Raw genomic sequence first — 144,179 nt, forward strand, 5'->3', positions numbered from 1 at the left:
AAACCATGACTCGTCAGTGAAGAGCACTTTTTGCCAGTCCTGTCTGGTCCTGCGAAGGTGGGTTTGTGCCCATAGGCAACGTTGTTGCCGGTGATGTCTGGTGAGGACCTGCCTTACAACAGGCCTGCAAGCTCTCACTGCAGCCTCTCTGCCTATTGCGGACTGTCTGAGCACTGATGGAGGGATTGTGCGTTCCTGTTATAACTCGGGCAGTTGTTGCCATCCTGTACCTGTCCCGCAGGTGTGATGTTCGGGTGTACAGATCCTGTGAAGGTGTTGTTACACGTGGTCTGTCACTGCGAGGACGTTCAGCTCTCCGTCATGTCTCCCTATAGCTCTGTCTTAGGTGTCTCACAGTACGGACATTGCAATTTATTTTCCAGGCCACATCTGCATGCCTCCTAGCAGCATGCCTAAGGCGCATTCACACAGATGAGCAGGGACCCTGGGAATCTTTCTTTTTGTGTTTTTCAGAGTCAGTGGAAAGGCCTCTTTAGTGTCCTAATTTTTCATAACTGACCTTATTTGCCTGCCGTCTGTAAGCTGTTAGTGTCTTTTTGACATTTCCTCAGGTGCATGTTCATTAATTGTTTATGGTTCATTGAAAAAGCATGGGAAACAGTGTTTAAACCCTTTACAGTGAAGATATGTGAAGTTATTTGGATTTTTACGAATTATCTATGAAAGACAGGGTCCTGAAAAAGGGACGTTACTTTTTTCCCCTTAGTTTATGTTTGGGTACAGCCAGACATGGCCTCACCTCAACATTAGATCATTTGTTAGGTATGAATGTATTTGAACATCTCAAATCAATCTCAGTATATGAGAATAACAAGTGTGGAAGTCTGTGTTAGAGCTATTGCAATGTCAATAATATGATTGTGTTGCCAGCCACATACAGAGTTTGTTGCAACACTGAATATGTGAATGTTGTGTTGTTTCCAATGTACATTTATGGCGTACCTGAAGAACTATCTTGACACAATCGCACAGGACGAGACTGAGCATCTAAGGCAGCATTCATCTGATGAAGAGGATCAGAAGGTACAGGGGAGCTGGATTGGTATCCATTTTGTCTATCGGACAAAATGGAGTTACTTCATTTGTTTCTGTACATACAGAAATTGTCCCTCAAACTCAACACAGGCCTGCGTCTGCTGCCTGTGGCGACTTTTTATCTGTGCTGGACTACTCTTCACTGCAAAGCGAGCCAGGATAGACTCAATTAACTGTCACGCTGGTATAAAGAATTTTGGAGACAGGCGGAGGAATACACATTAGGGGTTTTTAATACACCCAAAACAAACACGTATACAAAAACACTGGGCTGTACCCAAACAAAAGAGCCCGGGTAAACCTTGTTGACCGACACGGGACAATACCCATAATACACAATATAAATTCAGCAAAAAAAGAAACAAGTCAACGTACACTTAGGTTGGAATCATTGTTTTTCAACCACTCCATACCTTTCTTGTTAACAAACTATAGTTTTGGCAAGTCGGTTAGCACATCTACTTGTGCATGACTCAAGTAATTTTTCCAAGAATTACTTACAGACAGATTATTTCACTTATAATTCACTGTATCACAATTCCAGTGGGTCAGAAGTTTACATACACTAAGTTGACTGTGCCTTTAAACAGCTTGGAAAACTCCAGAAAATTATGTCATGGCTTTAGAAGCTTCTGATAGGCTAATTGACATAATTTGAGTCAACTGGAGGTGTACCTGTGGATGTAATTCAAGGCCTACCTTCAAACTCAGTGAGTGCCTCTTTGCTTGACATCATAGGAAAATCAGAAGAAATCAGCCAAGACCTCAGAAAAAAATTGTAGACCTTCACAAGTCTGGTTCCTCCTTGGGAGCAATTTCCAAACGCCTGAATGTACCATGTTCATCTGTACAAACAATAGTACGAAAGTATAAACACCATGGGACCATGCAGCCGTCATACCGCTCAGGAAGGATACGCATTCTGTCTCCTATAGATGAACGTACTTTGGGGCAAATCAATCCCAGAACAACAGCAAAAGACCTTGTGAAAATGCTGGAGGAAACAGGTACAAAAGTATCTATATCCACAGTAAAACGAGTCCTATATCGAAATAACCTGAAAGGCTGCTCCGCAAGGAAGAAGCCACTGCTCCAAAATCACCATAAAAAAGCCAGACTACGGTTTGCAACTGCACATGGGGACAAAGATCGTATTTTTTGGAGAAACGTCCCCAGATCTGATGAATCAAAAATAGAACTGTTTGGCCATAATGACCATCGTTATGTTTGGAGGAAAAGGGGGGACGCTTGCAAGACGAAAAACACCATCCCAACTGTGAAGCATGGGGGTGGCAGCATCGTGTTGTGGGGGTGCTTTGTTGCAGGAGGGACTGGTGCACTTCACAAATAAATGGCATCATGAGGTAGGAAAATGATGTTGATATATTGAAACAACAGCTCAAGACATCAGTCAGGAAGTTAAAGCTTGGTCGCAAATAGGCCTTCCAAATGGACAATGACCCCAAGCATACTTCCAAAGTTGTGGCAAAATGGCTTAAGGACAACAAAGTCAAGGTATTGGAGTGGCCATCACAAAGCCCTGACCTCAATCATGTAGAACATTTGTGGGCAGAACTGAAAAAGCGTGTGCGAGCAAGGAGGCCTACAAATCTGACTCAGCTCTGTCAGGGGAATGGGCCAAAATACACCCAACTTATTGTGGGAGGCTTGTGGATGGGTACCCAAAACGTTTGACCCAAGTTAAACAATTTAAAGGCAATGCTACCAAATACTAATTGAGTGTATGTAAACTTCTGACCCACTGGGAATGTGATAAATCATTCTGTCTACTATTATTCTGACATTTCACTTTCTTAAAATGAAGTGGTAATCCTAACTGACCTAAGACAAGGATGTTTTATTTACCGAGCCGGTCGAAAGGGAACCCTAGTGTATCACCGGCTGAGCATATTACAGTTAGATCTCAGGTAGTGCCATCAGGTGGACAGTTGGGCTGAAGAAGAGTAGCATAGCCTAAAATAAGACCAGTGTGTCGTGAACAACATTAGCGAGAGCAACAGTAGTGGAACGGGGCAGTTTGCCTTTGAAATAAAAGTCCCCCATTGAAACTGATGCAAATGGTTAAAAATAATGGAATTATGGCACAATTGGACAAGATAATGCTAAATAAGGTTGTAATGTTGATATGCAAATTCAACAAAGAACAATTATTGGTTAATTTCACACACAAAACATTACAAATATGTTGAAATCGAACAGTGGATATATAAGATATCTGAATTGCATTGGGGGCATACTTACTGTATATGCACAGCCTGGATTGTGCACCCATGAAACGGGGTATCAGCAGGGGTGGAAAGAGTACTGTAAAATCCTACTCAAGTAGAAGTACTTTTACTTAAATTAAATTGTAATCAAGTAGAAGCAAAAGTACCTGTGTAAAAAACGACTCAAATAAAAGTAAAAAGTACCACATTTATAAAGTACATTTATAAAGAGTAAAAGTTACAAAGTTACTTCTAAAATAATTAGCTATTTCAATTTTGATGGTTATTTTTATTCTCCTTTTACAAGAATGGAAGTTCATGTGAAAAGGGTGTGGCAAATGTTCCATAAAAAAACAGTAATTAACCAACAAGATAAGATCCAGTACAGCTGATTTTAATATTAAATCTTCAACTTCACATACACAAATATTCAAAGGAATGTTCAAAAAGGCATATTTTTTTGTGGAACTACCTATCGAATACTTAACTCACTTCACTTCTCTCTGAATTTGCCATTCAGTTTCAGTATGAGCTGATTTTCTAAGTTAATGTCACGGATCCCTCCGGAACTTTCATCACGTACACCTGTCCCTTATTCCCACTGATTAGCATTTGTATATACAGTTGAAGTCGGAAGTTTACATACACCTTAGCCAAATACATTTAAACTCAGTTTTTCACAAGTCCTGACATTTAGTCCTAGTAAAAACTCCTTAATTTAGGCTGCAGATTAGCGTAGGTTTCCTCTGTTATAATGGCCTGCTGGGAAAATATGCATACTATAATTTTCTACACCCATACTAGTTGCTAGTACTACTTCCTGATGTTGTCTACAGTGTTCAGCCAATCAGGCTGCAGCAGTCTGTCGTTTACCCCTGGTCTAGCCAACTGAGGTATAATAAGAACTAGAGAGTGCATCCAAAATGTCCCACCGTTGTTTTCGAAGTAATCTACTCACGTTCACCTACATTGATTCATGGACCGTCTATATCCAGGTTGCATCCGGTTTATACGGACCAACGTCACATGCACACTAGCACTTAGTGAGGACACAGTCGCACGATCAGTGACAACATCATCACGTCATCCAACCACGGGGCAGACTAATTCACATAAAAGGTTAATATCTTTGGCTGTGAGTGATGGGAAAAAGTTCTGATCTGGAAGCACGGTTTTGTCTCTTCCTACAGTTTTGATTCAATACTGCAGTTTATCTGATGCTCGGCCCTTGAAAGACAATTATCATAGACAGCCTCAAACGACGGCATCTGGCGGACAGTTGGACTGTTCCTGATCTACCTGCTTCCTGTGAAGCAGAAAGCAGGTAGATTATGCTAATCCATGAAGTGCTAGATCATGCTAATCCATGAAGTGACTGAGGGTGTAAAGTCAAGACTTCAGGTCAGACCCACAGAGGAGTTACAGAGTGGAGGAGAAGGTAGGCCTCTGACCCTCTGCAGCCACCCAGTGAACGCCATAAGAATGGATCTGTGCCCTGGAAGACCAGAGGGCAATTTGGCTTGAACCTGTTTGACTTTTCAACATCGAGACCACACCAATGGGAAAGGTAAGTCTGGCTCTTCATACCCAATCAGTCATTGCTTTGCTTTATGAAGATTCATACAATGTACACCTGATAATGAATTTGAGCACTGCACTAGATTGACTTTAACGGAATTTAGTATTACCTAAGTATAAGTCAACTCAAGCCAAGGTAATGTGGTCTGATTTATTTGTTATCCATTTACTTGTATCTCACCAGATCAGTTGATTTAGAACACATTCACTACAAATAGTATTGCCACTTTCTATATGCTGTTCATTTCATAGTGAAATGACACTCTTTAATTGTTTTATATTTTTGACATTTTGTCAGGAAATGCAGCTTTGTCTCGGGTTCTGCTGTGGTGCGGCAGTTGCACAGGCATTCTTCTACAGGTCAAATAGTTCTCTCTCTCTCTCTAATTCAATTCAAAGGGTTTTATTGGCATGGGAAACATATGTTTACATTACCAAAGCAAGTGAAATAGATAAACAAAAGTGAAATAAACAATAACAAATGAACAGTAAACATACTTCCAAAAGTTTCAAATAAATAGAGACATTTAAAATGTCATATTATGGCTATATACAGTGTTATAATGATATGCAAATAGTTAAAGTATGAAAGACAAAATAAACATAAATATTGGTATGTCACGTTCGTTCTCCTCGTCTGAGGAGGTGCATGGATCGGACTAATACGCAGAGTGATATGAATACATCTTCTTTTATTAGAGACAAAACGAACAATATACAAACTAATACAAAAGCAATAAACGTGAAGCTACAAACGAAAGTGCACACACAGCTACTAACGTTTAGACATAGACAATTACCCACAATCACCTAAAGCCTATGGCTGCCTTAAATATGGCTCCCAATCAGAGACAACAATAAACAGCTGTCTCTGATTGAGAACCAAACCAGGCAACCATAGACTTTCCTAAACCTCTCTACTGAACACAACCCCATACATACTACAAAACCCCCTAAACAATACACACACCCTAAACTACACAAAACACACAAACATCCCATGTCACACCCTGACCTAACTAAACTAATAAAGAAAATCAATATAACAGAGGCCAGGGTGTGACATGGTAGTATTTACAATGGCATTTGTTCCTCACTGGTTCACTTTTCTTGTGGCAACAAGTCACAAATCTTGCTGCTGTGATGGAACACTGTGGTATTTCATCCAGTAGATATGGGAGTTTATCAAAATTCTTTGTGGATCTGTGTAACCTGAGGGAAATATGCATCTCTAGTATGGTCATACATTTGGCAGGAGGTTAGGAAGTGCAGCTCAGTTTCCACCTCATTTTGTGGGCAGTGGGCACATAGCCTGTCTTCTCTTGAGAACCAGGTCTGCCTACGGCGGCCTCTCTCAATAGCAAGGCTATACTCACTGAGTCTGTACATAGTCAGTTCTCGTAACGTGACTATCATTAAATGTTGTATTATCAATTCTCTGTGTAATTATTCATTACATGATTAAATTATTCATGTACATTTAATTAACTAGGAAGTCCAGGCACCACGGGAAAATGTTTAAAGAGTCTCTTTCCCGAATTAACTCCTCAGATATTTTCATATCTTATCAATTACAGTCACTTATGTATTATTACCACCTCAGTCATATTCTGAATGTCGCAAACACTTGGATATCTGCACGAACCCTAGCATAAATCATGAATCAGCGATATACAAATTGGCTGAATTATTTCTTTATTTACCTACTAACTAATCAATCACAGAATTACATAAACACACACAATAGTTATACATTGGTTACTCACATGATACACTGAAAAGTCCCTAGTGGGCTAAAATGATATGACTGCTTGGTAGACAAAGGAAAGGGGTGGGGACAGTTCAAGAGCGGGAAACTCAGAGTGAACCCACGTACATACAGTTGACTACACTCATAGAAATGCTAATACTTTGAACATGCACATCTGCTCATTCGAAAATAAATTGCAATTTACATATTTACAAGTGTATGCCTTTGTTGTTCCTCTCTGTGATCGCCGGTCCGTCTGCTGGATAGTCAGTCGACAGAAAGTCTCTCGTCCACCAGAGATCAAAGTTTTTCATAGTTGTAGCTTGATATAATGGGTACGTCAGGTGTACCATTCGGTCGTTCGATCGGTTGTGTTTACCAGACTAAAGTACTTAAACAGCTGCAGACTGAATAATTGGTCTTTAGTTTGTAGGTTTCTTAACAATTTCAGCGTGGGGATGATCCCCACATTCTCTGGTCTTGTCCTTCAGTAGAGTTGTAGGTTAAACCATTTTGCAACATCCGGCTCACGCCTTAGTCTGCTTGGTCTATAGAGTGGTAGCCATTTCAACGTGGGGACCCCGTCCCTGCGCTCTCCTGACTAAATTAACATTTTGTCACAAGTCCTTTTATTAACTCTGTGGAAAGGGGTGTTCCATGACGTTTGTGTATAATGTCTGTGCTCACGGTGGCGTAGCCACTGACTGAGCATAAATTACTATGAAAGTCTTCTAAATGAGAATTGTTTAAGATCATATTGTCTTGCCAAAAGTATTCTTATACTCAATCATTCATTTTATACAGCATTCAGATGCAAACCCCATAATTGAGAAGTGTATACAAACAAAGATACAGTAATGTGTCTCCTGTCCTTCATGAGGTCACCAAATGAGGTCACCAAACTCGACATGACTGTTCCTTAAGTGTCCACGGACCACTCCAACTTTTTGAAATACAGACATACTGTTCAATTATTCAACCTTTTGATGTCCAAGTGTCTCTCTGTGTTCCACAGTCACATTCCAATCTCAATACTACAGAGCCCAGAAGCAGAGTATTTTACGAGAACTATAAAGCGGCCTACTCCAACTCTCCCCCTCTGTGGTAGAGAGAGGGCTGTGTAGAGCGGACCCACTGTAACCTGATCCTTCAGATCTTCACAGGAGAGTCATGACACAGTCACAGTGGTCAGGTATTCTGCCACTGTATACTCTCTGTTTAGGGCTAATTAGCATTCCAATTTGCTCAGTTTTTTTGGTAAATCCTTTCCAATGTGTCAAGTAATTCTTTTTTTGTTTTCTTATGATTTGGTTGGGTCTAATTGTGTTGCTCTCCTGGGGCTCTGTGAGGTCTGTTTGTGTTTGTGAACAGAGCCCCAGGACCAGCTTGCTTAGCGGAATCTTCTCTAGGTTAATATCTCTGTAGGTGATGGCTTTGTTATGGAAGTTTTTGGAATCGCTTCCTTTTAAGTGGTTTTAGAATTTAAAGTCTATTTTCTGGATTTTGATCATTAGCGGGTATTGGCCTAATTCTGCTCTGCAATGCATTATTTGGTATTTTACGTTGTACGGTGAACAGGTCAGGGTTCCATAGCCAAAGGCAGAACAGTTGAAACTGGAGCAGCAGCACGGCCAGGTGAACTGGGGACAGCAAGGAGTCATCATGCCAGGTAGTCCTGAGGCATGGTCCTAGGGCTCATGTCCTCCGAGAGAGAGAAAGAAAGAGAGAAAGAGAGAATTAGAGAGAGCATACTTAAATTCACACAGGACCCCGGATAAGACAGGAGAAATACTCCAGATATAACAGACTGACCCTAGCTCCCCGACACAAACTACTGCAGCATAAATACTGGAGGCTGAGACAGGAGGGGTCAGGAGACACTGTGGCCCCATTCGATGATACCCCCGGACAGGGCCAAACAGGCAGGATATAACCCCACCCACTTTGCCAAAGCACAGCCCCCACACCACTAGAGGGATATCTTCAACCACCAATTTACCATCCTGAGACAAGGCCGAGTATAGTCCACAAAGATCTCTGCCACGGTACAACCCAAGGAGGGGCGCCAACCCAGACAGGAAGACCATGTCAGTGACTCAACCCACTCAAGTGACGCACCCTTCCTAGGGACGGCATGGAAGAGCACCAGTAAGCCAGTGACTCAGCCCCTGTAATAGGGTTAGAGGCAGAGAATCCCAGTGGAGAGAGGGGAACTGGCCAGGCAGAGACAGCAAGGGCGGTTCGTTGCTCCAGAGCCTTTCCGTTGACCTTCACACTCCTGGGCCAGACTACAATCAATCATATGACCTACTGAAGAGATGAGTCTTCAGTAAAGACTTAAAGGTTGAGACCGAGTCTGCGTCTCTCACATGGGTAGGCAGACCATTCCATAAAAATGGAGCTCTATAGGAGAAAGCCCTGCCTCCAGCTGTTTGCTTAGAAATTCTAGGGACAATTAGGAGGCCTGCGTCTTGTGACCGTAGCGTACGTGTAGGTATGTATGGCAGGACCAAATCAGAAAGATAGGTAGGAGCAAGCCCATGTAATGCTTTGTAGGTTAACAGTAAAACCTTGAAATCAGCCCTTGCCTTAACAGGAAGCCAGTGTAGGGAGGCTAGCACTGGAGTAATATGATCAAATTTTGGGGTTCTAGTCAGGATTCTAGAAGCCGTATTTAGCACTAACTGAAGTTTAGCATTGCAGTAGTCTAACCTAGAAGTAACAAAAGCATGGATTAATTTTTCTGCATAATTTTTGGACAGAAAGTTTCAGATTTTTGCAATGTTACGTAGATGGAAAAAAGCTGTCCTTGAAACAGTCTTGATATGTTCGTCAAAAGAGAGATCAGGGTCCAGAGTTTTAGGTCCTTCACAGTTTTATTTGAGACGACTGTACAACCATCAAGATTAATTGTCAGATTCAACAGAAGATCTCATTGTTTCTTGGGACCTAGAAGAACCATCTCTGTTTTGTTCGAGTTTAAAAGTAGAAAGTTTGCAGCCATCCACTTCCTTATGTCTGAAACACAGGCTTCTTGCGAGGGCAATTTTGCGGCTTCACCATGTTTCAAAGAAATGTACAGCTGTGTGTCATCCGCATAGCAGTGAAAGTTAACATTATGTTTTTGAATGACATCCCCAAGAGGTAAAATATGTAGTGAAAACAATAGTGGTCCTAAAACGGAACCTTGAGGAACACCGAAATTTACAGTTGATTTGTCAGAGGACAAACCATTCACAGAGACAAACTGATATCTTTCTAACAGAGAAGATCTAAACCAGGCCAGAACTTGTCCGTGTAGACCAATTAGGGTTTCCAATCTCTCCAAAAAAATGTGGTGATCGATGGTATCAAAAGCAGCACTAAGGTCTAGGAGCACGAGGACAGATGCAAAGCCTCGGTCTGATGCCATTAAAAGGTAATTTACCACCTTCACAAGTGCAGTCTGAGTGCTATGATGGGGTCTAAAAACCCGACTGAAGCGTTTCATATACATTGTTTGTCTTTAGGAAGGCAGTGAATTGCTGCGCAACAGCTTTTTCCCAAAAAATTGAGACAAATGGAAGATTCGATATAGGCCGATAGTTTTTTATATTTTCTGCGTCAAGGTTTGCCTTTTCCAAGAGAGGCTTTATTACTGCCACTTTTAGTGAGTTTGGTACAGATCCGGTGGATAGAGAGCCGTTTATTATGTTCAACATAGGAGGGCCAAGCACAGGAAGCAGCTCTTTCAATAGTTTAGTTGGAATAGGGTCCAGTATGCAGCTTGAAGGTTTAGAGTTCATGATTATTTTCATCATTGTGTCAAGAGATATAGTACTAAAACACTTGAGTTTCTCTCTTGATGATCTTTTCCTCAAAGAAGTTCATGAATTTATTAATGCTGAAGTGAAAGCCATCCTCTCTTGGGGAATGCTGCTTTTTAGTTAGCTTTGCGACAGTATCAAAAAGAAATTTCGGATTGTTAAGTTGGAAAAATAGGATGATCGAGCAGCAGTGAGGGCTCTTTGATACTGCACGGTACTGTCTTTCCAAGCTAGTCGGAAGACTTCCAGTTTGGTGTGGCGCCATTTCCGTTCCAATTTTCTGGAAGCTTGCTTCTGAGCTCGGGTATTTTCTGTATACCAGGGAGCTGGTTTCTTATGACAAATGTTTTTCGTTTTTAGGGGTGCAACTGCATCTAGGGTATTGCGCAAGGTTAAATTGAGTTCCTCAGTTAGGTGGTTAACTGATTTTTGTCCTCTGACGTCCTTGGGTAGGCAGAGGGAGTCTGGAAGGGCATCAAGTAATCTTTGGGTTGTCTGAGAATTTATAGCACGACTTTTGATGCTCCTGGGTTGGGGTCTGAGCAGATTATTTGTTACGATTGCAAACGTAATAGAATGGTGGTCCGATAGTCCAGGATTATGAGGAAAAACATTAAGATCCACAACATTTATTCCATGGGACAAAACTAGGTCCAGAGTATGACTGTGGCAGTGAGTAGGTCCAGAGACATGTTGGACAAAACCCATTGAGTCAATGATGGCTCCGAAAGCCTTTTGGAGTGGGTCTGTAGACTTTTCCATGTGAATATTAAAGTCACCAAAAATTTGAATATTATCTGCTATGACTACAAGGTCTGATAGGATTTCAGGGAACTCAGTGAGGAACACTGTATATGGCCCAGGAGGCCTGTAAATAGTAGCTATAAAAATATGATTGAGTAGGCTGCATAGATTTCATGACTAAAAGCTCAAAAAACGAAAATACGTATTTTTTTTTGTAAATTGAAATTTGCTATCGTAAATGTTAGCAACACCTCCGCCTTTGCGGGATGCATGGGGGATATGGTCACTGGTGTAACCAGGAGGTGAGGCCTCATTTAACACAGTAAATTCATCAGGCTTAAGCCATGTTTCAGTCAGGCCAATCACATCAAGATTATGATCAGTGATTAGTTCTTTAACTATAACTGCCTTTGAAGTGAGGGATCTAACATTAAGTTGCCCTATTTTGAGATGTGAGGTATCACGATCTCTTTCAATAATGGCAGGAATGGAGGAGGTCTTTATTCTAGTGAGATTGCTAAGGCGAACACCACCATGTTGAGTTTTGCACTACCTAGGTCGAGGCACAGACACGGTCTCAATGGGGATAGCTGAGCTGACTACACTGACTGTGCTAGTCGCAGACTCCACAGTATAGAACTACTAGAGAAACAGTATAAACCTGCTAGAGACACAGAATAGACCTACTAGAGTCACAGTATAGACCTACTAGAGTCACAGTATAGACCCACTAGAGTCACAGTATAGACCCACTAGAGTCACAGTATAGACCCACTAGAGTCACAGTATAGACCCACTAGAGTCACAGTATAGACCCACTAGAGTCACAGTATAGACCCACTAGAGTCACAGTATAGACCCACTAGAGTCACAGTATAGACCCACTAGAGTCACAGTATAGACCCACTAGAGTCACAGTATAGACCCACTAGAGTCACAGTATAGACCCACTAGAGTCACAGTATAGACCCACTAGAGTCACAGTATAGACCTACTAGAGTCACAGTATAGACCTACTAGAGTCACAGTATAGACCTACTAGAGTCACAGTATAGACCTACTAGAGTCACAGTATAGACCTACTAGAGTCACAGTATAGACCTACTAGAGTCACAGTATAGACCTACTAGAGTCACAGTATAGACCTACTAGAGTCACAGTATATTTCTACTAGAGAGTATAGACCTACTAGAGAGACAGTATAGACCCACTAGAGACACAGTATAGACCTACCAGAGACACAGTATAGACCTACTAGAGACACAGTATAGACCCGCTAGAGACACAGTATAGACCCACTCGAGACACAGTATAGACCTACTAGAGACACAGTATAGACTCAGTAGAGCACATGTGTCAAACTCATTCCACGGAGGGCCGAGTGTCTGCGGGTTTTCGCTCCTCCCTTGTACTTGATTGATGAATTAAAATCACTAATTAGTTAGGAACTCCCCACACCTGGTTGTCTAGGGCTTTACTGAAAGGAAAAACCAAAAACCTGCAGACACTAGGCCCTCCGTGGAATGAGTTTGACACCCCTGCAGTAGAGACACAGTATATTTCTACTAGAGAGACAGTATAGACCCACTAGAGACACAGTATAGATCTACTAGAGACACAGTATAGACCTACTAGAGACACACCAAAAAATCAACCCCCTTTTTCTCCCCAATTTCATGATTGCGAACTTGTCTCAGCGCTGCAACAGCACAATTGGCTCAGGAGAGGCGAAGGTCGAGTCATGCATCCTCTGAAACATGACTCGCCAGACTGTGCTCCTCAACACCCGCCCACTTAACCCGGAAGCCAGCTGCACCAATGTGTCGGCGGAAACACCTTTCAACTGACGACCAAAGTCATGCTGCATGCGCCCAGCCCGCCAGAAGGCATCGCTAGAGCGTGATGAGCCAAGTAAAGCGCCCCCCGGCCACACCCTCCCCTAAACCGGACGATGCTGGGTCAATTGTGCACCGGGCTATGGGACTCCTGGTCACGGCCGATTGTGACACAGCCTGGGTTCGATCCCAGACTGTTGTGACACCACAACGCTGCGATGCAGTGCCTTAGGCATCCTGAGGGGTGCAGCGCTCTATCGTAACCCTAACCTTAAACCAATTCTAACCCTAATTGTAACAGGGGAAATGTCCCCACGAGGGAGAATTGTCCTTGTTTAACTATCCTTGGATAGAAGAACCCCCCCACACACTCTCTCTCTTACTTCCTCTCTCTGTTTCTCCCCCACCACCCCCCACCCCCACTCCCCTGTTTCATTCTGGTCCAGTCATTGGATAGCGGTGCCTTAAAGCATCAGGAATCCTTCTATCCCTCTCTGTCTGTCTCTAGGGCTCGTTAGTCTGCTGTCGGCTCCTCAGAAGTGGTGAGCTTCAGAGATTACTACTCCTGATCCCCCATGTCTTGGAGATATTTTTAAAGATGACGTTAGACCTGTGAAATACTAAGCTGAGGGTAAGACTTTGATTTGGATGTAGTAAGAAAAGAAACCCAACGTTTTAACGAGGTGGTGTGACGAGCGACTCATTGACAAATAACAGCTGTCTTTTAACACTACAAGTATATCATATTCTAAAATGCTAAAGGCTACATTTTAATTAGTAATTTACAATTTATTATTATATATATATATATATATTTTTTTACATAGGCCTACATTTCCCCACTGTTTCTGTGTCCCAAATGTATCTGCTGTCGTTTATCATGTACACGACTAGAAGTCTTGCGTTCCTCTGGGATTGTGGTTTGGATCAGTGGAACTCAGTTCCACAGAGTTGATGAGCGAGATGTGAGAGAGAGAGAGAGAGAAGCCATGATCATGTAATGGGTGGAAGGGTGGAACACAGAGCTGCAGACCACTGGGATGTCGCCTCACTCCAGAGCTATTTCCTGTGGACAAGCTGTTTTGACAAATATGGGCTGCTCTGAGTGAAGACTCTCCATGGCAACCATCCAAGAGGACAGCCTACATAGAGGATGGTAAAATCAAATGCATTTTGAGTAAAACTATGATAGATATTGACATCAACAAGAGGCAGAGCAGAAGTTGTCAACATGGGTAGAGACTGGCATATGTAGCATTGGTATTTGGTTCATCAAAATATTAGAAGGGTTCAATGAAAATCCTGTATTTACAGTTGATATATACTTCAAAGTGCACACGACTTCACTCTCATATCTGTTACTATCACTTCGATAAGGTCATGTCAGTTGATGTGATCAGGTTGCAGAAAAAAAATGTGACAGTGGTAAAGAAGAGTAGTAAACAATGGCTGTGTAATACAGATAGTTCTAAGAACTCTCGCCTGCCCTAGAACAGCTCATCTTTCTGGTAGCTACAGTACTGGCTGTTGTCTTTGTCCTTTCTCTCTTCTCTGGCCACTCTCTCAGACAGATAAAGAGGGAGCCTCAGCCTGGCTTTGTCTGTTCGTTTCAAAGCCTAAACGACTGTCTGTCACATTCTTTTATCTGAGACTGAGGTGAAGGATTCAGGCTTGTGTCCCAAAATGGCACTTTATTCCCTACATAGTGCACTACTTTTGACCAGAGCACCTATGTACCCTGGCCAAAAGTAGGGCACTATATAGGGAATAGGGTGCCATTTTAGATGCATCCTCACTATGGCTTCTCCTGTCAACCTTCTCTTTGTCCTCTGCTGCCCAGGGGTGGCTGCATCCCTCCACTAACAGAAGATTGAAGATGCATAAAGACATTTGATCTAACAAAAGATTGCCACCGTCTCTGACAGACACATTCAAACAAACCACATGTACTACCACAACTACAGCAAATAAAAGGTATTTGGTATTATTATCCATGTCTCGGCAATCATCCAAAAACAATAATTACTCTCAAAAATGAGGGTTGGGATGAGTAAATACTATGTAAATAATGAATGATCAGTGCAAGGAATTAAAATGTAATGGCTGGCATAGCCGTGATTGTGAAACACTTAAGTATTACTTTATCTCACTGAATCGCATCTGTTCTGCCCTTGAAAGCCAAGCATACATGTTTGCAAATTGCTTTCCTGGGAGCTTGCTTACCTTATTATTTTACCTTTATTTGACTAGGCAAGTCAGTTAAGAACAAATTCTTATTTACAATGACGGCATACCCTAGCCAAACCCTAACCCGGACAACGCTGGAGACACCCTATGGGACTTCCAATCATGGCCGGTTGTGATACAGCCTGGAATCGAACCAGAGTCTGTAGTGACGCCTCTAGCACTGAGATGCAGTGCCTTAGACAGCTGCACCACTCGGGAGCCCCTTAGAGCTTATTCATTTACAATTCATGACATCTGTCGTGATAAGCATACTAATAGATACGCCTGTACTAAGAGCTGTTTTTGGAGTATCAATAACCTGAAACAATGATATGGTGTCCTATTCAAAGTATTGGGTGGATTGACCTGTGATTTCTGGGAATTTGTGACAATGGAGAATATACTGATCCTGTGGTGTTAAGAGACACCAGATATATCTGATTGGAAACAACAGCTCCACAAAGTGGAACTATGATCCATGACAACAAACACAATATACCGTTATCTGATAACTTTATTAACAAGTTAAAAAAAGACAATGAATTACAATATTTACAGAATATCCAGAGATCAAATGGAATACAATTGTAAACAATCATTCTAGGCCCACCTTTAGGAATCAGATTTTCACAGGAGAAAAGGCAAAATGGAGAATCTAAAGTAGTAAAACTATAGAGAACAGTCTGAAGAGAGGAGAGAAACATAATGAAGACAAACTAAAATATATATATATATATATATATATATATATATATATATATACATATATATATATATATATATATATACATACAAGTATCCAGTGTGTTATGACGAGCAGGGATTAAATTGGGAGGTGGGAGGAAGGGGTGTGACCAACAACCAAAATAGTCCCACCTCCTTCAGGGTACAGTGAGACACTGTATACAGTGACAGTTCAATAGATTTATATGAAAAATTTACCAATTTTGGGGGACAGAGAGACAGGACAGTTTCATCACCTTACAAAATCCATATTTAACCCCTGGTTTTAAGTGGAGCGGCTGCCACTTTTTAAAAGCTTATTTCCTCAAACAAACATTTCTCTAACGGGTTAATGTTTAAAAAGCTAGGCTAGTCCTTTAAAAGGAAAAGAGGACAAGGGGTAAAAGACTCAGCACCCCCCCCCCATTGTTTTTAAGGTACAAAAAAATAAGCGATATTTCTTATCAACCAGACGTTGTACAACAGCTTATTATTAACATTTTGATTTGGGAGTCTGAAAAACACTCCAAAGGTTGTTATCTTTAGATTTTTTTGTTTTGTTTATTTGTTTAATTTGAGACCAACACCTAAAGGAAAAAGGTTAAAGTTCCTTTCTGAAACACCACAGTTTCAAACACTTAACAAGCAGTTTGTTTTCTCTATACACAGCTGCATGTCACATACGTACATGCAGGACACCCTATAGGGGAACTGGATTCTATCAGAGCCATATATACATTAATACTGTATATATATATATATGTCTCTGGGTTCTTCCCCTATGCAACAATGGTTCTTTACCCAGGAAAGACATTTGTAGCAAACATAGCCAGCTAAATATTTTGGTACCAAGAAAACATTTTATTTTCTGTCATTTTGATGGCTCAAATGAGTTATACCAATAACTGTCAATCACTTTGTATTGTTTTTTTGTATTGGTTCCAACCAACCACTGTTGAAAAGAAAACATTTGTTTTGATGAAGCTTGAAATAATTGCTATTCATAATTCTAATAAGGCTTTGGGGTATTTGAGCAGCAACTTCTAACATATACAATCTCTGCCTTGTTTGTCAAAACAGCCTAGTCTAAAAAGAAGCATACAGAAGAGTAGGCTCTCCTAGTTATCTCCATAAACAATGATAGAATACAGCATAAATGCACTGGAGAACATTAGTTAAACACCCCAGTGTTCTACTTTCACATTGCTGGTCAGTCACATTTAAAATCATTTTTCTTTAGCATACAAGTTGGATGTCTTTCAAATGCTGTCACAATTCCCTATTGATGAGGTGAATTAGCTGCTTACGTCATGCTATTTTCCACACATTATTCCCTCTATTTTCTTCTGACGTTGAAGATATATTTATAACACCAGAGTACAGTGTAGCTCGCTATGGATAGACCAAATAGCAAGGGAACTTAACCAATTAAGTCAAGCTGCTGGTTATCATGTTTTGGGAACACGGTTGTGTCAGTTCACTTTCAAATGTCAAAATCTCAACTGTCAGAAGTTGGACTATAGACAATAAATGCAGTTATAAAGAGTGGAAGTGATGGGAATGCCTAAGGCTGAAGGCATCACATCCTATTCAAGGGAACCATATTAGGGCAAAAGCCAAGTCAATATTCTAAAAGTTGGATATATACTATAGATAAGGTGCAACTATTCCTCAAGGAATTATTCTACTTGATTAACACAATGCTAAAAAAGACTACTGTAAAGTTATCATTCGGGTCAAATCACATAAATGTCCTACTGTCTTTTACAGCTAGTATAGATGGGTGGAGAGTGACACGTTGAGAAGGCAGATCTAGGATCAGGTCCACACTGTCCATATAATCTTCTTCATTATGATCTAAAAGGCAAAACTGACCCTAGATCAGCACTCCTACTCAGAGACACTTGAATACAGGCACAGGTCAAGAGGAGTCATCTCTCATATACTGTCTGTCTCTCAACATCATGAAACCGACGGCAGTCAGCTGCTCACAGTATATCTTCCTTCACGGTATATCGTCCTCCACTGTCCGTGTCCCCATAACGGGCTCGAACCAGTGACCATCCTCCTTGACAACGTACCGACCGATTGAGCTATACAAAAGGATCCAATTGCATCGACGACATTTCAAGCTAGCTGTGGAGTGACCTTCCGGCACGTTCTTAACTCTGTTACAACGACAACTCTAGACGATGGGATTATTAGGAGAAGGAAATGAGGATCTGGATGGTAGCAGGGAGGTTAAAGGTGGGTCAGGGATTAAATGGGGGTCAGTGAGCTGAATGTGTTACCCCATACAGTAGGTTAAATGGGGGTCAGTTAAATGTGTTAACCCATACAGTAGGAGGTTAAATGGGGGTCAAGGTGAAGGGGAGGTCAGGGAGCAGGAGGTTAAAGGGGGTCAGGGTGCAGTAGGAGGTTAAAGGGGGATCAGGGAGAAGAAGTAAGTTAAAGGGGGATCAGGGAGAAGAAGTAAGTTAAAGGGGGATCAGGGAGAAGAAGTAGGTTAAAGGGGGATCAGGGAGCAGTAGGAGCTTAAAGGGGGATCAGGGAGCAGTAGTAGGTTAAAGGTGGGATCATAGTAGAGTAGGTTAAATATCTTTAAAGAACCCCTCGTTTGGAACTTCCATGGGGTCAAAGGTGCTTTGATACATACAGTGCCTTCAGAAAGTTTTCACACCTCTTGACTATTCCCCACATCTTGTTGTGTTACAGCCTGAATTTAAAATGGATTAAATGTAGATTTTTTTGTCAATTGCCGACACACAATACCGCATAATGTCAAAATGGAATTACAGTACTAGTCAAAAGTTTGGACACACCTACTCATTCAAGGGTTTTTCTTTATTTTTACTATTTTCTACATTTGTAGAAAAATAGTGAAGACATCCAAACTATGAAATAACACACATGGAATCATGTAGTAACCAAAAAAGTGTTAAACAAATCAAAATATATTTTATATTTGAGATTCTTCAAAGTAGCCACCATTTGCCTTGAAGACAGCTTTGCACACTCTTGGCATTCTCTCAACTAGCTTCATGAGGTAGTCACCTGGAATGCAATTCAATTAACCTTGTTAATTTGTGGAATTTCATTCCTTCTTAATGCGTTTGAACCAATCAGTTGTGTTGTGACAAGGTAGGGGTGGTATACAGAAGATAGCCCATTTTGGTAAAAGGCCAAGTCCATATTATTGCAAGAACACCTCAAATAAGCAAAGAGAAATGACAGTCCATCTTTACTTTAAGACAAGGTCAGTCAATTCAGAACATTTCAAGAACTTTGAAAGCTTCTTCAAGTGCAGTCGCAAAAACCATCAAGCACTGTGATGATACTGGCTCTCATGAGGACCGCCACAGGAATGGGAGACCCAGAGTTACCTCTGCTGCAGAAGATAAGTTCATTAGAGTTACCAGCCTCAGAAATTGCAGCCCAAATATATGCGCTTAGTGGGACTATCATTTGTTTTTCAACAGGACAATGACCCAAAACACACCTCCAAGATGTGTAATGGCTATTTGACCAAGAAGGAGAGCTGCATCAGATGACGTGGTCAACACAATCACCCGCCCTCAACTCAATTGAGATGATTTGAGATGAGTTGGACCACAGAGTGAAGTAAAAGCAGCCAACAAGTGCTCAGTATATGTGGGAACTCCTTCAAGACCGTTGGAAAAGCATTCCAGGTGAAGCTGGTTGAGAATGCCAAGAGTGTGCAAAGCTGTCATCAAGGCGAAGGGTGGCTACTTTGAAGTATCTGAAATATAAAATATATTTTGATTTGATGAACACTTTTTTGTTTACTACATGAGTCCATATGTGTTATTTCCATAGTTTTGATGTCTTCACTATTATTTCTACAATGTAGAAAATAGTAAAAAATAAAGAAAAACCCTTAAATGAGTAGGTGTGTCCAAACTTTTGACTGGCACTGTACGTTGTTAGAAATTATTTGAAATTAATAAAAAATTTAAAGCTGAAATGTCTTGAGTCAACAAGTATTCAACCCCTTTGTTATGGCAAGCATAAATAGGTTCATGTTACATAATACGTTGCATGGACTCACTCTGTGTGCAATAATAGTGATTCATAGTAATAAACATGATTTTTGAATGACTACCTCATCTATGTACCCCACACATACAATTATCTGTAAGGTTCTTCAGTTGAGCAGTGAATTTCAAACACAGATTCAACCAATGCCTCGCATAAAATGGCACCTATTAGTAGATGGGTAAAAAAAAAGCAGACATTGAATATCCCTTTGAGCATGGTGAAGTTATTAATTACACTAATTACACCCAGTCACTACAAAGATAGAAGCGTCCTTCCTAATTCAGTTGCCGGAGAGGAAGGAAATCGCTCAGGGATTTCACCATGAGGCCAATGGTGACTTTAAAACAGTTACAGTGTTTAATGGCTGTGATAGGAGAAAACTGAGGATGGATCAACAACATTGTAGTTACTCCACAATATTAACACAATTTACAGAGGGCAAAGAAGGAAGCCTGTACAGAATAAAAATAATCCAAAACATGCATCCTGTTTTCCAATAAGGCACTAAAGTAAAAAAGCAAAAAATGTGGCAAAGCAATTACCTTTTTTGTCCTAAATATAAAGTGTTATGTTTGAGGCAAATCCAATACAACACATTACTGAGTAAGACTCTCCATATTTTCAAGCATAGTGGTGGCTGCATCATGTTATGGGTATGCTTGTAATCGTTAAGGACTGGGAAATTTTTAGGATAAAAAAAATAAATGGAATGGTGCTAAGCACAGGCAAAACCTTGTTCAGTCTGCTTTCCACCAGATACTGGGAGATGAATTCACCTTTCAGCAGGACAATAACCTAAAACAAAAGGCCCCATCTAGACTGGAGTTGCTTACCAAGAAGACCGTGAATGTTCCCGAGTGGCCGAGTTACAGTTTTGACTTAAATCTACCTAAAACTTTATGGAAAGACCTGAAAAGGGTTGTTTAGCAATGACCAACAACCAATTTGACAAAGCTTGAATGATTTTGAAAATAATAAATGGGCAGATGTTGTACAATCCAGGTGTGGAAAGCTCTTAGAGACTTACCCAGAAAGACTCACAGCTGTACTTGCTGCCAAAGGTGCTTGCATCTACAACAAATTGACCCAGGGGTGTAAATACTTACGGAAATTAGATATAATTAATTTTCAATAAATTTGCAAAAAAAACTAAAAACATGTTTTCACTTTGTCATTATTGGGTATTGTGTGTAGATGGGTGAGAAAAAATAGATGTATTTAATAAATTTTGAATTCAGGATGTAACAAACAAATGTGTAATAAATCAAAGGGTATAACTACTTTCTGAAGGCATTGTATAGGCTTAAAAATGTAATTCTCCAATTTCAAACATGTTTTGGGGAAATGTCACCCACTCTTTTCTTTAAACAAAATAAATATCTTAGTTCAGTAGACGTGAACTAGGACTTAAGCTGTGGAAACTGACGATTTGACCTGAATGTATGCTTTACAGTACCATCCACTATTGGTTACCAATATATTAACATCTATTCTATGGGACCAGTGACTCACTTTAAAGTTAATCCATTTACATTTTTTGGGATGTAACACAAACGGTGATGTATATAAACCCTGGATTGCTGATGCTATGTATTGACCAATGAGAGGCGTTGAAGCCACCGGTCGGCCATATTGGCACTCCACAGAAGAAGCAGTCCATAGAAATGAATGGAATTCTACAGTATTAAAATTGAATGATTCAAGGTCAAAATTAAATGTATTTTAGTATTTTTGTTGCTGTAGTGGGCAAAGTAACATTATCACTTTCAAAACATTATACTTTAATGCAAATGTTTTTATATATATATTTTTTCCAATTTTTATTTATTTTTATGTTTAGCTCACATAATATAATAACAAAAATATGCATTAACATGTCTGTAATATACTGAACAAAAATATAAATGCAACACGTAAAGTGTTGGTCCCATGTTTCATGAACTGATATAATTGAAATGTTCCAAATGCACAAAAGCTTATTTTTTCGCAGATTTTTTTTTACATCCCTGTTAGTGGGCATTTCTCCTTTGCCAAGATAAACCATCCACTTGACAGGTGTGGCATATCAAGAAGCTGATTAAACAGCATGATCATTACACAGATGCACCTTGTACTGGGGACAATAAAAGGCCACTAAAATGTGCAGTGTTGTTACACAACACAATGCCACAGATGTCTCAAGTTTTGAGGGAGCTTGCAATTGGCATGCTGTCTGCAGGAATGTCGACCAGAGCTGTTGCCAGAGGTCCACCAGAGCTGTTGCCAGAGAATGTTATGTTAATTTTTCTACCATAAGGTTATTTTATAGAATTTGGCATTACGTTCAACCAGTCTCACAACCGCAGACCACGTGTAACCACGCCAGCCCAGGACCTCCACATCCGGCTTCTTTACCTGCGGGAGTATCTGAGACCAGCCAACTGGACAGCTAATGAAACTGAGGAGTATTTCTGTCTGTAATGAAGACCTTTTGTTGTGAAAAACTCATTCTGATTGAATGGGCCTGGCTCCCAAATGGGTGGGCCCTGCCCAGTCGTGAAATCCATAGATTAGGGCCTAATTTATTTATTTAAAATGACTGATTTCCTTATATGAAGTGTAACTCAGTACAATCATTGAATTGCATTTATATTTTTGTTCAGTATAGAATAAACGTGTCAAAAACAAATGTAGACTTCATAAATGCATTTCTATAGCTTCCAAAATATTTTTTCAATGGTGGGGGAGTTCAAAGATGGAGGCGCGGTGGCATCAACACAATGGTGGGGGAGAGCCAAGATGGAGGTACGGCGGCTTCAAAACAGCGCTCCCTGTCAGTCATCTAGTGTATATATAAATCATTGAACACAACCTATTGTTTCCAATATGTTACACTTAAAAGCTAACAATGCTCCAAAAGGTGACAATTCCTTTGACTTTGTTTTTTATGTTTACATCTTTTTTTTTTGCAGCCTATTTTTGATACCCAACCCAACATCAATATCCATAAAACCTAATGTTATGGTCTCTAGCACAGTGACTACAATGTTAGGCCACAGTTCTCTTCTCTTCCCTCTCTTCCTATAGGTCATTTTTGGTCTCAAGTATTTCTTTGTCTTCCTCATTCTGATTTTTACTACTCTGTGATACGTCAGAGGCATATCCTCTCTCCACCTCCATGCCGTTGCTGGATAGGTCCATCCCTCTATCGGTCATTGTCACGACATCCAACGAGCCAATAAGAAGCTGAGCTGAGGTGTCTATTGCTGGAGTGGCGCTAGTGTCTGTTGTTCTGCTGTTGGTAACAGTCCTGCATGGGGATGAGAGGGTGAAAGGTCAGTGTTCATCACCATAGGAACATACTGGGGGAAAACATGCTGAAGGAAGAGGCTGAGAGGGAGGGAAAGAAGTAGGAATGGAGAGAGAGACGGGAGAGATGGGACAGGGAAAGGAGAAGAGAGGGACGCAATCCTAGTAAACAAAATTACGTAGAAAATATGTCTTTTAGACATCTAGTTGCTGAATCAAAGTTAAAAATATGAATTTTACGGATGTTGAAAATACATATTCTACAGGGCATTGAAATCGGGTGCATTTCAGGTGCGGAATGAAAGGTGAAAATACATATTTTCCGGACATTGAAAAGACGTTAATAACAGACGTTGAAAATACTTATTTTTTCAGTCATTGATTCTATGGCCAACTTCATATGCATATACACTACCGTTCAAACGTTTGGGGTCACTTAGAAATGTCCTTGTTTTTGAAAGAAAAGCACCTTTTTTGTCCATTAAAATAACTTTTATTCATATATATATATATATATATATATATTTACTCTACTATACTATACTTTTCTGTACTGTACTGTGTACTGTGATACACTTTCTTTACTGTATTGTGTACTGTACTAAGCTGTGCCATACTGTACTTTACTCTGCTGTGCTCTACTGTACTGTGTAATGTGCTCTACTGTACTATATTGTACTGTACTCTACTGTACTGTATTGTACTCTACTCTGCTGTGCTCTACTGTGTACTGTACTGTGTTGTACTATACTCTACTGTGCTTTACTGTACTGTGTACTGTACTGTAATGTACTCTACTGTACTATACTGTACTATATTGTACTGTACTCTGCTGTGCTCTACTGTACTGTGTACTGTAATGTACTCTGCTGTACTCTACTGTACTATATTGTACTGTACTCTGCTGTGCTCTACTGTACTATATTGTACTGTACTCTGCTGTGCTCTACTGTACTATATTGTACTGTACTCTGCTGTACTCTACTGTACTATATTGTACTGTACTCTGCTGTGCTCTACTGTACTGTGTACTGTAATGTACTCTGCTCTACTCTACTGTACTATATTGTACTGTACTCTGCTGTACTGTACTCTGATGTACTGTGCACTGTACTGTATTGTACTGTACTCTGCTGTACTCTACTATATTATACTGTACCCTCCAAACTTATGAAACAGATGTCTATGATTGCTTTTTGGTCAGGACCAAATCTGAACCAATTATAGACGTCTACGTTTGGGCCAAATAAAGGCCAGACCGGACCAGTTCTGAATCAAACATAAACGTCTATGATTGGTTCAGATTTGGTCTGTTCCGGCCTAAGAATCTACGTCCTTGGACATTAAAATCAAGGCCGGGACAGACTGCACCAAAAAAATAATTTGCTGTCGGTAAATGCTTAGCGGGGGGGGGGGGGGGGGAGCACAGCACTAAATACTAACATAAGATATTATAATGTATCTCTATGGACTCACATTCCGTGTCGGAGGACGTGGCGTTCCCACTCTATGTTGTTGCTGAAGCAACGACCACAGAACTCACAGGGGAAACGCTTGTCAGCGGAGGCAGACACACTGCTGCTGCTCGGGGAAACCACAGGGACATCTGGGGGACAGACAGCGATTAGCATGATGAGGGGTTAATATCAGACATACAGCAAAGACAGATATAACAGGCCCCCAGTCACATCACATTACTGATCAGTGACAGGGCCAGTAACAGGGTTGTGTTCATTAGGGCACATGTAACAAAACGTTTTGAAACAGTCCCTCCCTGATTCAGTCGGTTTTCTTCTGTTTAGTGCCTAATGAAAACAGCTCAAAGATTCTTGTTTACCTTTAGGAAAAGGCTTTTCTGCCACTCCCCCTTCCTCTTCCTCCTCTAGCTCTTCATCTCTTCTCTCCTCCATCATCTCTTCTTCCATGACCATTCCATCCTCCTCTCTCTCCTCTTCCTCCTCGGCGCTACTGCGAATCTCCTTTAATGCATCCAGCTGATCCAGATTGACCCGCCCCATCGACTCAAAGTTACGGATCACCTGATCAACAAGAGAAAGACAGAGGTATCATCAGTATGTTCTTACTGCTGTCAAGTTGTTGTTTACTTGTATACAGAATTGTATACAAGTTGGCACGATCTTGTGATTTTCTCAGGATGACATCCTTAGAGAACTGCCTATTTTAAAAGCAAGTAGGTCATTTTTTAAAGCCGACCCATCTCCAGGACACGTACAACTGAATTAAAGATTGATGTGTAGGCTACCCCAAAGTAAAAAAAAAAGATAAACAGGAAGAGCATGTGTCAAGGCAGGGCATGCTGGGAGTTGGAGTTCAGACCACATCGTGGAGGGGTGTGTGCCACAGAGTGAAAACAAGACTATACTATAATATCAACACACTTCCCATATTGACAGGATGAAGTTCCTTGCATATATGCCAGCCAGACAGGCTGCATGATGGGAGTTGTAGTTCTGAGTCTGACTTACCTTGTGCTCGTCTCGGAGGTGTTCCTCCAGCTGGTAGCGCTCCCTGCTGTCGTAGTAACACAGTTGGCATTGGTAGGGTTTCATCTCGTTGTGCTTGGTGACGTGCAGCTGCAGGCTCTGGTCGCTGGAGCAGGTGAAGGTGCATTTGTGGCAGCGGAACACCACGCCCGCCAGGTGCCGAGACAGCTTGGAGCGGGACACCTCCAGGGGTACCACGCGCTCCTCTGTGGGGGTGAGGGAGAGGAGGGGAGAGAGAAAGAACGAGATAATGACTATTGTGTAAACACCATAACACTTACAACTGTGAAGTCATATCTTAGCACAGGAGGTTGGTGGGACCTGGGGAGGATGGGCTCCTGGTAATGACTGGGGCGGAATCAGTGGAATGGTATCAAATACATTAACCACATGGTTTCCAGGTGTTTGATGCCATTCCAGGTGTTTGCTCCATTCCAGACATTATTATGAGCCGTCCTCCCCTCAGCAGCCTCCACTGTATCTTAGTAAGTGTAGCTAATCACTTTGGTTTGCGACAATATAGTGTAATGTCCCGGAACTCCGAGACTAGTACATCTGTGACTTTAAGCTCAATAAGATCATGACACTTGGCACTAAGAGTTATTTCCCTCTGAATTGTCTTATCAATATTTGAGCAGATAAACTATGGCTTACCCCTGTGCAGGACGATGTGGTCAATCATATTGCTCTTGTATTTGGTGTGGTAGAGACAGAGTGGACAGCGTAGGTCTTTGTGACCCTCCTCAAGAACCACGGTGTGTCCTGCTTCCACATGCATGGTGAATGCTGACCTGAGAGGAACCGAACAGATGCAGTGAGGCCCAACGGACAGAAGAAAACAACCAGCACAATCAGTTGCCAAGCAACCATCATAAAACTCCCCCAAAAAGAAGACAATTTGTCTTTCCTTGATTCCTCATGTCCAGTCTCCTCTCCATTTTGTCAACATGTATTTGAGAGGGTTCCGAGGCGAGGGACCTTGGATCCTCTCCTCCAATGCGGTTTAAGGAGTAAAGAGGACGTGAGGACTCAAGGAAAGACAAAGTTGTTGTCACAGTATCATTCATTTTCTCACTTGGAGCAGGTGAAGAAGGAGCAGTCCTTGCACTTGAACAGCTTCTTCCCTCCGTGTCGATCTCTGTAGTGGCGGCGCAGGCTCTGCATGTACCCCGAACTGAACTCACAGAACTCACAGGTCAGGATGCCATCCGGACGCGTGTCGGAGGTCGCGCCCTGGGCCGGGGCGGTGGTCACATGACTACGAGATGCTAGCTGATAGTGACTGAGCTGCTGCCGTACGTCCGCCGTCTCATGCAGGTACCCAGCGTCTAGAGAGCGGGAAGAGAGAGTGGGGGCTGAGTGTGTATATCGTATAATACACTACCATTCAGCAGACACTTTTATTGAAAATGACTCACAGCACAGTTACAGTACAATTAGTGATTTTTGTGTGTGTGTGATCCCCCAGGAATTGAACCCACAACCTTGGCATTGCTAGTACTACGCTAATGCAAACTAAGCCACACAGGACCATATGGATAAAAATCATGAAGAAATACTCCCTTACAGTAACTTCCTTTTTTATACAGTAGTAATTAATAATCTACTAGTTATTAACAGAGAAAACACCCTGTCAGGAACTCAAACAGGCTGTGAGGATTCACCCAAAGAGCTATAAAAGTAAACATGCCCTCAGAATCTGAATGGATCTGGAGTGTGTTGTAACCATAGCGAAACCCTTTTTTGGTGCTACAGTGGCAAGAAAAAGTATGTGAACCCTTTGGAATTACCTGAAATTCTGCATAAATTGGTCATAAAATTTGATCTGATCTTCATCTAGGTCACAACAACAGACAAACACAGTCTGCTTAAACTAATAACACACAAACAATTATACGTTTTCATATCTTTATTGAACACACCGTGTAAACATTCACAGTGCAGGGTGGGAAAAGTATGTGAACCCTTGGATTTAATAACTGGTTGACCATCCTTTGGCAGCAATAACCTCAACCAAACGTTTTCTGTAGCTGCGGATCAGACCTGCACAACGGTCAGGAGGAATTTTGGACCATTCCTCTTTACAAAACTGTTTCAGTTCAGCAATATTCTTGCGATGTCTGGTGTGAACCATTCTTGAGGTCATGCCACAGCATCTCAATCGGGTTGAGGTCAGGACTCTGACTGGGCCACTTCAGAAGGCGTATTTTCTTCTGTTGAAGCCATTCTGTTGTTGATTTACTTCTGTGTTTTGGGTCGTTGTCCTATTGCATCACCCAACTTCTGTTCAGCTTCAATTGGTGGACAGAGTCTTACATTCTCCTGCAAAATGCCTTGATCGACAGAAAAATACATCTTTAAGTTTATGATAGCAAGCTGTCCAGGCCCTGAGGCAACCCCCATCCACGACGCTCCCTTCACCATACTTTACAGATGGGATGAGGTTTGGATGTTGTTGTGCCTTTTCTCCACACAGTGTTGTGTTCCTTCCAAACAACTCAACTGTAGTTTCATCTGTCCACAGAATATTTTGCCAGTAGCGCTGTGGAACATCCAGATGCTCTTTTGAGAACTTCTGACGTGCAGCAATGTTTTTTTTGGACAGCAGTGGCTGCTTCCGTGGTGTCCTCTCATGAACACCATTCTTGTTTAGTGTTTTACGTATCGTAAACTCGTCAACAGAGATGTTAGCACGGTCTAGAGAGTTCTCTAAATCTTTAGCTGACACTCTAGGATTATTCTTAACCTCATTGAGCATTCTGCTCTGTGCTCTTGCAGTCATCTTTGCAGGACGGCCACTCCTAGGGAGAGTAGCAACAGTGCTGACATTTCTCCATTTATAGACAATTTGTCTTACCGTGGACTGATGAACATCAAGACTTTTAGAGATAGTTTTGTAACCCTTTCCAGCTTTATGCAAGTCAACAATTGGATCTTCTGAGATCTCTTTTGTTCGAGGCATGGTTCACATTAGGCAATGCTTCTTGTGACTAGCAAACTCAAATGTTGTTAGAGTTTTTTATAGGGCAGGGCAGCTCTAACCAACATCTCCAATCTCATCTCAATGATTGTTCTCCAGGTTAGCTGACTCCTGACTCCAATTACGTTTTGGAGAAGTCATTAGCCTAGGGGTTCACATACTTTTTCCAACCTACACTGTGAATGTTTAAATTATGTATTCAATATAGACAAGAAAAATACAATAATTTGTTTGTTATTAGTTTAAGCAGACTGTGTTTGTCTGTTGTTGTAACTTTGATGAAGATCAGATCTAATTTTATGACCAATTTATGCAGAAATAAAGATAATCCCAAAGGGTTCACATTCACATACAAGGTTCTATATAGCACCAAAAAGGGATCCTCTGTGGTAACAAGCCAAATAACCCTTATTTGGCACTATATAGAAGCATTTGTTTTTAGTGTGTACTGTAACATCCCAGAACTGTGCATGTGATTGGCACCACAACCACGGTGGATGTCTGCATGTGAAAAATGCCTCATTCAGCACAGTAGCAAGACGAAGTCAGTGAATATGTAGATGAGATGGCAGGTACAGTCAAATCCTTTGAGAAAGTAGTAATCTGTCTTCTTAAATGGTAGTAACAGAAGCCAATAGTACTGCCCAAGAGCTGTTGAACCGTGCTGAACCCCTGTGAAGCAGGAAGGAAGCAGCAGACTCCTTGGGGACTTTTCAGCCAAGTGAAATATTTTTACACTAGTATCATGACGACCACAGATATTCAACAGTCAATAACTTTCATAGGAAAACCCTGCACCTAACTACAAGACAGCACAAACACTAGTTGTAAAAATCTACTAGTTGTAACATTTAGAACTGCTAACGTTCTGCTCTGTTCCCCCTCAATGGACTGCTGTAGCCAATGGTGACATGGCGGTTGCATTCCACAGTGCTTCTCTGCTCTGCTCTCGGTGTTCCACTTCCACCTAGAGGGAAAATTCCATTGTGCCCACAGCTAGATGACATCTGCCAAGAACATTCTAGAACAGAGCGGGGCGGTCGGTTGGAGGGCCAGGCACCTGACACGCTAGTTTAACACCTTCTGGAACCAGTCATGGGCACAAAAAGAAAGGTGGATTCTGTTTGATCAGGTCTAACAATGTGAATCCTGGGATTTCAGAGGGAGACCATATGTTAGCTCCTATTCCAGTGTTTCCCCTAGCGGTGAGAAGGGCTGCCCTGCTGAGTTCTGATGCTCGCCAGCCTTGAAATGAATGAGGCTTGTACTGGTTGTAATTGAAAATGTGTATTTGTGTCAACAGCACCCAACCCTAAATATTGTCTTTGTAGTATTCTTGTTCTGTATATATTGTGTTCGTTTAGGAATTTACTATTTGATGTTAACTGTGTTGTACATTTGTGTACAATTCAGTCCATGATTGCAATAAACCAATAAAACCTATTAATACTACTACTTGGGGCCTTTTGTAAAGGGTGTTTTCACACTTGGTCCTTTTCAGAATATTTTTGTGAATTCAGTGCGGTTCGCTTAATTTTTGTGTGCAGTGTGAACACTCCTACAGAACTCAGAGCCCTCAAAAGAGCCCCCGAAGTGAACCAAACGGAGACCATCTCGAGAGGTGGTCTGAGTTCAGTTAGCTTGAATTCCACAGTCCTGTTCCCTTTTTTTGTGGGCAATGTGAACACAAAGCTGCCCAGGTTCTCTTGTCATTATTCCAGAACCACGCACTAGACTACTGCAACACCGTTTCCCCTGACATAACCCCTCACATTAGTGGCACAAAAGAAACGTATGCTCTTTTTGGATATTGATTAGAGATTGTCAAGGATGCAAAGAAATTCCAAAATATGTGGAGAGTTTTGTACTGACACAATGTTCAGATTATTTGTTTTCAATATGTGATCTACAGGATAGGCTAAGAGAGCTTCATAAGCTGTTCATTCCATTTGATTACAGGCTCAAAATGGCAAATACAGGCTCAAAATGGCCAGAAACAAAGAACTTATTTCTGAAACTTGTCAGTCTATTTATGTTCTGAGAAATGAAGGCTATTCCTTGAGAGAAATTGCCAAGAAACTGAAGATCTTGTAAAACGCTGTGTACTACTCCCTTCACAAAACAGCGCCAACCCGCTCTAACCAGAATAGAAAGAGGAGTGGGAGGCCCCGGTGCACAACTGAGCAAGAGGACAAGTACATTAGTGTCGAGTTTGAGAAACAGATGCCTCACACAAGTCCTCAAATGGCAGCTTCATTAAATAGTACATGCAAAACATCAGTCTCAACGTCAACAGTGAAGAGGTGACTACGGGATGCTGGCCTTCTAGGCAAAGTTCCTCTGTCCAGTGTCTGTATTCTAGGCAGAGTTGCAAAGAAAAAGCCATCCTCCACCAAACTTTACAGTTGGCACTACACACTGGGGCAGGTAGCGTTCTCTAGGCATCCACCAAACCCAGATTCGTCCATCAGACTGCCACTCCTGTGGCGGGCCGGACGCATACACGCTGACACGGTCGACAGTTGTACGGTGTTTTCTTCGACACATTGGTGAGGCTGGCTTCTGGGTTAAGCGAGCAGTGTGTTAACTTCTTATGGCTGGGGGCGCTATTTTCACGTTCGGATGAAAAGCGTGCCCAGAGTAAACTGCCTGCTACTCAGGCCCAGAAGCTAAGATATGCATATTATTAGTATATTTGGATAGAAAACACTCTGAAGTTTCTAAAACTGTTTGAATGACGTCTGTGAGTATAACAGAATGCATATGGAAGGCAAAAAACTGACAAAAATTCAAACCAGGAGATGGGAAATCTGAGGTTTGTAGGTTTTCAAGTCTTTGCCTACCCAAGATAGGAAGTGCAATCGGACCAAATTTACACTAAGGCTTCCACTAGATGTCAACAGTCTTTAGAACCTTGTTTCAGGCTTCTACTGTGAAGGTGGAGCGAATAAGAGCTGTTTGAACCAGGTGTCTGGCAGAATGCCATGAGCTAAGTCAGGCGCACGGCCGTGAGAGCGAGCTCTGTTCCTTTTAATTTCTAAAGACAAAGGAATTGTCCGGTTGAAACATTATTGAAGATTTATTATAAAAACATCCTAAAGATTGATTCATACATCGTTTGACATGTTTCTATGAACTGTAATATAGCTTTTTAGACTTTCGTCTGGACTTAGTGCTCGCGCGTTGTGTATTTGGATTACTGGACTAAACGCGCGAACGAAAAGGAGGTATTTGGACATAAATGATGAACTTTATCGAACAAAACAAACATTTATTGTGGAACTGGGATTCCTGGGAGTGCATTCTGATGAAGATCATCAAAGGTAAGTGAATATTTTTAATGCTATTTCTGACTTTTGTTGACTCCACAACATGCTGGGTATCTGTATGGCTTGTTTTTGTGCCTGAGCGCTGTACTCAGATTACTGCATGGTGTGCTTTTGCCATAAAGCTTTTTTGAAGTCTGACACAGCAGTTGCATTAAGGAGAAGTATATCTTTAATTCTATGCATATCTTTAATTCTATGCATAACACTTGTATCTTTTATCAAGGTTTATGATGAGTATTCCTGTAAATTGATGTGGCTCTCTGCAAAATCACCAGATGTTTTGGAGGCAAAACATTAATGAACATAACACGCCAATGTAAACTGAGATTTTTGGATATAAATATGAACTTTATCAAACAAAACATACATGTATTGTGTAACATGAATTCCTATGAGTGCCATCTGATGAAGATCATCAAAGGTTAGTGATTAATTTTATCTCTATTTCTGCATTTTGTGACTCCTCTCTTTGGCTGGAAAAATGGCTGTGTTTTTCTGTGACTAGGCGCTGACCTAACATAATCATATGTTGTGCTTTCGTCGTAAAGCCTTTTTGAAATCGGACACTGTGGTGGGATTAACAACAAGTTTATCTTTAAAATGGTGTATAATACTTTAACTTCTTATGGCTGCAGGGGCAGTATTGAGTAGCTTGGATAAAAGGTGCCCCTTTCAAACGGCCTCGTACTCAATTCTTGCTCGTACAATATGCATATTATTATTACTATTGGATAGAAAACACTCAAGTTTCTAAAACTGTTTGAATTATATCTGTGAGTAAAACAGAACTTTTGCAGCAAACTTCCTGTCAGAAAGTGAAAAATCTGAAATCGAGGCTCTGTTCCAGGGCCTCCCTAATCGTTTGCTTGAAATCTATTAGTATACATGCACTTCATACGCCTTCCACTAGATGTCAATAGGCTGTGAGAGGTGAAATGGGGTCTCTAGCTCTTTCTTTGGTCAAAAGAGAGAGCTTGGAATGACAGGACCCCAATTTCCTTTGCTCAGGAAGACGCAGAAAGGACTTCCGCATTGGCTTCTGAAAAGCTTTTGTTATAGACGACAAATATCTCCGGCTTTGATTTTATTTGATAAATGTGACAATATCATCGTAAAGTATGTTTTTTCAATATAGTTTAATCAGATTATTGACATTTTTTCGGGAGTTTAGGCGTGTTCCGTTCTCTGAGTTTGTTGACGATGGAGAGCTTCACGCCACTTGGCAAGTTTTGCTTGCAAATTCGAGAGGGAAAAAAGACATTCTAAATCCAAACGACGATTGTTCTGGACAAAGGACCACTTGTACAAGATTCTGATGGAAGCTCAACCAAAGTAGGACCCATTTATGATGTTATTTCCTATTTCTGTCGAAAATGTGTTGTTGTGTTTTCCGCCTTGAGTTTTGGCGCTGTGTCGCTATAACGTAAGCTGTATGTCGTAATGAAGTTATTTTTCGAATTCTAACACGGCGATTGCATTAAGAACTAGTGTATCTATCATTTGCTGTACAACAAGTTATTTTTTTTATTTTTTTTAAAATTTATTTTTAATTTTTATCCCATTTTCTCCCCAATTTTCGTGGTATCCAATCGCTAGTAATTACTACCTTGTCTCATCGCTACAACTCCCGTACGGGCTCGGGAGAGACGAAGGTCGAAAGCCATGCGTCCTCCGAAGCACAACCCAACCAGCCGTACTGCTTCTTAACACAGCGCGCCTCCAACCCGGAAGCCAGCCGCACCAATGTGTCGGAGGAAACACCGTGTACCTGGCCCCCTTGGTTGGCGCGCACTGCGCCCGGCCCGCCACAGGAGTCGCTGGAGCGTGATGAGACAAGGATATCCCTACCGGCCAAACCCTCCCTACCCCGGACGACGCTATGCCAATTGTGCGTCGCCCCACGGACCTCCCGGTCGCGGCCGGCTGCGACAGAGCCTGTGTAACGTTCCTGACCTGTTTTATGTTGTTTTTGTATGTGTTTATGGTCAGGGCGTGTGTTTTGGGTGGGCAGTCTATGTTTTCTGTTTCTATGTTGGTTTTGGGTTGCCTGGTATGGCTCTTAGAGGCAGGTGTTTTACGTTTTCCTCTAATTGAGAGTCATATTTAGGTAGGGTGTTCTCACTGTTTGTTTGTGGGTGATTGTCTTCCGTATCTGTGTTATGTTTGCACAATACGGGACTGTTTGACTGTTCGTTTCGTTTTGATGTAGTCTGTTCCTGTCCGTGAGTTTTACGTTTAGTTAGTTAAGTTCATGTTCAGGTTTCGTCTACGTCGTTTTCTTGTTTTGTAATTTTGTAAAAGTGTTTGTTTTCATGTTGCCATCGTGTTGAATAAAGAGATGGCTTATTTCCCTAATGCTGCATTTTGGTCTACTGATCCTTCTCTCCTCTCCTCATCCGAGGATGAGGAGAACGACAGCCCTTACAGAATCACCCACCACGCTAGGACCAAGCGGCAAGGGAAAGCTCAACGGAGTAAGGGACAGGAAAAGAAGGAGCAATGGACTTGGGACGATATATTGGACGGAAAAGGTTGCTACACATGGGAGGAGATCCTGGCTGGTAGGGATCGCCTCCCATGGGAACAGCTGGAGGCACTGAGGAGAGCAGAGGCTACCGGAGAGAGGAACCGGAGTTATGAGGGAACGCGTCTGGCACGGAAGCCCAAAAAGCCCGTAAGTAACACCCAAAAATTTCTTGGGGGGGGGGCTAAGAGGTAGTGGGCCAAGGGCAGGTAGGAGACCTGCGCCCACTTCCCAGGCTTACCGTGGAGAGCGGGAGTACGGGCAGGCGCCGTGTTACGCAGTAGAGCGCACGGTGTCTCCTGTACGAGTGCATAGCCCAGTGCGGGTTATTTCACCTCCCCGCACTGGTAGGGCTAGATTGGGTATTGAGCCAGGTGTCATGAGGCCGGCTCAACGCGTCTGGTCTCCAGTGCGTCTCCTAGGGCCGGCATACATGGCACCTGCCTTACGCATGGTTTCCCCGGTTCGCCTACATAGGCCGGTGCGGGTTATTCCACCTCCCCGCACTGGTCGGGCAACCGGGAGTATTCAACCAGGTAAGGTTGGGCAGGCTCAATGCTCAAGAGTGCCAGTACGCCTCCACGGTCCGGTATTTCCGGCGCCACCTCCCCGCCCCAGCCTAGTACCTACAGTGTCTACACTACGCACTAGGCTACCAGTGCGTCTCCTGAGCCCTGTTCCTCCTCCACGCACTCTCCCTGTAGTGCGTGTATCTAGCCCGGTGCCTCCAGTTCCGGCACCACGCACTAAGCCTCCTGTGCGTCTCCAGAGCCCTGTACACACTGTATCTTCTCCCCCTACTAATCCTGATGTGCTTGTCCTCAGCCCGGTGTCACCAGTGCCGGTACCTCGCATCAGTTATAGAGTGGGCTTTGAGAGTACAGTGTGCCCTGTCCCTGCTCCCCGCACTAGTAGGAAGGTGCTTATCCTTAGCCCGGTGCCTCCAGTTCCGGCACCACGCACCAGGTCTACAGTGCGCCGTATCCGGCCAGAGCCATCCGTCTCACCAGCGCCATCTGAGCCATCCGTCTCCCCAGCGCCATCTGAGCCATCCGTCTCCCCAGCGCCATCTGAGCCATCCGTCTCCCCAGCGCCGTCTGAGCCATCCGTCTGCAATGAGCCTGCAAAGCCGTCCGTCTGCCATGAGCCTGCTAAGCCGCCCATCTGCCATGAGCCTACAGAGCCGTCTGCCAGACAGGAGCCGCTAGAGCCGCACGCCAGACAGGAGCCGCTAGAGCCGCCCGCCAGACAGGATCCGCCAGAGCCGCCAACCAGACAGGATCTGCCAGAGCCGCCAACCAGACAGGATCTGCCAGAGCCGCCAACCAGACAGGATCTGCCAGAGCCGCCAACCAGACAGGATCTGCCAGAGCCGTCAGCGAGCCATGAGCAGCCAGAGCCGTCAGCCTGCCATGAGCGTCGAGAGCCGTCAGCCAGCCATGAGCGTCGAGAGCCGTCAGCCAGCCATGAGCGTCGAGAGCCGTCAGCCAGCCATGAGCGTCGAGAGCCGTTCAGTCAGGATCTGCCTGAGTATATCAGCCGGGACCTGCCCCTTGTCCCGGTGCTGCCCCTTATCCCGGTGCTGCCCCTTGTCCCGGTGCTGCCCCTTGTCCCGGTGCTGCCCCTTATCCCGGTGCTGCCCCTTATCCCGGTGCTGGTCCTTATCCCGGTGCTGCCCCTTATCCCGGTGCTGCCCCTTGTCCCGGTGCTACCCCTTGTCCCGGTGCTGCCCCTTGTCCCGGTGCTGCCCCTTGTCCCGGTGCTGCCCCTTGTCCCGGTGCTGGCCGTTCATTTAGGGGATGTTAGTTTGAGGGTGGTCATTGGGAGGGGAAGACAGAAGCGGGGAGTGACTATGGTGGTGTGGGGACAGCGTCCAGAGCCTGAGCCACCACCGTGGTCAACTGCCCACCCAGACCCTCCCCTGGACTTTGTGCTGGTGCGCCCGGCGTTCGCACCTTGAGGGGGGGGTTCTGTAACGTTCCTGACCTGTTTTATGTTGTTTTTGTATGTGTTTATGGTCAGGGCGTGTGTTTTGGGTGGGCAGTCTATGTTTTCTGTTTCTATGTTGGTTTTGGGTTGCCTGGTATGGCTCTTAATTAGAGGCAGGTGTTTTACGTTTTCCTCTAATTGAGAGTCATATTTAGGTAGGGTGTTCTCACTGTTTGTTTGTGGGTGATTGTCTTCCGTATCTGTGTTATGTTTTGCACCATACGGGACTGTTCGGTTGTTCGTTCGTTTTGATGTAGTCTGTTCCTGTCCGTGAGTTTTACGTTTAGTTAGTTAAGTTCATGTTCAGGTTTCGTCTACGTCGTTTTCTTGTTTTGTAATTTTGTAAAAGTGTTTGTTTTCGTGTTGCCATCGTGTTGAATAAAGAGATGGCTTATTTCCCTAATGCTGCATTTTGGTCTACTGATCCTTCTCTCCTCTCCTCATCCGAGGATGAGGAGAACGACAGCCCTTACAGCCTGGGTGCGAACCCAGAGACTCTGGTGGCGCAGTTAGCACTGCGATGCAGTGCCCTAGACCACTGCGCCACCCGGGAGGCCCAACAAGTTTTTTTAGTAACGTTTATGATTAGTTATTTGGTCAGAATATGTGAGTGTCAGAAATATATCCGGACATTCTGGGAAAAAGATGCTAAGTTTTCACAATGCATAACCACGGATTTCAGCTCTAAATATGCACATTTTCGAACAAAACATAAGTGTATTGTATAACCTGATGTTATAGGACTGTCATCTGATGAAGTTTGTCCAGGTTAGTGAAAAATTATATATCTTTTGCTGTTTTCTTGCGATCGCTAACTTTTGCTGCTGATAAATGGGTTGTGTTTTTGGCTATTGTGGTAAGCTAATATAATGCTATATTGTGTTTTCGCTGTAAAACACTTAAAGAATCGGTAATATTGGCTGGATTCACAAGATGTTTGTCTTTCATTTGCTGTACACCATGTATTTTTCATAAATGTTTTATGATGAGTATTTAGGTATTTCAATTTGCTCTCTGTAATTGTTCTAGCTGCTTCGGTGCTATTTCCGATTATAGCTGCAATGTAAAACTATGATTTATACCTCAAATATGCAAATTTTTCGAACAAAACATAGATTTATTGTATAACATGTTATAAAGACTGTCATCTGATTAAGCTGTTTCTTGGTTAGTTTGGTTGGTTCTTGGTTAGTTTGGTTGGTTTTGTGCATGCTACCTGTGCTGTGAAAAATGTCTGTGCTTTTTTCTATTTGGTGGTGAGCTAACATAAATATACGTGGTGTTTTCGCTGTAAAACATTTTAAAAAATCGGACATGTTGGCTGGATTCACAAGATGTTTATCTTTCATTTGCTGTATTGGACTTGTTAATGTGTGAAAGTTAAATATTTCTAAAAAATATCTTTTGAATTTCGCGCCCTGCACTTGGACGGGCTGTTGTCATATTGAGCCCGACACCGGCCTGCAGCCATAAAAGGTTAATGTTTGAGGAATTTTAATTATGAGATTTCTGTTGTTTGAATTTGGCGTCCTGCACTGCCACTGGCTGTTGTCAAATCGATCCCGTTAACGGGATTTCAGCCGTAAGAAGTTAGCCTCTTGTGGCTGAAGGGGCAGTATTGAGTAGCTTGGATGAAAGGTGCACACAGGTGCCCAGAGTAAACGGCCTGCCCCTCAGTCATAGTTGCTAATATATGCATATTATTATTAGTATTGGATAGAAAACATTCTGAAGTTTCTAAAACTGTTTGAATTATGTCTGTGAGAATAACAGAACTCATATGGTGTGTTGGTGGTTGAAGATATCCCTCTAGTGGTGTGGGGGCTGTGCTTTGGCAAAGAGGGTGGGGTTATATCCTTCCTGTTTGGCCCTGTCCGGGGGTATCATCGGATGGGGCCACAGTGTCTCCTGATCCCTCCTGTCTCAGCCTCCAGTATTTATGCTGCAGTAGTTTGTGTCGGGGGGCTAGGGTCAGTTTGTTATATCTGGAGTACTTCTCCTGTCTTATCCGGTGTCCTGTGTGAATTTAAGTATGCTCTCTCTAATTCTCTCTTTCTTTCTCTCTCTCTCAGAGGACCTGAGCCCTAGGACCATGCCTCAGGACGATCTGGCATGATGACTCCTTGCTGTCCCCAGTCCACCTGGCCGTGCTGCTGCTCCAGTTTCAACTGTTCTGCCTGCGGCTATGGAACCCTGACCTGTTCACCGGACGTGCTACCTGTCCCAGACCTGCTGTTTTCAACTCTCTAGAGACCGCAGGAGCGATAGAGATACTCTTAGTGATCGGCTATGAAAAGCCAACTGACATTACTCCTGAGGTGCTGACTTGCTGCACCCTCGATAACTGTGATTATTATTATTTGACCATGCTGGTCATTTATGAACATTTGAACATCATGGCCATGTTCTGTTATAATCTCCACCCGGCACAGCCAGAAGAGGACTGGCCACCCCTCATAGCCTGGTTCCTCTCTAGGTTTCTTCCTAGGCTTTGGCCTTTCTAGGGAGTTTTTCCTAGCCACCGTGCTTCTACACCTGCATTGCTTGCTGTTTGGGGTTTTAGGCTGGGTTTCTGTACAGCACTTTCAGATATCAGCTGATGTAAGAAGGGCTATACAAATACATTTGATTTGATTTGATATGGCAGGCAAAAACCTGAGAAGAAATCCAAAGAGGAAGTGGAAATTCTGAGGCTGGTCGAGTTTCAACCAAGATCCCGTTGAAATCACAGCGAGATATGAATGAGTATTCACTTCCTACGGCTTCCACTAGATGTCAACAGTCTGTAGAACTTTTTTTTTTTCACCTTTATTTAACCAGGTAGGCTAGTTGAGAACAAGTTCTCATTTGCAACTGCGACCTGGCCAAGATAAAGCATAGCAGTGTGAACAGACAACAACACAGAGTTACACATGGAGTAAACAATAAACAAGTCAATAACATGGTAGAAAAAAAGAGAATCTATATACAATGTGTGCAAAAGGCATGAGGTAGGCAATAAATCGAATAATTACAATTTAGCAGATTAACACTGGAGTGATAAATCATCAGAGGATCATGTGCAAGAAGAGATACTGGTGTGCAAAAGAGCAGAAAAGTAAATAAATAAAAGCAGTATGGGGGGTGAGGTAGGTAAATTGGGTGGGCTATATACCGATGGACTATGTACAGCTGCAGCGATCGGTTAGCTGCTCGGATAGCAGATTTGTAAAGTTGTTGAGGGAGATAAAAGTCTCCAACTTCAGAGATTTTTGCTATTCGTTCCAGTCGCAGGCAGCAGAGAACTGGAAGGAAAGGCGTCCAAATGAGGTTTTGGCTTTAGGGATGATCAGTGAGATACACCTGCTGGAGCGCGTGCTACGGGTGGGTGTAGCCATCGTGACCAGTGAACTGAGATAAGGCGGCACTTTACCTAGCATAGCCTTGTAGATGACCTGGAGCCAGTGGGTCTGACGACGAACATGTAGCGAGGGCCAGCCGACTAGGGCATACAGGTCGCAGTGGTGGGTCGTATAAGGTGCTTTAGTAACAAAACGGATGGCACTGTGATAAACTGCATCCAGTTTGCTGAGTAGAGTATTGGAAGCTATTTTGTAGATGACATCGCCGAAGTCGAGGATCGGTAGGATAGTCAGTTTTACTAGGGTAAGTTTGGCGGTGTGAGTGAAGGAGGCTTTGTTGCGGAATAGAAAGCCGACTCTAGATTTGATTTTGGATTGGAGATGTTTGATATGAGTCTGGAGTTTGCAGTCTAGCCAGACACCTAGGTACTTATAGATGTCCACATATTCTAGGTCGGAACCGTCCAGGGTGGTGATGCTAGTCGGGCGTGCGGGTGCAGGCAGCGAACGGTTGAAAAGCATGCATTTGGTTTTACTAGCGTTTAAGAGCAGTTGGAGGCCACGGAAGGAGTGTTGTATGGGATTGAAGCTCGTTTGGAGGTTAGATAGCACAGTGTCCAAGGAAGGGCCGGAAGTATACAGAATGGTGTCGTCTGCGTAGAGGTGGATCAGGGAATCGCCCGCAGCAAGAGCAACATCATTGATGTATACAGAGAAAAGAGTCGGCCCGAGAATTGAACCCTGTGGTACCCCCATAGAGACTGCCAGAGGACCGGACAACATGCCCTCCGATTTGACACACTGAACTCTGTCTGCAAAGTAGTTGGTGAACCAGGCAAGGCAGTCATTAGAAAAACCGAGGCTACTGAGTCTGCCGATAAGAATATGGTGATTGACAGAGTCGAAAGCCTTGGCCAGGTCGATGAAGACGGCTGCACAGTAATGTCTTTTATCGATGGCGGTTATGACATCGTTTAGTACCTTGAGCGTGGCTGAGGTGCACCCGTGACCGGCTCAGAAACCGGATTGCACAGCGGAGAAGGTACGGTGGGATTCGAGATGGTCAGTGATCTGTTTGTTGACTTGGCTTTCGAAGACCTTAGATAGGCAGGGCAGGATGGATATAGGTCTGTAACAGTTTGGGTCCATGGTGTCTCCCCCTTTGAAGAGGGGGATGACCGCGGCAGCTTTCCAATCCTTGGGGATCTCAGATGATACGAAGGAGAGGTTGAACAGGCTGGTAATAGGGGGTGCGACAATGGCGGCGGACAGTTTCAGAAAGAGGGGGTCCAGATTGTCAAGCCCAGCTGATTTGTATGGGTCCAGGTTTTCCAGCTCTTTCAGAACATCTGCTATCTAGATATGGGTAAAGGAGAAGCTGGGGAGGCTTGGGCGAGTAGCAGCGGGGGGGGGGGGGGGGGGGCGGGGCTGTTGGCCAAGGTTGGAGTCGCCAGGAGGAAGGCATGGCCAGCCATTGAGAAATGTTTGTTGAAGTTTTCGATTATCACGGACTTATCAGTGGTGACCGTGTTACCTAGCCTCAGTGCAGTGGGCAGCTGGGAGGAGGTGCTCTTGTTTTCCATGGACTTTACAGTATCCCAGAACTTTTTGGAGTTAGAGCTACAGGATGCAAATTTCTGCTTGAAAAAGCTGGCCTTTGCTTTCCTGAATGCCTGCGTGTATTGGTTCCTGACTTCCCTGAACAGTTGCATATCGCGGGGCTCTTCGATGCTATTGCAGTTCGCCACAGGATGTTTTTGTGCTGGTCGAGGGCAGTCAGGTCTGGAGTGAACCAAGGGCTATATCTGTTCTTGGTTCTGCATTTTTTGAACGGAGCATGCTTGTCTAATATGGTGAGGAAGTAACTTTTAAAGAATGACCAGGCATCCTCAACTGACGGGATGAGGTCAATATCCTTCCAGGGTACCCGGGCCAGGTCGATTAGAAAGGCCTGCTCGCAGAAGTGTTTTAGGGAGCGTTTGACAGTGATGAGGGGTGGTCGTTTGACCGCGGACCCGTGGCGGATACAGGCAATGAGGCAGTGATCGCTGAGATCTTGATTGAAGACAGCAGAGGTGTATTTGGAGGGCAAGTTGGTCAGGATAATGTCTATTAGGGTGCCCATGTTTACGGATTTAGGGTTGTACCCGGTGGGTTCCTTGATGATTTGTGTGAGATTGAGGGCATCAAGCTTAGATTGTAGGACTGCCGGGGTGTTAAGCATATCCCAGTTTAGGTCACCTAACAGAACAAACTCTGAAGCTAGATGGGGAGCGATCAATTCACAGATGGTGTCCAGGGCACAGCTGGGAGCTGAGGGGGGTCGGTAGCAGGCGGCAACAGTGAGAGACTTATTTCTGGAGAGATTAATTTTTAAAATTAGAAGTTCGAACTGTTTGGGCATAGACCTGGAAAGTATGACAGAACTTTGCAGGCTATCTCTGCAGTAGATTGCAACTCCTCCCCCTTTGTCTGATGACTCTACTGTGAAGGGGGGCCGAATGAGATGAGAATTAGTCACCACTGCCATGAGGTGGTCATTCTTTGACCATGCGCGTTCACATGAGAGAGAGCTCCGTTCCATCGCTCATCTGAAGTCAATGTAATTCTCCGGTTGGAACGTTATTCAAGATTTATGTTAACAACATTCTAAAGCTTGATTCAATACATCGTTTGACATGTTTCTACTGACTGTTACGGAACTTTTGGACATTTCGTCAGGTTTTAGTGAACGCGCTTTGTGACTTTGGAATTGTTTACCAAACGCGCTAGCCAAAGTAGCTAATTGGGCATAAATAACGGACATTATCGAATAAATCAAGCATTTATTGTGGACCTGGGATTCCTGGGAGTGCATTCTGATGAAGATCATCAAAGGTAAGGGAATATTTATCATGTAATTTCTGGTTTCTGCTGACTTCAACATGGCGTCTAATTTGACTATTGTTCTGAGCATCGTCTCAGATTATTGCATAAAGTTTTTTTGAAATCTGACACAGCAGTTGCATTAAGGAGAGGTATATCTATAATTCCATGTGTATAACTTGTATTATCATCTACATTTATGATTTGGCTATGCAAAATCACTTGATGTTTTTGGTACTAGTGAATGTAACGCGCTAATGTAAACTCAGATTTTTTTATATAAATATGAACAAACAAAACATACATGTATTGTGTAACATTAAGTCCTATGAGTGTCATCTGATGAAGATCATCAAAGGTTAGTGGTTAATTTGATCTCTATTTGTGCTTTTTGTGACTCCTATCTTAAAAATGTGCTTATTGTGGTTTGGTGTGACCTAACATAATCGTTTGTGGTGCTTCCGCTGAAAAGCATATTTGAAATCGGACACTTTGGTGGGATTAACAACAAGATTACCTTTAAAATGTTATAAAACACATGTATGTCTGAGGAATTTTAATTATGAGATTTCTGTTTTTAAAAATTTGGCGCCCTGCACTTTCACTGGCTGTTGTCATATCGATCCCATTACCGGGATCTCAGCCCTAAGAAGTTTTAAGAAGCAGTGCGGCTTGGCAGAGTTGTTGTTTCGGAGGATGCATGGCTCTTGACCTTCGCCTCTCCTCATTCAAAAGGCAAGGGGAGTGTTCTTCCTGTTTTTTGTTTTTTACCCCAGAGTTCACTTTAAACAGGACGGAGATAATTTATTTTAAAAGAAGAGTTCTCCTGTACAGTGCCTTGCAAAAGTATTCACCTCCTTGGTGTTTTTCCTATTTTGTTGCATTACAACCGGTAATTTAAATTGATTTTTATTTGGATTTCATGTAATGGACATACACAAAATAGTCCAAATTGGTGAAGTGAAATGAAAATAATTACTTGTTTCAAAAAATAAAATATAAATTGAAAATTGAAAAGTGGTGGGTGCATATGTATTCACCCCTTTGCTATGAAGCCCCTAAATAAGATCTGGTGCAACAAATTACCTTCAGAAGTCACATAATTAGTTAAATAAAGTCCACCTGTGTGCAATCTAAGTGTCACATGATCTCAGTATATATACACTTCTTCTGAAAGGCCCCAGAGTCTGTAACACCACTATGCAAGGGGCACCACCAAGCAAGCGGCACTATGAAGACTCAGGAGCTTTCCAAACAGGTCAGGGAGAAGTACTGATCAGGGTTGGGTTATAAAAAAATATCCGAAACTTTGAACATCCCAAGGAGCACCACATTATAAAAAATGGAAAGAATATGGCACCACAACAAACCTGCCAAGATAGGGCCGCCCACCAAAACTCACGAACCAGGCAAGGAGGGCATTAATCAGAGGCAACAAAGAGACCAAAGATAACCCTGAAGGAGCTGCAAAGCTCCACAGCGGAGATTGGAGTATCTGTCCATAGGACCACTTTAAGCCGTACACTCCACAGAGCTGGGCTTTACGGAAGAGTGACCAGAAAAAAGCCATTGCTTAAAGGAAAAAATAAGCAAACACGTTTGGTGTTCACCAAAAGGCATGTGGGAGACTCCCCAAACATATGGAAGAAGGTACTCTGGTCAGATGAGACTCTGGTCAGATGAAAATTGAGCTTTTTTGGACATCAAAGAAAACGCTATGTCTGGCGCAAACCAAACACCTCCCATCACCCCGAGAACACCATCCCATCCCACAGTGAATCATGGTGGTGGCAGCATCATGCTGTGGGGATGTTTTTCATTGGCAGGGACCGGGAAACTGGTCAGAATTGAAGGAATGAAGGATGGTGCTAAATACAGGGAAATTATTGAGGGAAACTTGTATCAGTCTTCTAGAGATTTGAGACTGGGACGGAGGTTCACCTTCCAGCAGGACAATGACCCTAAGCATACTGATACTGCTAAAGCAACACTCGAGTGGTTTAAGGGGAAACATTTAAATGTCTTGGAATGGCCTAGTCAAAGGCCAGACCTCAATCCAATTGAGAATCTGTGGTATGACTTAAAGATTGCTGTACACCAGTGGAACCCATCCAACTTGAAGGAGCTGGAGCAGTTTTGCCTTGAAGAATGGGCAAAAATCCCAGTGGCTAGACGTGCCAAGCTTATAGAGACATACCCCAAGAGACTTGCAGCTGTAATTGCTGCAAAAGGTGACTCAACAAAGTATTGGGGGTGGGAGGGGTGATTAGTTAAGTTTTCTGTTGTTTTTTGTCTTATTTCTTGTTTGCTTCACAATAAAAAATATTTTGCATCTTCAAAGTGGTAGGCATGTTGTGTTAACCAAATGATACAAACCCCCCCAAAATCCATTTTAATTCCAGGTTGTAAGGCAACAAACTAGGAAAAATTCCAAGGGGGTGAATACTTTTGCAAGCCAGTCTATATATGAAAACAACCTAAAATAAACGGCATATCATCGAATAAATTAGGGCTCAGTTGAATAAGATATGTTAATCGCAATTACCTGACTGGTTAAAAATAAATAAAAAATATAAAACTAAAAACAATCTACAATCAATAAAAGTATCCCTTCTCACTCTGCTTGGTAATACAGATGGAGCTCTTACCGTCAAGGTTAGAGGTCAGGGGTGTCTGGTGAGGGTCTGAGCCCAGCCTGAGTGGCCTGGTCTGGGGGCCCTGGGTGGTAGCGCCAGCACGAAGCCTGGGGAGGGTCAGGGCCTCCCCATGGTCCCTCAGAGAGTGCTCCTTCAGCTGGCTGATAGTCATTGAGGAGAAGGGGCAGGACAAGCACTTATAGGTGTTCTCGCCTGTAAAATAGTAATAATAATAATAATAGCAAGTAAAGTAACCCAGAGTCAGAATGGCTCATAATAAAACATGGGTTTTATGTAACCGTTAGAGATTCTCAAGGACCCAAAGACACCTTGTATGTGTCAAGAATAAATAAAGATCATATCAATATTTCATGAATCTTTTACAGTTTGATGATAATATATCACTAAATATAATCTCATTAAAGTCACAGTAAAAAAACAACTAAAAAGAAAAATACTATGATAGTGTAAAAGAAAGGACTCTCTCTCTTCGGCTAAGTAACAGAAACGCTGGTCAGAGAGAGACTCTTTTGAGAGGGGCTTTGTCCAACTTAGTATGGAGTCGAACACGCCAGTCAGTTTTCAGACTCCGAGTCACTCAAGACACGACAATCTGCCGCTCGTCTGACAATTTTCTTTTTTTGACACTTTTTATGATGAGAACCCCGACTCCATTCAAGGGCAAATCGATTGGCTTGATACTATATTGTAAGGCCAAAAGCTTTCAGCTAGACTGACAGAGCCAGTGACTTTGGCAGCCAACGGATCTGAAAAGAGGGGTGCTGACACTCATTTTCTACTGCTCTACCCTTCAATGACTTTTGCACCTTATCGAGAGAACCAGCATTCACATGCCACAAGCTATGGATTCCACCGCATACACATGATCCATTACCAAGGCAGCAATCCAAACCCAATCTTTTTCAACTGTTCCGTAATCTGGTTTTAATGTCCATTCTAGAATGCCCTTCCAACAAATCAGAAACTAGTTTTCAACAATGCTGTGGTATAATATACTGTAAACAACAGAAGACGTTTTGAAGAAAACCACCACCAACAGACCATGTTAGAACACTTTCAACATGTAATCAAATGTTAAATGGCTCTGCTTTGGAGTCGATTATCTAAAGCAATTGTTGATTGTTGTTGACTCATCTTTCTGTGTTCTTTTCCAATCATAACTGAGACAACATTCATGACTAGTTTTTAGATGGTTCTTCTATGTACTCACATTGTCATTTGTGATGATTGGCTATCATATCTATTCCTATGTTCTGGCGTTGGTTCACTGGCTACATCAGTGCAGTCTATAGGAGTAAATATCCAACAACATCACACACAGAGCAAATCCGCAGCCACTTGTATGACAGATATTCCCTGCACTCAATGACAGGCTGACTTTAAGATATTCCCATAGGGGACATATGAGAGACTACTGATATTAGTGTTGATTTAGTATCCTCGAACAGCTCTGGTAAAGTCATACATTCAGACTAGGCCACAGCCCCAATACACAGCTGGGGACAATAATAACCCACTAGCTTGGTCCTAGATCAGTTTATGTTGTTTAGCCAACTCCTATTAAGTCATGTTTGGCAGCATGAACAGATCTGGGACCAGCAGGCTAATAACATACCATGTTACAGTACACATGGGTTGCGTCTGAATTGTCATCCTATTAACCAGAGCCCTGTAAAAGTAGTGCACTACCCACATGAAAAAATACTACAGTTTACTATACTGCCCTACCAAGTAAAAGAGCAATAACTACTCATTGAGTGTATCTGGGAAAAATATCTTTAAAGTTTTAATTGTTCAGCCAAATGAGTTGGCAGATCACTGAAAATGTGGTTATCTGTTGTCTTACTATGAGGTCATTTTTTTTATTCATATTGACTCTGACCTCTGACATTACCTTTGACCCTAGACTGCAGTTACTGTCTTCTTGCTTGTTACACCCACTGGAATACATTTCCATTATGATTTTTCTTTAAACACAAACTTGTGTTCATAGATTTATTTGTATGTGGCTATCAGTTTCATATAGTTTGATACTTGTATCAGCAAAGAAGAATCAATAATACCAAGGTAAACCGTACACACTGCAGATTGGTGATAAAAAGGTAAAATACCAAGGTAAAAGGCAGTATCTGGCATGCTTTTTTCCTTGGTTTTACGGAAAATGTTTGCAGTTACTGAAAACATGACACACCATTCTCTCCATAACACAATGGAGGTAGGATATTTGTCCACATGATAGAGCATGTATTTAATGTATCAAAAATGTCAGTAACAAATTTTTGGACCAAATGTGCAGTTACTGCTCTGTTGCTTGTGAAGGGCAGTATAGAATACTACAGTACGTACTATAGTATTCTATAGGAAACTATATTATACTGTAGAATACTATACTACATACTGTAGTGTCCCTTGATCATGTGCAGTACTTACTATAGAATGTTGTAGAATACTGTAGAATACTATTGTAAATACTACAGTAATGTCTACAAAAACACGACAGTCCGCAAAAACACAACACTTTTTTTTTTATATATATAACTAGAGTAAATACTACAGTATCTTTTTTGCATAAACCCTGCCCATTCCCCTCCCCATTTCATAATTTATGCCACCCATGAGTGAGAAACCTACATGCCAAGTGAAGACCATACAACGTGTTCCCTACAGGTGATAAAAAAGAGCAGAAGCCCTGAATTATCCGTTCAGATCCCAGTCGTAACTACCCACCTACAGGTTATGGAAAATGTGCTCTTTTAGTATTTCTACAGTAGGTTTCCTAAAGGAGAAAGCCTCCACTTCCATGTCAAAGACAGTTAAACAAAAACACTAAAGTAAATACTACAGTATAGTACAGTCCACAAAAACGCTGCAGTAATTATTATAGTATACACTACAGTTTTCTTTTACTACAGTATTTATACTATAGTTAACTGTAAATAGTACAGTATAATACAGCATTCACTGTAGTGTTCTTGCAGACTATTGTCTGCAAAAACAGTATTTACACCACAGTATACTATAGTATTTCTTTACGTGGGTGTATAGGGAATAGAGTTCTATTTCGGACCCACCCATGAACACGGTCCGTTTCAGGTAGTTGTATAGAGCTCAGTGAGGTGTGCTGTGGTTGTGTTCTACCTGCATGTGCTTTGTGTAGGTGACTCTTCAGGCGACTCAGGTAGGCAGACTTAAAGGGACAGAGCTTGCATCTGAAAGGCTTGTGGTGCCCATGGTGGGACTGCACGTGTCTGTCCAGACTGAAGAGATGGAGACAGAGAGGAAGCAGGAGGAAGAGGGTTAGAGAGAGAGAGAGGAGATAGACAGAGCGAAGAGACAGAAAGGGAGACAAAGAGAGATATAGAGAAAGAAATGTCTTCACACATGTTCCAACACATCACAACAGAATGCTTTCAGAGAAGCAGAGGGAATCTGTTTTCATATAACTTCCTTTTTCAAAACCACAATTTCCAATGACTATTGAGCAGAGGCCGTAGGGGAAAAGATCTACCACTGTCTCTGTATCCCTAGTGTATCTCTTTGTGTCACTGCAAACCACATAGAACGTATCTGGGGAATATTAGTGTGTTTTCATACAAGCCTCTTGGGTGGCATGGGAACGCATTTCCTTTCTGGGTCAGGGCACATGCAGTAGAGTGGGATTACACAATGGAGCTCAACAAAGATGAAGTCTTTCAGCTTTGGATAAGAAGACAAATTAAAATCAAAATGTCTGCCATGCCTGCAGTGTCTCTCACTGGAGTGGACTGGAGTGAGCTTTAGAGGCAATGTGTGTTCCATCTAGCCTGGTGCCAGATCTGTTTGTGCTCTTTCCTTCTCTATTGCTGTCATTGTCAATCACAAACAGACTGGCACTTAGGCTCCATTCCATCCAGAGAGAATGTTGAAATAAAGCACAGCTAAGGAGACAGGTGCAGGAGAGTAAACGCTATACAGAACACAGCCACACACATCAAGACATTAGAGGACACTATTCTTCGAAACAGCAACACACTCAATCTTAAACAATTCAGAGGGTTTACGAAAGTGAACTCCAAATCCCAGAATGCCTCTGATATATACATGTACTGTATTTCCTTCGTGTGTGACAAGCAGTGAACCAATCATTTATATTATCTCTTTAAGTCTATATTATGTCCTCTTACTTGTGTCTGAAGGGGGAGACGAACTGGCAGTACTGGCAGCTGTACTTGTCCTCTCTGGTGAACATGGCCATGGCCGAGTGGCTCCTCTCGTGGGACCTCAGCCCCTGCATGGACATGAAGACGCGGTCGCACTGAGCGCACGGGTGTCCCCCAACAAGCCTCTCCTTCACCTGCTGGCCGACGGGCGCCACTACCCCAACCCCCTCTCCAATTGCCATCTCCATTGTTTCTATGGCAACAGCATCCCCGGCGACCACCGGGCCCATAGCTGTGGCGACCATCGTCATGTCCTTGGGGGATGTCTCCATGATGGAGTTGTCGGTCACCTCTTCCACCTCTCCGTTGGTGATGCTGTTCTCTCCCGGGATGGTGGACAATGGTACATCTGTGACTTCCTGCTGAGGTGAAGGACAGAGGGAGAACAGCATTATAGCAGCTATATTTATTTATCATTTCCATATGCTTTGGCAGTTAACACGTCGTACTGACTAATGTACTCCAAACTGTTGCCATTGTACCAAACTAACCTTGCTTTAGGCTTTGGCTCACTGGGCTAACAGTCTCGTGGTGCGTAGAGAACTTGAACCTAGTCAGTCACACCATCATGGCCGAATATGTTATTTGATTCCTGAATTTCATTTAAAACAATATTGCTAGCTGTGATTGAACTTAAATTCGAATAACCTCCCTACCGGCATGGACATACTGTGGAGCAGGGATAGCCAACTAGATTGAGGGCCGCGGGCCTTTTTTTGTCGTAGTGGATGGTCAGGGGGTAGGAACATAATCATAATCATTTTTACACTGCAAATTGACCGCAACTAAGCCCAAAAATATATTGTATTTGAAAAGAACAATTATTTCCTACCTTGACTACATTGATACACAATCGCATAAGACTCGTTTTTTATTTGTGGAAATACTTGGGAACATATTTCCTAAATTAAACTAATTTCTAGCTGAATTCCTGGTCTTTTTTGACCAAATGTTTTTTTGTTTTTTTATAAAAAAACACTTTGCAAGCCAAATACAATCACTTGCAGACCGGTTTTGGCCCGCGGGCCGCCCGTTGCCTCGCCCTGCCGTAGACAACAGTAAATTAGACATACCGTAGAGAACAGTAAATTAGCCATACCATAGAGAACAGTAAATTAGACATACCATAGAGAACAGTAAGTTAGACATACCGTAGAGAACAGTAAATTAGACATACCGTAGAGAACAGTAAGTTAGACATACCGTAGAGAACAGTAAGTTAGACATACCGTAGAGAACAGTAAATTAGACATACCATAGAGAACAGCAAAATAGAAAATGGTTTAGGAGTAAAAGTAGGGCTTTAAGACACTGATTGGTTTTTCTAGTCAACGTTTAAAACGCCCTGTGAAAGTAGACACAATGAAGGTCCAAGGTCTACATAATGAACTACTAAATTCTTACTACTGCTGGTACCACTAACACTAACCAGGTCTTCTGTGTGGCTTCTTTAATCTGACAGTTGGTGATGGTTAAAGTAGGATCTGTTTTTTAACAGACCTTCCTCATTATTAGCCAAAGAGAACTAACTTTGCCCTCCTGTGACTGTAGTTGATTATGTGGACATTAACCTTGAAAACGCCCCGACAGAGACCAGGCGACCAGAGACCAGGCGAACAGAGACCACGGCCTGAGACCAGGCGACCAGAGACCACGGCCTGAGACATATTCATTAGTCCATTGAAAGAAAAAAAGTTTTTAAATGCTTTGCAACAGGAAACAGAAATGAGTATTTCTGACTGGGCAAGTCCATGTAGTCCCTCCCTGTTTCAGTCCGTTTTCCGTTGTTTGGTGCCTAATGAATAAGACCACGACCTGCCCTGGTCTGCATGTCCCACTTCCTTGATCTGGGAAAGGCAGCACAAAGTGTTTTCTGTCCTGTGCCCCTCGCTCTCTCTCTCGCTCTCTCACACAGACATGACGGCCAACAGACAACCAACCTGGCTTTTTATGGCCTACAGGAAGCTCACTATTTTTGCTCAAGGACCTGACCCCGCACTTCATAGGACCATAAATAAGATGAGCGTCCGCAGAGCTGGCCAGCCTTGCATCGTCAGCCTATTCTCACCACCCTCTGGGAGAGCTAGGGGACAGGCCAGGGCCAATGTAAATGGCAAGAGATCTAGTACAAACTAGTACAGAAACATGTAATAGCCTAAATGTTCATATGAAACAAATATGCAGTGAAAATATTTGCTATAAACTGATTGACTTTCTCTTCATATTCAAAATATTTCCACCACACTTTTATTTGGGGGCAAATTTCCAGAGTGGTTTTGTTTTGTTTTCTAGTCCTAATAGTTGGTGCCGTCATGGAGATGGCTTCTCTCGCTCTCTTTCTGCCAGGACTTCAGCCATGCCATCTTCAGTATACAGCATTACAACGGCCTGGAGTGGCCTCCCTGGAGTGGCATGGCCCGCAGAATCAACCAGGCATTCATTTGGCTTCCTTTTTGGGTGAGGCTTTAAATCTTCAGGCCTGTCGTCCCTTTGCCAAGTCCCTGGCAAGCTCAGTGGAATACTAATGTCCAAGCGGTTATCCGCTGCACTCGAAGTTATGGCTTCTTTTTCCCCTGCAACAGGAGGGAGGGACTACCTCACTTGTTTTCTCCAGGGGAAGTTGACAGACTGTCTACCCAGGTGCCTGCCTGCCCTGCAACGGGAGGGAGGGACTACCTCACTTGTTTTCTCCAGGGGAAGTTGACAGACTGTCTACCCAGGGGCCTCCGTTGCAATAAACAAAACTGAAAACAGAACCCTGCTGCCCCCTAAAAACAGACCTCAGCAGTGTGGGGGTCTCTGAGGGCTAGGAGTCAGAAGTCATGACGGACTCTGAACCAAAGAGAACGGGGGACACAGTGGCTTTTAGAGATACGTTTTAGGGGAATTTTAAATATTTAAAAAGCAGCTTCAGAAGTAATCTTTCAGTTTGAGCTGAGATAATTTTTCATGAGAGGTAAAGGGCTAAAATGTGTTATGGGATGAAAACATAATAATAAATCATACTTCTATTTGTAAGAAAGTATTTAACCATCTTAATGCACGTACATTAATAATATGCATATAAAGCATTTACATTTATATAAGCAATAAACCAACTAACTCTACAGTCTAAATGGACTAGTGACTAAATACTGATGAAAAACCCCTATACTTAGAGCCTGCAGCTGCAGGTAGAAGGCATTATGATGCAGTTATAATTCACTGTAAGACTTGTCAAGAGTATGTGTGACACCCGTATGTTACCAAACCCTTGGCTATGTGATCATCATTACCTTGACATGGCCCTCCTTGACCTCCCCGTACTGGACGTGTTTCCTCAGGTGGTTACAGATGGCTCTGAGAGTGGGGTGGACCTCAACACAGAAGTTACACCTGTAGCCAATCGGAGCTTTGTCAGTATTGTTCACCAGCTAAAAGAAAGGGAAAACGGGGGGGGTGGTCAGCCAAAATTGTAAACAAGTTGCTTTTCACAAGACTAGTTGCAATGATATTTTCTATTGCTGATGAAATTTCTTAAAATAATACTTAAACATTTCATATTCGTTATTCAATACTATGGGTAACATTGCTATTTTAGCCATTACATTTTAGACTAACAGTGAAATGCTTACTTACGGGTCCTTTTCCAACAATGCAGAGTCAAGATAAACGCTCCCTATAGTCTTGCTTATTATGCCTGTCTCATTCGACTCTGACCACATCTAGTATTTTACTGAGACGATAAATAATTTGTCCTTGAACTCTACAACTCACCTTCTCAGTCTTTGTCTCCGGTGGCTCAGATGCCTTCTGCTTGCTAAGGAGCTGCCTCCTCCTCTCCTGCCTCATCGCCCGCTTCTGGAACTCCTCGTTATGGTTCATCAGGTGAGTGCTGAGGAGAGGAAGACCCAGGAATTTCAGCTCACAGTGGGCACACTGATAGAGCTCTGTCTCCGTCCCATCCTCCGTAAGGCTGGGGTGGATGACGAAGTCCCGCTTCAAGTCCTTGCCACTGTGATGGTCGTTGTAGTGCATGGAGAGCAGATCGACCGTGCTGAAGGATAGCTGGAAGCATTTTAGACACTTGAACGGCAGCCACTCGGCAACCTCTCCCTCTGGCTCGGGCTTCGGTTCAACCTCCACCACTTTGTTCACCTCTTCGATGGGTTCGGGTTCTTTGGCATAGAGTACAGTGAAGTAGCGTCCGAGTTTGCTGGAGTGTTGCCGTTTGGGGAAGACTCCTGGATGGCGTTTGATGTAGTGGGAGACTATGCTCTTCCTGCTGAAGGCCTGGAAAGCACAGAGCGAACACTTTCTCCTCTCCACGGCCAACCGTAACTCCTCGGTCAGCTCCGACCCTTCCGCCTCTGACGCCAAGGGCACCACCACTTTACTGGGCTTCTCCGTCAACGTCTTGGAGGCTGCCAGGCAATGTGTGTAGTAGGCATCAATGTCATGACGCTTCTGATAGTGAGCCGCCAGGCCTTTGCGAATGGGATTGGTGTACGAACAGAGAGCACACTTGAAGACGTTGTTCTTGCCTTCCGGCTGAGCTCTGACGTTGTTGTGTTTGATGCGGTAGTGTCGAGCTATGCCTTTTCTGGTCGAGCAGAAGTACTTGCAGAGCTGACACCTAAACACAGCATGGGCCTCTCCTTTGTTGATGGGGAACTGGGTGAGAGCGAGTTCGAATTCGCTGACCTCTTGTACCTCTGACGATAGACTCGTGGCACTGCATTCAGCCACCGGCTCATCTTTCACTGTGGAATATTGCATGTGGGGAGTCTTGAACATATCTGAAGCTGGTTGATTGTGATATTTCTCGTAGTGAACTTTCAGTTTCTCCAATGTCCCATGAGTGTAAGGACACATTTTGCACCTGTACGCACCATAGCCCTGTCTTTGGGTTTTGCACTTGTCATCCACTTCAGTTATATCTTTAACCTGCTCTATATCGTCTGAGAAGTCCTCCGCGGTGACCTTCACCAACGGATGCCTCTTCTGGTAATGAGTGAGAACTCCATGGATGCGTGAGTTCACATACGGACAGTGGCGACACTTGTAAACTGAACTTGGATTGATATCAGCTTCCTGTGCGAAGTCAGCCGCCTTGACTTTCATGCCTGGGTGTTTCTTGCCATAGTGTGTCAGAAGTCCATGTAGGCTGTTATACTCAGACAGACATACAGTGCACTGGTACGGGCTGTTTGAGATAGAGCTGCTTGTGTGGGAGAGCCTGGGATGGTGTTGGAGGTGTTCTTGAGGTGGCGTAGGGATATCCAGTGGGCCTTCATCGTGCTCAGTCGGAAGAAAAGTGAAAGGTGGTCCTTTAGCCATCGATGGGTGGAGTGTCGCTTGGGACCTTTGACCTTTGATGATGTCCAGTAGCACAGACTCATCCCCTTTGACAGCCCAGGGGTGGACAGCTTGGTAGTGGTTGGTGATATCCCAGATGGAACAAGCCTCGAAGGCACAATCTCTGCATTGGTAGTGCTTAGTGTCCCCAGCGTTCCCTCCCGGCTGGGAGGCAGTAGTATCAGGCCCTGCCCACAGCTTGCTGGCCATGTACGTGTAGTCAACGTTGTGCTCTGGGTGCCGTCTTTGGTAATGCAAGAGCAGCCCGTTGGGTTCTCCGTGGGAATAGATGCACCACTCACAGTGGTAACCAGCCTCCAGGATGCCGTCTTGGTACGCCCAGTGTAAAATGGTCATGGCTGTGGCCTTCACAGTAGGATGATCCTTCTTCAGGTGCTTCTTCAAGGCATACACGTATGGAGATGTATAAGAGCAGTGCCTGCACTTCAATGAGCGAAGGGTTTCGGAGGACGTCTCTATCATCTCAGCAGGAGCAGCAGGAGCAATGGCAGAGGCTGCAGTGCCTGACTGGCCCATCTGAGCTCGCTCTCGTTGACTGCGGACCACCGCAGTGTGCCGGCGTACAAGGTCAGCATTCGACTTTGCGTCCCTGTGCTTCTTTTGGTAGTGAATCAGCACTCCTTTTACAGTGCGGTTCCCGTAGTCACAGTGCTGACAGAAGAAGAGCATCTCTGCTTCTCCCTTCTCTGTGCCAACCCTACCATGTGAATTACTGGATCCATCGAATCCGTTGTTGTTGAACTGTTTGAGGAACTGCTTTGGAGGTGCAATCTGTAGCTCATCCATTAGTTTCATCAACCCAGGGGTGGGACTGGCATGCTTGATGTATTTCGCTGTGACTTTTATTTCTGGATGTCTCTTTTGATAATGGACAAGAACACCCACAACAGAGCGGTTGCTGTAAACACAATGTTTACAGTAGTAGATCTCCTCATCCGTACCAAATGGCATTGTGGCGCTGGATGACTTCACAGGGGTGGGTATGTTGACATTGTAGGAAGAGCTGCCTGCTGACAGTGGCCTATCAACTGTGATAACCCTCATAGTTTTCTGAATACGGAAATACGAGGCCTTCTGCTCTGGATGCTTCTTCTGATAGTGCACTAGAACAGAGTGCATGTTAGGGCTAGCAAAGGAGCATACTTCACAGTCATACACTACAACGTTACCACCCTCTTTCAGGGCTTCCGTCTCTGCAGTTGTATCTTGCGTCTTTGCAACATTTTTGTGTGCAGGACTGGATGAGGACTTGGGCGTGGAAGTGGAAGAGCTACAGGTGAAACTCTTGGGACCGGAGTTTAATATTTCTCTCAGCGTTTGAGATTCTGCACCCTTGTGTTGCTGTTCCACCACGTAGCTTGAGAAGATCATAGCGTTGTTTATTTTCACTTCAGGGTGCATTCTTTGGTAATGGGGCATCAAGCTCCTGACGTTTGGACTTGTGTACGAACAGAAGCGGCACATGTACACCAGATCTGGTTGGTTGAAGTTCAGCACATTGCTGGCTTCTGGATGGTGATCCATGTAGTGATCGTGAAGATCGTTGAAGTTGGTGTATTCGATGAAGCACTCCAGGCAACGGAAGACTGCGCTCTGATCCTCGGGGTCGAGGATGTATCTAAAGCTAAACTTGATATAAGGGTGCATTCTCTGGTAGTGGGTGCTTACACTGCGGGCTGACTTGTTGTGGTAGTCACAGTGCTTGCAATAGAAGCGTGCGACCCCAGAGACCTCTGAATAGTCCAGGTTCTCATGGAAAGCAGTATCTCGGCTGTCTTGGCTGCTCTGGTCCTGGAGATCAGCTTTAGGATCAGCAGAGTCGTTGTCCTCATCGTCAGAGAGTGTCAGCGCAATGGGAATGTTTCTTAGCTTTGACGTAAGGGTTCTTTTTCTTTTACCCACCCGGCCTTCGTAAAGCTTGTTGTAAACGTAGCCATGATTTTTACTATCACTGTCATTCTCCTCCTTGTCTCTGCCCACATCTTCATCAATGTTGAGCTCTCCTTCCTCTTCATCATCAATTCCTTCCAGATGAATCACCAGATCCTCCTGTTGTTGACTGATCTTGCTCTGAAGGTTGTTGGCGATTTCATCAATCCTAGTTCTCTTTTTGACTGGAGACAGATCTAAAGGTAGGTCGTTGATGGACTTTCTTGCTGTTTTCCCGGTTAAGTGCTTTTTGGATCCAAGTCCAAGAATCGAAGTCTGGGTTTTTTGTACAAAGCTCTGAGAATTGGAGAGCGTTTCTAATTCGGAGTCCTGCTGCTCATTTGCTGACTCCTCCAGAACGACAGCTTGCATTTCGTCACAGTAGGAGTGTTTGTGTTGCTGGTGAACCCTCAGACCTTTCAGAGTGGTGGTCGAGAAGCTACAAAGAGTACAGCGGTGAGGGTTCTGCTGATTAAGGTCATTTAGCACACTGTTAAGCTTTTTCCCATTGACTTTGGAAGCAGCAACATTTCCTCCGTTCACTGGTTCTGGAGTCTCGTTCTGAGGACCTGGGCTTTCACTGGTCAAGTCCATGGTGTCCCAGTCTGAGGAGTGGCTTTGCTTGTGCGTGCCTAACTTGAGAGGGCTGGTGCAGATGAAGGGGCACACATCACACTTGTACACTGTAGTCTTACCAGACAGGTGTATGTTCTCGATGTGACGGGAGATGCTTCTGCGATGCATGGTGAGGAAAGAGCAGAAGGGACATTGGAACCTGTTCATGTACCTTCTGAACGGTATCCCTTTAGTCTCCAGCATCTTGTTATCCTCCTCAGACAGAAGCTGCTTAGCAGAATCACCGGCTGACAACGGGTCGGTGTATTTGGGGTCATCCTCGTCACCCAGTTCGTCGTCGTCTTCAGAGCTGCTCCTAGGGTCATCCAGCATGCCTGAATCCATCTCTATGGCAGAGTTGGAGACATCAGACATCACGAAGGTGGACCTTTCAGACAAAATGGAAGATCCTGTGCTGTTTGGCGCTACCGATTGGATCTGTGAATACTGATAGGGTGATATCCCAGAGGCGGTTTTGCTGAGCTTGAAAACTGAGCAGTTGGCTACTGAGGAGCCTTCATTAACACTCTGGTCATTGGAAACCATATTGGAGTTAGGGCTTCTTGGGGAAGAGGGGGAATCCGATTTAGAAGAGCCTGCGCTTCCCTCTCCTTCTCCACTTGGGTGGATGGTTGAGATCCTTTTCGCCATGTTGCTGTTTTTCATCATGTTATCACACCATCCCCCACGAAGAGCCTGGTTCCCCCTGGACTTCCCCAGAGGTTTAACCATGGACTCCAAGATGCCACGTTCCACCACATCCTCTTCTATTTCCTCACTGGGTTCCTCAGACGACAATGCCTCAGATTCTTCAACAGCCTCAGATGGAGATTCAGGGGGGTCCAGATTAAGTTTCCCTTTATGATACATCTTTTGGTGTTTCAGGATCCTGGCTTTGCGTGGAGACTTGTATGTACAATACTGGCAGGAGAACACTTTCCCAAGACTATCATGGATGAGGATATTGTAGTTGGACTGTTTGGACGCCTGGGAGGCTGGTGAGCTCCCACCACTTAGTGTGGCTCCATGTACCTTCTTGGTGTGTTTACTCAAGAGAGATTTGGATCTAAAGTAACGGACACAGATCTTACACTGGAATAACTGGTTTGCTGACTTGTTGGATTGGTTTGCTGACTTGTTGTATGGCATTTGGTTCGAGCTGGAAAAGTCTGTTTCGAAGCAGTGGCCTGTGGGAAAGAAAGAAGAAAAAAAGAGACCAGTATAAAACTTTAATCAATCTTTCCTTTAATAATTATATGCTTTATATAAATATATAAAATATGTACACATAATACATATACATATGTAAAGTATAAATATGTAAAGTATAAGACATACCTATATCATTCATAATAAGGAATCATAATCATTTGTCCATACACAACACAGTCGATGGAGTGCCCTTACCCGTTTCAGTTTGGGGAGATTCATTCTGCTCATCCTCCTCCTCCCCCTCTGTCTGGCTGGGGGAGTTAAGAGAGTCTGACCTGGACTGGCAGGGACTCCCGCCCCCCTCTCCGTCTCCGACGTCCGTGGGCTGCAGGAAGGCCGTGTGGACATCCTGGATGTGGGCCTTGAGGTCGTCATATGACTCAGCACGGAAGTCACAGCCATCGCACTGTAGCACCTCCATCGCTGAGGACTCCCTGGAAAATCAGGGAAACCTGGTGAGAAAAAACACAAGAGAAGAGAATGGGTGAGTAGGGGAAGAAATTAAAGTGAAGGGGCGATGCCTCAGTCTCAGACAACAACATGTCACATTTAGGCCACATGGGTGGAAACACAAAAGTATTTAGGCCTAGCACCGGTGTAGGCTAAAACCCTGGGATAGAAATGCAACAGTAGAGACATTTTAGAGAAGGCAAGACAAGAGAATTGGTCAGTTTCTGCCTCGGTCTCACACGTCAACATTAGAGACATCTACAGACGGCTGGATTCTTCAGCTCTGACATCACTGCAGTGCATACTAAGGAGATCTGTTGTTGTTGCTGTTGCATGCTTCCAAGAACAATGGGCAATCTGAGGAGGGATTACTGAGTTGATTTGTTCCATCTTTATTACCTTGGGATAAACTACAGCTGGAGAGCAGCGCCATCAGGATGAGTCCCAAATAGTACCCTATTCCTGATATGGCGCACTACATTTGACCAGGGCCCTATGGGCGGTGGTCAAAAGTAGAGCGCTAAAAAAAGGGACTAGGGTACTATTTGGGACTCATAACCGTCAGACTGCATCCCAATATTTACATCACACACACACACACACAGACAATTCTCTCAGATTGCATCAAGTCCCTCCCAAATAAGACTTAAATCAATCCACACAGAGAGAAAGATAAAGCTTTGTGTCCGCAGTGCTATTCTGTTCCGTGATGAAACACACAACTGATGTAACTGATAATGGTCAGTGCTATCCGGTACCCTTGGGACGTCCCTACCCTAATCCTTAACCCTACCCTAACATTAACCATAATCCTTACCGTAAACATTTTAGACGTCCCAAGGTTCACGGATAGCACGGACCAACTGATAATAACCTGTCACCTCTGACCTCGACATTCTAACTAACCAATGGCATTGCTTGTTGGTCAAACTGACTTGCTGCACATAAATACACCAATATGCCACTCATTTACATTTCTCTGTTTCAAATAGACAGTTTTCAATGTAGACCAATGCCACATAAACACACACTGGTGTGTATTGTTATGATACAAACATAAATCCCAAACTTGTGGACAGACTAGTCCCAAGAGGAATACAGTTTTACACAGTGTTGCAAAATACACACAATTCCAAATGGTAACCCGCTTCCCTTTCTCAAATATGTTTCCAAAACGATGTTAAACAAATACATACATATAGGTAAAATAGCACAGGACAGTTTTTAGACCATAACAAAAGACAGGCAATCTTAATTAGCCATGTCTGTCTACAGAGATGTGTCAGTTAAAAAGGAAAAAACACACTTCAATGTGTTAATGAAACAGAGAGAGTGAAACATGACTGGGGCATAAAATGGCTGTTTATGTGGCAGTTATGACAGCTATTTCATCAAAAGGGTTTTCGCCTCTCGTCCACACTTCTTTGTGTGGTGACACACAGAGAGAGACACACGGCATTACCTTGAAATGTCACCCATTAACACTCAAACTAGTCACAGCGTGATGTGCACTCGCTTTTTTATTATTTTGATATATATTTTATTGGATTTGATCACTTTCTAAATAAAGGCTGAAGTAAAACACCAGGCCTAATTCTGCAGAAAGCAGAACAGGACATATTTAATACATTTGCCACAGGTCATCTGTGCTGTGCATTCGTCTAGACCAAGGACATTAATATTTACATGTATTCAAAAGAGGATTATTGCTTCACTCTACGAGCACAGTGTAGCCCAGTGAAATATGCATCGTTTTGTATAATCCTTTGGTCTTGGCAGAACAATCATAACATAGCATTCTGGGGGTTATTTATTGGTAAGATGTCTATAGAATTTGACCATCCCCTATGGCAATAGTCTATACAACCAGCACTAGTTCCTATTCTGTTCAGAATATACTGTTCAGAAAAGTAGAAGGTAAGAAGAAGAGCACTACAAAGCTGTTGACTTTAGAAAGCCTGTGTTATTCGACTCCCTGGCCCTATCTTACAGAGCCATCCACCAGCATTCCTGTCCTAGGAGGAGCTTTGCAATACCACCAGAAGGCCTATATATCCTGTTCATCAGAAGCGCCTGCACCTGTGGCAAAATGGTGGCCAGTAAATGTCAATTTGAGTTTGAGCACACACTCTTCCTTTACCTGGTCCTGTAAACGTACACCATACTAAAGTACCAACAAAATAAAAGGTTGAACAGTGTAACCTGGTGCAGAGCTCCGATGACACAGTGACTTCTCCTCTCCTATGGCCAACTGTGGTAGAAGGGGACATTATTTTCCCTCATCTGTCCATTTGTTTTGGTATTGCCCCAATGTAGCTTATTTTGGGCTGCAGGTTCAGCAGACCTCTGGTATGTAACCATAACAGTTAACGTCCGTCCAGTAACCAACCAATCTCCACTGGAACAGCCCCTGCAGCCTGCCAGTGGGTCCCCGAGAAGCCAGTTCCTGCTCCCTCATTGTTGTCCAGGGTCAGGTTGCCACGCTGATCTGTGGCAGCTCTCTCGTCGGAACTCAGAACATGAAATACAAAACAAAGATGCATTCTAATGCCAGGATCCTTGACATGGATATCAACAACGGTCCTGCTACTATCGCCCTTCGTGTCAGTTTAGTGACTTCATGCCAGCCACACCAAGTTAATGGACGGTATTTGTAATGCTTTTATCTGCTCTGTCGGCGCTCTGACAGTCAGGCACTGAGCTGTGCAGCAGATCCTTTGAGCTTCAAGGGCAGCCATTTTAGGAGCCAGCCAGCTATGTGTGCTTAGGTGTTCAGCCAGTGCTCTCACTGCACAACATGGCCCCACGGATCAGATCCTCCTCACAGAGGCTGCTCCCAAATGGCTCCCTATTCCCTATATACTGCACTGCGTTTGACCAGATCCCTGGTCAAAATAGGGCTCTGGTCAAACGATAGGGCTCTGGTCAAACGCAGTGGACTATATAGAGAATAGGGTGCCATTTGTGACGGGTCCTGAGACAGCACAGACAGTCACTTGAGAGCTGCTGACAGAAATCTATCTGCCAGATGTACTGTGCCTCAAGTCCTTCAGCCTGCCTGCCTTGGCTGCAATGTAGCTCAGCAAAACCACCTCGCACTCGCCAGCCTTGCTGACTTAGCCCTTTCATTCATTGGTGACAATACATTTATTGGGGACAAAAAAAAATTTTTTTTAAATAACCAAATAATTAAGAGGGTCAGGCCTTTGGAATGACACCACACCAGCTTCTTTAAAACAAATTGGGAAGAGAAAAAATATTTTGAAATTGCCAACTCAGCCCCACAAGGAGGTTTAAACATGCCTGAACTTCCTTTATTCAGAGCTCAGAGAAACATCTGCTGTCTTTGGCTTGAAGAGCCAGAGAAGAGGGGTGGAGAGGAGTGAGGAAGAGAGGGGAAGACGAGAGGAGAGGAAGATGGGGGAGGAAGATGGGAGGAAGAGAGGAGTGAGGAAATAGGGGAGGAAGATGGGAGGAAGAGAGGAGTGAGGAAATAGGGGAGGAAGATAGGGAAACAGGCCAGCATGACCCAGCCACCTGACTCTGCTCCCCAGATTCCAAAGTCTACTGACATTTGTTAATCACCAACCAGTCTCTCTGCATCGGCGAGGCTGCCAGCAGTCACACCCTCTACTCAAACTGGGCCCGGCCCGGCGGCAGCAGCTGCCCTGTCTGAAAGAGGGCCTTTGAATAAGCCAGCATTAAGCTGATTAAGAGTACAGAGGTTTTGTCCTTAACCGTTGGTCGGTCTGGTCTCAACCAATCCACCATCTCGTGCAGTATACAGGAGAGGCAGGCAAGGGAAGCCGCAGATTAAATTATGTGGCCACATTTAACTGATAACACAGTACAGACACATGTTATGGAGGTGTAGAGATCCTCAATTATTAATCCTGGATTGATTGAGAACATTACTGATCTCTCTTGTGTTGTGTCATCTCTCATGGACATCAATCTATTGTTGTGTCATCTCTCATAGACATCAATCGATTGTTGTCCAAGAGAGATGACACAACACAAGAGAGATCAATAAATTATTATTTAATATTTGAAAAGGTTTACAAATAACAAACATACAACCATATTTTGACAGAAACCAGATCCCTAACACTTCATCTAGAAGATCTCGGACACTTCATCTAGAAGATCTCGGACACTTCATCTAGGATCTCGGACACTTCACCTAGGATCTCGGACACTTCACCTAGGATCTCGGACACTTCATCTAGGATCTCGGACACTTCATCTAGAAGATCTCTGACACTTCATCTAGAAGCTCTCTGACACTTCATCTAGAAGCTCTCTGACACTTCATCTAGAAGCTCTCTGACACTTCATCTAGAAGCTCTCTGACACTTCATCTAGAAGCTCTCTGACACTTCATCTAGAAGCTCTCTGACACTTCATCTAGAAGATCTCTGACACTTCATCTAGAAGATCTCTGACACTTCATCTAGAAGCTCTCTGACACTTCATCTAGAAGCTCTCTGACACTTCATCTAGAAGATCTCTGACACTTCATCTAGAAGATCTCTGACACTTCATCTAGAATCTCTCTGACACTTCATCTAGAATCTCTCTGACACTTCATCTAGAATCTCTCTGACACTTCATCTAGAAGCTCTCTGACACTTCATCTAGAAGCTCTCTGACACTTCATCTAGAAGCTCTCTGACACTTCATCTAGAAGCTCTCTGACACTTCATCTAGAAGCTCTCTGACACTTCATCGAGAAGATCTCTGACACTTCATCGAGAAAATCTCTGACACTTCATCGAGAAAATCTCTGACACTTCATCGAGAAAATCTCTGACACTTCATCTAGAAGATCTCTGACACTTCATCTAGAAGATCTCTGACACTTCATCTAGGATCTCTGACACTTCATCTAGAAGCTCTCTGACACTTCATCTAGAAGCTCTCTGACACTTCATCGAGAAGATCTCTGACACTTCATCGAGAAAATCTCTGACACTTCATCGAGAAGATCTCTGACACTTCATCGAGAAAATCTCTGACACTTCATCTAGAAGATCTCTGACACTTCATCTAGAAGATCTCGGACACTTCATCTAGAAGATCTCTGGCACTTCATCTAGGATCTCTGACACTTCATCTAGGATCTCGGACACTTCATCTAGAAGATCTCTGACACTTCATCTAGGATCTCTGACACTTCATCTAGGATCTCTGACACTTCATCTAGAAGATCTCTGACACTTCATCTAGAAGATCTCTGACACTTCATCTAGAAGATCTCTGACACTTCATCTAGAAGATCTCTGACACTTCATCTAGAAGATCTCTCCCACAGCTCTCTGACACTTCATCTAGAAGCTCTCTGACACTTCATCTAGATGCTCTCTGACACTTCATCTAGATGCTCTCTGATACTTCATCTAGAAGATCTGACACTTCATCTAGATGATCTCTGATACTTCATCTAGAAGATCTGACACTTCATCTAGAATCTCTCTGACACTTCATCTAGATGCTCTCTGATACTTCATCTAGAAGATCTGACACTTCATCTAGATGATCTCTGATACTTCATCTAGAAGATCTGACACTTCATCTAGAAGCTCTCTGACACTTCATCTAGATGCTCTCTGACACTTCATCTAGAAGATCTGACACTTCATCTAGATGCTCTCTGATACTTCATCTAGAAGATCTGACACTTCATCTAGATGCTCTCTGATACTTCACCTAGAAGATCTGACACTTCATCTAGAAGATCTGACACTTCATCTAGATGCTCTCTGATACTTCATCTAGAAGATCTGACACTTCATCTAGATGCTCTCTGATACTTCATCTAGAAGATCTGACACTTCATCTAGAAGCTCTCTGACACTTCATCTAAAGGCTCTCTCCAACAAATCCCTTTACACTTCATGTAGAAGCTCACTCCCACAGCTCTCTGTCACTTCAACTAGAAGCTCTGTCCCACAGCTCTCTGTCACTTCCTCTAGAAGCTCTCTTCCACAGCTCTCTGACACCTCATCTAGAAGCTCTCTCCCACAGCTGTCACTTCCTCTAGAAGCTCTCTGACACTTCCTCTAGAAGCTCTCTGACACTTCCTCTAGAAGCTCTCTGACACTTCCTCTAGAAGCTCTCTGACACTTCCTCTAGAAGCTCTCTCCCACAGCTCTCTGACACTTCCTCTAGAAGCTCTCTTCCACAGCTGTCTGTCACTTCCTCTAGAAGCTCTCCCTCACAGCTGTCACTTCCTCTAGAAGCTCTCTTCCACAGCTGTCTGTCACTTCCTCTAGAAGCTCTCCCTCACAGCTGTCACTTCCTTTAGAAGCTCTCTCCCACAGCTGTCACTTGATCTAGAAGCTCTCTGTCACTTCCTCTAGAAGCTCTCTGTCACTTCCTCTAGAAGCTCTCTGTCACTTCCTCTAGAAGCTCTCTGTCACTTCCTCTAGAAGCTCTCTGTCACTTCCTCTAGAAGCTCTCTGTCACTTCCTCTAGAGGCTCTCTGTCACTTCCTCTAAAAGCTCTCTGTCACTTCATCTAAAAGATCTCTGACACTTCATCTAGAATCTCTCTGACACTTCATCTAGAATCTCTCTGACACTTCATCTAGAATCTCTCTGACACTTCATCTAGAATCTCTCTGACACTTCATCTAGAAGATCTCTGACACTTCATCTAGAAGCTCTCTGACACTTCATCTAGAAGCTCTCTGACACTTCATCTAGAAGCTCTCTGACACTTCATCGAGAAGCTCTCTGACACTTCATCGAGAAAATCTCTGACACTTCATCGAGAAAATCTCTGACACTTCATCGAGAAAATCTCTGACACTTCATCTAGAAGATCTCTGACACTTCATCTAGAAGATCTCTGACACTTCATCTAGGATCTCTGACACTTCATCTAGGATCTCGGACACTTCATCTAGAAGATCTCGGACACTTCATCTAGAAGATCTCGGACACTTCATCTAGGATCTCTGACACTTCATCTAGGATCTCGGACACTTCATCTAGGATCTCGGACACTTCATCTAGGATCTCGGACACTTCATCTAGAAGATCTCTGACACTTCATCTAGAAGATCTCTGACACTTCATCTAGAAGATCTCTGACACTTCATCTAGAAGATCTCTGACACTTCATCTAGAAGATCTCTGACACTTCATCTAGAAGATCTCTGACACTTCATCTAGAAGATCTCTGACACTTCATCTAGAAGATCTCTGACACTTCATCTAGAAGATCTCTCCCACAGCTCTCTGACACTTCATCTAGAAGCTCTCTGACACTTCATCTAGATGCTCTCTGACACTTCATCTAGATGCTCTCTGACACTTCATCTAGATGCTCTCTGATACTTCATCTAGAAGATCTGACACTTCATCTAGATGCTCTCTGACACTTCATCTAGATGCTCTCTGACACTTCATCTAGATGCTCTCTGATACTTCATCTAGAAGATCTGACACTTCATCTAGAAGATCTGACACTTCATCTAGAAGCTCTCTGACACTTCATCTAGATGCTCTCTGATACTTCATCTAGAAGATCTGACACTTCATCTAGATGCTCTCTGATACTTCATCTAGAAGATCTGACACTTCATCTAGAAGCTCTCTGACACTTCATCTAAAGGCTCTCTCCAACAAATCCCTTGACACTTCATGTAGAAGCTCACTCCCACAGCTCTCTGTCACTTCATCTAGAAGCTCTGTCCCACAGCTCTCTGTCACTTCCTCTAGAAGCTCTATTCCACAGCTCTCTGACACTTCATCTAGAAGCTCTCTCCCACAGCTGTCACTTCCTCTAGAAGCTCTCTGACACTTCCTCTAGAAGCTCTCTGACACTTCCTCTAGAAGCTCTCTGACACTTCCTCTAGAAGCTCTCTGACACTTCCTCTAGAAGCTCTCTCCCACAGCTCTCTGACACTTCCTCTAGAAGCTCTCTTCCACAGCTGTCTGTCACTTCCTCTAGAAGCTCTCCCTCACAGCTGTCACTTCCTCTAGAAGCTCTCTTCCACAGCTGTCTGTCACTTCCTCTAGAAGCTCTCCCTCACAGCTGTCACTTCCTCTAGAAGCTCTCTCCCACAGCTGTCACTTCCTCTAGAAGCTCTCTGTCACTTCCTCTAGAAGCTCTCTGTCACTTCCTCTAGAAGCTCTCTGTCACTTCCTCTAGAAGCTCTCTGTCACTTCCTCTAGAAGCTCTCTGTCACTTCCTCTAGAAGCTCTCTGTCACTTCCTCTAGAAGCTCTCTGTCACTTCATCTAAAAGCTCTCTGACACTTCATCTAGAATCTCTCTGACACTTCATCTAGAATCTCTCTGACACTTCATCTAGAATCTCTCTGACACTTCATCTAGAATCTCTCTGACACTTCATCTAGAAGCTCTCTGACACTTCATCTAGAAGCTCTCTGACACTTCATCTAGAAGCTCTCTGACACTTCATCTAGAAGCTCTCTGACACTTCATCGAGAAAATCTCTGACACTTCATCGAGAAAATCTCTGACACTTCATCGAGAAAATCTCTGACACTTCATCTAGAAGATCTCTGACACTTCATCTAGAAGATCTCTGACACTTCATCTAGGATCTCTGACACTTCATCTAGGATCTCTGACACTTCATCTAGAAGATCTCGGACACTTCATCTAGAAGATCTCTGGCACTTCATCTAGGATCTCTGACACTTCATCTAGGATCTCGGACACTTCATCTAGGATCTCGGACACTTCATCTAGAAGATCTCTGACACTTCATCTAGGATCTCTGACACTTCATCTAGAAGATCTCTGACACTTCATCTAGAAGATCTCTGACACTTCATCTAGAAGATCTCTGACACTTCATCTAGAAGATCTCTAACACTTCATCTAGAAGATCTCTGACACTTCATCTAGAAGATCTCTCCCACAGCTCTCTGACACTTCATCTAGAAGCTCTCTGACACTTCATCTAGATGCTCTCTGACACTTCATCTAGATGCTCTCTGACACTTCATCTAGATGCTCTCTGATACTTCATCTAGAAGATCTGACACTTCATCTAGAAGCTCTCTGACACTTCATCTAGATGCTCTCTGATACTTCATCTAGAAGATCTGTCACTTCATCTAGATGCTCTCTGATACTTCATCTAGAAGATCTCTGACACTTCATCTAGAAGATCTGACACTTCATCTAGAAGCTCTCTGACACTTCATCTAAAGGCTCTCTCCAACAAATCCCTTGACACTTCATGTAGAAGCTCACTCCCACAGCTCTCTGTCACTTCATCTAGAAGCTCTGTCCCACAGCTCTCTGTCACTTCCTCTAGAAGCTCTCTTCCACAGCTCTCTGACACTTCATCTAGAAGCTCTCTCCCACAGCTGTCACTTCCTCTAGAAGCTCTCTGACACTTCCTCTAGAAGCTCTCTGACACTTCCTCTAGAAGCTCTCTGACACTTCCTCTAGAAGCTCTCTGACACTTCCTCTAGAAGCTCTCTCCCACAGCTCTCTGACACTTCCTCTAGAAGCTCTCTTCCACAGCTGTCTGTCACTTCCTCTAGAAGCTCTCCCTCACAGCTGTCACTTCCTCTAGAAGCTCTCTCCCACAGCTGTCACTTCCTCTAGAAGCTCTCTGTCACTTCCTCTAGAAGCTCTCTGTCACTTCCTCTAGAAGCTCTCTGTCACTTCCTCTAGAAGCTCTCTGTCACTTCCTCTAGAAGCTCTCTGTCACTTCCTCTAGAAGCTCTCTGTCACTTCCTCTAGAGGCTCTCTTCCATAGCTGTCACTTTATCTATGTCAACACTGTACAGATCCAGATTATTCAGAACTTCATATGGGTTAATTTGTTAAAGTAATTATCATATATTCAAAGTATGACTTTCAGAATGAATATGGTACAATGACGACTAGGCAATGTCAACACAAAACAAGATTTAGACTTTGAGCTTCAGGCTTATTACTTCAGACCTTATGGGTCAAATATTTACATATTCAACTCATGGCTTTCAGAATGAATATGGAACAAACAAGACTTCCACTAGACAGTTACAGACTTCAGACCTAATGGTTCAACATGTTGTCCTTTCATATATCTAAACCAGAATGAATATGTTACAAGCAAGAGTCTGCCACCTACAAAATTGCCTCATGGGTCAATGGAATTCAGTGGAATATTAATATTGTCTGTATATGCATTGTTGTTTCGATGGCAAAACCCACCATTGGTGTGTGTGGCCAAAGAGCTGTTTTTCCATGTCATATAACCACAGCACCGGTTCTAATCTTAGTGCCAATACAGTTTATCAAACTCCAGGCGGTGCTATCGTCAGATGACATGAAAATAGAGGCTTTTGGCCACGCACACCAATGGTGGGTTTGGCCTTTAAAATAGCATGCATATGCAAAAAATACTTCCACCACCATACTTTACAGTAGGGATGATCTTTGATATTATGGGGCTATTTTGCTTCCAATGGTCCTGTGGCCCTTGTTAAGGTCAACTGCATCATGAATTTTACCAAGTACCAGGAAATTTTTGCCAAAAACCTGGTTGCCTCTACCATGAGGATGAAACTTGGCCGCAAATGGATCTTCCAGCAAGACAATTACCCCAGGCACACATAAAATCCACTAGGGCTGTCCACCAATTGATTGGTCAAAATGGTAACATTTGTATTTTTCTATATATAGACACACGCTGTGTATTAATAAAATCAAGTATATGCACTGAACTTGTCTGATGCTTTAAGCACAGTGTTTGATTAAATAATTAAGACACAAAAATGACTCAAGAGGGAATCCGAGATCTAGATAACCAGAAGAAAAAACCTGTTCCTGACCCTCCTCCTGCAGTTGGCAGTAATAGGCTACACCAGGGGTCAGCAGTCTTTTTCCTGTGGAGTGCCAATTTACAATTAATATGACAATTTCTACTGATCTGCGTGCCAGTTATGATTTTCATATGCACATTGTCATGGAGCAGTTTCAATTAAATTATAATAAAGTATGTTTGTTCTATTGCCAATTAGCTTTCTGTAGGCAATTTTTTTAACCTAACAAATAAAAACATTGCAGGAAAAAAATATCTAAAAATAAATATTCAATAAAATCACATTGGCTACGCATGGAAGTTTGTTCATGTTCTTCATTCATCTCTACTCCACCTGTCTACAATGAACTTGAAACATTGTATCAACTAGTCCCGCCCACAGCAACATTGTATCAACTATTCTGGGAACTCAGAGTTTCCGGAGCCAGTGAGCTCCAGACAGACACAGTTGTATTTGTGCAAGGGCTAAAAAGTAAATCAGGTATTTTATGAAGTTTCCACTGGATCAGAGTACGCAATTTTTCCCTTTCACGCTGAGACTCAGTGGTTATCAAAAGGGAGAGACCCCGTTTTTAAAAAAAAAATACATTGAGGAACTATTGTTATTCTGTAAAAACAGACTTTGTTTACATGCTGTTTGAGCTGAAGAAAAAAACACAGCTCATTAGTGGTGGTGAGTTAAGACAATCAGAAATACTATCAGACATCCCCTAACGGGGAGGCTTACTTCTATGCGTAATTACCTTGCTAATGCCTGTCTTAGAGTGATGGACTGACATTCCTGCTGCTCGACAAAAAAAAATCTCAGTCGACCAACAGCCTATCGCCCAGTCGACTAAAATGGGGTCAGCCCTAAAATCCACAAAGAAATTGTTAATTGACCACAAAATCATTTTATAGTGGGCATCTCAGTTTCCGGAACTGAACCCCATTGAAAACCTATGGTTTGAATTGAAAAGGGCAGTCCAAAAGCGCAGATGAAGGATATCAAAGATCTGAAAAGATTCTGTATGGAAAAATGGTCTCCAATCTCATATAAGATTTTAGAAAAGAGCTGAATGTCATTAACCTATCAATGGGAGTATGCTGGAGCTGGAGGATTGAAAACAGGGGATCCAATCATTTTTACCCCCATCTTAAAATATATATATATATACACAGTTGAAGTCGGAAGTTTACATACACCTTAGCCAAATACATTTAAACTGAGTTTTTCACAATTCCTGACATTTAATCCTAGTAAAAAATCCCTGTCTCAGATCAGTTAGGATCACCACTTTATTTTAAGAATGTGAAATGTCAGAATAATAGTAGAGATAACGATTTATTTCAGCTGTTATTTCTTTCATCACATTCCCAGTGGGTCAGAAGTTTACATACACTCAATTAGTATTTGGTAGAATTGCATTTAAATTGCTTAACTTGGATCAAACGTTTCGGAAGCCTTCCACAAACTTCCCACATTAAGTTGTCCTCCTGACAGAGATGGTGTAACTGAGTCAGGTTTGTAGGCCTCGTTGCTCGCACACACTTTTCAGTTCTGCCCTCAAATGTTCTATAGGATTGAGGTCAGGGCTTTGTGATGGCCACTCCAACATCTTGACTTTGTTGTCCTTAAGCCATTTTGCCACAACTTTGGAAGTATGCTTGGGGTCATTGTCCATTTGGAAAACCCATTTGCGACTAAGCTTCAACTTCCTGACTGACGTCTTGAGATGTTGCTTCAATATATCCCCGTAACTTTCCTACCTCATGATGCCATCTATTTTGTGAAGTGCACCAGTCCCTCCTGCAGCAAAGCAAAGCACCCCCACAACATGATGCTGCCACCACCGTGCTTCACGGTTGGGATGGTGTTCTTCGGCTTGCAAGCCTCTCCCTTTTTCCTCCAAACATAACGATGGCCATTATGGCCAATAGCTCTATTTTTGTTTCATCAGAACAGAGGACATTTCTTCAAAAAGTACGATCTTTGTCCCCATGTGCAGTTGAAAACCGTAGTCTGTTTTTTTTATGGCGGTTTTGGAGCAGTGGCTTCTTCCTTGCTGAGCGGCCTTTCAGGTTATGTTTATATAGGACTTGTTTTACTGGGGATATAGATACTTTGTACCTGTTTCCTGCAGCATCTTCAAGGAGGTCCTTTGCTGTTGTTCTGGGATTGATTTGCACTTTTCGCACCAGAGTACGTTCATCTCTAGGAGATAAAACGTGTCTCCTTCCTGAGTGGTATGACAGCTGCGTGGTCCCATGGTGTTTATACTTATTATGACGGAGGTCTACTATTATTTTCTGAGATCTTGGCTGATTTCTTTTGATTTTCCCATGATGTGAAGCAAAGAGGCACTGAGTTTGAAGGTAGGCCTTGAAATACATCCACAGGTACACCTCCAATTGACTCAAATTATGTCAATTAGCATATCAGAAGCTTCTAAAGCCATGACATCATTTTCAGAAATGTTCCAAGCTGTTGCACAGTCAACTTAGTGTATGTAAACTTCTGACCCACTGGAATTGTGATACAGTGAATTACATGTGAAATAATCTGTCTGTAAACAATTGTTGGAAAAATGACTTGTGTCATGCACAAAGTAGATGTCCTAACCGACTTGCCAAAACTATAGTTTGTTAACCAGAAGTGTGTGGAGTGGTTGAAAAACAAGTTTTAATGACTCCAACATAAGTGTATGTAAACTTCCGACTTCAACTGTATATATATTACTTTCTAAGCAAAATCTCTTTCTCTGAGCAATTGTATTAGCATAAAATTAAAATGAGCATATAATATAGCTCAGTTTTTGTATTATTTATTTTATAGTCTTTTTTCTCATCTTTATCAAGGGTTCCAATAACTACGGACTTAGGGGCCAGGCTCCGGTCTAGACGCACGCTTACGACTGCTCCTATAGTTTTGCTTCGGTACTGCAGTTTAACTGACCCCCCTGTCCAGAAAGACAGTTTCCATACACGGCCACATACAGACGTCAGATTAGAAAATACCTAATAAGACACTTTAGTCATCACCTTTGTGCACAAAACATCCATTGAATGAATCAAATAATTGTGTGAGGCAAATGTTTTCTTCTAGCACTCAAGCTGAAAATATTAACATTTTATATTCATCCAGTGATGACGTCATCACTGCTCGTGCTGCCCCCTGAGTGCTAGTGCTCATGTGATGTTGTTCAGATAAACCAGATGCAACCCGGACATAGACGGTCCATGAATCAGCGTATGCGAATGCTAGTAGATTACCTTTTAAAACAATGGTCGGACATCTTGGACGCAGTCTCCAGTTTTGATTATACCTCAGTGATCCGGACCCCACTGGATGTTCTTTACCATAATAACTGTAAGAGCATGTTGTGATACTCTAGAACCATATACTGTATGTTCTTTACCATATTAACTGTAAGAGCATGTTGTGAAATATATTATTTACCATAATAACTGTAAGAGCATGTTGTGATATATATTATTTACCATAATAACTGTAAGAGCATGTTGTGATACTCTAGTAGCATATACTGTATGTTCTTTACCACAATAACTGTAAGAGCATGTTGTGATACTCTAGTAGCATATACTGTATGTTCTTTACCATATTAACTGTAAGAGGATGTGGTGATACATGTTCTTTACCATAATAACTGTAAGAGCATGTTGTGATATATATTATTTACCATAATAACTGTAAGAGCATGATGTGATATATATTATTTACCATAATAACTGTAAGAGCATGATGTGATATATATTATTTACCATAATAACTGTAAGAGCATGATGTGATACATATTATTTACCATAATAACTGTAAGAGCATGTTGTGATACTCTAGAACCATATACTGTATGTTCTTTACCATAATAACTGTAAGAGCATGTTGTGATATATATTATTTACCATAATAACTGTAAGAGCATGTTGTGATACATGTTATTTACCATAATAACTGTAAGAGCATGTTGTGATATATTTATTTACCATAATAACTGTAAGAGTATGTTGTGATACTGTAGCCTAGATGTTCTTTACCATAACTGTAAGAGCTTGTGTTGTGTCATTGTATACCGATAACGTCATCGCCGGTTGGGGCGTGTCTCGTTTAAGTGTACAGTTTCATCTCCAGCTGCAATGAGACATGATGAAAAAACTTGCTATAAAGGGACAATTCCGCCACTTTATAACCAGTTATTATCCGGTTAGTATATACGCAGTACTTTAAGATTTGATACACATTTTGATCTTTTATCGTTTTTGTTAGTCATACTGCACAATTTTTGTCATTTTGAAGCTTCTGTATTGCCCTTGTCTACAGCATACTACGATTCCCATGGTGCATTTCGTCTCCCACGATGCACTGATCCCTCTAGGTTAGCCTGCAGTTAGCTTAGCATGTCATTTTGAATTAATTTAAATGTCATTGACCACATTTCCATCCACAGTTTTTATGCGAGTAAAGTCATTTGGTATTTTTTTTAAATCACGACAGCTGTGTAATTTTATAAATGCAGACAGATCATTTGTTTGTTCGACATGTTGAGATATTGTCTTTAAAATTAATTATGCAGGAAACGGCGGTGGAAACGCCTTTATGCGCGAATATTGATATAATAACCGATATTTCAAAGTAAATTTGGAGTCACGCGATGATATGGTGTATGGTCCTCCCACTACGACTCGGGAAACCACACAGTTTATTAGGCTACAGATGAAATAAGTTATGAAGGGTGGTGGAACTGATATACTTGATGCTGCTTTCCAATAAATATCGAGGGTCTTAATCTAGTGACATGGTAATCGATGCGTGACTGCCGTTTGACAAATACAAATACTCTGGCTCTAACCATTATAATCTCATGTAGATAGCCAACCTACACAGCCTACCCACATCGTATATAGGTGCCAAGACCAGAAGGCATATTTCCTATTTAAAGCAACAGTTTTTGTGACAAAACTAATCGGTAGAGTTGAAAATGCGATGGAAACACATTGAACTTCATTCAGTAGGTGCAAATGTACGCGATAAAGTCCATTTTGTGTGCACTACGTCATCACACGTTGATTTTGATCTGAAACAAGTCTGTTTGGTGGAAACACACCACCGCTGGGGAAATGTGCATATTAAAAATGCTTTACTAGAAAAAAAACTAAAATCAAACTTATGTTATGTTTGGTTGAAAGGGTCAAACTGTATTGAACCACACCCTAATCCATCATCTCCTATGGACGTAAATACATGGCGTTTGGTCCTCCCACGACGAGTCGGAAAAACATGCAGTTTATTAGGCTACTGTTTTATAATACAGATAAAAACAGGCCAGCACATGATCGTTAGGTAGGCCTAGTGTAGGTCTCTGTTCGATAATGTCAGAGGTGTCCCTGATGCCATGACGAGGGAAGAGAAGAGGGTATACATTATGCATCACTGTGCCTTGATATAAAAGAAAGGCCCAACGGGCACCAGTCTGTTAGTGAATCGGCTGCACTCTGTTGTATTTCTGGCTGTGGCATGGGATGCCATTTTTCACACTTGACCCCTTACATTCTTGATATAATTACAATCACATTCTCAGTGCATTATTTATGTTGAACGGACCAGACTATCAGACCCAGGGCTGCTCCTGTTTCTAAGTTGCACACCTGAGGAGAGAAGCTCCTAAATCACATATCACCTTAGCTAGCATTGGTATGTCTGTGCTGAGTATGTCATAGGCCTGTTACCTAAAAAGGATGTCCAAATGCATGCTTTGCTAGTTATTTTGGTTCAAAATGGGACTGGTGCCCCCCACTGTGCACACAAAGGTTATGCAAGCAACCAAAATAACTAACTAATCTCTAGTTCAAACTGATCGTTTTGGCTATACTACATACATAGTATCTTCTCACGAAAACGTCCTTAGCGTCAGAACGTTCTCCGTTTTTCTCTACGACCCCCACAAGCCCCACGGGACTCATCTGCACTCAGTAGCGCCGACGTGCCAACTTCTGTCTGTAGCGTCCAAACCGTTTGGGCTACAAACTAATACGATCTTATGGAAAGGAGATACTCTCTCTTTGGCTCTATGACCCCACGGTAACCCGGTACTTGTTCAAAAAAATATGGAAGTTCAGTGCCTTCAGAGAGTTTTCACACCCCTTGACTTTTTCTGCATCTTGTTGTGTTACAGCCTGAATTTAACATGGATTAAACTCAGATTTCTTTCCCACTGGCCTACACACAATACCCCATAATGTTAAAGTGGAATTGTGTTTGAAAAACTGAAATGTATTGGGTGTGGATACCGTGGAAAGATGTGGGTCTGCGCAAGTGTGATGTCATTCATGTTTGTGGAAATGCATGTATGTAACTGTTTGTTTTTGTCAATGTATGTATATATATTTAAAAAATAAGAGGAAATCCAAGGCATGTTTGACTAGCCTGGTATCTCAGATCTGTTTATGTTGTCTTGCCGGACTCCTATGGCCGTTGTCATAGCCAAACATTGGAACCAGGATCATATTTGACCCCTCTCTGAACTTCCTTTTCATTAGGCCTGTGACTTATCCTTTCATGACTGTTTCCTCTCCATCTATGGGAGACACTGACAGTTAACATCACACAACAATTCTCCAAAGGTAAGAACTTCATAAACAACCTTGCACAGGGCATTTGTTTTCCAGTGTATGTAGTTACATCATAAACAACCTGCACTGCGTTTTCCGTTAAATGTTACTGATGTGCCCCACGCCGCAAAACACAGGCCCAGTGCCCCACGCCCCAAAACACAGGCCCAGTGCCCCACGCCCCAAAACACAGGCCCAGTGCCCCACGCCCCAAAACACAGGCCCAATGGCCCACGCCCCAAAACACAGGCCCAATGGCCCACGCCCCAAAACACAGGCCCAATGCCCCACGCCGCAAAACACAGGCCCAGTGCTCCACGCCCCAAAACACGGGCCCAGTGCCCCACGCCCCAAAACACAGGCCCAGTGCCCCACGCCCCAAAATACAGGCCCAGTGGCCCACGCCCCAAAATACAGGCCCAGTGGCCCACGCCGCAAAACACAGGCCCAGTGCCACACATCTCAAAATACAGGCCTAGTGCCCACACTCCGAAATACAGGCTCAGTTCCCCACGCCCCAAAATACAGGCCCAGTGCCCCACACTGTAATAGCCTAGCTACAATTAAACTGTTACTCATACTGTATAATTTATATCTGTGCATACTAATACAACATTTATACTAATACTAAACCCATACCGATGCTAAATCCATAATGATGATAAATCCATAATGATGCTAAATCCATACTGATACTAAACCCATACCGATGAGAAATCCATAATGATGCTAAATCCATACTGATACTAAACCCATACCGATGATAAATCCATAATGATGCTAAATCCATACTGATACTAAACCCATACCGATGATAAATCCATAATGATGCTAAACCCATACTGATACTAAACCCATACTAATACTAAATCCATACTAATACGTTACTAATACTAAACCCATACTAATACTAATACCAATACTAACGCCATACTGACACTAAACCCATACTAATACTAATACTGAACCCATACTAATACTAATACTGAACCCATACTAATACTAAACCAATACTAATACTAAACCCATACTAAAGCCATACTAATACTAAACCCATACTAATACTAAACCCATACTGATACTAAACCCATACTAATACTAAACCAATACTAATACTAAACCCATACTAATACTAAACCCATACTAATACTAAACCCATACTGATACTAAACCCATACTGATACTAAACCCATACTAATACTAAACCCATACTAATACTAAACCCATACTAATACTAAACCCATACTGATACTAAAGCCATACTAATACTAAACCCATACTGATACTAAACCCATACTAATACTAAACCCATACTAATATTAATCCCATACTGATACTAAATCCATACTAATACCAATACTATACTAATACTAAACCCATACTGATACTAAATCCATAATAACACTAACCCCATATTAATACTAAACCCATACTAATACTAAACCCACACTACGACTAAATCCATACGGATACTAATACTAAACCCATACTGATACTAAAACAATACTAATACTAAACCCATACTGATACTAATACTAATCCCATACTAATACTAATCCCATACTGATACTATACTAATACTATACTAATACTAAACCCATACTGATACTAAATCCATAATAACACTACCCCCCTACTGATACTAAATCCACACTAATACCAAATCCATACTAATACTAAACCCATACTAATACCAAGTCCATTCTGGGATTGTTGAGAAGTAGACCGTTTTGAACAGAGTTTAATATTTATTTCCATGGACCATCAATTTGTAATAATTCCTATTATGCAATTGTTTCTAGTCACCAACCTCTAACTACCTTACAAGTTCTACTCAATAATACGTGTTTCACTACTTATTTACTGTCTACATGACTGATGATGTTGACCGATTTCCTTATTTAATTGTTTTATTTATCCTTTATTTAACTAGGCAAGCATGTTAAGAACAAATTCTTATTTACAATGACGGCCTAGGAACAGTGGGTTAACTGCCTTGTTCAGGGGCAGAGCGACAGATTTTTACCTTGTCAGCTCGGGGATTCGATCTAGCATCCTTTCGGTTACTGGCCCAATAATTCAGTAAATCTTTGTAATTGTTGCATGTTGTGTCTATATTTTTGTTCAGTATACATAATAAACTCAGCAAGAAAAGAAATGTCCTCTCACTGTCAACTGCGTTTATTTTCAGCAAACTTAACATGTGTAAATATTTGTATGAACATAACAAGATTCAACAAATGAGACATAAACTGAACAGGTTCCACAGACATGTGACTAACAGAAATGGAATAATGTGTCCCTGAACAAAGGGGGTGTCAAAATCAAAAGTAACAGTCAGTATCTGGTGTGGTCACCAGCTTCATTAAGTACTGCAGTGCATCTCCTCCTCATGGACTGCACCAGACTTGCCAGTTCTTGCTGTGAGATGTTGCCCCACTCTTCCACCAAGGCACCTGCAAGTTCCCGGACATTTCTGGGGGGAATGGCCCTAGCCCTCACCCTCCGATCCAACAGGTCCCAAACGTGCTCAATGGGGTTGAGATCCGGGCTTTCGCTGGCCATGGCAGAACACTGACATTCCTGTCTTGCAGGAAATCAGCCATACTGCTTGTTCTGTGCGTTGTGGCATTGTCATGCTGGAGTCAGTCAGGATGAGCCTGCAGGAAGGGTACCACATGAGGGAGGAGGATGTCTTCCCTGTAACGCACAGAGTTGAGATTGCCTGCAATGACAACAAGCTCAGTCCGATGATGCTGTGACACACCGCTCCAGACCATGACGGACCCTCCACCTCCAAATCGATCCCGCTCCAGAGTACAGGCCTCGGTGTAACGCTCATTCCTTCTACGATAAACGCAAATCCGACCATCAGTCATGTCTGGTCCAGCGATGGTGGGTTTGTGCCCATAGGTGACGTTGTTGCCGGTGATGTCTGGTGAGGCCCTGCCTTACAACAGGCCTACAAGCCCTCAGTCCAGCCTCTCTCAGCCTATTGCGGAAAGTCTGAGCACTGATGGAAGGATTGTGCGTTCCTGGTGTAACTCGGGCAGTTGTTGTTGCCATCCTGTATCTGTCCCGCAGGTGTGATGTTCGGATGTACCGATCCCCTGGTGGTGTTGTTACACGTGGTCTGCCACTGTGAGGATGATCAGCTGTCCGTCCTGTCTCCCTGTAGCGCTGTCTTAGGCGTCTCACAGTACGAACATTGCAATTTATTGCCCCGGCCACATCTGCAGTCCTCATGCCTCCTTGCAGCATGCCTAAGGCACATTGTTAAAATAATTCCCACTGTCAGCGGTGTCTCTGCTACTTGCCACTGATCTGGGCTAAGGTAGTTCGTTTCACCTCTCGGCCTATGTCATGTGCGGAATTTCCCGTCAAGAAGCCTTCTGAGCGTTGATCAACTTTGGGAATGCAATAATAAGTGGGTAAACGATAATCAACTAAATAAAAAGGTGAGTAAATGCTATTTCACAAATAAAAAGCTGTGTAAACAGCTTTTACGTGTGTTTACCCTCCACTACATCCCTGGTTGTATCTAGGAAAAAAACATTAATAAATGTCAATATCCTGCCAGGCAGGCTTGAATCTACATTTGTCCGGCATTTTAGCTATCGATGTGACGTTTGGAGCCGCCTAATCAGTCAGTTCTGTACCTGCCTGGCTGAGTGACAGTGTGGGTTGATTGAGCGAGCTCGCCTGGAAACCAGAGTGCGAAACACGTGAGGACATCTGCTTTACAAGACCAATACATTTCTACTATTTTTCATATTAACATATGTGATCATTTTCTGTTCTCTCATTTTAATTCAAGTACTTTTAAAGTACCAACTTGAGTAAATGTCTGATTTTCAAGGTATTCCAGTACTTGAATTTCAGAGTTCCAAATTCAAGTACCTCAAGCAACTTGTGCGAACCCTGTATGAAACAAAATACTTACCTGAAGAAGAAAAAAACATAATATACACAAATTGTTCTCCTATATCCATTTATCAATATTCCACATTTCCCGGAGATTAGCCAATACACGGTTCACAACGGTGAGGAAAACAATTACTGTTTATTCTATTCCCTCTGTTCTACTCACTCATCGTCATAAGAGGACAAAACTTCCTTAATGGATTTGATCATGAGGAAGTGTCTGAAAACACACAGACATGAAGCATTGATTCCACCTGGCTGATCGATGAGGCAGCAGGCCCTATTATTATGTTCAAAACAGGGGAAATAATCAGTAGAAAAAGCACCATGTCGTTCAACATATATCAACTAGTGTGTGTCCAAAATGGCACCCTATTCCCTTTGTAGTGCACTAAACTGACCAGCAGTGCCCTATAGGGAATAGTGTGCCATTACAGACACAGCACTGCTGGTATCATGGGCCATATGAGGTGACATCAGCCAGACATAGTCATCTCCCAGTGAATCTCTCTCTGCCCGGTGGGGCAGCTGCTAGTCATGGTGGAGGTGACATCAACACAGGCTCATAGTTTCGAGTATGATATGTCTCCTCTAGTCTGAACCATGGTGACATAAGTTAACCATTTAGTGATGAATCTATTAAAATGACTTCATCTAGCTAATGTTAAAACCACAGTTTGGGTGGGTGATGAGTCAATCAACCACTATGGATAGATCAGGATCATAATAATTCTATATTTTACAACATTTTCTAAATTAGTTGCAAAATGTTTTTTTTATTATGACGCCTTGGCTTGAAACATTACTAAATTAGATGATTGTATATAACAGTAATCTTCTCCACCACCAACACCACCATAATGGCTTTTATTTTAGATGAAATGTGTTCCAGGAAGCATATGGCATATGGAGCTGAACTAGGTCAACCATTAACGAACTAACACGAAGCTTCTCAGACAGAGAACACCCAACTGAAGCCCCGCTTCTAATCTACACGGGTAGATATTTCACTGTTTGACTGACCTTAGCTAATGTATGAATGGGCCCTGGTTAATAAGGGTGCACTATAAAGGGAATAGGACGCCATTTCACATATGTTTATGGAGCAACAGCTCTCCGTCCCCAGAAATATTTATCTTCAATCTTCTTGTTCAACAACATTTGAATGGATCTTGGAGTAATAACAAATCAATTCACCGCCAGTCAGCCTCAGATGACAGATGGTTACCCGACGTCCCCCGAGCTAGCTAACGCTCAGCTAGCATTATTACTTAATATCGCCACATCGCTTTCTTCTTCTTTACGGGGCCAGCCAACTCTACTGCCTGCCTGCCGACCAAACCATTTCCCATTTTGTCTTTCCATCAAAGCCATCAAAGAGCACATCATGACACAGTACAACCTTGCTCCGAGGATAGCCTAGCCTTTGTCTCTTATAGAAAGCTTCTATTGTTGCTCCACTGATTCTAAAAAGGGTGGTTGTGACAGAGCACTCAAGAGCATTGGCCCCTCTTGCACAAGCAGGAGATAATGGCCCCTCTTGCACAAGCAGGAGACAATGGAACTGCAGATCAAGAAGAATGTTCTCCCATAGCTGTCCCTCTAATGTCATCTAGCAAGCTGGGTATTTCCTCATGGTAGAAAGCATCACAAACATGGCTGATACGATCTAATCATATACAATGTGCTAGTTTAATATTCTGCTAACATTTACATTTCCTGAAGCAAACGTACAGTTGGCTTTCAAAAAGAAAGGACTCTTCATATAATGAAATGGCCTTCGTCAGGGAGTACCGTATACAGGAGGTTACATTCAATAACAAACATTTCTGGATTAATCAAAAGTGAAGCCATTATCATTTCACCATTTTACTGTGTGACCTTCAAACCTTCAAACCGAAAGGAAAAGCAATCAACAAAAGCAACAAAACACAGCATATTAAATCCTTAAAACCCTGTAGGTTTGGTTTGAAGGCAGCTAAGCTAGATAAGTCTCAGCACTCTGGATCCTTCTTGCCATGCATGGCTATGGTTCACTGTCTAATCAGAATATTGCTCAACCTGCTTTAACAGAGTCACCTCACTTGGCTGGCTGCTCCCTCTGGCCTGACAGAATTATCTTCTGCATCACAGAGAGACCAGCAGAGCAGAGATTGGGTGAACAGAGCTAGCTACGCAGAGACAGAGAGAGAGTACTCCATTTCATAGAGCACCCACTGCAGAGCAAAACAGAGAGAACAAGGAAGTATCAGTGGCTCAGTGGCATTGGACGGTCATCCACCATTTTGTGATCCTCAAGGTCTGCATGGGCAACCCAGTCCCCCTCCCTGCCCTGCCTGCCTTTACCCTGCTATCTTGTTACACAGATGGGACTGTTTAGCTAGGAGCACAGACCTGGACCAGTTTCCTTTCTCGTTTTCTGCTGTCATAGCTGCCAGAGAAAGGAGAAGTGAAATGTTCTCTCTGCTAGGTGGTTGCCTTGTCACCACAAGGTCTTCTTCAGAAGATAGGTAGACAAGAGATTTGAGGATCACAGTTCAGCCACCACCAAATATGGAACTTAATCTCTCTTTGAGATAGCAGTCATGCTGTAGGTTAACCAAGGTTTCCAGAGAAGGCCGTGAGAAGGGTTTACTGATAACACGATGAAACACAAACATACATTTGCAGTGCTTCAGCCTACATTTGCAGTGCTTTCAAATTGAGGTAATTGGGTTTTATTTCTGATAAAACACACAACTCAGGCTTTTAGGCTCACAGCAATAAGGTTAATTAAATATGCCATCCCCAAAAAGTATTAAGTGCACAAACTAATTGCAAGCCTTTAGCATAATTATTCAAAAAATGTTATTATTTTTTTTTAATCGGTGGAGGTACTTCTCACTTGGTTTCTCTGCCCTTTGGGTTAGAGTATTCTCCATGGTCTGAGCTGATACATGTACCTTAGCAACTTCTCCAATGACGCAAACCTCACTTCACTTTGACATTGCTCCTGCTCAAAACACCTGGTCTAGAGTGTTAAATCGCAAGGTAAAACATTCGGAATACATACAGACACAGGTAAGCACCGTCAACGTGTCACTGTGTGAAATTATACAGCCTATTTTGTCATTCATGTAATTTAATCCCTGAGGCCATATCACAGTTTTATATTTTTACATTTTAGTAATTTAGCAGATGCTCTTATCCACTGTGACTTACAGTAGTGCGTGCATACATTTTCATACTGCATCACAGTGCTTGGCTTGACATCGTGTCAAGAGTTTCATCATCATTTTTATTAACACACTTACTGGCTACATTAGTTGCTAGAAATGTATTAATAGTAAAGGAAATCTGTGTAGTATTGAGAACTAGAAAAAACATATCATACTGCAATTGCCTCAAGAAGCAATCACTCATCGATCACTCAGCGATCACTCAGCGATCACTCAGCGATCACTCAGCGATCACTCAGCAACCATTCAGCAATCATTTAGCATTCATTCAGCATCAGAGGCACGGACAATATGAAACAATAATAATATCCGCCTCCCACACTAACAGTTAAACCACCACATAATTAAACAGTCATCTCACACTATTTGACATTTCCATTATCTTACCCAACTGACTGCTGCTCGCCATTCACAAGGCAGTGGAAATAATCATAATAATGACTAATCCAGAGATCTCAATCAAAAATTGATCAAAATCGTCTGACTGTCAAAAGTTCTCTCAAGGTCAATTACAAAGCCAAAAAGGTTTGCATAAATACAAACAAGTTGAACCACATTTACTACGTGCCCATTAAGAAATGCTTGAGTTCTTTACTACTAGTAAACACTGTAATGGTACCTTAAATAAATTAGGCTCTTAGATGTAGTGACCAGTGGATAGTAAAGCCACAAGCTCAGAACGTCTGTTTGAAGCACATCTCAAGCTGTGGCTCTGTTTTCAAACTGTCTTGGATTGTATTTCCCAAAGGGAATGTGCTGGGTCACGGATGAATACGTAGAGTTAAAGACAGAAAACTGAAGTAGGATGTCCAAGGACATTCTTGGAGAATAACCAGGAAGTGTTTTTCCACAAAGACAATTAGGCCAACTTCAGCAAACCATGCTGCATTCAGCATTCCACTACACAACCAAGCAATCCATAACCCATCTCTGTTTGACTTTGGCACCATTTCCCAAAGTTAGGCCAACAGAGCCGACCTGCCAATGCTATGTGTCCAATTCAAAATAGATTTGAGGCACATGGATTTCTCCCCTGAGAGGTCACCATTGCAGGCCTACAGAAAGCATGACTATTATTGGTCACTGATGACAGAAACCCACATAGGTGTGAAACAAAGGCTGTGAATAGGTTGTAACAAGGTTGTAACAGGATTAGCCTACAACAAGATTACTACAAGATTACATCAGTTCTCTCTCTTTCCACACATTGGGGTTTGTCCACTACGTTCAGAGCTTTCATCTCCATAATCAAACCATTTAATAAGAAGTTCTTCTACCTTGCTTCAGTGACGGTCATCATACTGGGCGTCCTCTATTGTTAGATCTAAGATCAAAGCTCTGTAAATAATGTGTCCTAATCTTTTTCTCTTCATACTTAGAATATATTCTGCTCAATTTAAAGATAAACGAGAGCATGACTGATCTTAAAACATTATTGCTCTTTATGAGGTGTAAGCAACATTTCTCATCGTGACGTTCTTTGTGGAAGTCTTCCAAAACATTCAGCGTTACTGTCATCTTCCTTTACCTGACACAGATACCAGTTACAGGGTGAAGGTGAGGTTACAAGCTGGTAGGTCTTGAAGTGAACGAAGCAAGACAGTGGACATCGATATAGATCCCACTGGTGGAAACGAGAAAGCCTAACGGAACTGTTACTTTCTAGATGTGACATTTTTAAACTGTTTCCGCTGTATGCTAGTCTCTCCTACTGTATGCTAGTCTCTCCTACTGTATGCTAGTCTCTCCTACTGTATGCTAGTCTCTCCTACTGTATGCTAGTCTCTCCTACTGTATGCTAGTCTCTCCTACTGTATGCTAGTCTCTCCTACTGTATGCTAGTCTCTCCTACTTGTATAGAAGTATCTTACGGTCCCTCTTCAGGTGAGCCAAACCACCCTCTTGAAGAGCAACACAAGACCCATTAATATTAACTTACCAGCGAGACCTCCTTCCCAACTCCTTAAATATTTAATCGGCCTTGGACAGCTTCATTGCTCTGTAGGCTGAGGCCAGTGGATCCCCTTTACAAGACCACTCCTGTTCCCTCTCAAAGAGGGCCTTGTCCCCTGCCACTAGACTGCCTCACAAACTGGCGTCTCCAAAGAATTCAGAATTTTTCCACCGCAGCTCAGCTCGACTCGGCTGACAGAGTTGGTTTACTGTGTCTCGTTTGAGAAACTTATGAAGGATTGTGGATGAGACTGATCAGACTTGCTAACCTATGGGAAAGCTGATGGCTACTGGCTAAGACTATATCAGTCTGATTAAATATGGTTTACTAGATATCTTGAAAACAACATAAAGGCACATAGAGCTTCTTAAATTCAGTTCAAAATAGTCCTAGATGTCCACAGAGACTCCATGCATGTGCAATGATGCCTCATGTCTCATGATCGACACTGTCTCTGTTGTTTTTATTGTATTTTTTTATTTATTTAACCTTTATTTAACTAGGCAAGTCAATTAAGAACAAATTCTTAACTTTGTGTGCCTCATCGTACTGAGCAGTAAAAAGAAATCCCATCAGTATATAGTGTAAGATGTTTCTACAGATCCAACAAGGAAGCTCCTTACACAGGCTGCCCTTACTAGGGATGTACCCCTGGCACTAACATCTTATGTCATATAAAGTAAATATTATAAAATATTAAAAAAACTGTTAAGTAACGTTATTTCATAACCCCTTCCAAAGTTGGTATACAGATAGAGAGAAGATGCCATTTGCACTGAAGTGAACCACGACAACAGTAACCAGAACGTCACTGCCACAAGAAAATCACTTCCTTTAACAGTTTAATTTATTCTACCATGATTTGTGCTCTTGTACCTAATTACAAAATAATGGCAAGAAGAGCTATGATGTGGGTTAGGTTTGATTCACATGCAAGCTAATAAGAAAGCAGGTAAGATGGTAGTGCTGTGTTTTGCAGTGGCAAAAAAAAGGGGGCCATTCTGAAATAGGGCCATAGCATGAACTACTAAAAGAAAGTGTGTTCACCGTTGCAGTAGGCTAGGCCCTACATCTTATGAGCCAATGCATCATCTCAAGAAAGCACTCACTGGACCATTTCAATTGGCTTTTGTGTCACTCTCTCCCGTCCCTGCCACGGCCGCAAGGTATCTACACTAGAGTGCATCACTCTGCCACTCTGCCCGAGCTCCATTTCATTCTTCCTATATGTCCAAACCGTCACTGAACCCAGAGGTCACATTCATTCTGTTGTCTAATTCTTCCCATTTTCTTCATAAGACTAAAATACCTCGCTAAAATCTTGTTATAAAAGTATCTCTTATGATTATAAGAACTTGACTAATGTTCACAACAGTAAATCCCTTACAACAGAATGGGGATAAAACATCAAATGATATATAATTGTATTTGTCCCATTCGTCGACTACAACGCATGTGAAATGCTTACTTATGAGCCCTTACCCCCAGAAATGCAGAGTTAAAAAGGTAAGAAAAATGTGTAGAAGATGTCAAAGGAAATAGTAACACAATAAAATAACAATAACGAGACTATAGACATAGAGTAGCGGTACCCAATCAGTGTGCAGGGGTATGAGGTAGTTGAAGTAATTGAGATGATATGTACATGTAGGTAGGGGTAAAAGTGACTCGGCAATCAGGATAGATAAAAAGCAGAGTAGCAGCACCGTATGTGAAGAGTGTGAAAGTGTGTCTATGTGTGGCGTCCATGTGTGTGGTGTCAATATTCATGTTTGTGTGTGTGTAAGCGTATGTAGTGTTTGTATGTGTGTGTTGGGGTGTCAGTGTAGTATGTGTGAGTGTGTGGGTAGAGTCCAGTGAGTGTGCATAGAGCCGGTGCATAGAGCCGGTGCAAATAAAACGGGGTCAATGCAAATAGTCAGGGTAGCCATGGTTGTTGTCCTGGCACCACACTGCCAGTTCTCCGACCTCCTCTCTATAGTTGTGCACAACCATGCAGTGGTGGGTGAACAGGGAGTACAGGAGGGGACTAAGCACGCACCCCTGAGGGGCCCCGTGTTGAGGATCAGCGTGGCGGATGTGTTGTTGCCTACCCTCACCACCTGGGGGCGTCCTGTCAGGAAGTCCAGGATCCAGTTGCAGAGGGAGGTGTTCATGGTGTTGGGCACTATGGTGTTGAACGCTGAGCTGTAGTCAATGTACAGCATTCTCACGTAGGTTTTCCTTTTGTCCAGGTGGGAAAGGGCGGTGTGGAAGGGGCAGTATGTCTGGATGATGGTGTTGATGTGATCCATGATCAGCCTTTCAAAGCATTTCATGGCTACAGATGTGAGTGCTACGGGTTTAGACAGGTTACCTTGCCGTTCTTGGGCACAAGGACTGTGGTGGTCTGCTTGAAACATGTAGGTATTACAGACTGGGTCAGGGAGAGGTTGCATGCTCTGAGTATGCGTCCTGGTAATCCATCTGTTAACCTGAATGTTAACCTGTTTAACCTCTCTTGGGTAGGGGGCAGTATTTTCACCTCCGGATGAAAAGTGTGCCCAAAGTAAACTGCCTGTTACTCAGGCCCAGAAGCTAGGATATGCATATAATTAGATTTGGATAGAAAACACTCTAAAGTTTCTAAAACTGTTAAAATAATGTCTGTGAGTATAATAGAACTGATATGGCAGGCAAAAACCCGAGGACAAACCATCCAGGGGGGGAATTGAGGTCATAGGATTTTCCAATTGTTTTCTATGGGATACCCTTATTATTTGGAACCTGGTTGCAGTTCCTATGGCTTCCACTAGATGTTAGTCTTTAGAAATTGTTCAATGTTTTTCTTTTGAGAAATGAAGAAGTAGTCCTATTCATTGTAAGTGTCACTCCAGGTGGACTCCACTGTTTTGGTGCGAGTGAACTGGAGCGCGCTTCACATTGTTTTTATCCGGTATTAGAAACAGTTTATTCCGTCTTAAATTTGATCGATTATTTACGTTTTAGGGTACCTGTTTTAGGGTACCTGTTTGGACCAAGTTTACAGGTAACTTATTAGATACTTTGTAGGCGTGTTGGGCGAGTTGAAACCGGTGTATTTCTGAATCAAACGCGCCAAATAAATTGACATTTTTGGGACATAAAGAAAGACATTATCGAACAAAAGGACCATTTGTGATGTTTCTGGCACATTTGAATGCCAGCAGAAGTAGATCTTCAAAAGGTAAGGCATTAATTATATTGCTATTTCTGACTTTTGTGGCGCACCTGCCTGGTTGAAATATGACTTTCATGTGTTTGTATGCGGGGCGCTGTCCTCTGATAATCGTATTTGCTTTCGCCGTAAAGCCTTTTTGAAATCTGACACAGCGGCTGGATTAACAAGAAGTTAAGCTTTATTTTGATGTATAACACTTATATTTTCAAGAATGTTAAATATTTGAATTTGGTATTTTTGAATTTTGCACTCTGCAATTTCACCGGATGTTGGCCAGGTGGGACGCTACCGTCCCACCTGCCCATAAGAAGTTTTAAAAGGTGTTAGTCACATCGGCTACAGAGAGCGTGATCACACAGTCATCAGGAACAACTGGTGCTCTTGTGCATGGTTCAGTGTTGCTAGCCTCGAAGCAAACATAGAAAGCATTTAGCTTGTCTGGTAGGCTTGCGTCACTGGGCAGTTTGCGGCTTTGTAATCCGTGATAGTTTACAATCCCTGCCACATCGGCGTCAAAGCCGGTGTAGTAGGATTCGATTTTAGTCCTGTATTGACGCTTAGCCTGTTTGATGGTTCGTCGGAGGGCATAGCGGGATTTCTTACAAGCGTCCGGATTAGTGTCCCGCTCCTTGAAAGTGGCAGTTCTAGCCTTTAGCTCAGTTCAAACGTTGCCTGCAATCCATGGCTTCTGGTGGAGATACGGACGGTCACTGTGGGGACGACGTCATCGATGCACTTATTAATGAAGCCAGTGACTGAGGTGGTAAACTCTTCAATGTATTTGGATGCATCCCTGAACATATTGGGAGTCTGTACTAGTGAAACAGTCCCGTAGTTTAACATCTGCTTCATTGGACCACTTCCGTATTGAGCGCGTCTCTGGTACTTCCTGTTTGCGTTTTTGCTTGTATGCAGGAATCAGGAGGGTAGAGTTATGGTCAGATTTGGCAAATGGAGGGCGAGGGAGAGCGTTGTATGTGTCTCTGTGTGTGGATTATAGATGATCTAGGTTAATATAAATATTTGTATAGGAGTAAAAGTCGCCTTGTTTAATTTGGAAAGACTGAGGTGCTTTCGGTGGCTTAATCCTTCCTACAGCAGGGCACAAATATTTAAACATATACACGGTAATAGCCTAATGCATTGTCGGTCAGTACAATGAGAAAGTAGACTAAATATTTTTGCATTAATGCTGAAGAAAAACAAAACTACTTTGATAAGGAAATGCACTTTAACCCCCAGAGTGTCAACACACAACTTCTGGAGGTCTTGGACAATCCATCAGAATTGGGCTACTGTGTAATGCTGGAGATCTGCTAACTTCATCCAGATTGTTTGAGACTAAAAATAGCCTAGACATGAGGTTCACAGTGATGTTCTATCAGTGATCAATTGTGATCATAGCATCAAAATGTAGGCTATAATGCAGCTAACTTGGGTCGTAAGTATCCATTCTTCAACGTGGAAGCTATTTGCATGGTACAGGAATGACTGATCTGTAAAAGATCAAGACTACAGCATGAAGTCTAGCAAGAACATCAACTTCCCAGCAAATACCAAAATCTGCCCTGCTCTGAAGCCATCTAGCCGACATATTTTCAGTCCAAACATCCCAGCTAGCTCCTCCTTGAGAACCTGTTTCCCTTGACATGTGAGACTGAGACATGCGCCACCATTTTGATTGCCTCCTAGCCCACAGTTGTCGCAGAGTGTATAGTTCAGTCTCCTTGTCAGCAAGATTTCACCGTGGCCAGAGCGAGTGAGTCTGCAGGAGAGTCAGGCACACATTGCCTTCTCTTGACTGAGTGAATGACAAGGAATGCCATTCCTTCAGCCATACGGTACACACCAGTTAAACTGAGAACTACATGTACTGTACATGCTGAGAACATAAGTACATAAATAACAAATCGATTAACAAACGACTATTCAAACTCTAAATCTCAAAACAATGTGTAATAAAACATGTCAATTGTTCATTTAACTTTTTGGATAGCTCTGTCTATCTAATGTACTGTAGCCTAAATTGACAAATAGCCATATGGCATAGCCTGCATGGTGAGATGGTTGAAGTGTAGCAAACTGCTATTGAAAGTTGTCTACTTTACTCTCAAGAACTTTGTAAGACTGCACTCCTCTGTGTGTGTGTGTGTGTGTGTGTGTGTGTGTGTGTGTGTGTGTGTGTGTGTGTGTGTGTGTGTGTGTGTGTGTGTGGTGTGTGCGCGTGTGTGTGTGTGTGTGTGTGTGTGTGTGTGGTGTGTTGTGTGTGTGTGTGTGTGTGTGTGTGTGTGTGGTGTGGTGTGTTGTGTGTGCGCGTGTGTGTGTGTGTGGTGTGTTGTGTGTGTGTGTGTGGTGTGTGTGTGTGTGTGTGTGTGTGTGTGTGTGTGTGTGTGTGTGTGTGTGTGTGGTGTGTGTGTGTGTGGTGTGTGTGTGTGTGGTGTGTTGTGTGTGTGTGTGGTGTGGTGTGTTGTGTGTGCGCGTGTGTGTGTGTGCGCGTGCACTGTTTGGGGACCACCACTTTGTAAAGCATGAACAACCCGCAGCTACAACCACTACATTATTAAGCATTAAAATTCCCATCTCATCCATGTGTGTCTGCGACTGTCCTTCTCTCCTCAGCACTTTGACAGCTCCAAACCATCACAGACTAGACCTACCACTGGGACCCATAATAACACTCCTAAAGTACCCTACATTTACCCCTAAACTCAATGGCAATAATAGAACAGGTGGAAAGGAAATGAATCAAATTAATCCAAAATAGAATATTAACTTCACCTTGACTTGTTCTCATAAATCACTATAAATAAAACTAACAATACTTGTTGGTATCCATAAAGACTTCCAAACTATAGGTACATTAACCCTGTAACAACCCAGAATTGGCTGCTGTACAGGAGAAGAAAGTCAACCTTTGTTCTTCCGTGAAGGCTCCTGTCTGACTCCAGGCTCTCCTCTGAGACTCATCTGCCTTCCTCCATTTTATGGTGAAGCCCCAATGACATACCTGACTTCAGAGCCTTGGCTGACAGCATAACATCCAAAACAGTTCTCCTTACAGCGCCACATCAGACTCAGAATACATTTAAAAAAGAAGTCAAACTGATCATACGGATATTTCACCCAAGAAACTCGTAGCTAGATAGTTCCAATCATATGAAGAACCATATTAAATCCACATCAGATTAGATTGTAATTGAAGGAATAAACCATCGGCAGCATAACATAGTGGACATGGAGTGTCTGGACGTGTACCAGCGGCTATGCCAGCCAGACTGTCGCTAATGGAGGCTGGGCTCTCTCTTTCTGCTCTGGCTGGCTGGGAGTGGGAGAGGAGGTAGAGCAGTCCGTGCAATGGCTTCTCCTTGGAGCAATCGCACAACACAGCCGGGGGACCGACAGCTAAATCTCCTGACTCTTCCGACCTAGCGCAGCTCACAGCCTCGGCTTTCTTATTTCCTCCTTATCCAGTTTGACAAGAACACGAAAGATAGATAGCTAGATAGCTACACGAATGGAAGGTTGGTAGAATATTGGTAGAAGAAGGTAGTTGACTTTGACTACCATGGTTTCCAGCGCCAGCCAGTTCGAGCATTCGTTTGTCCACCCGTTTATTCACGCTCGCCCAGGCTGGCTCAAGCAAGTCACCGCGTCTGGTGCTACACTAACTAAGAAAGGAGATAAGCTCTTTCCAGGTCATTCACGAGGCGCTCTCTCTGTCTCCAAATTATTCCATCTATCAAACAACGACGTACTCGTGAACCATGAACCCAAGCGAGCAGTGATCTTGAACAAACTGGTACATTTTATTATAAACTCACAGTTACGTCTTCTTCTGGTGGAGAAGCGATCTTCTACATAAAAGTTGTCCTGTATTTCATGCGTTCGCCCGGTCTAATGGATGAACGCCATGTTTCCTGCTTCTCCTTTGCTGCAGCTGCAGATGACCTGAGATCCGCCTGTCTCTGAATAATGAGCAACCACAGAGACAAGGAAGACAATCTGCAAAGCAGGCAACACAAAGAAGTTTTGGAGACTAGCAAGCACCAGAGGGTGCACAAGAGTTTGCGATGAGACGACAGGAAAGGAGCAGCAGCAGGATGATGGTCAACGTGTGTATCCTCTGAGCAACTCATCACAACGTGTGTATCCTCTGAGCAACTCGTCACAACGTTTGTATATTCTGAGCAACTCGTCACAACGCGTGTATCCTCTGAGCAACTCATCCTTCACGGAGTCAAATTAAACCCCAGTCTCAGGCAGCCATGAATGGGCGTCGTTAACAGCTAGAGAGGGAATCTAGTGCATGAATATAGAAGTTATATCCATATGCACATGTCATGAGGGTTATCAACAGTTCACAGACTGAAACTGGGTAATGATGCTGGATACTGTATCCCACATCCAACCTGACAGACAGACAGACAGACAGACAGACTAGATTAGATAGACAGACAGACAGACTAGATTAGACAAACAGACATACTAGATTAGACAGACAGACAGACTAGATTAGGCAGACAGACAGACAGACAGACAGACAGACAGACAGACAGACAGACAGACTAGATTAGGCAGACAGACAGACAGACAGACAGACAGGCAGACAGACAGACAGACAGACAGACAGACAGACTAGATTAGACAGACAGACAGACAGACTAGATTAGACAAACAGACAGACAGACATACTGACTGACTGACAGACAGACAGACTAGATTAGGCAGACAGACAAGCAGACAGAAAAGAGGAGAAGTGAAGAGACTATAAAAGAACAATGTAGTATAGAATAGAATAGCATATTGGCTTCCCCACCACCATTGTCTCCCATTGTGTAATACAGTACATGTGCATGTGTTATAAACAGATTCAGGACACATTTTTAAAAATCACAATAGCTTAAATATGACTAATAAAGTCCATGATGATCCCCTCTGCTCTTCCATCAAGATGCTAACCAAGAGGAAACAAATAGGACGTCCTGTTTTGATCCTGTATTGGTGGAGTGTGAGAGAGAGATGTATAATGTTTACTGTTCATTTTTATTGTTTATTTCACTTTTGTATATTATCTACCTCACTTGCTTTGGCAATGTTAACACATGTTTCCCATGCCAAAAAAAGCCCCTTGAATTGAATTGAATTGAGAGAGAGAGAAGAATGAACTACCTTTCCAAATAGAAGGAACGTAACAGAGTTAAACATTTCCTGATGAGTTACAATATCATGATCTAAGTTCTGCCAGAGCCCTCCGATACTATTATAAATGTCCAGGTAGCCTATAGTGTAGCAAGCCGTTTAGCAATGTAATTAACACCCACAATAATTGTCTAGACTCATTTTCTACTTTTGTGTTTTCATTACTGTGTAATTATTCTTCTAAGTACATTGTAATAAGTATTGTATTTACTTGTTTTTACCGTGCATAAAATAGAGTTATGTTGGTTATGATAATAATTTTATGATGGATAATTGTAAGACTTTCTGACACAGCAATACTACATTAATTAATTATGTTTTGTTTGAAATGTTTTCATGTCATTCATGAATTATAAACAACTTTGGTTATGGAAGTGGGGGAACATAACTTTATATATATATACAGTGGGGAGAACAAGTATTTGATACTTGTTTTCCTACTTACAAAGCATGTAGAGGTCTGTAATTTTTATCATAGGTACACTTCAACTGTGAGAGACAGAATCTCTAACAAAAATCCAGAAAATCACATTGTATCATTTTTAAGTAATTCATTTGCATTTTATTGCACGACATAAGTATTTGATCACCTACCAACCAGTAAGAATTCCGGCTCTCACAGACCTGTTAGTTTTTCTTAAAGAAGCCCTCCTGTTCTCCACTCATTACCTGTATTAACTGCACCTGTTTGAACTCGTTACCTGTATAAAAGACACCTGTCCACACACTCAATCAAACAGACTCCAACCTCTCCACAATGGCCAAGACCAGAGACTTGTGTAAGGACATCAGGGCTAAAATTGTAGACCTTGTAGAGTCCGTGCCCCAACAAATTGAGATTGTTTTGAGGGCAAAGGGCGGGATGTGGTTGTTTTTCAAACACTTCCGCAACCAGCAAAAGGATATTCATGAGAATTCTCGGCGAGAGGAGGCTATCGAAGAGTGGATGACACTTCATCATTCGCCAACTAACAAATTGATACTCTCCTTGACGCTTGACCACTTTTATGTTTCCAGGTCAAGGAGGAGAGGAGGACGGAGGAGTCGAAGAGAGGACGGACTTTTGCCAAATTGTGAATCTTTCAGAGGGAGCAGGTGTGTAAGGAAATGGGAGGATCCATCTTGACTCCATCTTGGTCAGAAATGAGGGGACTCGATTAATGCCCCAGGCATGCCCTGGGTGAACTGGGTTAGCGTTGACTGCATTTGATTTGGAGCCAGGTGCCCCGTTCTGGCCATAAGAGGCTTTTCCAGCAAGACAATAACCCCAAGCACTAATAAAAATTCACAATGAAATGGTGATTGACCACAAAATCAACATTTTGCAATGGCCGTCTCAGTCTCGGGACTTGACCCCATTGAAAACCTGTGGTTTGAATTGAAGAAGGCAGTCCATAAGAGCAGACGAAGGAAATCAAGGATCTGGATAGATTTAGTATGGAGACAGGGATCATCAACTAGATTCAGCTGGGGACGATTTTTTTTCTTGAGCGGATGGTCAGGAGGCCGGAACATAATTGTAAATATTTTGTAGGCTGCAAATTGACAGCAAGAAGACCAAACGGATATAACATTTGACTAAAACATAATCATTTCAAATCGTGCTTAAATTTGTATACGATCAAGTGTCTCTCTATTATGTGTGAGAATACTTGGGAACAGATTTCCAAAATTAAAACCTGACTTCCTGGTGCTTTTATTACAGCCAACAATGAAAATAAATACAATTATGTACAAAAAAAATGATGTACATACAGTATATATATATATATATATATATATATATATATATACTGGTGGTTTATTTATACTGTTATATATATACTGTATGTACATCATTTTTTTTGTACATCATTTTTTTATATATATATATATATATATATATATATATTGTTGCTCAGAATACTTGGGGGGCCAAATAAACCACCAGTTGGGGAACCTTGCTCTCCCAATGTGTTCTCCAAGCTCATAAAACATTTTAGAGAAAGGCTCCGTGTGGTTATCCTCGGGAGGGTGCTAGAGTGCGGGACGATGCTAGAGGCTTGAAAACAGACGTGACAATAATTGTTATCAATATATATTTTTAGAGATGTTTTGTATGAATTTTTAAACAAAATATCTTTCTCTGAGCAATTGTATCAGTATAAAATAATAAACATTACAATTTTTGGGGCGCATACAATATAGCTCAGTATTTGTGGAATTGGTTTTTATAGAGCTTTTTTTTGCTCATCTTTATCAAGGGTGCTAATAATTATTGACCTGACTGTATATGTCTATATAACTACAGGACATCTCTATAACTATACTGAAGGGGTGAATGAAACTACATCAGATGACTGATGGGATAACAGATATGACTAGTACATAATGTATCATCACACACACACTCACACACTCGCATACACACTCGCATACACACTCGCACACACACTCGCACAAACTGGCACACACACACACACACACACACACACACACACACACACACACACACACACACACACACACACACACACACACACAGAGAGAGAGAGACAGATGGGATAACACATATGACTAGTACATACTCTATCATCTCACACACACACACACACACACACACACACACACACACACACACACACACACACACACACAGACGGGATAAAGATATGACTACATAAATACTGTAGTATCACACATGCACTAAATATACATGGTATGTGGACACCCCTTCAAATGAGTGGGTTTCGGCTATTTCAGCCACATCAGTTGCTGACAGGTGTATAAAATCGAGCACACAGCCATGCAATCTCCATAGACAAACATTGGCAGTAGAATGGCCTTACTGAAGAGCTCAGTGACTTTCAACATGGCACCGTCATAGGATGCCACCTTTCCAACAAGTCAGTTCGTCAAATTTCTGCCCTGCTAGAGCTGCCCCGGTCAACTGTAAGTGCTGTTATTGTGAGGTGGAAACCTCTAGGAGCAACAACGGCTTGGCCGCGAAGTGGTAGGACACATAAGCTCACAGAACGGGACCGCCAAGCGCTGAAGCGCATAAAAATCATCTGTCCTTGTTTGCAACACTCACTACGAGTTCCAAACTGCCTCTGGAAGCAACGTCAGCACAAAAACTGTTTGTCAGGAGCTTCATGAAATGGGTTTCCATGGCCAAGCAGCTGCACAGAAGCCTAAGATCACCATGCGCAATACCATTGGACTCTGGAGCAGTGGAAATGCGTTCTCTGGAGTGATGAATCACGCTTCACCCTCTGGCAGTCCAACAAATAAATCTGGGTTTGGTAGATGCCGGGAGAACGCTACCTGCCTGAATGTATAGTGCCAACTGTAAAGTTTGGTGGAGGAGGAATAATGGTCTAGGGCTGTTATTCATGGTTCGAGCAAGGCCCGAACGCTACAGCATTCTAGACGATTCTAGCCTTTTCCTGTTTCAGCAAGACAATGCCCCTGTGCACAAAGCATGAGATTGGTGTGGAAGGACTTGACTGGCCTACACAGAGCCCTAACTCAACCCTATCGAACTCCTTTGTGATGAATTGGATCAATGACTGCGAACCAGACCGAATCCCCCAACATCAGTGCCTGACCTCACTATTGCTCTTGTGGCTGAATGGAAGCAAGTCTCCGCAGCAATGTTCCAACATCTAGTAGAAAGCCTTCCCAGAAGAGTGGCTGTTATAGCAGCAAAGTGGGGACCAACTCCATATTAATGCCATGATTTTGGAATGAGATGTTCGACGAGCAGGTGTCCACATCCTTTTGGTCATGTAGTGTACAGTAACAATTCATCCCTACTAACATGATGACGTGTGTAGCTCTGTGAACGTCCTGTAACCTACGCAGTAGGCCGGGAATCCATATGGTCAAAAGCACTGATGAGGGTTCCAAGATTGCTGTTGTTGTGAACGTGAGTAATCCTAATTTGGCAACCTCCTCACCACTTTGGAGCACTCCTCTGTGACTTTAGTTATTTTTCTTTTTCACATTTATATATACAGAGAAGATTACAGAGATCCACAAGCCTTGTTGTAGGCCTAAGATAGCCTTTGCTGGAGTGTAGGAATGTGTTCCGATATGTAAGGAGATCCTTGTAAAAGACACAGCCACAGCCAGGGTTGAGAGTTGGTTGTGATTCCCAGGGGTGCTGGAAAGGTGGCTGGGTCTATCACGCTGATACGACATATGGCTGCTGAAGAAAATCTGGTTAATGTGGGCGGAGTCCCAAATGGTGACCTATTTCTAATACAGTGCACTACTTTTGACCAGGGCTCATAGGGTAGTGCACTGTCTATGAGGGATAGGTTGTTATTTGGGATGTAACTCAGGACAGACTGCACCGGGAAACACCAACCGTTTCCATGTCCCCTCTGTGCCTCAGTGCCAGGCCTTCCTCCAGCGCAGGCAGCTAAAAACAGACAGACGGACGTCACGGATTCACATGGTTCCACTGTGGGAGGGTGGGAGGTCAAATCAAAATCAAATCAAATGTTATTGGTCGTATACATGTATTTAGACAGATGTTAATGTGGGTGTAGTGAAATGCTTGTGTTCCTAGCTCCAGCAGTGCAGTAATATTTAACAATTCACAACAATACACACAGATCTAAAAGTAAAAGAATGGACTTAAGAAATATATAAATATTAGGATGACCAATGTCGGAGTCCAGAGAATAAATAAATATTTATATATATATATATATATATATATATATATATATATATATATATATATATATGTGATGGGATGTATGGACATCATAGACATTATGGTCAGTATGTGAATAGAATATTTAGTGTATGTAGAATACGTAGGATAGAATAGTCTATATAGAGCAATAGTTGAATAGGATGGTCTTGACTAGAATATAGTATATACATATGAAATGAGTAAAACAGTATGTAAACATTATTAAAGTGACCAGTGATTCCATGTCTGTGTACATTGGGCAGCAGCCTCTAAGGTGCAGGGTTGAGTAACCAACCATGGGAGGGGAGAGGGGAGGAGAGGGTGAGGCACAGAGAAGAGGGGAGGCACAGATTCAAGATGACCTAGAGCTTTATGGATCCATATTCAGACGGTCCTCCTTGTAGATATAAATGGTCAATACTGGATCATAATTGTACATGTATTATTGACTGGGATGATTGGATTCACAATTGTGATTAGACAGATTGATTAAATGAGTAATTCTTATTAAAATAAATACTATGGGTGTACACAACTTATGTAGGGTGCCAGTAACCATCTTATGTTTGTAGTTGGTATTAGTACACAGGAAATATTTAATATATTAGCAATTCAACAAGCTCAGCTTACATTGTTCACCATTCAAGGAGCTACGCTCTTTAGCTGTCTCTCATTATCTCAGGACCTGTTCCATCACATTCACATCTCAAAGTCGGATTTCTTCTCTCAGTTTCAAGCTGATGTCAGGGGGTGAGGTGCTGTGTCTAGGGTTCAATGAACTGTTACCCCCAAAAAACATTGGGGCTGTTAAGACAGACAGACACCAGAATGAAAGCAGTTTGTTCAAAATGTGTGCAAACATTGACAATGTCTGCAAGGTTCTTGGTCTTGTCTGAGAAAGCTTAGAGAGCGATTTGTTGAGTTTGTCAAAGCCTCTAGTCGTTTATTGGGTTTCGAGTCTTCAGAAAGTAATTTTCAAGTCAAATTGTTACCCAAATCAAAACTAGAGGAACTGCTTTGGGGGCACGTAGACATGAATACAAAAAAGCAACCATGAACTGAACAATGGTCGTGCCTGCTGTGTAATTTGAATGCAATTTTGAAATATTTTAAGTGAAGAAAAAAACAACATTACTTTTCAAGGGAAGCACCAGACTACCGAGGGTAATTTTAAACAGAAAACATTATAATATAAATGTAGATAAATGCAGGCTCGAAGCATACGTGATAAGGGCTCAACACTGTACCCTAATTATTTCTCTGCAAACATGAAGAATACAATTTCTTTGCAAATCAAACTCTGTTTTCAGCACATGGCTCAAAGATGAGAAAAATATAATAAACCCGCACACTGCTCTTGCTAGTATAACTGCTCTTTATTAAACTTTGCGTATCGGCCTCAAGGCCTTCGTCAGAGCTATCTTTGTTTCAGGTGCATGATAACAGTTGAATAAGATGAGAAAAAATAAGACACCTGCCCGTTGTGCAAACGCCTTTTGAATTTTGAAGCACATTCCTCAAAGACAAGCAGAAATTAGGAGGAACATGAAATGAAACAGATTATTTGTAGCTAGATCAATAACTATTCCTGTGAATATTTTTTTTTTTAACACAGGTCTTATGTTCATCAGGCCATGAAATCCCCAGCAGAGGAGGCTGGTGGGAGGAGCTATAGGAGAATGGGCTCATTGTAATAGCTGGAAAGGAATGATTGGAACGTACCAAATACATCAAACATATGGAAACCACGTTGGACTCCGGTTTCATTCATTCCCTTCCAGCCATTACAATGAGCCCGACCTCCTACAGCAGGGGTGGGCGACTCCAGTCCTCGGGGGGCCTGATCACGATTAGGTGATTATTGGAGTCAGGTGTGTTAGTTGGGGCTGGTGCTAAACTGTGACACCAATCAGGCCATCGAGGACTGGAATTGCCCACCCCTGTCCTATAGCTTCTCCCACCAGCCCCCTCTAATCCCCACATCAACCAGGGTGTTGCAGGAACACCAGTGGTCATCTCGCCCATAACCTAGTGTGAAAGGTGGTTGAAATAATATCAGTACAACCTCATAACAACCAGAAGTGGTCCTCATAACTATCTTTGCCCGCTGGGATTACACGTCACCAACACCTTCCAAACAGATTTGAGTAACACATGCAGAGACATGTACAGTTCCCTGGAATCAGCTCATCGTCATCGGTGTTAGACACTGTGTAGCACCTGCTAAAAAAAGATCCCTCTCTCTATCCTCTTTCTCAGATCCTGCCTTTTCTGATGCCACGCAGAATGCATTCCATATTTGCATAGCACTTACACCCAGAGGAGGCTGGTGGGAGGATCTATAAGAGGATGGGCTCATTGTAATGGCAGTTGGTTGTTGATCATTGCTAGACAATCCATTTTCAAGTCTTGCCATAGATTTTCCTTTTACTGTTTGCTATTTCACAAATAACTATTTTGATTCCCATGATTCGATTCACTGCAATTTTACCAAACCCCAACTACTACAATGGCGAAGCACATCACTCAGTTACTCAAAAAGTAATTGTTTGAAAATAACCGATTCATATAAATAAAATGAATCCCTATTTTATATAATGTTCAACTATTTTCAGAAATTTGGAGAGGGCAATCAGTTATACGTTAAATACCATTTGTATGGCCTAAACAAGATCAATACGTCACGTCCTGACCTTAGAGATCCTTTTTATGTCTCTGTTTTGGTTGGTCAGGGCGTGAGTTTGGGTGGGCATTCTATGTCTGGTGTTCTATGTTGTCCTTGTGTTGTATTTCTGTGTGTTTGGCCTGGTAGGGTTCTCAATCAGAGGCAGCTGTCTATCATTGTCTCTGATTGAGAATCATACTTAGGTAGCCTGTTCCCACCTGTGTTTGTGGGTGGTTGTTTCCGGTTTAGTGTTTGTGTCACCTTTCAGGACTGTGCGTTTGTCGTGTTTGTTGTTTTGTATATTTTATTAAATGATGCTGCACCTTGGTCCTCTTCTTCTCCTCCAGACGACAAGCGTTACACAATAAGGAGAGCTTTTTGAGCTGCGTGTCTCATGTCTTGACTGTTCTTTCATGCGCAATGACCCACCAGCCTCTCCGCTGCCTATCAGCTGTTCCTCTATGTTCTTGTGGAGTTATATTGAAAATTGGTACAGATTTGAATGATTTTATATGTGATATGTTTTAAGTTTTAAGGTTGAATGTCACGTGCACAAATACAGTGAAATGCCTTTCTTTTTTCTTTTTTTCTTTATTGAATATCCGAAACATACAATATACTTGCTGTGAAGCCGCTCAACAACTACATCACACAAGTCATACAACAGATTCCAATTCAGAGCGACACACAGAAGCATCCAAGGTCAATGCCCTGCTCAAGGGCACGTTGACAAATCTACCACCAGGGCAAAAAACGTGAACCCGAACCCTCCAAGAAATGCCTTTCTTGCAAGCTCTTAACCCAACAATGCAGTAATCAATAAATCTAATCTAATCTAATTTTATTTTATTGGTCACATACACATATTTAGCAGATGTTATTGCGGGTGTAGCGAAATGCTGTGTAATACATATATTACACAGCAAGCTATATACAGGGTCAGTCAGTTCCAGTGCCATATTTACAATGTGCAGGAATACTGGAGTGATAGATGTAGATATGCATAGGGGTAAGGTGACTAGGCATCAGGATGAATGACAAACAGAGTAGCAGCAGCTTGCTTGTAGATTCAGTATAAACGTATGTTCATATTATGTGTGTTTGTGAAAATGATGGAGTGAGTGTTTGTGTGTGTGTGTGTGTGTGTGTTTGTGTGTGCTGGAGTGTCAGTGTGCGTGAGTGTGTAGGGCCCTGTGAGTGTGCATAGAGACAGTGGACAAATAAAAGGGGGAGAAGAAGCTGTCGTGCCTTCTTCACAGCTGTGGACCATTTGAAGTCCTTAGTGATTTGGACACAGAGGAAACTGAAGCTCTTGACCCGCTCCACTGCAGCTACGTCGATGTGGCTTCCAGGAATCTATGTTCGATTACGAGCTTGGAGGGGCAATGGTGCTGAACACTGATCTCTAGTCAATGAACAGCATTCTCACATAGGTATTCCTCTAATCTAGGTGGGTGAGGGCAGTGTGGAGTGCAATTGAGGTGGTGTCTATGGATGTGTTGGGGCGGTATGCAAATTGGAGTGGGTCTAGAGTGTCTGGGATGGTGGAGTGAATGTGTGCCATAACCAGCCTCTCAAAGCACTTCATGATTACAGATGTGAGTGCTACAGGGTGGTAGTTATTGTGGCATGAAGCCTTAGAGTTCTTGGGAACAGGAATGATGGTAGTCATCTTAAAACCAGCATGATTGCTAGTTAACTTACTGCAGATCTGGACAAACGATGCACCTACTATCATTGTCACTATGTATAGAGGGCAGGATAGCGTGCAGAAAAGTGTAGTGCAGAAGTGAAGTACCAAAACACCTTGAAAGGGGAGGAGCATGCAAGCAGATGAGAAAATGTGGCTTTAAGTAAGAAATGATATACAATAGTAAAACATGCAAAAAGGAAAACGTAAACAAAGGAAAAAATGTGACCGAAATTGTGTTTTTACATTGGATAAAAGTAGAGACTCAGAGCTAGAAAATTGTAAATTGTACACTACATTTGAGGAACAAAGGGAAAGTAATTCTGCTTTGAAAGTTGATAAACTTGTAACCTCACTTTTGAGAAAATGGCCCTTGAATGTTTTGGTAAACGTACTGGAGAGCTCTTCTTTGTCTACAGCCATTCAGCATCGTTCACACCCTCTTAAGCCTTAGCCCCACCCATCTCGTTAAGGATTCACATGTGAGGCCATGTACTAAACAATCAAAGATTTCAAGACGAAAGGCTGGTTTATGCTTCCGGTGTGTTCGAAAAATTAAATCTGGAGTGCCAGAGTCCGCTCTGGGCATTCATAAACTCAGAGCATTGTTAGATTGTCCATTCGTAAATTCAGAACATTTTAGCCTCGAGGCGTTCAGCGCGGACACACTGGACACTCTGTCCGAGAAGTAGGTTTGATTTTTAGCGTTCTGACCTAACAACAGCAGTCAAGCACCGCAGCTAACTGGCTAACTTGCTAGCTACTTCCAGACACAAATGTGAGCAGAGCTGCTTAGGCTGTTTTTATGTGACCTGGTCGCGGCCGGCTGAGACAAAGCCTGGGATCGAACCCAGGTCTGTAGTGACGACTCTTGCACTGCGATGCAGTGAAAAACAGATTTCTGATAAAATTAGAAATGTTTAATATATGAAAATGTAGCTAGCTAGACTATCTTACCCATATATACATGAATGGACGCTTCTCCCTCTCTGTCACGGATGCCATGGTTGCCCTTAGTTTGAAGATGTAATCCGGAGACACGTGTTTTATACAACAGCTTTCTGTGTGTTTTCTTTTCGACTCCCTCTGCATATTGCAATAAAACACCAGAATCTCCAGAATCTTCTATCATGCTCTAATTCCACCGGGCATTCCACAAAACTCTGTCCTCCAGAAACTGGAGAGCAACACTTTTGCAGTTCTACTACCTGATATCTTTTTTTTTTACGCTGTGTTAGAAAGGATTACCTACACACACTGAGCAGCTCATGCTATAGACAGAAGCGTGCTACATGGCAGACCTAACTCATCTCTCGGCATGTCCAGCCCACCCATTATCAAAGCCAATCATGGCTAGTGGAAGGTTCTTGTCTTTTCCGTGGCTAAACCAACTAGGCTCGTAATTTAACAATTTTATTTGCATTTACAGAAAGTTCACATGTTCCAGAAGGCATTTGTTCAAATGGCATTACGTTCAAATGGCTCTCCTGTGAAATATTGAGGGGCGACATATGCCTAGTTTTCTGAAACAAGTCACATATGCACGACCCTCCCCTGTGCCCAATAAAAAAAAATCACACAACCCTTCCCAAAAATTCAGTTAGACAACCCTCCCCTATTTTGGACCAGCCTCCCTACCCTAGTAAATTTCAAAACTGTGCCTAATTAGATTGACGCACTGGTGCTCTTAAAGACTTGTGCTCTTAGAGACTTATGGGATTAGAATAGATATCTCTTCTCTTGCCCTCAAAAGATCTATGATCCTAGTCTGGGTTATAGGACAATGGCAAATATAGCCTACAGTCACCCGGACAATATTAAAATCTACATATCGAAATCAATATTTTACCCATTTGATTATTTTTAGACTTAGTATTGTAATACAAATTTCACATAATGTTACCTAACGATGACCAGAAGACATCACGTATTTTGTGGCTGTCCTTTTTGTTGCATTTGAATCATTTCACTATACTGTATAATTCATGTTTTTATGGATATGTCAATGGTCTATGCTTTTGAGGTACAGAGATGACATATCCATGACACACACATTTCACAGTTAGACAGTGTAGATCATTATTCTCCCACCAGTGACTGGGTCAATACTGCCAGTCGATGGGGAGAAATGGATGATTCTAGAGTGAGGTGATGAATATTAATGATTCCAAAGAACAAAATGATCTCCTCATACTCTGTCTCCAGCCAAAATGGAACCAAATTTAGCAACTGTCTAGATGATCTCATAAAAAAAAAAAAACATAAAAAAGAAAATAATGTTCAGCCTACCACTGTTTTCAATGGCTGTCACTTATACTATAAGGCGAAATCCTCCCAGATTGCAGTTCCTAGGGCTTCCACCAGATGTCAACAGTCTTTAGAAAGAGTTTCATGCTGGTTTTTGGAAAAATGAGCCAGAAATTTTTGTTTTTCTAGGTGGCTCCCATTTTGGCTGTAGTGTTTCCAAGCGCGTGGAAGAGAGCGGGTTCTTTGGTATTTTTCTCTGGTAAAGACAATAACGATTCTCCGTCTTAAATTTTATGGTTTATTTACGTATTAGGGTACCTAAGGTTTGATTATAAACGTTGTTTGACTTGTTTGGAAAAGTGTATAAGTAACGTTTGGGATTCATTTTGTATGCATTTTGATGGAGGGAAACTGGGTGAATTATTGACTGAAGCGCGCCAGCTAAACTGAGTTTTTATGGGTATAAAGAAGGACATTATCATACAAAAGGACCATTTGTGATGTATCTGGGACCTTTTGGAGTGCCAACAGAAGAAGATCATCAAAGGTAAGGCATTTATTATATCGCTATTTCTGACTTTCGTGGCGTGCCTGCCTGGTTGAAATATGTTTTTCATGCTTTTGTATGCGGGGCGCTGTCCTCAGAAAATCGCATGGTATGCTTTCGCCGTAAAGCTTTTTTGAAATCTGACACAGCGGCTGGATTATCAAGAAGTTAACCTTTATTTTGATGTATTACACTTGTGACGTATTACACTTGTGATTTTATGAAAGTTAAATATTTATAATTCTGTAGTTTGTATTTCGCTCTCTGCAATTTCACCGGATGTTGGCCAGGTGGGACGCTACCGTCCCACCTGTGATTAGGCGTACAGGCGTACACTTTATTTAGGCAAAAGTGCAAAACAGTCACAAGAATTATGTTTAACAATAAACATCTTTGTGAAAATAACACGGAAAAAACAAGCCAGTCTGGCGCGTCAACAATACACACGAACACAAACAATCTTACACTAAGACATGATGGGGAACAGCGGAATAAATACATGTAGATTGATTGGGGAATGAAAACCAGGTGTGCAGCGAACAAGACAAAACAAATGAATACATGAAAAATGGAACGGCGATGGCTAGAAAGCCGGTGACGTCGACCGCCAAACGCCGCCTGAACAAGGAGAGGAGCTGTCTTCGGCGGAAGTCGTGACAGTATCCCCCCCTGACGCGCGGCTCCAGCGGTGCGTCGACACCGGCCTCGGGGACGACCCGGAAGGTGAGGCGTAGGGTGAGCCGGCCAGCGACGGTGTATTTCCCGCAGCAGTTCAGGGTCCAATACATCAGCCACCGGAACCCAGCACCTCTCCTCCGGACCGTACCCCTCCCACTCCACGAGGTACTGAAGGCCTCTCGCCCGACTCCTCGAATCCAGGAACGGACGGAGTATGCCGGGGCCCCCTCGATGTCCAGAGGGGGCGGAGGAACCTCCCGCACCGCAGACGCCTGGAGCGGAGCAGCCACCACCGTCCTGAGGAGAGACACATGGAACGAGGGGTTAATATGGTAATCGGGGGGAAGCTGTAACCTGTAACATACCTCGTTCACTCTCCTCAGGACTTTGAATGGCCCCACAAACTGCGGGCCCAGCTTCCGGCAGGGCAGGCGGAGGGGCAGATTTTGGGTCGAGAGCCAGACCCTGTCCTCACTACGGTGACGGTCCGCGCTGGTCTTTTGGCGCAGCGCAGCCTGCTGCAGGTGACCATGGGCGGCTTCCCAGGTCTCCTCCGCGCGTCTGAACCAATCATCCACCGCAGGAGCCTCGGTCTGACTCTGATGCCACGGTGCCAGTACCGGCTGGCACCCCAATACACACTGAAAGGGGGAGAGGTTAGTGGAGGAGTGGCGCAGCGAGTTCTGCACAATCTCTGCCCAGGGCACGAACGCCGCCCACTCCCCCGGCCGGTCCTGGCAATAGGACCGCAGAAACCTGCCCACATCCTGGTTCACTCTCTCCACCTGCCCATTACTCTCGGGGTGGAAACCCGAGGTGAGGCTGATCGAGACCCCCAGACGTTCCATGAACGCACTCCAGACTCTCGAAGTGAACTGGGGACCTCGATCAGACACTTTATCCTCAGGCACCCCGTAGTGCCGTAAGACGTGTGTAAACAGGGCCTCCGCAGTTTGTAGGGCCGTACGGAGACCGGGCAGAGGGAGGAGACGATAGGACTTAGAGAAACGATCCACAACAACCAGGATCGTGGTTTCCCTGTGAGGGAGGAAGATCCTTTAGAAAATCCACCAACAGGTGTGACAAAGGCCGTTGTGGAACGGGTAAGGGATGTAGCTTACCTCTGGGCAGGTGTCTAGGAGCCTTACACTGAGCGCACACCGAGCAGGAGGAAACATAAACCCTCATGTCCCGAGCCAAGGTGGGTCACCAGTACTTCCCAGTCAGACAGCACACCGTCCGACCGATCCCCGGATAACCAGAGGAGGGTGATGTGTGGGCCCAATAGATCAACTGGTCACGGACAGCAGACGGAACGTACTGACGCCCGACGGGACACTGTAGGGGAGCGGGCTCTGTACGCAACGCCTGCTGAATGTCCGCGTCCAGCTCCCACACGATTGGCGCTACCAGGCAGGAGGCCGGGAGAATGGGAGTCTGATCCATGGGCCGCTCCTCTGTGTCATACAGCCGGGACAGTGTGTCTGCCTTCACATTCTGGGAACCTGGTCTGTAGGACAGGGTAAACACAAAACGGGTAACTGTACCTCACCGTGATCTGATTTAGACCTCTATAGTCAATGCACAGGCGCAGACCACCATCCTTCATTTTCACAAAAAAGAAACTCGAAAAGGCGGGTGAAGTGGAGGACCGAATGTACCCTGACGCAGGGATTCGGAGACATAGATCTCTATAGCCACCGTTTCCGCTTGCGACAGGGGATACACGTGACTCCTGGGAAGTGCAGCGTCTACCAGGAGATGTATCGCACAATCCCCCCGTCGATGGGGTGGTAATTGAGTCTCCTTATTTTTACAGAAGGCGAGAGCCAAATCGGCATATTCTGGGGGAATGGGCACCGTGGAGATCTGGTCTGGACTTTCCACCATGGTAGCACCAACGGAAACCCCTACACACCTACCCGGGCACTCTTGCGACCACCCGTGAGAGCCCTTTGTTGCCAGGAAATGGTGGGGTTATGACGAGCCAACCAGAGAAGGCCTAGTACCACGGGAAACGCAGGAGAGTCAATGAGAAAGAGACTGATTCTCTCCTCGTGACCCCCCTGCGTCTCCATGGCCAGGGAGATGGTGGCTTCCCTGTTTAGCCCGGACCCTAATGGTCGACTATCCAGAGCGTGAACCGGGAAAGGTCTATCCACAGGAATAATGGGGATCCCTAAACTAAGAGCTAACGCTCTGTCGATAAAATTCCCAGCTGCGCCAGAATCGACGAGTGCCTTATGCTGGGAATGCGGGGAGAACTCAGGGAAACAAACAGGTACAAACAGGTGGACAATAGAGGACTCTGGATGAGAGTGGTGCAGACTAACCTGGGGTGACGCCAGAGTGCCCTGCCTGCTGCCTCGACTCCCAGAGGGACCAACCCGGCACCGACCGGCAGTGTGCCCTCTGCGGCCACAGATGGTGCACGTGAAGGCCCCTCCTCCAGCCTCCCTAAGCGCAGCCCCTCCCAACTCCATGGGCACCGGAGCGGGAGTGCTGGGAGATGGAGGCGACAGAGCCCCCTCAGCACGTCCACGGATGACCAACAGGTTATCCAACCGGATGGACAAATCCACCAGTTGGTCAAAGGTGATGGTGGCATCCCTGCAGGCCAACTCCCGTCGGACGTCCTCACGCAGGCTGCATCGATAGTGGTCGATGAGGGCCCTGTCGTTCCATCGTGCTCCGGCGGCCAAGGTCCGGAACTCTAGCGCGAACTCCTGTGCTCTCCTCGTCTCCTGCCTCAAATGGAAGAGTCGTTTCCCTGCCGCTCTACCTTCGGGCGGATGGTCAAAGACGGCCCGGAAGCGGCAGGTGAACTCCTCGAAGTGGTTCAATGTCGCGTCTTCCTCTCACCACACGGCGTTTGCCCACTCCAGAGCTCTCCCTGAGAGGGATGAGACGAGGGCGGATACTCTCTCCCATCCTGAGGGAGCTGGGTGAACGGTGGCCAGGTATAGGTCCAGCTGTAACAGGAACCCCTGGCACCATGCTGCCATCCCATCATACCCCTGGGAAGGGAGAGACGCATCCCATTGGAGCTGGATCCGGATGGGACGGGTAGAGGCAACCCCGGTTGCGCTGGTCGAGGCGCTGGAGAGACTTCCTGTCTCTCCCAGCGGTCCATGGTCTGGACAACGCGATCCATCATGGCACCGAGATGATGAAGCATTGCCTTGTGTTCCTGGACACGCTCCTCGTCTCTTCTGACCGGGGTACCTGCTCCTGCTGACTCCATGGTAGGTGTAAGATTCTGTCATAAGTGTGCGTACTGGTAGTGAAGTCAGGTGCAGGAGAGCAGAGATTTGTGAACAGGCGCACACTTTATTTAGGCAAAAGTGCAAAACAGTCACAAGAATTATGTTTAACAATAAACATCTTTGTGAAAATAACACGGAAAAAACAAGCCAGTCTGGCGCGTCAACAATACACACGAACACAAACAATCTTACACAAAGACATGATGGGGAACAGCGGAATAAATACATGTAGATTTATTGGGGAATAAAAACCAGGTGTGCAGCGAACAAGACAAAACAAATGGATACATGAAAAATGGAGCGGCGATGGCTAGAAAGCCGGTGACGTCGACCGCCGAACGTCGCCCGAACAAGGAGAGGAGCCGACTTCGGCGGAAGTCGTGACGCTGGTCTTAGATCTGTATGGTAGGATAAACATGATCCTTCAGGGAGAAAGAGGTCCCAGGTAAGAGGATGAGAGAAGATGAGCAAAGACCACCAATCAGTGAACAACCAACCAACCGTATAGTACAGTGGACACTGCCTGCACCATGCGCACTGAGGATAAAAAACAGCTGAATCCTCTGCTTCCCCTGCTCTATTGACAGATGGATAAAGCCTTGGACTTTACCTTATTGAAATAGGAGAAAGTGCCTTGGGAGCCATGAAATCCATAGACCCTGCTTAAATGGGTTTGTAAGAGGCTTCTGCCGAGAGGACCATGGATGCGTCCCAAATGGCACCCTATTCCCTATATAGTGCGCTACTTTGACCAGGGCCCATGGCCTATATACTAAACTATCTTTTACCAAGGCCCATGAATAGGGTGCAATTTGAGATGCAGAACCATGGCTGAGAGAGAGCACATTAAACACAGCTAGCTCCTCCCTGGCAGCAGATTCCAAGACCAGGGCAAATTCTTCAGAGAAGGAAGACAAAAATAATGATAGCTCGTGGCCTTGTATGATAGACGGTGTGAGTGAGACATTTGCTCCATTGGTCTGCTCCAGGGGGACCCTGTCAACAATAAAATGGCCATTTTCCTCTCTCATTCTTCTTCTCTTCTTCTTCTTCTTTTTATTTTTTCTTCTTCTCCTTCTTCTTCTTCACCCTCTTTCTCTGTCTTTTTCTCTCTCTCTCGCTGTCTTTCACTCTCAATTAAATTATATTCAAAGGGCTTTATCGGCATGGGAAACGTGTTTACATTGCCAAAGCAAATGGAAGAGACAATAAACAAAAGGGAAATAAGCAATCAGTAAACATTACACTTACAAATGTTTTCAAAGCATATAGACATTTCAAATGTTATATTATTGGCTATGTACAGTGTTGTAACGATGTACACTTTGTCTCTCGCTCTCTTTCTTACCCCCCCTCCCCTCGCACCACCACCAAGCATGTTTCACAGTCAAGATGTGAGTGGGGTTGGTGTGTTTTTTTCTAATTTCATAGTTGTGTTTGTTGTTGTGTGGTCTCTCAACTCGCTTGTTTCTTTCGATTAATCATTCATTAACCTACACTCATCACCCGGAGCAATATAATAGGCTTTAACAAGATGCTGATGGGGTTGCAGTGCCCTTAGGAAACATGTAAAACACCATTATAACGTATTGCCACATTTGAATGTGGTCTAATCATAACCAGACAATCAGACCATGAATAATATGACAGTAATAACTTTATTTTACTGTATGTTTTTTTGTATTTAACACTTATTAAACCAGGTAGTGTACCTCTTCCTCAAGGTAGACCTGACCAAGAAGGGAAGCTCAATAGAAAATGACAGTGAAGACAGAATGTTCTAAAACCACAGAACATCCCAGAACATTCCAGAACATTCCAGTGACACTCTGTCACCACAAAGGCTTTTACCTTAGGGAGAGTATATGATTAAAAATCAATAAACGCAATAATGGTACAAAAAAAAAATGACTTGTTGTTCTTCAAATCTGGTGGTGACAGACAGCAAAACAACACGCCAGATTACCAGAGGGCTTATTCCAGTTCAAAGGATACGCTTTCCTTGTCAGATCAGCCTTAGCCCTCCCCTGTCCCTCCCCTGTACCACCTCTGTAGGGAGCTTTGTGAAGGGTAGGAATCAGAGAGAGGAGGATTAATTAACCCTGCCTGTCCTTCCGTAGGTATGCAGCAGCCAGAAGAGCCCTTTGTGTGGTGGCTCAGGATGGAATGCTGTGTAGATTTGAATATCAATGTGCCAGGGGGGTCCGTGAGAGGAGCAGGGAAGGAGAGAAGAGGAGGAAGAGCGGACAGCAAGAGGAGAGGAAAGGAGAGGAGGAGCGGGAGAGCGGGAGAGGAGAGCAAGCGGAGAAGCAAGGAGAGGCGAGGAGAGGGGGCCTCTGGCAGGACAGTGAGAGATGTGTAATTTGCTCTTCGTTCCACCTGCTCTCCTGTCATGCATCCTGCCCGAAAAAACACATCCCTCCCCTGATGTCTGTCTGAGAGGAGAAGGGCTGAGGGGAGAGGAGAGGAGAAGAGAGAAATATATGCATGTCATTGAGTATTCTGGGGTCTGGGGCCTGAGATGCGGTAGGTAACAACAGGGGCTGGCAGGTATGCAAATAGGAGGGAGTAGCAGTCAGCCACCAGATTACATTCTAGAACATTTGCTATTCATATATTTGCAAGGTGACTCACTTCAGACAAAGCAGGTGATCAAGAGCTTTCTCTCTCCATCCGCCTCTCTCTCTCCCTCTCTTTCTCCCTCCCACTCCCACCGTCTCTCTCTTTCTCTCTCCTTCTCCCACCCTCTCTCTTTATTTCTCTCTCTCTCTTCCCCTCTCGCTCTCTCCCTCCCTAGCTCCATCCATGAGGCAGAGGAGAAGAGAGGGGAAAGGTGTGATTGATCCAAAGCTTCAGCACAAGTCATAAGCCTTGCAAATGAATGGAGCCACAAATGCACGCTGCAGATTTGATATGTATTCCGTCAGCAAACCCCATTTAATCCATTTTCCTGTCAGGGCTTTTTTTTAAAAGAGCTTCAAGTAAGACAGAGTACAGTGGGAAGAAAACAGGCTACACAGACATGTGATAAACACCTATGGGGTAGTTACAAATGTGAAATATTTCCCTCCTGTTGTTCCCTATTCCAAACCTGCAGACTAAAGATGAACACGAATCATCAGTGGTTTAAGTGATAAAAAAAATGGTCGTATGAATATGAACACTTCCTACAGTATAATTTACAGTAATTTTTGTTCCTTTTTGAGCAGGTTGGAAGGATTCCGGCTTCAAATCAAATGTTATTTGTCACATGCGCCGAATATAACAGGTGTAGACCTTACCGTGAAATGCTTACTTACAAGCCCTTAACCAACAATGCAGTTCAAGAAATAGAGTTAAGAAAATATTTACGAAATAAATTAAAGTGAAAAAAATATATACAATAATTATAAAACAAAAATTATTTTTTATCAAAAAGTAACAAGAAAATTACATAATAATAACGAGGCTATATACATGGGGTACCAGTACCGAGTCAATGTGGAGGCTATATACAGGGGGTACCGGTACCGAGTCAATGTGGAGGCTATATACATGGGGTACCGGTACCGAGTCAATGTTGGGGGTTGCAGGTTAGTCGAGGTAATAGTCTGGATGGCTGTTTGGTTAACTGTTCAGCATCTCATGGCTTGGGGGTAGAAGCTGTTAAGGAGCCTTTTGGTCCACTCTTCCTTCAGCCCACGAGAAGCGTTACAGAACTACCCACCACCAAAGGACCAAGCAGCGTGGCCAGGAGACGCAGCGGCAATAATTTTTTTGGGGGGGGCACACGGGACGGTCAGCTGAGCCGAGGATTGAACCAGAGCCAGTCGGGGTGAAATTGGAGGTGAGTGAGGGGAGCGAAGCAGAGACAGTGAGGGAGTTGATGGGGAGATTGTAGGAGAGAGCTATGAGAGAGCTGCTGTGTTGGTGCATGAGGCACGACATTCACCCTAGGGAGCGTGTCCTCGAGTTGATGTCACCTGAGACAGCTCTCCATACTCGTCTTGAGGTGCGTGCTAGCCGTCTGGTGAAGACTGTGCCATCCCCACGCACCAGGCCTCCTGTGCGCCTTCCCAGCCCTGCACGTCACGCCCTGACCTTAGAGATAAATTTTATGTCTGTTCCCTGTAATCCATGGCTTCTGGTTGGGAAATATACATATGGTCACTGTGGGGACGACGTCGTCGATGCACCTTTTGATGCAGACGGTGAATGAGGTGGTGTACTCCTCAATGCCATTGGATGATTCCCGGAACATATTCCAGTCTGTGCTAGCAAAACAGTCCTGTAGCATAACATCCGCATCATCTGTCCACATCCGTATTGAATGAGTCACTGGTACTTCCTGCTTTAGTTTTTGCTTGTAAGCAGGAATCAGGAGGATATAATTATGGTCAGATTTGCCAAATGGAGGGCGAGGGAGAGCTTAGTATGTGTCTCTGTGTGTGGAGTAAAGATGGTCTAGAGTTTTTTTTTTTCTCCGGTTGCACATGTGACATGCTGGTTGAAATTAGGTAAAACGGATTTAAGTTTTCCTGCAATAAAGTTCCTGGCCACTAGGAGCACCGCTTCTGGATAAGCATTTTCTTGTTTGCTTATGGCCTTATACAGCTCGTTGAGTGCGGTCTTAGTGCCAGCATCGGTTTGTGGTGGTAAATAGACGGCTATGAATAATATAGATGAGAACTCTCTTGGTATATTGTGTGGTCTACAGCTTATCATGAGGTATTTTACCTCAGATGAGCAATACCTCGAGACTTCTTTAATATTAGACATCGCGCACCAGCAGTTATTGACAAATAGACACACACACCCCCGCCCCTCGTCTTACCAGACTTAGCTGCTCTGTCCTGCAGATGCACGGAGATGCAAACTAGCTCTATATTATCCGTGTCGTCATTCAGCCACGTCTCTGTGAAACATAAGATATGACCGTTTTTAATGTCCCGTTGGTAGGATAGTCTTAATCGTAGTTTGTCCAGTTTGTTATCCAATGATTGCATATTGGCCAATAATACGTCGGCAAATTCTTACAAGGCACCTCCCCCTTTCCCTCCTCTTTTCTTCATGCTGATGATGTGGATTTGGGCCTTGTCTTGACAAAGCAGTATATCATTCGCGTCGGACTCATTAAAGAAACAATCTTTGTCCAGTTCGAAGTGAGTCATCGCTGTTCTGATGTCCAGAAGCTCTTTTCGGTCATAAGAGACAGTAGTAGCAACATTATGTACAAAATAAGTTACAAACAATGTGGAAAAAATTAATAAAAATAGCACAGTTGGTTAGGAGCCCGTAAAACGGCAGCCATAGCCTCTGGCACCATTATATAGATACATTTTTCTAACAGCTTTCCCCTGAAGACCACTAGAATAGAACAAATCAGAGCTTATAGGGCCCTTGGCATACAAATGGAATGCACCACCACCCTGCCTGCCCTGACCAAAATGAAACCGCTGCAGTGGATAGGAGTCTAGAGATACAGCCACATGTATTTAGGAGAAGGCTGGCAGTGTGTCCTAGATACCAGCTCCTTCATACAGACACAAACCACCGCGGACCAAGCCTTGGAAAATGTCATATTTCCCTTTTTATTATTGCAACCTTCAGCTGCTATAAGTTACACAGAACTCCAGTACTGGGACTTACTCTGGACAAACACTTTTGATTTCTATCTTAAATCATCATATTCATAGCGTGATACAACTAGACTTATACACTATATTGTATATCAGTGGAGGCTGCTGAGGGCAGGTCGGCTCATAATAGTGGCTGGAACGGAAAAAAATGGAATGGCATCCATCCATGTGTTTGATGTAATTGATACCATTCCACCTACTCCGCTCCAGCCATTACCACGAGCCCATCCTCCCAATTAAGGTGTCACCAACCTCCTGTGGTGTATATATGGTTCTATATACACGTGGCTCTTGATACCACCTTAGTTTGGTGTAAATGCCCAATCCATATCATTATTACTTGGCCAGTATGCTTGGACAATACCTATAGTATATGGCAGAGTGTAGGCTGGACTTGCCGTGACCAGTTTGTCTTTGGGTCACCAGAGGGATGAGGAAACAAAAGAGACAGTACATTGGGTTCAGTGCCTTCTGAAGAGCTGCTGATGACTGCAGTCTGATTGCGTTCTCTTGATGAAACACCTGCATGTTGTTCTGAAGAGGAGGGCCAAAGAACATTAGGCAATAGATTATACACAGTGAGTATTAGTGAATCAAAGATATGCTCAAATGCAAACCGTCTCAACCTAATTTCATATGATAAACATTATTCAAACACTGGAAATGAACATCAATCAAAAGCAATCCTTTGAACGAACACATCAATCTTTATTGGTGATTTTTGTAGATTGTAACATACGCCGTATAGCACCAGTAAGGAATAGGAGCAAAGCAAACCGTCAACATAGACATCCCTAAATATCACTCCAACCCCCCAGAGGTTGTACTGTAAGTAACAGGTCAGATTGATCAATAAAAGATATGAAAGAGGGATAAGAAATATAAGGGCAGCAAAATAGAAACTAGACGAGAGGAGTTGTTGGCATTTCATTTATTATGAGTTCTTTGTTGAGATTCTAGAATGAGACAGGGCCTTGGTGTCAGCATATTCCGCCCGGCAACAGCAGCAGTAGCAGCATTAGCACCGTGGTGTAGCATTCCAAATGGCACCTTATTCCCTATATAGTGCACTACTTTTGACCAGGATCAATAAGGCTCTGGTCAAAAGTAGTGCACTAAATAGGGAATAGGGTGCCATTTGGGATGTAACGGTAGAATTCACGAGACAAGTGACCAAGTCAGCGTTTTCTCCCACAGCCACTGTATTAAAGAACATCACAGTTGTCAGCCTCACCGAGCAAAAATTATGAGGACAAATAAAGGTGCCTGTAGTAGTTTGCAGGCTGCACATACTCTTACAAAAAAAACACGTGAAAAAAATCACACGTGAAAAAGAGCACATGGTTTAATAATTTCACATGTAACAAAAATATATAATAATCACATGCGGTAAATTTCATGTGTGGAAAACAGGCACGAGTCAGTCACATGGTTTACGAACATGTGTGAAGTTTCAAATTCATTTTCACGACTCAGACACGTAGTTTCCCAACATTTCACATGTGATATTATCAGGGTTGGGTAGTTTACTTTCTAAATGTAATCCGTTACAGTTACTAGTTACTTGTCCAAAATTGTAACCAGTAACATAACTTTTGGATTACCCAAACTCAGTAACGTTATCTGATTACATTGTTACATTTACATTTCCTTTTTTTTTAGGGATCCCTTGTGGCGCAGTGGTCTAAAGCACTGCAAAAGTGCTAGAGGCGTCACTACAGACCCTGGTTTGATCACGGGCTGTATCACAACCAGCCGTGATTGGGAGTCCCACAGTGCGGCGCACAATTGACCCAGCGTCGCCCGTGTTAGGGGAGGGTTTGGCCGGGGTAGGCCGTCATTGTAAAATAAGAATTGGTTCTTAATTTTCAGGTTAAATAAAATATAAATAGGTTACTTTACCCTTAAGAGCGATTAAAATAAGAAAAAAATGTATGTTACCAATTGAATGATATTTGTTGCAGAATAAGTTAAAGTTTACATAGCTGGCCATACTGTTTATGGATGTAAACTTTTACTTTATGGTTTGGTTATGTAGGCTTCTTCTAACCCATTGCTTTCTGCTACATATAATATGATTAAATTATATATTTACATTAAAAACAAATGTCTATCAGAATTCCAGTCATTCCAATAAATGTTATACCCCTTGATCTTCAAGAATAGGACTTGGAAATATGGAAGTATAGATTAACCAAATTGTTTCATCTGAGCATGACCTCAAAACTAAGGACTTATTAGCCAGCCCTACTCTGTTGTTTATGATTTTGTTGTCATGAAGGACTGATTGGGCTCAATGATTCAAGTTGAAAAATAAATGCTTCTCTCATTGAATGACATGCTTTGAGCACTACTGAAAAGTGCTATTTACATGTGAAAAATGAATGCCATATGCTGCAATTGCTATAGGCCTATTGTTAAACTTTTTGTTGATGACACTTTGATATCTTGATAATATGCAAATATTTAAAAGGGCAAATCCACAGATGAAACAATAACAAAATGGTCGCCCTGCCTCTGTTTTGGTAAAAAGCTGAGGGATGGACCTGGAGAAATGTAACCACTCTCAGATTATTAGACAGAGCTATGAACGCAAGGACTGGCCATCCATGATATCAAAAGTATTGTTTTAACCATGTTATGAGGCTATACAGTGTTTGTTTACATTTACAATGTTTACAAAAGTTGGAGAAAAACTAGCTTATATTTTGGGTTCTCGTGGAGTGCGACAGTTAAACTGAGCTCATGAGGCATTTATAAGTTATATTCTTCAAGAATCAATGGATATAGTTTGGACACACCTACTCATTCAAGGTTTTTTTATTTTATTTTTTACTTTTTTCTACATTGTAGAATAATAGTGAAGACATCAAAACTATGAAATAACACATGGAATCATGTATTAACCAAAAAAGTGTTAAACAATTCAACATATATTTTATATTTGAGATTCTTCAATAGCTACCCTTTGCCTTGATGACAGCTTTGCACACTCTTGGAATTATCTCAACCAGCTGAACCTGGAATGCTTTTCCAACAGTCTTGAAGGAATTCCCACATATGCTGATCACTTGTTGGCTGCTTTTCCTTCACTCTGCGGTCCAACTCATCCTAAACTATCTCAATTGAGTTGAGGTCGGGTGATTGTGGAGGCCATGTCATCTGATGCAGCACTCCATCACTTTTGACTGGTACTATATAAAATATATTTTGATTTGTTGAACACTTTTTTGGTTACTACATGATGTCACCGACCAGCTCAAATTGGTCTTATGTAGCAACATTTGAAATTGTGTTTTTTTACATTGGATAAAATTAGAGACTCAGAGCTCCAAAATGGTATATCATACACTGCATTTGAGGAACAATGGGAAAGTCATTTTTGCTTTGAAAGTTGATAAACTTGTAAATTCACTTTTGAGAAAATGGCCTTTAAATGTCTTGCTATTACTACTGGAGAGCCCTTCTTTGTCTACACCCATTGAACATCTTTCACACCCTCTTAAGCTTTAGCCCCACCCATCTCTTTAAGGTTTGATCCGAGCGGTTTGTAATAACAGCAGTCAAGCAACCCTGTAAAGACCTTTATTATACACAGATTCTAAATAGATATTGATAACAAATGTGTATTTTGTGGTTGTGATCAAGAGACTATTGTCCATTTATTTTGGGACTGTTCTTATTGCAGAAGATTTTGGAGTGAGTTTAAAGATTTTATTTGAAAATAAACTACTATTAATGTTAATTTGAATGATTCTGATATTATGTATATTGTATAACATAGAATTTAAATATTGTTTTGAAATTATCAGTAAGTGTAAAAACTGAAAAGCAATACATAACATAAAACTTTTTGACAAATTGAAAATGTATGTCATACCGTCTGTTTGGTTAAAATACTGTTGTTTGTATATTTCTGTTTTGTATTTGTTTTGTTCATAAAAATAATTTTAAAAAAATACATTAAACAAATTGCAGTCAAGCACCCAAGCTAACTTGCTAGCTGCTTACAAACACAAATGAGAGAACAGCTCACTGAACATTACTCGCCCTAGCAGAGCTGGTTAGGCTGTTATGTTATCCAGAGCATTGGTGACTGCAACTGTGCTGTCAGATTGTCTGTTCATAAATTCAGAGCATTTCGCTCTCGGTGTGTTCAGAGCGCACACAACACTCTGGTTGATGAGTAGGGTTGATCCGAACATTCTGACCTCATAACGGCAGTCAAGCACTCAAGCTAACTGGCTATTCCTGTGGCCGTCGACCTGGCTGTCGGATCCGATAATTAACTCCTCCTATTCTCTCCAGTACTTCATATGGTCCTTTCCATGTGGCTAGTAGTTTTCACTCTACCGTGGGGATCAGCACTAACACCTTATCTCCCGGTTGAAATTCCCTCAGGGTAGCCTGCCGGTTATAAGTGTGCCGCTGGTGCTCTTGTGCTTGTCTCATGTACTCTCAGACGATGGGCATGACTGTGGCTATCCTGTCTTGCATTGCCGTGACGTGCTCTATGACACTAGTATACGGGGTGGATTGGTGTTCCCAGGTTTCCAGGTGAATCAAGTCGAACATCTGTGTTCGGGGAGGTTGTCCAGATCGGTAGGACCACTGGTGGAAGCGGTTTGCCCTAACAGTATCGGTCACTCCCAGTCTAGCCAGAATCTCTCCCTTTAGTTTATCGTAATCCTGTGCATCTTTCAACTCCAGGTCAAAATACGCTTTTTGAGCGTCCCCTGCCAGGTATGGTGGCAGAAGCCCTGCCCATTCTTCTTTCGGCCACTTCTCCTCTCTGCAGTCCTTTCGAAGGTGGAAAGATATGCTTCCACATCATCCTGTGCTGTCATTTTTTGAAGAAAATGATTGGCCCGCCTCTGGGTGTTTGCAGCTGGTAATTGAGCCCCAATTTGGTCCGCTAGCCCCTTTAGGCCTTCTCTTAATCTCAATAGGGGGTGCTGTTTTCACTTTGTAAAAATTTCGTTCCCATATTAAACTGCCTCGTACTCAATTCTTGCTCGTACAATATGCATATTATTATTACTATTGGATAGAAAACACTCGTTTCTAAAACCGTTTGAATTATATCTGTGAGTAAAACAGAACTCAAGTTGGAGAAATTTTCCTGTGAGGAAGTGAGAAATCTGAAATCAGACAAGCTGTTCTGAGGTCAGTTTATTAATTTGCTTGTCTTCTATTGGTCGAGATGCACTGCATACGCCTTCCCCTAGATGTCAGCAAATAGTGACAATTGGAATGGAGTTGCTAGGCAGATCTGAGGCCATATAAAGGGTCTGGGAACGTGGGGTCCAGTCTTTTCTTCATTCGCCATGACGCAAGACAGACCTCAGGATTGCGTTCTGGAAAGCTCCCGTTATAGGCCTTAGATATATCCGGCTCTGATTTTATTCGATATAGGTGTTAAAAACATCATAATGTAGTTATTTTAAACCGAGTTATATCAGTTTATATCAGTATATTGCGATTTTCGGATATTTCTTAGTGCTGCGTTATAGTGAGTTGGACACGTCTTCGCAACATGGCTAATGTTTACTGCTAATTCCAAAGTTGAAGGCGACAATCTACAACCGAGCAACGATTCCTCTGGACAAAGGACAACTTGCCCAAGATTCTGATGGGAGCTCATCAAAAAGTAAGAAGTATTTATGATGTTAATTCGTTGTTCTGTTGAAAAATGTAAAACTATTTTTCCGCCATTAATTTCGGTGCGGTCTCGCGTTAACGAACGCTGTATGTCGTAGTAACGTTAATTTTAAACATCTAACACAGCGGTTGCATTAAGAACTAATGTATCTTTCATTTGCTGTCCAACCTGTATTTTTTAGTCAAGTTTATGATTAGTTACTGATTAGATTAGGTGCCTCTCCCAAGATTTCTCCCGACATTTTGTTGGCAGCTTGGCTACTATTCTCATTGTATAACCACAATTTGTGCCGCTAAATATGCACATTTTCGAACAAACTCTATATGTATTGTGTAATATGATGTTATAGGACTGTCATCTGAAGAAGTTTGAGAAGGTTAGTGAAAAAATTAATATCTTTTGCTGGTTTATTCGTTATCGCTATTGTTGGCTTGAATCAATGCTGTTGTGTGGTTGGCTATTGTAGTAAGCTAATATAATGCTATATTGTGTTTTCGCTGTAAAACACTTAAAAAAATCTGAAATATTGGCTGGATTCACAAGATCTTTGTCTTTCATTTGCTGTACGCTGTGTATTTTTCATAAATGTTTTATGATGAGTATTTAGGTAATTCACGTTGGTCTCTATAGTTATTTTAGTTGCTTTGGTGAGAGTTGTGATGGTGGCTGCAATGTAAAACTATGATTTATACCTTAAATATGCACATTTTTCTAACAAAACATATGCTATACAATAAATATGTTATCAGACTGTCATCAGATGAAGTTGTTTCTTGGTTAGTGACTATTTATATCTTTATTTGGTCGAAATTGTGATAGCTACCTATGCAGGAAAAAAATGGAGGGAAAAAAAAGTTGTGTCTTTTGCTATCATGGTTAGCTAATAGAAATACATATTGTGTCTTCCCTGTAAAACATGTTAAAAATCAGAAATGATGGCTGGATTCACAAGATGTGTATCTTTCATCTGGTGTCTTGGACTTGTGATTTAATGATATTTAGATGCTAGTATTTACTTGTGACGCTATGCTAGGCAATGCTAGTCAGTTTTTTTACTGATGGGGGTGCTCCCGGATCCGGGATTGTGATGAAGTAGAAGTTAACTCCCGGGTGTTTCTCTCTTGCTCTTCTCTGAGCAGCTGGTTGGCGCGGTGCTGGACCTGTAACGTGTCCTGGTACATTCGCATTGCATCCTGATGAGCTATTTGTTGAGCTCTAGTTGTTTCTTGTTGGGTGGCCGCCGCTTGTAACAGGGCCTGTATGGCTCCCTCCATACTCATTTCCCTGAGAAACTGTCCTAACCAAACAAAGCCACAAAAAAAACCTGACTCCCCTTTGGAGTGCTAACTGAACTTTTATTTTTTTACCTAACCTGCGGAATGGTTAGTCCATATGCCCACATTCTCCAGCACGTGTGGCAAACCTCTTCAAGGTTATAAGCGTTTGTCACAAATTAAGTGGGAGACTGTCACCAAATTACCCCAGAAGGAGAGTTCTTTACGAACAGGACAGAACCTGTGTGTTTGTTTCTCTGTCCTGGTCCACCCAGGTCGTAGGCAAGGTCAAGGATAGCAGGGTTCGGTACACGAATCGGGTTCTCGGTAGGTCCAGGTCTAAACGCCAACAGGTAAGTCCAAAACAGTCCAGCTCATACACGGTAAATCCAGCCAATATCTATTGTCTCTTTCTCTACGGTTCATAGATCCTTCCAGCCCTCTCTTCCTCTTCCTGGTTTTTCTTGACCCTTTATCTGTGTGTCGGCTCCACCTTCTGAGGTTCTCCCTGCTTCTGGGACTTGTAGTTTTGGCATCCGGCCATTTTGTGATCTGTAGTTCTGATCGGGGTGGCCATTTTAGTGATCGGGCAGAGCCCGTTTATTAGTTCTGCTCTCACATATCTGCCATTTATCACTCGACCCCATTCTTTGCCACAATATACTTAATTTATAAGTCAACAAAAATGTATTTTAGCAACTACAGATTGCCCATTTAAGTGTATTAAAAGTGTACGAGTTTGAGTATGTGTCCATTTGGCCTATGGTTTTTAATCAGCATAAATTAGATTGAGCAATAGTATCCCCAATCCATCAAACACATTTGGTGTGTCATCATAGTGGTCTCTGACTTGACTCAGGTGGAACAAACTTAAACTTGTGCCTTTTTTCAATGCTGATTTGAATGTAATTTAGTGTGAAAGATTTATTTTTCACATTGTAATGTCAACTAGGGCTTTCAAACGATTCAAACGTAATCGAGTGTCATCGCAGGATTTGCTGTGATGAAAATTGATCAAATTGAGCTGTAATTTAAGATTACAAAAATAGTGCAGTTAAGGTTTTGTCCAAAGTAAAGGTTAGCCAAATCAGGTAAAGTGATCAACACACTTTCTTTAACCTCCAAGTCAACTTGTTTTGACATTGTTGTTTTTACCTACATATATTATGCACTTTGGACATTTTCAGTGTATTTTCAACCCTTTGAGGCAATGCGTTTAAAAAAAATTGTGTCCAAAAATTACAAGAGTTAACGTGAGTTAACTGATTATTAACTCTGACAGCAATAATTTGAACATGTTAAAAATGATAAATAAAGACACACTGAGCACTAGCTCCTCTGTTCCTTTCTGCTTCTTCCAACAGTCACTCACAAACGATTGAAGAAGAAAGGTGTGTACCTGCAGCAGTGACACTCCGAATGGATGGCTCAGAAATAACAAATCATTATTTGTAACACACTTGAATTATTATACTTGGGAAGGCTGTTACCCTTTTACAAAATGCCAATCCAGAATTTGCAATTCCATTTGCCGAAACATTTCTACTGCAACATGTTAACACTATTTCTCCACCACATGTGAATTTGCAATTCCACATGTGAAAGTTAGGTTTTCATGTGAATGTTTCTTACATGTGTAACTGCAAATATGATTTTCACATGTGAACTTGCAATTCCACATGTGAACTTGAGATTTTCACATGAGAACGTTTTTCAGATGTGAAACTGCATATCCGATGTTCACATCAACGTGTTTAACATGTGGAACAGCAAATTTCACGTGCAACTGCAATTCACATGTGAGGTGAAAACGTGTTATTCTTCTCACATGTGAAAAGGTGGTGTTATTATGTCAACTATAAATGTAATACATGTGGAATTTCAGCTCAACATGTGAAAACTGCTATTTCACATGTGAAACTGCAAATTTTTGTAAGGGTAGCTCCACGAGATGAGGAGGATTTTGAAAAGAGGACAGGAGTATGGCCCATTGGGAGGATTGGAAGAGATTTCTCATGGTTTGACAGAGAGACATAATATCCATAGTTTGTGTATATATGCGTGTGTGTGTGTGTGTGTGTGTGTGTGTGTGTGTGTGTGTGTGTGTGTGTGTGTGTGTGTGTGTGTGTGTGTGTGTGTGTGTGTGTGTGTGTGTGTGTGTGTGTGTGTGTGTGTGTGTGTGTGTGTGTGTGTGTGTGTGAGAGAGACTATAGAGGCACACAGAGACCATCAGACCATGTAATTTGCATTTGGTTTATAGAGGACCGGTAAAGGGTTGCGATTTACTGTCTGACTGGTATTGGTTCTGGTCTCTGCTCATTAGAGAGGTCCAGTAATATCCCAGTAATCCCTCCTATCCGCTTGTCGTTCTCCATGACACCTGTCGATACCCCTCCTGAGACACACCCTGCATAACCCCTCTAATTAAAAAGTTGTAATTTCCATTCACTTGATCATAACAAGAACAGCAGCCCACTTCTTTCCCACGTTTTGAACCTGAAAGGCTCCGAGACACACTGATGGTAGAGTTGATGATGTAACACAGAGCAAAATAAGATGATGGTATAGATTTGTGGTTTAATATTCAACTCAGGAAGATGTAGCCCTTTCCAGCAGTCAAATGACTTAGTGGTCTCATTGTTGGAATGTAATCCATATTTTTCATAATTTCATAATTAATAAACATTATTTTAAAAAACCCTGCTGAAAATCCAATGTTTCTATCTCTAACAGTTTTGTTATATTTCAGTCATCTGTGATATGTATAAAGTGTAATATTGGGATGCAAACTCAAAATGTAATACATTTCAATTCTATATTTCACATGGTACAGGTGTGTTCTTTTTTTAAACCCTTAACCATGTGTGTGAGGGGGATACTTTTGTTTCAAAATAGATTTAAGACTACCAAGAAACACTCTGTGTGACCCCGATTTAGCCCACTGCAGTAAAAGGTTAAATTAAAAGACAAATAATTAACAGACGTGTCCTTGTCTGAATTTAGTTAGTTAGTTACATTTCTAGGGGCTTTACAAGTCACCGTGACATCTAGCGATCCAGAACCAAAGCCGTGCTGGTCACCATGGAACCACAATAAGAACATGTGTGATCACCAACATTTTGAGACCCAACATTCTGAGCCCTAGCCTGGTTACCAGTCTCTGTTTAGCTAACATTGCACTCATTGTACTCCATGGCATGTGCCAAAGATGTGTTTGTACAAGGAGTGGCATGTTAGCCTGAGAACCAGTCTGTTTTTGCTATTTGAGCCCCACGTCCACATAGGAGCTCATTTTGATTCTACCGAACACGTTTAACACACTGGAGATTAGTAACATGACTGTATAATGACTGAACATATTCATCATATTTATAGCAATTAAATAATGAAATTAATCTGATGTGGAATTATGATGTATATCATTGTCTGTTGGCAGAGTGAAATATAATTAGTGAATAGGTAAAGAAATGTGATTGAGAGTGCATTATGTTTATAAAAATATGGTATGTGCAATGCACACTAATTGTTAACACTTTATTTGGATAGTCCATCTGTAGATGCTCTACAGACTATCAGTAACATTTCAACTGCCCCCATCAGGTAACATGGAGATCTTCCAACCACATACTGTAGGCCTACTGCCCCCATCAGATAACATGGAAATCCTCCAACCACATACCGTAGGTCTACTGCCCCCATCAGATAACATGGAGATCTTCCAACCACATACTGTAGGCCTACTGCCCCCATCAGTTAACATGGAGATCTTCCAACCACATACTGTAGGCCTACTGCCCCCATCAGATAACATGGAAATCCTCCAACCACATACCGTAGGTCTACTGCCCCCATCAGATAACATGGAGATCTTCCAACCACATACTGTAGGCCTACTGCCCCCATCAGTTAACATGGAGATCTTCCAACCACATACTGTAGGCCTACTGCCCCCATCAGGTAACATGGAGATCTTCCAACCACATACTGTAGGCCTACTGCCCCCATCAGTTAACATGGAGATCTTCCAACCACATACTGTAGGCCTACTGCCCCCATCAGGTAACATGGAGATCTTCCATTCATGTTGTTGTGTTATGTTGGCTCCAATTAAACCAATCTTATTTAATCTCATGAGTGTAAACCAGCAGTAACCAGCAAAATGTTTCAGATTCATGTTCATCATCGATTAAGTAAACTAATGAAATATTGAATTTCATAGTCAATGAAGTTCTCAAAACAAGACAGTGCAATTAAAAAATAATCATTTCAACATTTCTTATCTGTAAACAAATCTGAATGCATAATCAAAGGCATTACCTCAGGAGATCTTCTGGCATGTGTCCCAAATAGCACCATATTCCCTATATAGTGAACTACTTTTGACCAAGGCCCATAGGGATCTGGTTGAAAGTATTGCACTGTGTAGGCAATAGGGTGCTAATTAGAATACAGCCCTGGTTTATGTGCAGCGACTTCTTATCACTTCTCTGATAATAATGAGCAAAATCTTTAAAAGTGTGGGTGGACTCGTTTCTTCAAAGCTAACAGTTGCTGATGTGTTTCAGTATGTTGTTTTTGTTGCCATTTCATCGTGATCGTGATGGATACATTCAGCAGAAGTAGTTCAAGGGGTAGTTTGTTAGTGATAATGCTCACATCTCTGGTGGAAAGAGAGAGTGTGAGTGAACGGGAGAAGTGTTTTATTTGTGACCCGTTGCATATTAAATACCTCTCTATCCTAGAAATGTATCCCTGTAGATTTGGATAATCAGGTTAGATTATAGCATTTAAATGACTTACGTTTACATTCTTTCGACATTTTGATTCAGTTCCTAAAGTGTCTGTGTGTATGGGTTTTATAGCGAAGACATGTAATTTAACTGTGAAAATGTATTACCGCATTTAACCATGGCAAGGTGACTGGGAATATGTTCATTCAAGACATATGTGGCAGGGACAATCAAGGATTACAAAGGGAAAACCAGCCACATCGCGTCCACCAATGTCTTGCTCCCGGACAAGCTAAACACCTTCGCCCTCTTTGAGGATAACACAGTGCCACTGACGCGGGCCGCCCCCGAGGATTGTGGGCTCTCGTTCTCCATGGGGGACGTGAGTAAGACGTTTAAGCGTGTTAACCCTCGCAAGGCTGCCGGCCCAGACGGCATCCCTAGCCGGGTCCTTAAAGCATGTGCAGAGCAGCTGGCTGGAGTGTTTACGGACATATTAAATTTCTCCCCATCCCAGTCTGTTGTTCCCACTTGCTTCAAGATGTCCACCATTGTTCCTGTACCCAAGAAAGCAAAGGTAACTGAACTAAATTACTGTTGCTCCGTAGCACTCACTTTTGTCATCAACGTGCTTTGAGATGCTAGTTAAGGATCGTGGTAAACGCCGTCACACTGCCCTGTCCCATCTGGACAAGAGGAATACCTATATAAGAATGTTGTTCATTGACTATAGCTCAGCCTTCAACACCATCGTACCCTCCAAGCTCATCAATGTATAACTTAGTTACTGTCAAAAGCCGGCTATCACCTGGTTACTCAACCCTGCACCTTAGAGGCTGCTCCCCTCCGTACATAGACATGGAATTACTGGTCACTTTAATAATGGAACACTAGTCGCTTTAATAATTTTTACATACTGCTTAAGTCATCTCATATGTATATACTGTATTCTAAAAGCAATTCAATTCAACTTGCTCTATATAGACTATTCTATCCTACATATTCTACATACACTAAATAGTCTATCCACATACTGACCATAATGTCTATAAATCCCATCACATATACATATTTATTCTCTGGACTCCGACATTGCTCATCCAAATATTTATATATTTCTTAATTCCATTATTTTACTTTTAGATCTGTGTGTATTGTGGTGAATTGTTAGATAATACTGCTGGAGCTAGGAACACAAGCATTTCCCTACACCTACACTAACATCTGCTAAATATGTGTTTGAAACCAATAACATTTGACTTGATTTTAATGTGCCCTGAACACAACCAGTCATTATGTTTTCATCTGATTGTCAAAACAAATCACTTCTAAAAGTAGGTCACATTCGCATGTTCATCCAAGATCATTACAGCATCCCAACAGTACATCATACACCTGCCAACATTCCTTCAATTCGCAAGTGGTTGAAACTATCTCACCGGAGAAAGCATCCGGGCGAGCGAAACAGCGCCCCTCTGTCTTACTATATGTAGCCCACGTATCTGATGCTGTCTGGTCAAAAATAGTATGACATGCCACAGTCTTTTTGTCCAGACAGCATCAGATACATGGGCTACACATACAGTACATGTCCTCTTCCTTGACAACGGTGGCAGTATTATTATTCTCTTTAATATAGAAATGCGTTCATTTTGGTAATTTTTCAGGTAAAATTGTATTTCTTTCTTTTTTTTTCTCTGCGGTTTCCTTTCAATTAAAGTCATGTTTGCAATCATAGCACAGGAACTCAGGGTGGAATAGTCCTTTATTATGAACCATGGGTGATTAATGACACTTGTTTTGACTATTATTAGAAATGCTTGGATTATATTAATATGAAATATATGTATATGTATGGGATACATTTACATTTACATTTAAGTCATTTAGCAGACGCTCTTATCCAGAGCGACTTACAAATTGGTGCATTCACCTTATGATATCCACATTATTGATCTATTAATAATTATTATTTGGCTGTATGAATTCATGAACTTTTTTTGAAGGCCTTTTTTGTCAACCATGTGGCCAACAAATAACCTGGGCACAGTGGCCTGGCAAAACCCCCCTCCCTTCCCATTTCCTATGCAACTTTAAAGCTTCCCGTAGATTTTGCTGCCGCTGAACCAACCTGCTGAAACAAGAGGGAATGAGAGCGATGAGGTGAGCAGCACATGACAGCGGGTGCCCTCGAGCAGGGGAGCCCTCTAGCGGCGCATGGGGAGGCCTCTAGCGGGAAATGGGGGGGGCCTCTAGCGGGGCATGGGGGAGGCTTCTAGCGGGGCATGGGGGAGGCTTCTAGCGGGGCATGGGGGGGGCTTCTAGCGGGGCATGGGGAGGGCCTCTAGCGGGGCATGGGGAGGGCCTCTAGCGGGGCATGGGGAGGGCCTCTAGCGGGGCATGGGGAGGGCCTCTAGCGGGGCATGGGGGAGGCCTCTAGCGGGGCATGGGGGAGGCTTCTAGCGGGGCATGGGGGAGGCCTCTAGCGGGGCATGGGGGAGGCCTCTAGCGGGGCATGGGGGAGGCTTCTAGCGGGGCATGGGGGAGGCCTCTAGCGGGGCATGGGGGAGGCCTCTAGCGGGGCATGGGGGAGGCCTCTAGCGGGGCATGGGGGAGGCTTCTAGCGGGGCATGGGGGAGGCCTCTAGCGGGGCATGGGGGAGGCCTCTAGCGGGGCATCGGGGAGGCCTCTAGCGGGGCATGGGGGAGGCCTCTAGCGGGGCATGGGGGAGGCTTCTAGCGGGGCATGGGGGAGGCCTCTAGCGGGGCATGGGGGGGCTTCTAGCGGGGCATGGGGGGGCCTCTAGCGGGGCATGGGGGCAGCACACGACAGCGGGTGCCCTCGAGCAGGGGAGCCTCTAGCAGGGATGGGGGGGGGGGGGGGGGGGGCTCGAGCGGGGCATGGGGGAGGCCTCGAGCGGGGCATGGGGGGGCCTCTAGCAAGGCATGGGGGGGGCCTCAAGCGGATACCTTTTGTTTTAGTTTTGATTAGGCCTACTAGTACTTTTTACTTGAATTATGCCCAGCTCACGAGGCCCCTTGATGATGTGAAGCCTGAGGCAATTTCCTCTTCTGCCTAATGGTAAGTTCGCCACTGCTTGTTAGACTTGCTGCCATGGGAATTTCATGCCCTTGTAATACACATAAAAATGGCTTTGTTACCTCACAAAAAACACAAAACTGGAGTCTTTTTTTTACCATTGACAGTTTTATATTTGACACTTTCTTTGTAATCACAATAAAAGTTGGTTATTACTGCTGTTGCAGCCATATAAAATTGACAAATAGCACAACAAATACAGGAGGCTTCTCCGAGGCACAGAAAATGGGCATGTTTGCGTTTTTCATCATGAATCTTGTTCTGGAGGAAGCTCTGCAGAGTTGCACAGCCACAAAGTCAGGCCTTCAAATACCTATACGCTTTCAATTGTATAAATGAGGTCTCCAAGTCTTACGCTTTACCGTAGAGTAGATTAAAATGAAGAGAAAAGTCAAAAGCCACTTTCAATTGTTTTGTCTGAATTACGATGGACATAAAGAATCTGTAACGATAACACCTGACATGTTACTTTTGGGTTTAGAGTCTAACATGAGCCAAATGGATTCATCAGTGACTGTGTTTACTTGGAAACCAGATTACTAGTACATCAAATACCTTATACCTGGCTCTGCTCTTTTGTTGTAAGTAACATGACGGCTAGAGGACGGCTAGAGGAGTGAAGTGTGTAATTCTGAAGGAGTTTTTCAAGAGAGTCACACGGTGCCAATCTTGTTCTTGTGCACTCCCCAGTGATTGCACGCAGCAGTGGCTTTTTGGCTGCCAACCGAAGAGATAAGCCGACAGACACACATCCCATCTCAAATGTCACCCCAAAACCTACGCTGTCAAATGTGTTTTTCACTTAGTGGCCTTTGAAGGGACGGATTATGATCTGTTTTCTGAGGCAATCAGTTACCTTTTGGCCTTCATCTGGTCCAAACCACTATAGAAACATGTGGATTGAGGACTTCAATTGTCACTCTTCTCATGGATGGGATTGTCCATGGCCTTGTGAGTTTCCCGCATGTCTTCCTGGTGCACTACGGTTTGATTTGTTGCATTCTGCATTGTTTGGTTTTTAACAACAGAGAAGCTATTTTCTACAAACTTCCGTTTGTCATCCAAGAGTGACTGAATGCCTCTTAAATCCAAATTGTTCTGTTCTTCAGGTCAAAAACTTTGAACTGTGAGCTACCAACAGTATACAGTATGTTTTCTTTTCGCACTGATGCAGCACAGAACCAGTCGGGTGGAAACACGCTATTTCCTGTTTCCTGTTTCAGATCGCAGGTAGGTGACTTGCTAGTTAAATAAAGGTTCATTAAATAAAAAATAAAAAAAGTGAAATATGTTCAAATGGCCCTGTGATCTTACTGTTGGTTGGAGGACATGCTGTTTAGATAGCATACTACTTAGAAACCCCTCGTTGAAGGTAGACTCAGTCAAATGACATCACCACGAGCAGCACAGCAGATATTACAATGAGCAAGATGCAAGAATATACTCTCACACAGTCACACACAGTATCTGCGCACGTCCACGGGTTTGCTTTTCGCTCTCACAACATGGTAGCCACAGGACCAAAACAAGTTTAACCTTGCCCTTTAAATGTACAGTACAAAGGAAACAGTATAGTGGGTACATTTCCGCAAACAACTAAGAGTATCTACGGCATATCGTAGACTCTACCTTCAAACATGATTAAAACCTAATACACTACATGACCAGAAGTATGTGGACACCTGCTCATTGAACATCTCATTCCAAAATCATAGGCATTAATATGGAGTTGGTCCCCCCTTTGCCGCTATAACAGCCTCAACTGTTCTGGGAAGGCTTTCCACTAAATGTTTTAACATTGCTGCGGGGACTTCCATTCAGCCACAAGAACATTAGTGAGGTCGGGCACTGATGTTCGATAGGGTTGAGGTCAGGGCTCTATGCAGGCCAGCCAAGTTCTTCACACCTATCTCGACAAACAATTTCTGTATGAACCTCGCTTTGTGATCGGGAGCGTTGTCCTGCTGAAACAGGAAAGGGCCTTCCCCAAACTGTTGCCACAAAGTTGAAAGCATAGAATAGTCTAGAATGTCATCGTATGCTGTAGAGTTAAGATTTCCCTTCACTGGAACTAAGGGGCCTTGCTCGAACCATGAAAACCAGCCCCAGATCATTATTCTTCCCCACCAAACCTTACAGTTGACACTATGCATTGGGGCATCCACCAAACCCATATTCGTCCTTCAGACTGCCAGATGGTGAAGCGTGATTCATCAATCCAGGTAACGCGTTTCCACTGCTCCAGAGTCCAATGGCGGCGAGCTTTACACCACTCCAGCCGACGCATTACCCATGGTGATCTTAGGCTTGTGTGCGGCTGCTCGGCCAAGGAAACCCATTTCATAAAGCTCCCGACGAACAGTTATTGTCTGTGCCCAAAAAATGTTTGTACCATGTTTTGTGCTGCTACCATGTTGTGTTGCTACCATGTTGTTATGTTGTGTTGCTACCATGCTGTGTTGTCATGTGTTGCTGCCTTGCTATGTTGTTGTCTTCGGTCTCTCTTTATGTAGTGTTGTGTTGTCTCTCTTGTTGTGATGTGTGTTTTGTCCTATATTTATATTGTATTTCTTTTGTATTTTTAATCCCAGGCCCCCGTCCCCGCAGGAGGCCTTTTGCCTTTTGATAGGCCGTCATTGTAAATAAGATTTTTTTCTGACTTGCCTAATTAAATAAAGGTTAAATAAAACAATAAATAAAATTAAAATTTTGCTGACGTTGCTTCCAGAGGCAGTTTGGAACTCTGTAGTGAGTGTTGCAACTGAGGACAGACGATTTTTACACGCTATGCGCTTCAGCACTCTGCGTTCCCGTTCTGTGTGCTTGTGTGGCCTACCACTTCGCAGCTGAGCCGTTGTTGCTCCTAGACATATCCACTTTACAATAACAGCACTTAGAGTTGACCGCGAGAGCTCTAGCAGGGCAGGAATTTGACAAACTGACGGTGCCATGTTGAAAATCACTGAGCTCTTCAGTAAGGCCATTCTACTGCCAATGGTTGTATATGGAGATTGCATGGCTGTGTGCTCGATTTTATACACCTGTCAGCAACGGGTGTGGCTGAAATAGTCGAATCCACTCATTTGAAGGGGTGTCCACATACTTTTGAATATATAATGTAGCTTCTTCCAATCTGAGTCCACATTTTAGGGGAGGCGGTTACATACATACACACACATCACTAAGGTCACATATTCAATCACTAAAGACTAGAAAATGGTCCACACACACGCAAACAGTCGTGAAGAAGGCGCAACAGCGCCTGTTCCCCCTCAGGAGATTAAACAGGTTTGGCTATCTGCTTTGACCCACATTTGTATTATGCACACACACACACACACACACACACACACACACACACACACACACACACACACACACACACACACACACACACACACACACACACACACACACACACACACACACACACACACACACACACACACACACACACACACACACACACACACACACACAAAAATATAACAACCACACACATTCACACTGACTCTACACACACGCTCACATAAAGTCATCATATACGCTGCTGCTACTCTGTTTATCATGCATCATGATGCCTTGTCACCTTACCCCTACACATATCTACCTCTATCACTCCAGTATCCCGGCACATTGTAAATATGGTACTGGAACTGACTGTATATAGCTTACTTACATTCTCCTGTTCTTCTTTTTTCTATTTCTTGTGTGTTTTTGTTCAACCTTGTTATTTTTAGTATACATTAATATTGATTACTGCATTACTGGATTTAGAGCTGGCATGAAAGGCATTTCACTGTACTTGTGAATTAAACATTAAAACTTGAAACTTTGAAACTCATAGCCAAATAATGTTGTTGACTAGTCCTATACTTGTATTTGTGGCCAAAGTATAAGATGGAGAAAAAAACACTTCAAAAATCCCAACCCTAACTTTTAAAATATGATTTAATACTCCTCAGCAGGGTGAGCTGGCCAATCAGCGTTCTAGAGGACGATGAGCTGGCCAATCAGCGTTCTAATCGCATTCATATCATTCTGCTGTTGGTACGCCCACATCATTCTGTTGTTGGTACGCCCACAGTGTTCCAGCAAAGAAAAGCTGCTTGCTTTTTATCATACTTAATTACCATGTTTTGTAAGGAAAACAATTTCACTCACATTGTAAGTAATTATAGGTCATATTTCATAGAAAACTGGAAACACTGGGCAGTTACTTTAAAACAGCAACATTTTGGCCACTACCACTACCCCCCCACAACCCCCCAATCCCCCCACGTTAACATTCTTCTATTCCTCATGTGTTTTTGTTCCACTTTACTTTTTAAAAATGATTTTGTTTATAGTACTACTGATAGTGATTACTGCATGGGAAAGAGCAGACAAGAGAGGCATTTCACTGCGTTAGTGCACGTGACAATAAAAACGTGAAACTTGAAACACACTCTCCACCCACTGGTAAGTCAGGGATGCTGATGAATCTGCTTTAAACTGAGTACACCAGCAGGATGGAAGGCACTGAGCCAAGCAGCTTATTGATGGCCAGATATATCCCTCATTCATTCCACTGAGAGGTTCCTTTGTCAAGCCAACACTCTACTGTATACAGTACAAGGCAGGTCTCAGCTTGGTGAAGAAAGTGAAACTAAAAAGCTCAAAAGTCAAGCAGGTTTGATGTTGCAACTTTAAAAGAAGGTGTGTGATGTTTAATTAAGGTGTTAGAATACTAATGTAAAATGACCCTAAGTTAAATAACTTCAGTGTTGATATACGTGTATTGCTGTCTCCTTATCAAACTGTTCCCAGAAGGACAGCATCATTTTAGCATAATAAATAATGGCATCTATTTAGTTGATATAAATATTCATATCTGGTTTCTCCACTGCTGTCTGCTGTTCTGACAAGTTTGGAACTTCTCGGCACCTGGCAGACATCTGTGTCAGAGTACAGGCCAGTGTGTGTGAGTGTGTGTGTTTGTGTGTTTGTGTGTTTGTGTGTGTGTGTCTGTGTGTGTGTGTGTGTATGTGTGTGTGTGTGTGTGTGTGTGTGTGTGTGTGTGTGTGTGTGTGTGTGTGTGTGTGTGTGTGTGTCTGTGTCTGTGACTGTGTCCATGTGCGTATCTAAATGTGTGTGTGTTTGTGCCTGCCTGCCTGCCCATGTGCCTAACTCCCTGCCTGCCCATGTGCCTAATTGCCTGCCTGTCCATTTGGCTACGTGCCTGTCCATGTGGCTGCATGCCTGTCCATGTGGCTGCATGCCTGTCCATGTGGCTGTATGCCTGTCCATGTGGCTGCATGCCTGTCCAGTGTCCATGTGGCTGTATGCCTGTCCATGTGGCTGCATGCCTGTCCATGTGGCTGCATGCCAGTCCATGTGGCTGTATGCCTGTCCATGTGGCTGCATGCCTGTCCAGTGTCCATGTGGCTGCATGCCTGTCCATGTGGCTGTATGCCTGTCCATGTGGCTGCATGCCTGTCCATGTGGCTGTATGCCTGTCCATGTGGCTGCATGCCTGTCCAGTGTCCATGTGGCTGCATGCCTGTCCATGTGGCTGTATGCCTGTCCAGTGTCCATGTGGCTGCATGCCTGTCCAGTGTCCATGTGGCTGTATGCCTGTCCATGTGGCTGCATGCCTGTCCATGTGGCTGTATGCCTGTCCAGTGTCCATGTGGCTGCATGCCTGTCCAGTGTCCATGTGGCTGTATGCCTGTCCATGTGGCTGTATGCCTGTCCATGTGGCTGCATGCCTGTCCATGTGGCTGCATGCCTGTCCATGTGGCTGTATGCCTGTCCATGTGGCTGCATGCCTGTCCAGTGTCCATGTGGCTGCATGCCTGTCCATGTGGCTGTATGCCTGTCCAGTGTCCATGTGGCTGCATGCCTGTCCAGTGTCCATGTGGCTGCATGCCTGTCCAGTGTCCATGTGGCTGTATGCCTGTCCAGTGTCCATGTGGCTGTATGCCTGTCCAGTGTCCATGTGGCTGCATGCCTGTCCAGTGTCCATGTGGCTGTATGCCTGTCCAGTGTCCATGTGGCTGTATGCCTGTCCATGTGGCTGTATGCCTGTCCATGTGGCTGTATGCCTGTCCAGTGTCCATGTGGCTGCATGCCTGTCCATGTGGCTGTATGCCTGTCCATGTGGCTGTATGCCTGTCCAGTGTCCATGTGGCTGCATGCCTGTCCATGTGGCTGTATGCCTGTCCATGTGGCTGTATGCCTGTCCAGTGTCCATGTGGCTGTATGCCTGTCCATGTGGCTGTATGCCTGTCCAGTGTCCATGTGGCTGCATGCCTGTCCAGTGTCCATGTGGCTGCATGCCTGTCCAGTGTCCATGTGGCTGTATGCCTGTCCAGTGTCCATGTGGCTGTATGCCTGTCCAGTGTCCATGTGGCTGCATGCCTGTCCAGTGTCCATGTGGCTGTATGCCTGTCCAGTGTCCATGTGGCTGCATGCCTGTCCATGTGGCTGCATGCCTGTCCAGTGTCCATGTGGCTGCATGCCTGTCCAGTGTCCATGTGGCTGCATGCCTGTCCATGTGGCTGCATGCCTGTCCATGTGGCTGCATGCCTGTCCATGTGGCTGCATGCCTGTCCATGTGGCTGTATGCCTGTCCATGTGGCTGCATGCCTGTTCATGTGGCTGCATGCCTGTCCATGTGGCTGCATGCCTGTCCAGTGTCCATGTGGCTGCATGCCTGTCCATGTGGCTGCATGCCTGTCCATGTGGCTGCATGCCTGTCCATGTGGCTGCATGCCTGTCCATGTGGCTGTATGCCTGTCCATGTGGCTGCATGCCTGTCCATGTGGCTGCATGCCTGTCCATGTGGCTGCATGCCTGTCCAGTGTCCATGTGGCCACATGCCTGTCCATGTGGCTGCATGCCTGTCCAGTGTCCATGTGGCTGCATGCCTGTCCACGTGGCTGCATGCCTGTCCAGTGTCCATGTGGCTGCATGCCTGTCCATGTGGCTGCATGCCTGTCCAGTGTCCATGTGGCTGCATGCCTGTCCACGTGGCTGCATGCCTGTCCAGTGTCCATGTGGCTGTATGCCTGTCCATGTGGCTGCATGCCTGTCCATGTGGCTGTATGCCTGTCCAGTGTCCATGTGGCTGTATGCCTGTCCATGTGGCTGCATGCCTGTCCATGTGGCTGCATGCCTGTCCAGTGTCCATGTGGCTACATGCCTGTCCATGTGGCTGTATGCCTGTCCAGTGTCCATGTGGCTGCATGCCTGTCCATGTGGCTGCATGCCTGTCCATGTGGCTGCATGCCTGTCCAGTGTCCATGTGGCTGTATGCCTGTCCATGTGGCTGTATGCCTGTCCAGTGTCCATGTGGCTGTATGCCTGTCCATGTGGCTGCATGCCTGTCCATGTGGCTGCATGCCTGTCCAGTGTCCATGTGGCTACATGCCTGTCCATGTGGCTGCATGCCTGTCCATGTGGCTGCATGCCTGTCCATGTGGCTGCATGCCTGTCCATGTGGCTGCATGCCTGTGTCTGTGCATGTCAATGCAGACACAGTCATCTCTTGTGCAAGAGCTACTCATGTGTCCTCTGGCACTCTGGCTGGCCACCATGTTACTCATTCCACCTCTCATACCAGAGGGGTTGAGGCCATTCCATGTCTTATCTCAGACCATCTCTCACACCAGAGGGGTTGAGGCCATTCCATGTCTTATCTCAGACCACTTCCAACACGAGGTGGAGGCCATTCCATGTCTTATCTCAGACCACTTCCAACACGAGGTGGAGGCCATTCCATGTCTTATCTCAGACCACCTCTCCTGTCTAAGAAGAGAACTAGATCAAGGCCTTCCCAATATCTTCTCCCTGGATGGATTCCCTCTTCCTTTCTTGTTTGTTCCTAACAAGGATCTACATTTTTTAATCTTCCTCTCCATAAATCGAAGTGTCCCACTCCCTCTCTTCCCCAGGCCCTCAATAACAAGTAATAACCTTCGTCCTAGTGCACTGCCCCCCCCCCCCCCCCCCCCATTTATAACCTTGGTCCTAGTGCACTGCACCCCCATAATAACCTTGGTCCTAGTGCACTGCCCCCCCCCCATTATAACCTTGGTCCTAGTGCACTGCACCCCCCCCCCCCCCCCCCCCATAATAACCTTGGTCCTAGTGCACTGCCCCCCCCCCCCCATTATAACCTTGGTCCTAGTGCACTGCACACTGCCCCCCCCCATTATAACCTTAGTCTTAGTGCACTGCCCCCCCATTATAACCTTAGTCTTAGTGCACTGCCCCCCCCCCCCCCCATAATAACCTTAGTCTTAGTGCACTTCCCCCCACCATTATGACCTTGGTCCTAGTGTGTATTCTTACCACCACATTTCCTCCTGGCATCTGCTACCTGGGAACCTTCCTTCTCGCTGTAATCACTCTGCTTGTCACTCCTGCATTTAATTATTTGGGGGAGTGCCTCCAGAGAGAGAGAGAGAGAGAGAGAGAGAGAGAGAGAGAGAGAGAGAGAGAGAGAGAGAGAGAGAGAGAGAGAGAGAGAGAGAGAGAGAGAGAGAGAGAGAGAGAGAGAGAGAGGGAGAGAGAGAGAGGGAGAGAGAGGGAGAGAGAGGGAGAGAGAGGGAGAGAGAGGGAGAGAGAGGGAGAGAGAGAGAGAGAGAGAGAGAGAGAGAGAGAGAGAGAGAGAGAGAGAGAGAGAGAGAGAGAGAGAACATTCCATCGCCACACAAAGAGAAAGAGCGAGACGGTCTCCCACTGTGACGGTCTTTCTTCTCAAGCAGGAAATAACATATCTCACAATGATATCAAAATGCAGGAAGAAAGGAAGCGTGAAGGTTGAGGAGAGATGCATCAGAGGAGACTCAGTAGAATCCCCTCAAGCGGGAAAACAGAGCAGAGAGTATAATTTAAAAACAAAAGCACGTGATTATAATAGAATTTAGAATTTGAGGAACTGGAATTCGTTCTGTGATGTCTCAAGTAAAAAAAAATATTAGTCATATGTACAGGATACACATGGTATGCACCGTCCAACCAAATGCTTTCTTACAGGTTCCTTCTGGACAATGCAAAAACAATAAGAAATAATGAAAGATAAGAATATGAACAAAGTAAATGACTCAGTAGAATAGAATAAGCATTTTATAGGAAGGCACAATTTTTAGACCAACATTTCCACGTGTTTTTGGGGAAGGGGGGATTAGGGAGCAAGAGTTTAAATTGTGCAGTGTTTAGCAATAATATTAAGAGTCTGGTAGCAGCAGTTGTGATGTGTGTGTGTGTAGCATGGATGCATATGTGTGTGTGTGTGCTAAGGAGCGGAGAATCAGAGCAGGTGATCAGTCCATTTCAGCAGTCTGATGGCTTGTAGATAGAGCCTGTTGGTATCTGACCAAATGCTCCGCTACAGTCTCCCCAACGGTAACGGAGTGAACAGCTCGTGGCTGGGGTGTGTGGGGACCTTGATGCTGCGGGCCTTCCTTAGATGCTGTGGGCCTTCCTTAGATGCTGCGGGCCTTCCATTGATGCTGCGGGCCTTCCTTAGATGCTGCGGGCCTTCCTTAGATGCTGCTGGCCTTCCTTAGATGCTGCTGGCCTTCCTTAGATGCTGCGGGCCTTCCTTAGATGCTGCTGGCCTTCCTTAGATGCTGCTGGCCTTCCTTAGATGCTGCGGGCCTTCCTTAGATGCTGCGGGCCTTCCTTAGATGCTGCGGGCCTTCCTTAGATGCCGCTGGCCTTCCTTAGATGCTGCGGGCCTTCCTTAGATGCTGCGGGCCTTCCTTAGATGCTGCAGGCCTTCCTTAGATGCTGCGGGCCTTCCTTAGATGCTGCGGGCCTTCCTTAGATGCTGCGGGCCTTCCTTAGATGCTGCGGGCCTTCCTTAGATGCTGCGGGCCTTCCTTAGATGCTGCGGGCCTTCCTTAGATGCTGCGGGCCTTCCTTAGATGCTGCGGGCCTTCCTTAGGCACCGTTTCATGTTGATATCATAGATGGGTGGAAGCATGGTGTTAGTAATGTGCTGAGGCCATCTTCACCACCCGCTGGAGGGCCTTGCGGTCGTGGATGGAGCAATTTCCGTACCAGGCCGTGATGCAGCCGGTCAGGAATGCTCTCGATGGTGCAGTGGTAGTATTTGGAGAGGACTCGGGATGGCATGCCAAATTTAATCTGAACACTGATATTTCACTAATTAACTAAATATGTTTAATTGTTACACGATTCAATGAATCATGTAGCAATTAACTCATTAGGATCTAGGGCACCACAAGAACGGTTCTTTACTCGCTAGTTAAATGGGAATACAGGATAAACACAAACACTCTGCACCGGTAATTGACTGGAGACGTAATACACTGAAAACAAGTCCCAAGCGGAATGGCAACATGGATACTTGTTAAAGAAGAGATGGAGAGGGAGAGAGGGACAGAGACACTTAACATTGCCACATTCAGAAACTACTCTTACCTACAATAACCATATACTTTGCACATGACCCACCGTCCGCTTTGTGTAGAAAATCGTGAATGTATTTACGTGAAATGCCTGGTTTCGCCAGATCTCTCTCAGTGGACAGGGCCTTGGAAATGGGGATGGACCTTTTTCGTGGCACGCTTGTAAGTGGGGAGAGGAGAGAGGTGTCGCGATCGTTTTTAGAATTAACGGACCAAGGCGCAGCGTGCGTAGAGTTCCACATGATTAATAAAGAAGTGAAACTTTAGCCAAAGACAAAACAATAAACAAAGGAACTGTGACTACAACACTAACTCAAAACAAAACAATATCCCAAAACCCACAGGTGGAAAACATAGAAAAAACAACCTAGAACTCCACATAGAAAATATAAACCAGACTAACCCCCCCAGTCACGCCCTGACTTACTCCACCATAGAAAATAAAGGCTCTCTATGGTCAGGACGTGACAAGAGGAGCTTCAGGCCCAAGCCAAAGTAAATGCTCTTTGTTTCCTCAGAACTCTTCTGTGGATTAACTTGTCATTTTATCTCTATGTGAGCTACTGTATTTTTCTTCAGCGTTGTGATAAATGTTCTTTGCTGTATAAGTTATAATTAAAAGGAAAAAAACTCCTCCTACTCTTGAAAATATACTCTTCACAGAGGACACTGCGTACACTTTACCAATGTAGAGTGTTAATTCATATTAGTTAGAATTATACACATTAATTCAAGTGTCAATCAACACTTAATTGACTAAAAAAGTTATGGGACCTACTACTACTACGACTACGACTACGACGACGACGACGACGACGACGACGACTACTACTACTACTACTACTACTACTACTACTACTACTACTACTACTACTACTACTACTACTACTACTACTACTACTACTACTACTACTACTACTACTACTACTACTACTACTACTACTACTACTACTACGAAGAAGAAGAAGAAGAAGAAGAAGAAGAAGAAGAAGAAGAAGAAGAAGAAGAAGAAGAAGAAGAAGAAGAAGAAGAAGAAATGAGTCAAATGTGGTACGATGTTTCCTTTTCATCTGTAATACATAAACATGTTCATCAAAATGTCATTTATTTCTACTATATGGACCAGCTTAGTAAGAGAGTCCACCATGGCACCAGACTGGATGTCAGAGGAACATCTACCTATCAGAGCACTCCTGTCTTCTCACCAACACCTCAGTGGGAATGTGTAAGTTAGTCTGACGGAAAAACTGTTCGATATTGCATCTGAAATCTCACCACTAATGCCATAGTGTGGGGCACTGTGGAAGATGAATTGACGGGCAGACTAAATTAACTGAATGAAAGACAATGATACAGAGCCGCGTTGCTTTGAGTCAATATTACTCAAAGCCTCTGTGAGTCAACAACTCTACTGATTTATTAACTTTACTGTCAAAGACAGCTCATCTCAAATGGACAGCGTAAGTCATCCCACCCCTCCTCCTCTCATCCCTCTCCATCTCCCCTCATCTCCTCATCCTCCTCTCCTCATTCAACAACAAACAATCTCTCCTACACCAAGTAGCACTGAGAGTCCCAAGATCAAAGACCCCAGACACACAGAGATCTGCCTTTTCTTTGAAATGTCAAAGTGTCATTCCACGTGTCATGTGCAGCAGACAGACTCATCCTGACGAAGTTGAGTAAACAAAACGTGTCTCTATGTCTGTAGGACCAGGATCTCCTCCTAACGCTGTAGGACCCTCCCCCTAACGCTGTAGGACCCTCCTCCTAACGCAGTAGGACTCTCCCCCTAATGCTGTAGGACCCTCCCCCTAACGCTGTAGGACCCCCCCCTAACGCTGTAGGACCCTCCCCCTAACGCTGTAGGACCCTCCCCCTAACGCTGTAGGACCATCCCCTCCCATCTCCATCCCCAGTCACTTCCACTAACTGACGCTGTAGCACCAGTCACTTCCACTAACTGACGCTGTAGCACCAGTCACTTCCCCTAACTGACGCTGTAGGACCAGTCACTTCCCCTAACTGACACTGTAAGACCAGTCACTTCCCCTAACTGACGCTGTAAGACCAGTCACTTCCACTAACTGACGCTGTAGCACCAGTCACTTCCACTAACTGACGCTGTAGCACCAGTCACTTCCACTAACTGACGCTGTAGCACCAGTCACTTCCCCTAACTGACGCTGTAGGACCAGTCACTTCCACTAACTGACGCTGTAGCACCAGTCACTTCCCCTAACTGACGCTGTAGCACCAGTCACTTCCCCTAACTGACGCTGTAGGACCAGTCACTTCCCCTAACTGACACTGTAAGACCAGTCACTTCCCCTAACTGACGCTGTAAGACCAGTCACTTCCCCTAACTGATGCTGTAGGACCAGTCACTTCCCCTAACTGACGCTGTAAGACCAGTCACTTCCCCTAACTGACGCTGTAAGACCAGTCACTTCCCCTAACTGACGCTGTAGGACCAGTCACTTCCCCTAACTGACGCTGTAGGACCAGTCACTTCCCCTAACTGACGCTGTAGGACCAGTCACTTCCCCTAACTGACACTGTAGGACCAGTCACTTCCCCTGACTGACGCTGTAGGACCAGGCACTTCCCCTAACTGACGCTGTAAGACCAGTCACTTCCCCTAACTGACGCTGTAGGACCAGTCACTTCCCCTAACTGACGCTGTAGGACCAGTCACTTCCCCTAACTGACGCTGTAAGACCAGTCACTTCCCCTAACTGACGCTGTAAGACCAGTCACTTCCTCTAACTGACACTGTAGGACCAGTCACTTCCCCTGACTGACGCTGTAAGACCAGTCACTTCCCCTAACTGACGCTGTAGCACCAGTCACTTCCCCTAACTGACGCTGTAGGACCAGTCACTTCCCCTAACTGACACTGTAAGACCAGTCACTTCCCCTAACTGACGCTGTAAGACCAGTCACTTCCCCTAACTGACGCTGTAAGACCAGTCACTTCCCCTAACTGACGCTGTAAGACCAGTCACTTCCCCTAACTGACGCTGTAGCACCAGTCACTTCCCCTAACTGACGCTGTAGGACCAGTCACTTCCCCTAACTGACACTGTAAGACCAGTCACTTCCCCTAACTGACGCTGTAAGACCAGTCACTTCCCCTAACTGATGCTGTAGGACCAGTCACTTCCCCTAACTGACGCTGTAAGACCAGTCACTTCCCCTAACTGACGCTGTAAGACCAGTCACTTCCCCTAACTGACGCTGTAGGACCAGTCACTTCCCCTAACTGACGCTGTAGGACCAGTCACTTCCCCTAACTGACGCTGTAGGACCAGTCACTTCCCCTAACTGACACTGTAGGACCAGTCACTTCCCCTGACTGACGCTGTAGGACCAGGCACTTCCCCTAACTGACGCTGTAAGACCAGTCACTTCCCCTAACTGACGCTGTAGGACCAGTCACTTC

The 144,179-nt window shown here is 43.4% G+C and overlaps 1 protein-coding gene across 5 annotated transcripts; it reads right to left on the minus strand.

Annotated features, from left to right (window-relative positions):
• Positions 1–15,719: 15,719 nt before the first annotated feature.
• LOC129810737 (zinc finger protein 462-like) lies at positions 15,720–93,168 on the minus strand. Of its 5 annotated transcripts, none has more exons than XM_055861587.1 (13): positions 92,767–93,168; positions 58,991–59,247; positions 53,438–58,770; positions 52,957–53,094; positions 49,646–50,040; positions 48,621–48,739; positions 45,474–45,674; positions 26,873–27,125; positions 26,452–26,588; positions 25,780–26,003; positions 25,131–25,332; positions 24,770–24,899; positions 15,720–23,294 (listed from the first exon to the last, which is right to left on the minus strand). In XM_055861587.1, exons 2-13 carry the CDS (start codon positions 59,214–59,216, stop codon positions 23,066–23,068), a joined length of 7,587 nt encoding a protein of 2,528 aa, XP_055717562.1. In that variant the 5' UTR covers positions 59,217–59,247; positions 92,767–93,168; the 3' UTR covers positions 15,720–23,065. The 5 variants fall into 5 exon arrangements, with proteins under 5 accessions (XP_055717562.1, XP_055717536.1, XP_055717544.1 ...); XM_055861561.1 differs by having other exon boundaries at positions 49,646–50,043; positions 92,767–93,167; XM_055861569.1 differs by lacking the exon at positions 92,767–93,168 and adding an exon at positions 91,953–92,748 and having other exon boundaries at positions 49,646–50,043.
• Between the last annotated feature and the right edge of the window lie 51,011 nt (positions 93,169–144,179).

Source organism: Salvelinus fontinalis, chromosome 2 (genome assembly GCF_029448725.1).
Source record: "Salvelinus fontinalis isolate EN_2023a chromosome 2, ASM2944872v1, whole genome shotgun sequence".
NCBI lineage: Eukaryota > Metazoa > Chordata > Actinopteri > Salmoniformes > Salmonidae > Salvelinus > Salvelinus fontinalis.

Bases quoted from the DNA above. Each gene is read 5' to 3' on its own strand.
- LOC129810737 (XM_055861561.1), bottom strand. From the start codon at position 59,216: ATGGAGGTGCTACAGTGCGATGGCTGTGACTTCCGTGCTGAGTCATAT. The intron at 27,126-45,473 runs GTAAGAGCTCCA...CCCGCTCTCTAG, and splicing joins CCTGACCTCTAACCTTGACG to ACGCTGGGTACCTGCATGAG. The intron at 26,589-26,872 runs GTGAGAAAATGA...GGTTCCTCTCAG, and splicing joins TCCTTCTTCACCTGCTCCAA to GTCAGCATTCACCATGCATG.